The 136,154-nt window shown below is 40.6% G+C and overlaps 1 protein-coding gene across 4 annotated transcripts; it reads left to right on the top strand.

The window, feature by feature from the left end:
• Window positions 1–26,628: 26,628 nt before the first annotated feature.
• On the top strand, window positions 26,629–129,912 carry ARNT2 (aryl hydrocarbon receptor nuclear translocator 2). Of its 4 annotated transcripts, none has more exons than XM_071568135.1 (20): window positions 26,629–26,812; window positions 50,951–51,062; window positions 56,705–56,752; window positions 59,740–59,784; window positions 62,382–62,595; window positions 64,664–64,877; window positions 81,457–81,559; window positions 83,518–83,583; window positions 84,052–84,137; window positions 91,295–91,371; window positions 102,030–102,164; window positions 103,014–103,088; window positions 106,358–106,509; window positions 112,333–112,405; window positions 112,557–112,680; window positions 116,678–116,774; window positions 119,231–119,369; window positions 120,749–120,914; window positions 122,828–122,964; window positions 125,337–129,912. In XM_071568135.1, exons 1-20 carry the CDS (start codon window positions 26,782–26,784, stop codon window positions 125,433–125,435), a joined length of 2,193 nt encoding a protein of 730 aa, XP_071424236.1. In that variant the 5' UTR covers window positions 26,629–26,781; the 3' UTR covers window positions 125,436–129,912. The 4 variants fall into 4 exon arrangements, with proteins under 4 accessions (XP_071424236.1, XP_071424235.1, XP_071424238.1 ...); XM_071568134.1 differs by having other exon boundaries at window positions 116,675–116,774; XM_071568136.1 differs by lacking the exon at window positions 26,629–26,812 and adding an exon at window positions 45,326–45,476 and having other exon boundaries at window positions 116,675–116,774.
• Window positions 129,913–136,154: the final 6,242 nt, after the last annotated feature.

The raw sequence follows: 136,154 nt of genomic DNA, 5'->3' as shown, positions 1-136,154 counted from the left end.
ATTGCAGTCCTGCAGGCAAAAATGGGATCGTTTCTCCACACAGGCACCCCCAACCGATAACACAGAATAATTTCTAAACATTTTCTAAGAGTAGTCACTGTGTAAGGTGTCGATTAGGACCTCCAGGGCTCTTGGGCAGGGGAGATTTTTGTCTGCCACTGATGGGAGCATTAAGTCATCATGAGAACAGTGGCAGCTCCATGATGGTGAGAGAAAGTTTTGACCCCCTTAGCCAAGGCTTTGAGCATCCCCAGAGGCTGATTATCCTTTCAGAAAGCATGGGGAAATCCCAGCCACCAAAACAGTGTGGTTAATAAATTTTGCAGGATTATTAATTGGTTTCTTTAAAAAAAGGGCAGTCAAGGACAGGCATTGGGAAAGAGCCCATCACTTCTTTTCCTTTGGAAAGTGTTTTATTACCTGGACTTCAGTTCTTGTCCTGGAATTTCTGTACTAATGCAGCTTTCTACGATACTCCTCAGCATCACTGGTCCTGTACCTATTGTTTTCTGTGCTGTAAGTTCTACCTGTGAAAATGCCAAAGATACTTAGTCTTACTGGCTGACAGATGTTACTGGAGAGGTGCTGCTTTGCACTTTCCCAAAAATAACACCTCAGAAGAGAGGACATATTGGTGTCAGTGCCCATGGGTTCCTACGAATTGTGAAGACATTCTTGTAGTAGAAAAACTGACCTTTTTCTCTCACTGTTGTGCTCACAACTGTGTTTAGCACCTCAAGGTAACAAATTTGTTGAGTCATAGAAGTAAGAACCAACAAAGCTGCCTTGAATTTTAAGTTTGTTTTATATAGTAATTATGTATTATGTGTGTGTCTTAACTTTTAAAATGCAGACAAGGCACAATCCCTGTCCCAAGGAGTATCCAGTGATATCAGACAAAATGATGCAGACATGTAACAAACAGGATTGTCAGGTGATAGCCTTGTTTCAAGCAAAGCAGAAAAACCTGGATGGATTTGGGAGCCCAGAGTATTAGCAGCAGAAACAAATAACTCACAGTGAAGGATCTCAGCTTTTATAGGACCCTGTAGAAAGGAGCTCCAATTCTTCTCTTTATTCCTCTCTCACCCTTTTGGAGTATATTGATCCTTCAAGTAAGTCCATTTACTTTCCTTGGTTGAGGGATAAGCTATAATGGATTTCTTTGAAGTATGAGTTGGACAAAAATAATCGAGTCAGCACCATAATTAGGTGTGAACCTTTTTAACATTCCAGGAGACACCAACCCTGGCCATCGGCAGATAAGTAGTTATTCTAACAAGCATAATAATCTCATGTTCTGGAGCTGTGGTGAGGGAAGGATTATAGATTTCAATGGATCATTTTCCTCTGGTTTTCTGGACTCCTTGCCTCAGTTCAATAACACAGACACTCCGCTATGCTAACACATCACTTGACTTTCTGCTGGTTAACAGCATTTTACACCCTGAAAACAAATAACCAAACAACTGATTTACTGGGGAGAGGCACAAAGGACAACAGCAAAGCCTCTAGGAGACATTTAAAATTTAAAAACTCAGTTGTGCCCCCCACAAAACAACACCCTCTCCCCCCAAATTGTCTGTGCAGTAATTTCAATTAAAAAAAAATATGTTGTAAAATAACAATCACATTTAAGGAACAGACTAATAACTAGCCTGGAAATGTGGGGCTGTAAGTTTGTTTTGTGGGGAGGTACCAACTAGTAAGAAACAATGCTGTCCAAGATGATTTAACTGAGGAGGTTTTCCAAGACAGCTGGAGACTATATTGTATTTGCAAACTGCAATAAAGGAGAATTGAATTCTAACCCTCCTGTCAGAGAAATAAAGAGGGTTTATAATTGACTCTGGATGTGTAATATTGAGGAGATCCTTATGGTGCAGAGTGCTTGCCTGTGAGAAAGTAAACTAGTTCATGTATTAATTTATGTGTATTGTAAATTTATTTTTTATTTGTCATAAATATATAAAGATTTACATAGTAACAATATAGCTGTGTCAAGCTATACAGTTAAAAGAATTTGGGAGCACCCCCGATATGCCTTTGTCGAGTTAGTATTACAGGTTAATTGTGGCTACATTTAATAGCCCTAGGAATAGCCTGGGATAACTGGTGAAGAGCACGGCCTGTTAAGTGAGAAGCTGAGCTGGAGGCCAAAGTTTGCAGAAAGATCACCTTGTCACTGCTCCTCAGGTAGGGAAGAGAAAAAATGGGGAGAAAGACACTGAGCAAAGGCTTAGCTATCAACTCGCTTGAGCCTTCAGAGGACTCAGAGAGCACAACTTCAGGTACTAAGCCAAGAGTGCTCTGTGCCTCCTTCCAAAGTCAGGTGACAGATCATCCTTCTTCCTTACTTATTTAAATAAATTATGTAATTCAAATTTGAATTATTCTCTTGCTTCGTCATTTTCAGCTGACTCTATGGTCAGCTGCTCTCTGCAACTTATAGAAATCAAGGACTAGAAAAAGGGCTTCCTTACTACGTATCATCTCATGATGGTAATTAGAGGAAAATCTGCCTGATATTGTGTCCTAGAAGAAAAATAACTATAAAAAATAGACATTTGCACATTGAGTTGTGACAATAATTGTTTGATGTGTAAGATCAGATTTGCATATACACTGAATTAAACTTGTCAGAGTTAAACTGTGTTTATTATGTGAGATGGACACCAATTCATAGCAATAGCATGAATAATCTGTTTGCTGTTATTCCAGAATAATTTAACTGAAGTTGGATTACAAACACGTTAATTTTCAACAAAAGCATATAACTATATACTAATCATTTGGGGTTCTGCTTTAAACACTTATCTTTACTTATTTTAGATGAATTTTCCTGAACATGCCTACAATAGACCCTGTAAAAGTCGATGAACAGGAGGATATTCCCAAATCTTTCTTAAACTGATTTCATTCTATTCCATTTGAGATATTACAGTTTGGGAAGATGAGAAGAAAAAGGAACTGAGTATTTAGTCAGCAAAGCATCTCTTTTGAATTAGAGATGTGCTTTCTAATTTAATGAGACAGTTAACTGTGAGGATCAATATCTTAATTAGCTTACATTTTTCTCTTAAACTAGCAGATTGTATAGTGTTCTATAATCTGTTTCAGCTTTTCTTCTTTGGTTTCTCTTGGTGCTTTTACTGTTATTGACATGCCACAAATAAAATGTGTTGTTTAATCCACAATTTTTCATCCATAATGTCTTCCAGTTCATGAGTTCAACTATACTTTCCTTATCCTTTCTATATGGTTGTTCTGTCTCAGGTCAAGAATGAGGGGAAATCCTTCTGTCACATGGGAATATCCAGTTATGTCCCCAGTAAAACTGAAAGTGGGATCATGGAATTTGAACTTGGCCCAATAGAATATTTAAGATCACTGTATAAAAATTGTAGTCGCTGTGCCAAAAATGCATTAGACCCTTCACAGCTGGTGAGAAGGAAGGCCCAGCCCTCAAACAATCCTTGAGTTTGGCAAAGACATGTGCTCTGAGAGAATGGGCTATGGAACCGTGGGAAGCTATGGTTTTGTATTTCAGGATGAGGGGGGAAAGAGCAAAATGTTACTGAGGAAAGCAGATGATGTGAATAGAAAGGTATGCAGACAGCCCCAATTGTCCATGAGATCAGAGAATGTCTTTTCTCCAAACATATTTTGCATTTGGATCTTGCCACTGAAATTTTTTGGGACTGACTGCTATTAAGCTCCAGTTTACGTGTTCATTTTGGAAGGTGGTTTTCACTTCAAAACTTGTGGTGCAGTTGTGAATTTGCCAACATGGGGGTAAGAACTTCAGGTGGTTGTGGCAAGAAACTGGAACTACTGAGAGCCCTGAACAGCAGCTGAGGAGTGGGATGTAGGAGTTCAGAAGAGACTTAGTCTATCTGCCTCTTGGATATGCTGAAGAAAAAGGAAAGTGAGACCTGGAGACTGGGAACAATCCCCAGTCCCATCTACCTCAGACTGTACCAGGACAGAGGCTGGGAATTCACAGCCTTGACACAGGTCAGGGGATGAAGCCAGGACAGGTGACTGGTCTCTTACTGCTTTTCTGTGATAGTTATTTATAGTTATTTATAGTTACTTATAGCACAGCAGTCAGAGATAATGAAGTTCCTTTCCCATTTGAACAGTGTTAATTCTACCAATAAAACTTTCTTTGGTATTGAAAATTCAGAGGAATAAAACAAATTGTTTTTATGTAGCCAGTTCCCCAAAGCCTCCAAGAGAACAAAAATTGAACAAGATCTTCTGAGAAATATTTTCTTCTCTTTCTCCTGTGTCTTTGGGGAAATGCGTTATCTGATGAGCTCTGTATCTGTTCCTCTTTATTGTTATTCTCTTCAGAGCTGAAGTCAAACACTCAAAAGGCTGGGTCAAGAGAATTGCAGTAGGGGAGAAAGCAATCTGGCTGCAAATGAAGGATTTAGCAAAATGGGTCTTTTATGCAGCCAGCTTCTACAAAGAGAAAGGCAAATGCAATGCCTGTGCTGTCCTCTTAATGTTCTCCTGACTTCATTTAGTCAGAAGCCGAGATGAGAGAGGAATTCAGGTCTGAGGGTCCACAATGCTCTCTGAGGCTGTCTGACATGGGTAGTTGTGGTCTTGTGCAAGTCATGCTTTAAAGAATCTGCTAAGATATGTTTAGAAGTTATACCTGTGAGTTACCTTCATAGCCCAGTGTGGCTCCAGGAAAGAAGTGGATTGCTCCCCGTCTTTACAGTTTATGTATGAGGGAGCTGGGAGTGATGCACAGAGAGCTGAGAAGCCCTTGAAAGCAGCGAGATCTTGTTGCTTTGCAGAAACTGTGCTCAGTCTCTCAGTGGAACTGAGTCAAAATGAGTGTGGTTCCTACTCTGGCAGGTTGGTGATCTGCAATTTACTCAAAGACACAGTGATGGGAAGGACTCATCTGTCATTTCAGATGGTGTCTGAGGGCAGACCCAGACTATTAGAATTTGTTTCAACACATGAATTTTAGCTTATTACCTAATGTCTGGATACATCAAGTGGTTAATAGTTGGGTGTGAATGTGCCTTTAAATGCTTTGTATTAAGCAACAACTTAAAACTAGTGAATTAAGATGCCTAGGGAACAAAGGTAAATAAAAAATGAATTACAGCAAGTTAGGTCCTCTTAAGAGATGGGAACAAGGTTATTAAAGGATGGATCATAAGACTCTGGGTAATAGGGTCACACATTACACCAGACTCCCTTCAAGTGTTTGCCATTGTGCATGGCATGTATCCCTTGGAACAGTATGCAGGTAAAATATGCATCACATCTGGAATGTGTAAGTCATACATGAGGAATAACAGCTATGAACGATCTCATTCAGCTGGGCATAATTTTCAAATTATGTTTTTGTTACTCAGCATCACAAGACATTTATGACTGGGAAAACCGAAATGAAAATACGAACTTGGAACAAAAAATGGTTTGTCATGCCAAATGAAAGTGATTGGGTTTTTTATTTTTTTCTAGAGAGCAAATCATCCATTCCTGCCATGGATGCTTTGGGGTTTCTGTGCAAGCAGCAGGCATCCTTCTGTAGTTCAGAGAACTGCAGGGAAAACATCTTCAAAAACTTAAACCTTCCAGAATGTCCTATTGGCAAAGAGAATATATGTTGGGTTGAGAAATAGTCTGAAAACATTTCAAAAAAACTCCTTAAAGTCAGACTGTTGCTCTCTTAGTCTTAGCATGTAGCAAGGCAGAAATAAATTATTTGCTAGGGTGTGAATTTTGAAAAGGTTGGAAATGTCTGAGAGATGTCACAATACCCTTTTGTATATAGATAACATTCCTTAAGCTGTGGAGCAAATGTGACATCAGTCGTTTAAAAATTGATGTCTAGTGGAAAATGTTCTTCTGTCTCCATTCAAAATTACCTTCAAAATAGATTTGTGTTCATGTTTTTATCAAACTCAGTCTTTATCACAACAGAAAAAAGTCCCACCTGTACACAGTCCCCTCCCGAGGTTTTGATTGAGGTTTAGAGGCAAAGATTATATAAATGATAACCAGTCCTAAAGTTCCCAGATTTCCTCTGCTCATGTAAAAAGCACACCTAGGATCCAAATGGAGAAATCATAACCCCTGAACTGACTGGTTGCTTTGGAGTGCCCTTCAGGGGACTGATGCTCTTCTTGAAGTGCAATGAAGCCAGGAACTGGCCTTGGGCTAGTGAGCTGAGAGATGATGGGCTTTGTGCGAGACATGTCTCTATTTTGCTGTCGCAGTCCTGTTCCTTCTGCAGAGCATTTTTTGGCCCTATGAAAGGCAGCATTTACATGCTCCCAATTTATTTCATTAGACAAAATAATTTTCCAGCCTTATCCTCTGTGATTTCCAAGGGGTGCTGTAAAACAGTATGCCAAGCCCAATTTAGACAAGAACTGTTATCTCTGAGGTTTTGTAGCTGATGGGCTTGGTAAGATGGTAGTTAAATTGCACCTGTGGGCTTATTGTCTTGCCACACCACAGACCACACTATGGGCCTGAGATGAAGCTGGATGACTGGGATTTTTTTTCACTCTTGTACCTATTATATATAAGTCTGTTCTATAAGTCAGTGCTTGATTTGGCACAAATGATCAGCTGTGATTAGAGCTGCAGATGTAGAGGGAAGAGCAAAGTTACCGCTAGATCTTGATTTATCGACCACATGTATCTCCTTATAAAACATTACAGCCTTAAAAATTACCAGGCAGTGTAGGGAAAAGCTGCATTAAGATAATGAGTTTTCTGAGAGATGCAGCTCATGCTTTAGGACTTCATTCATTGCACTGCCATAGCAAAGGATGCAAGAAAACTTTCAGTTACTAGTTCAAATAAAATCAGCTCAGCTTGGTGACAAAATAAATCAACCTCAGGCCTCGGGCATATGACAAACAGCAATTCCAGTTGAGACCTCCATTTCTTTCTGATGAGACTGTCAAACATCATTAAAAAATCATGAACACAATTTTTTTTCTGTAAACAAAGAACACTTCATTATAATATCTTCCAGCTGATCTTCTATGCCCAGATATATCAACAATGAAAATTAAATGCCCTTCCTTGAAAAATAAAATAGAAAATAACTGAATAAAGAGATTTTTTACATACATAGAAGGTCCTCGTTATATAGTCTGTACATTTATTCTGCTGCAAGCATATTTTTTAATCAAATCTCCATTTCTCAGCTGTTTAAGCAAAAAGCTTTATTCCAGTAAAACTCAGCTCAATTATAACAGTTCATTACAGCAAACAAAAAGCTCAGTTCCCTAGAGAAGAATAACATTAAGAAAGACAAGTTGTTTTCTGTTTTATTACCAAGTGTCTGTGAACGGTTCAGTACTGAACAAGTTTCTTTTAATTTTTGATCATATTAGGATTATCTGTCTTTTACTAAAATAGTTTTTAGATCTCTGCCTGAAATTGAAAGACCAGAAAACAATCCTTCTAAACTTCAGCCTTGTTATTGAAACACAAGGTTTTCTAGGGTTTTGAGCTTTTATTTTTTTTAGTGACTTGCAACTTCTTTTCACATTTGCAAACATAAGCAATGTTTGCTATTTATTTAGTGCTCCTAAATATTTCAGCATAACGAAAATACAGAAATAAATCTGAGCCCTATCTCAGCTAAGTATGACAGTGTAGTCATCCCAATGATGGAAACATCCATGGGAATCCCTTTGCAGATTTTCTTATTCACTATTCAGCTAAAAAGGGAGTCAGAGTTTGTTCTGACATTTTCTGAGGAGCCTTTTACATCAATAATAACAACTTTCTTTCTGCTACTCGTCCCATACTGATGGATATTTTTCATCAACTGCCAGAGAAAAGAGAATTAATTCCTCTCAATGAGTCCCATTGTCTAGGACAACCTGAAGACGTAGGACTGACTTTTCCTCAAGGATATCCCAAAATCTCCACATCCCATCCCAATGGATGGTCAAGGGAAAGACTTCAAAAATTGGAAAAGGATTTTTCCCTGCCATAGTATCAGTGCAAAAATATGGTCCTGAAGCTCCATACGGGCTTCAGTTTTCATCCATTCCTTTTGTATCAAGATAGCTCAGTTCAGGAAAACCACGAGCCTTCCAACAGTACTAATGCCAGGGATTTGAGAGTGCAGCTGCTGGACCTCATGAGGGCCAGGAGATGAGTTGCTGGCTGCATGGAGGGCCATGTTTCTCTCCTTCTACCACAGGAGAGCCACACTTCATTCCTCCTATTGCCACTGTGCTCCCACGTTCACACAGTTTCTCACACTCACCCACTCACTCCTCAGTGGATTAACACTGACATTCTTCTAGGAAAGAATGTGTTCTCCAGGAGCTCATGACTGTGATGTGTGGCTTTTTATAAATACCAGCCTGTTGAATGATTTTCCTACTTTGCAAAGGAACATTTCCTAATTCTGCAATGGGATACTGCATTTTATCCAGCAGCTGGATGTCTTGTCTGGGTGGATTTTGATGTGGCTCCAAAAATTTCTTACAAAGTACCACAAAAACTCCTGCTGTTGCAATTCTACATCAATGCTAAACTATGACAAGCTGTTAGCCTTGCACCAAGTATAAGGAGAGCCTCAGACATCAGTAGAAGTTGATTCCAGATGGATCCAGCTCCTTTAGGAAGACTTTCTCTCAGTGTGTCACCTTGTTAGCAGTGACTGGGGACACAGGCATAGTCAAGGTTTCAAAAGACATAAAATATTTTCATACAGTGTTATGTGGACCTGAACAGGATAGAATTAATGACAGCTATTGCAGCCCTATCTCCTCTTTTGCTCCCACTGCAGCTTTCTGTAGCTTGATGCCACAGGTGTTCACCATCTAACTTTGCTGCTGGTACGTGACAGCTGCTAAATCTGACACACACCCTGATCTAAGTTAAATTTTCCTAGAAAAATGGAAATGCATTTGCAAGTTATTTTGCTCTTACAGGTATTTATGTTCATTTTCTTAGTTTTTAATTTTAAGTCATTTTAACTATAAGTAGCAGAAGTGGGGAACTAAGATGCAGTGTTTTCTGTTTTCAGTGCATTGCTCTACCCACAAACAGTATATTCTAGGAAGTCTTGAAAAATATTTTCCATTTTCTGCTAGAAGGGTTCTAGTGTATTCAGTTCCCACCATTTTTCAAAAGGAATCAAAAAAAGTAAGAAACCTCAGGCTATACTGGAATAATATTCTTAGTACAAAATGGTTTATAAAAAGAAGAGATATGAACATATGAGTTGGAGGGAAGGAGGAAAGAAGGATAACTAGAAAATATTAAACAAAAGGACAATTTTAGCAAGTGAATGTAGAAGTCATAGAAGCTCTGGTTGCTAGGAATTTTTGGGAAGAAGATACTTGTTTATACAATACCTCAGGTGACAACTCACCTACTCGCTCACCTCCCTATTCATGTGAATAGCTAAGAAGACCTACAAAGGAAAGCAAATTCAAGAGCTGGAGATGCTGTGGCACAGAATCCTTTACCAGCACTAATCTAACACATAAATCGGGGAATTGTTAGTATAATGTTCTAGATAATTGATCTGAACTACTGTGGTTTGGAGAACCAGAGGAATTAAGTGTACTGCTTTCATGAAGAGTTTGTATGCTTTAGCCTGTGCATGTGAAGATTATTTATAGAGTTAAGTCCAAGAAAGCTGTTTAGTCTGGGAGAAGATGGAAACCAATGGGCAACAGAACAGTGATCGAGACATGATACCTGGGGTAAACAACTTCAAGGGAGTTAAAATAACAATAACTCAATAATCAGCTGGGGAGGTGCTATTTTCCAGGCCCCGGGCAGTTCCACAGCTGGCTTGCCAAGTCTGAGAGCCTGGAGATCAAAAAGAATATGAATCTTAAAAGGACTGTGTTGGAACAAGAAAGGAGGGAGGGGACTATGAACAGCTGCCTGGGGATGAGAGGAAGAGTCTGAAAAAGGAAAGGAATGCAGCTGAGCCCAAAGATGAAGATAACTGAACAGACTGGGAAAATGTGGGCTGAAACTCACCCCTGCATGGAGCTTATTTCAGCAGCAGGTGGAAGCAAGTCCTAGGGCACTGGGGCATACTGTAACTAGAAATACCTGATTACCATAGGGATTTGCACCAATAATCAGGGTTTTGATGAACTTTGGTTTTCAGTGAACAAGTAGGAGGGCAAACTAAAACTGGATTTTGGAGCTAAAATTCACTCTTTTCTGTGCTAATTAGCCTGAATTAGCCTGGCTGTTCTTTCTACACAGTGGAGAAATTTCTAGTCAGCTTTACTTAAAAGGATCTGTAGAGTGCTAAGGTCTTTAGTGTTCATCAAGCTACCACATGCTGGCTGAGCTGCAGTAATAGCTGGTGTTTCTGCCTGTTATTGGCTGGTGGAAAAAGAAAAGCCTTCACGATATTCTTAAATTCTAAGTAAAATAATGTATTTCATTGAAATGGTCTGGGAAGTATCTTTAGGTTAAACTTCTTTAGAAAACATATTTTGCTTGAACATGATTTGTTTTCTCTTCCCTTTTTCCTCTTTTTCCTTCTTTGTTTCCTCTAACACTGCTCCTAAGTCAGGCAGGCTAAGACAAGCCATATTCAGCCCTTTGGTTAATTGTGAGCATCCACATGCAGCACTTCCCTGCAGTCAATGTCATGTCCCCAAACTCATCTCCTGGCAATTCTATTCAAAAACAATCAGGTTTTCTACCAAAAACAAAAGCTTGTAGAGACAACAGCATGAAAGTACAAGCACTGCATGTGTGGGATGAGAGTTTGTGTTTGGAATGACTCTTTTATCTTTGAAGCCTTGAGGACTTTAATAAATATTTTTGAAGTTGTTTCCCTGACTGGGGTTTGTTTGGGATTTTTTGGACTCTCTTTGTGCCTGGCTCCCACCCCATCCCACAGATCCATGTTGTCTATCTGCTGTGGCTCATCAGCGGAAGGCTCCAAGGAGCAAGGGTTGTCATTATCTTCATATTTTAGTGAGCTGGCCACCACATGCTACAAAAACATTTTCTATAAAACAGTAACAATAGCTCATTCAAGTGGCATTCACTTAAGTATTGAATTATTGCTTTTGAATTTGGAATTTCTTGCTCAGATCTTCAGGAAAATACTACTTTTTCAGAGAGGAAATCCCTCTGCAGTGTCAGAGCCATGGCCTGCAACAGAACAGGGACCATTAGATAGTGACTTCCACAATGGAGTTCATGTGCACTTGGAAAAAAACCCCTTAATTATACTTCTATCTACTTTGCTGTGCAGAAACTAACAGACCCTTATGGTTTAGCCGAGTCCATTCGCTCTCTCCTCAATCAAATGGATGTTGTGTTACAGGCACACATCTGCCCCAGTTTGTGCCAGTGTGGGCTCAATGTCCAGGTCCACCCACAGATTAATGTTAGCACAGAATACTGAGCAATGCAGGAGCTTGGGTTTTTCCATCTCTGTAGAGAAGTAGCTTAGTGTATCCACTGAAGACAAAGCCAGGCTGCTCTTGCAGCAGGGGATTATAAAGTCTGTTGGAAATACTGTGCCACAGAGTTTTCAGAGTGATATATTATCTTTGTTCATCTGCCTCCTCAAAATTAACATCCACCTGAGCATCTCTCTGCATCTTGGCTAAAGGCCAACCATGTTCTCAGCCCAAGGCAGGGAAAAGCAAGGCTCAGGACTGCTCCCAAGAAACTGCCATCACAATGGAGGCACTGACGGCCTCCTGAAACCCACGGGAAGGCCAAGTCCTAAATCATCACAGATTTACAGCTTTGATTTGTTACTCACCAGGGTCCTCCCTGGAAGAAACATGTGGACTTGGAAAAAGCGAGTCTTGAAGTGTGACTTAAAAAGGAGATGGTATTAATGGTTCTGGCTCTGCATGGTATTGAGCGAGTGCCTACTCTGACCCCCTGGTGGTGTGCTCAGTGAGTGGGTAGGGCTGGGGAGTCACTCATGATTTTAATATTTAATATTGTAGTATTTACAAGCTCTGAACCAGCCATAAACCTCAGTGACCTTTCCCCACAAATAAGGATATTTGTGTAGCGGCTGCAAAAATGGGAACAGTGTCTTCTGCAGCACCACTGGATGTCAGTTAGGGGGTGTGAGAACTGGGAGCAGCATGTCTGGTTTCAGGGAAGTTCATTGTGTTCTATCAGTAGTTATTTTCAGAATTTCTGCTTCAATTTTGCTTTGACTCCATCTACAGCTCTTGACCCTTTCCCATGAATTCTCTTGCTTGTTTTCTAATCTTATTCAGCATAACAGGACCAAGCATTGTGTTTAGTTTTCAAATGTAGCAAAATGTCTGAACTCATCAGCTTCTTCCTTGGGGAAAAAAAGAGATTACAAATAAATAAAGAAACATTTTTAATTATCAAAAGTGCTCAGCATCTCAGACTGACATCATTTGGAGTCTTCCATGATGACCTTTGATAGCTGGAAAAAGAAGTTTTCCGGGGCCTGGAAAAGGAAGTTTGGCATAATGGTTAAATATACATTTTTAAAAAATCTATGTCTTGTTGGAAAGTGACATAAATATGGAAGACAGAGATAAGGGTTAAATAAATATCTGAATAAATCAATCAATGGTAATATGCTTAAATAGATTGGATGAGTTATCAGGAACTTCATAACAGCTTGCTGAAGGTATTCAAGACTCTCAATCCACTTGTAAATATCATTTTAAATTTTGACAAGAGGAATATTGTCTATTACCAGAAGACAGTACATGAGCAGGATCAGGAGAGTCTACTTGTATATTTCTTTCACAGTACGTCACTGAACACAGTACCTTGATATGTATGAAACAAAAATGTATTCATTTTGATCTATAATTTTACTGCAGGATAGAGGGAAGGCTGTTCTAGCTCCAATGAAATTCTAAAATGTCTTTTTACACAGCTATCTAATACTACTTACAGTCACTGCATATCAAGGTAAAATTGTATTTGCTCTGCCTTTGGAGAGCCACTCTCAAAGAAGATACCCACAGAAAGAAATCACTTTCATCCACTTACACAATTTTGACAATCTGACTCCCTCTTTTATCACCAAATTGTTCTAATGTGATCCAGAGGATACAAATGCAGTGTCTCTGTATCTGTCCTTGCATTTTCCAGCACATATTCCAGCAACCTTGTGTCATAAGTAAATAAATCCTACAACGTATATTATTACCTCTCACTGTTCTGTGTGTCCTCTCCAACATTACTTCATAACCCACTGAGTTGTTAGGGGATTTTTAGAAGGCATTTCTGGAAATGCTTGTCAGATGTAATTCCACTGCACTAAAAGAAATATTTTTTGACTTTGTGCTGTTTTGTGTCAAAGCCACATTTACATCTGTGTAGATGTTATTTCTTACTTTTGCCAGATAAGACAGTCATACAACAATACCACTGTCTCTACATTCCTCATGTTTAGGGATCACTGCTTCAGCAAGCTCTTACTAACAAGCTGTTATTTGTCCCTAAGAAACATATCAGAGGGGAGATAACCAATGCCAGAATTCATTTTGTGGATCCTAAACTCTTTTTAATTACAAATATGAATTAATGATTAGTCAGAAATCTTTGCACTGGATCTGTATTTACCTTTGCATCTTCTTGCTTTTATTTGCCTTGTATTCAACGTTTGTACCACGGATTCATCTACCTCTCAGATTTCCTATCTCCATCCAAATGATGTTTTGCCTCATATGAATTGGGATTGAGTTGTTCTGTAGATCCAAAGTTAAAACTCTAATTTGACTAGATGGTAGTAAATAATTCTTTCTCTGCAGGAAAACTGGATTCATGGACTGCAGCTATTGAAAAATAATTATTTACAATAAACTAATCTAGATCTTACTTCTTAACATCAATCTGTTACTCATAAATGGAGCAGACTCGGAGGAAAATTAATTACATTGTCCTAAGCTCTGCACCTAAATTAACAGATCTACTCTTCCTTCATTAACTTACATACAAGAGGGGAAACTCACTCGATCCCTCTCTGATGCTCTGCCTCTGTGATGTGGACTCTGTGAAGCTAAAGGTTGCTTGCATCAGTTGGACTTTAAAGCCCAAATGTCTTCCTATATGCAAGCAATGCCTTTAATGGAAATGGAGAATGCAAAATCTAAGTCTTCACAGATAGAATACTTCAATGCAGCACATTCAGCAGCCAAATGTACTGTGGATGTTAATGGTGTTGGAACAGAGATGCAAAATTATTGAGGCAAATAAGCTCAATAGTTAAGTTACATTATGTCTTTTTAAAATGTTTTGTTCGGTTTTGGTGCATTTTCTGTGGCTTGTTCAGCACAAGTCTTGCACAGTATCTACAGCTGCTCTCTTGACAATTTAAATTATATTCAGCACCTCTCATTTTACTGCTCATTAATACCCATTCCTTACAATCAGAAGGTCTCACATCTGCACACTTCTTTACACCTCTCTCACTAATGAGCACTTGCTCATTATGCAAGAACTGCAGAATTCCATTCAATACTAACATGAGGTAGAGGCAGTACTTTAAGATGTGTAATATGAGATCCTCATCATTGTAAACCTTTTTTAATAAAAGTAAGCATGAATGGCAGAGGTTTTTACAGGGTGCATTGGTCCCATAACTTGCCTGTTCATTGCTTCCTCTTGATTTAAAGCTTTGCAAGTACTCAAGCAGCACCACTTGGCAGTAAGAAATTGATGTCATATTATCTGTGGGTGAATTTGATTTTCTTGAAACTCCTGGAGGTCCAAAGGAACGAATCCTGCAGACCTACTTGTTCACATGACTGAGGGACTTGGAGTCTAGCACTTCTGGGAACTCCATTTCTATCGTGCTGCTGCCCATAGGTCAGGGTGAACTTTGGGAGAGCCATTCCCCAGCCTATCATGCTACAGCTTGGCATTTCATCCTTACATTTCATTTTTAATGAAAACCTTCCAGGGCATATGATCCTGACAGCTCTTGTATTAACCTGCCTTAAAACTGATCTATGAAGTCTTCTTAGTTAGCCCTTCAAAATGACAAAGATAAGTAATTTTCTGCGACCAAATTCTTCTACTTCAGCATTTGCACCTCATGTTTAGAGTAATATCTTGAGTCCAGTCCTCAGCTCATAGACTAATATACAGTTCAACCACACAATGAAAGCAGAATCTGGGCATTCCTTTACACCTGTATGACAGTTGTATAATTCAAATAACCTCCCATGACCCTTGTGTGACTGTTGGTGTTCATGTAATTGCTGACAAAAATGATCTTGCCCATAAACTGGGAGAACTGTGTATAAATCCTTCATGTTGGAGAGTAGGATTCTGAAATGTAAATTATATACAGAAGGAAACATGCAGAACATGCAGAAGAAATTATGGTTGCCAGAAAAAAGATTGATTCACTGAGTTCTATGTAGCTTTTAATTTATAACAAACTTGTCTAATCTCAGCTTCTGTAGCTTCTGTTAAAATATTAAATAACATTATATCAAATACATCCCCTGTGACATTAAAGGGAATGGAAAGTTTAGGCATGCATTAATTGGATTTCAAAATGTGGCATAGACCTTAATAAACCTAATTTAAAGAACCTTAGAACAATGACATTTATGCTTTAATTAGAGCAGAGCTGTGCTGCACACTTTTAAACAAACAGTTTTTCTGGTGGGACTCGGCCTTTCTGACAAGGTGCAAATTTTCCTGCACTATGCCATCCATTGGTCTTCTTCCACAGGCAAAACTGGCTTCCTGGAGAGGGGCATTGCCAAACCAAAACACAAGAATTAAAAGCATGACAAGAGTCAAGCAGACAGTATAGGCAACCTTAACAAGGCTTTGTCAAAACAGACTGGACTTTTCCAGGAAAATGAAGTAATTTATTTCTCCTTAAGGAGAACACATTAAAAAGACCAGATATGTTCCAAACCCAACAATAATAGTTTAAGATGATAAATGTTATTTTAATGATCCCTATCACTCTGGTATTCTAATCACAGCACATACGTTTAAAATGGAAAACATCCAAATCTGCAAACATAAAATTGATAAGAGATAAACCCTTTTTCAAAATCAGATGGATTAATAGATCTAATTTACTTTAAAGGTATTCACAAACTGTTAGAAAATCCAGATTGGTCATAAGACTCTAAGTTGTTACCATATGCATCTCACAGATATTGTGTTATGTTCCTTATGCTGGCAAACTGACTAATGATTTCAAGATTGTTCCCCCGACAAGAACATGACAATTTGTGTGCTGTGCATTAAAGCACTTTGTGCTCTGCAGCAGAATGAGACATAAATTTTCTGGAAGAATTTAGTTGTTCTTTCACTATCCAGTCTGGTAAAAAGGAAATTGTGTAGCAGCTTAATACATATTTAAAACTGAGAATCTCACTGAGTGCACATAGATGATGTTATGTGTAAATACTGTGCTTGTATTTACTTTCATTTTACTTTTAAAATCTTTTAGTGCTGTAGTCACAATCTCAGTGTTTTATTGTCTTACAGGTTTTCACAGCACACCCTTTGGCTGTTGTCTGAGGTATGTCTGTTGTTTTTCTGCAATTGAACAGAGTTTGGAGGCACTTGGGACCATCAGACCAGGAGAGCAGACAGGTAGACTTCTTAAAAATAACAGCAATTTAATTGTTTACTCAGAAACCTGATGGCACTAATTAAAAATGTCAATATTTTCAACAATTCAATAGTATTGTCAATGACAACAATAAGTATTTGGAAATACAGCAAAAAGACTATTTTTAAAAAGCCGATTTAGATTAGCTGTTAACTGGAACTCCAATTCTTGCTCCTTTTTGTGGGTATGTATGCCTGAAAAGTGATGAACTCAGGGCAGCTCTGTGTAGGACTGGATGCTGCAGGAGTTCCTTAAAACCATTCCTATAAATGGTTACACCTCATTAGCAAGAGGTGCATGTCTAATGTCCAAATCCTGGTAGAACAGAAAGTCAGAGTTCATTATCTTAGACTTTAACAGTCCCAAACATTAGCAGAAATCTCAAGTGGTTGAAGAACTTGTTCCTGTGCTCCTCTGAAAAGAGGAGCTGATGGTGATGAGCTATACAGTGGATGTCAGGTGATCTGGGAGTGAATCTCCAACTCCATGTGATCCCATGGTGAGAGAAAGACATGAGTTTACTGAGTATCATTTCTTCTTCCTAGCAGTGAAGACAGGAAAAAATGAGCAGTTACCACCGAGTTCTTCTCTATTTAAATCCCGAGACAGGCCCCTCAAGCATCACATTTGAGAATTTAAAAAAACACCGAATAATATAATTTAATTGTGGGTACTTAAACCTCCATTTGATTGTGGCAGAGTTTTGTTTCTGAAGACACAATACAGAAAACCAGAAAATTTAGAGTTAATCTGTACATAAAAATATGGGGTAAATACAGCATGAGCACCAGAAAAATCATTGGTATTTTAAGAAATTCTTTTTCTTCCCTGTTTCCACTATGCTGTTGTAGCACAACCAAGCAGAGTCAGCCTTGCTGAGTGGTTGTGTGTTCCAAGTGATGGTGAGATGATTAGTAATTCAACATGACCTTGAATTCCATCACCCCCAGACTGGTAATCACACAGCTTATGTCTATTTTGCTATTGCTTTGGGCAGGAAAAGATAGAAGGATTTGCCTTCTTTGTGAATACTTGAGCAGCAAGGGCTAATCTGATTCCATATGGTATTAATAGAACTTCACCTTTTTTTTTTATTTTTATACTATTCGAGCAATGTCCAAGAACAGCACTTGATATTAGTCATGGTAGTATGAAAACATTGCATCAATATTTTGTTCCATGAAAAATACTGCATGAAAAGATGCATTTTGCAGATGCTACTCTTCAGGACACGTTCCTACTATTTACTCACCTGTGCTCAGGGGTAAGGCGGTGAGAAGTAAAACAAATACCCAAAACACATACTGAAGAATATGTTCTCTGGGAATGAGAATAATAGACTGTTCTACCTTGGCAAAATGCAGAGTACTTGATCCTGGTTTCTTGACTATTGATCATTTCAGGATGAGATTCTCAAAGACCTGGTTTACTCAGGCCTTTTGATGATCCTGAATTCATTGAGGTGCTTGAGGGTAAATAGGGGGATGCAGAACTTACCCATTCCACATTTTGGCATCAGCCAATGTCAAAACTATGTACACATTTCTTATTACCAGACCTTGACTGTTCCAGAGGTGACTCTACCCACGTGCTTCTGTAACATTCAGCAGCTTTCAGGCAGCTCTATCATGACTAGGAAGTCTTACTGTTCTCTATGGAAATCATCTGTTTCAGGCAACAGGAGCAGCAGAGGAAACATTAGACTAATGCTGAGTAGGATTAAAGGCAAATTTAGACAAGGACCAGCTGTGTCCAACACCATTGCAGAAAGCACTTGGGGAAGCACTTCCCTGCGATGCCATAGTATTATTTAAGCTCTGACTAACCACATTTCACACAGCTCTCGTCTGCTCTTCCTCGGTGCTCTGGTTTGTCTCTATCTTGCACAGTCACTGCCACAGACACCAGGGATGTAATTGCAACATGGAGGGAAACATGAAGCCCTGTCCAGACAGATACGGTTGCACAGCCTTAACATCCCTCCTCCTGGAGTTGGGAATTATCATAATCTCTGTGGCCCTCTGTAGCTCCAGTGCATCAAGGGCATTTCTCTAAAATCCTGTTCTCAGATTTTGCCTTCCAACACAATTCAATACTCTAATTGATAGATGGTAACTTTGAGGTGAAGCACAACATGCTTAGAATGGGAAATCTCTGACAAACATCATGTTACAAAAAGATAACACCATCCCGTGTTTCTCCTTTTGATGTCTCTGGCTTTGTCTGTCATTCTCCTTCACAACAATGGGCAGAATAAAATACATCATGGAAGAGGCCATGTGAAAAAACCAGTATCCTGCTTACACATCACCAGCAAAGCTTTAAGGGTATTTACTTTCCAAGTTAGCTGTGAGCATACTGCCCTGGAATGAATTCCATGTACACTCAGGGAAAAAGGTTGCTCTGGAGTGGCTCTTCTGGAAGGGCAAATTGGCCCGTGAGCCAAACAGGAGAAGCCCAAAGTGTCAGCCTTCATCATGTTCCATTTTGGAATACGGTGACAATCGTGAAACAGCTAACTACTTATTCTTGTTTTCTTAGAGGAAGATGAATGGAAAAAGGAAGATGATGATTTCTCTACTTCCATATCCCCAAAATTCATTTGCCTAATATTGGCTGAGAATGTTATATTCAGCAAAACCCTGTGGATATGAAACACTCAGACACAGTGAATTCAGATGAGATTAACACAGTAAAAATGCATTTCAACCTCTGGATACTCAGGATATTTTCTGACAAATTTGATCACAGATTTGTCCAGTACAAAGCACACACCTTATGCAATGCTATTCCACAGTCTTTTCTTTATAAGCATTCATCTCCTCTGCCTTGCAGTGCTATTTGCACTGTACCATTATCTCCTACCCCCAAAAGAACAGGAATCTGTGTGCTAGTTCTACCACTCCACAGTTTAAAGTCCTGAGACACAGCCTCCTGTTTGAGGGGATCAATACATGATCTGGCCCGGATGGGTAGAAATTAATTGATGTGACATTTTACAATTAATTCAGAACACTAGGCTAATGCTAAGAGTGGTTTTAATGATGCAGATGAAACCTCCTACAGCATGAATTCCCATAGTAGCAGTTTGCTGGAAGCTGCAAGAGTACAGCAGAGGGAAGTATAACTCAGCATTTGCCTTGTCTTTACCTTCTTTCCTCAATCATTGCAGTTACTAGACATTGTCAGACACAAAATGTTCAGTCAGGTGGATCTGCAGTCTGATTAGTTGTTAGAGTAACTGTTTTTAATATAAGTATACTAGTACACTTTTTTAATATGTTAGAAAATATGGTAAAATAATTTTATCATACTTGAGGTGATCTGGAAGAAGGGATAAGAAAGAAAAATTATCTCTGGCCATATATTCATCTCTTCAAGATGGTTGTTCCTTCTTTGTTAATGCAAATGTGAGAACCAGAAAGCATATGGCAAGGGATGCTCCATCATTTTTAAAGCACACTTTTGCTAAAGTAGAAATGAATTATTCTGCATTCCATAATTCAGGGATTAGATTTTTGAACATAATTATGCATGTCTTTGAGACACAGGTACATGTGTTGTCTATTTCAGAAATAAAATCAAGTAGGAAGCTACCAAAAATGTTTCATGCAAGCCCTTTAAATAAAAGGGTCTGCTGAGAATTTGCATAATATCTTACTTGTGAAACGTAAAATGTGCCATAAATCATAATTCAATTTATAAGACAATTAAATACATGTGTTTCTCTTCTCTCTTATGGTTCTTGGAAATTGTTATCTTGTGTAGCTGGAGAAAGAGAGGCTAAAGAAAGCAGAGAATTAGAATAGCATTAGCATTACAACAGAGGGAAAATATCAGACCACTTCCTTCATGTATTTGTTTTTTCTAGCTGTCTTGTGCTCAACTGAAATAGCACAGCATGCTTCAAATTCCTCATAATTTCTTATTTTCATTAGGACACAGATTGCCTTCTGTCTCATGGGACTCAGATGGTTTTGCTGCAATTAACTGTGAGAGATTTTCTACCATTTTAGTCTCTTTGCAGCTTATGATACTCAGTAAATCTCTGATGAGATAAACTCTGTAAAGAGTACAGAATGTTGTTTATAAAACTTACTCTTCATAAATTCTCCCTGCAAACAAGGCAAAGGCCTCCCTCAAGTTGGCAGCAGTATTTTTCTAATAAACCACGTTCTTAAGGTATACTTTTCAAACTGAATTGCCACAAACGTAAACATGTCCTGGTCCTACTTCTAGTTTTCATTGAATGTCTGAACATATCAATCTTTTGTTGATTACAAATAGATTAGTTCTAGAAATATTGTAAAACTAGACATCATGAACCGAGAAAAGAAATGCTTTTCTCAAGATGTGTGATGTGGGTGTTGCATTACTTGAATCTGTGTATTTTACTACATTCATAGACTTTGCAATGGGGCAGATGGGGCAGCAGGAATCTGGGAAACCAGCAGTTTGGTCTCACCTGAGCAGTGAGTGAAAAAGGCCCTTTTCCCTGTGAAAGACCAACTCTGGTTTTACTGTTCATTTTTACTAAAATGATTAATCTTTTACTCCAGCTACTATTATAGGACTAGTGAGTCGAGGGGATGCCACACAGGGGCAAAATTTTTACAGAAAGCCTTCACCTTGCTGGAGCTACCACTGATATAGCTTAGCTCAGGCCCTAATCTCTGAAGGTGGAAAGGGGTAAATATGTCCAGGATTCTCTACTGGCCTGGAACTTCATTTCTATTTCTCCAGCCTAACAGGTCTCACTTGCTTCATGCTTTAAATAATGATATCCTGATTAAAATAAACCAGAAACACATCCCTTAAAAAAAAAACCTTTTAGTTCAAAATGAGATAGATGGCACTGGGGGGGAAAAAAGGCTTGACTTGCACAGTTCTCATCTCAGTTTGCTGATTCAGGCCCCAGTGCTGTTTCTGGGGTCTATCTTTTTGTTCATGTCTTGGGTTTATGTAAGTAGATCAGTATTGTTTATTGTGTTTTGAATTTTTACCCATTTGCTTCACAGAACGATTTCAGGAATGTAATTAGGTATGCATTGTGAAAACTATATTCCCAGATGCTCTGTGGTCAGTTCTGCCTGAGGTAACCACCAACAGCTTCTATCAGTTTAATGATGTCTGTTGCTGGCAGTGCTTCTGTCAGAGAGAGAGGTTAATATCAGGAAATAAAATAAAATCTGCTTAGTAAACATTGTAAAGAAGACAGGTTACGTGTTAATGTGCTTGCACCAGCTATTCCTCTCTTAGGCTTTATAATCAAGTTTCATTGTTTAAATTTTGGTAGTTAATATGTAAAATTTATACCAGCTTTGATGTAGCTTGAAATGTTAGAGCTGAAGTTAAGAGATAAAAGGTGTCTGTCAGGTGTTTGGCTCCTAGTCCAGACTTCTGCTAGCATAGAACTCTTGTCTGATCTCGATTGCATTTCTTAGGTAAGAGACATCTGCCACAGCCATTTCACCTTTGGAAGGGTTTCTCTAATACTCAAAGTCATTTTCCCTAAAGGGGAACCACTACAGAATTTAACAGCAATAGCTGTAGAGAACAGCATAGAAATTACATCTCTATACCTCCAGGACCGAATAGAGATTAATATAACTTACACATTCCTATCAAGGTATTTTATTGCATTTTATAGGAAGAATACAATTCTCTCTTAAATTATATGGGATAGTTTAAAGAACAAGGTTGTAATTTCCTTAACAAATGGTTTTAAGACCTTCCTATGATAGTTCATGTTTTAAAATTCATCATTTTCTCTATAGCTTATTTAGGCAAGTGTGGTCACCCAGACGTGACAAAACAAATTAAAAAGGGCACATAATGTTCCAGTTCTAAGTACTTGCATGGATGGGGTTGCTTAATATACATATATCATACTCTTCCAAAGTATCAAAGACTTTTGGATGAATTGAATGCAATATATTAACTCAATTACAATGGAAACACAGATCAAAGAATGTAGCTGGGAGGTCTTATTAAAGTATGAGACTTTATTAAAATGTCACTGGTTTTGATTATACTGTATTAAAGTGTCTGAAATTTCACTTCTTCATGTCCCCAGAAAAGAAAATTCTACTGTGGAACTGTAGGTTCAAGGTTTCAGACCTTGTTTTTCAATGTTGTTATTAAAATGAACTTATATTGGTAAAAACCACCAAAGATCTTTTTTTATCCCTTTTTGACACTGAATATATAATTTCATTTGCTTCAATTTATTGCCTTTTTGTGTGTGTGTGTTTTTGTTTCTGGACTTTACTCATTCTCATCCATCTTGGAAAGACTTCAGTCTTTCAAAGGAAGCAATACCCCATCCACCTACTTTTCCTCTATCAAAAAAAAAAAAAAAAGAAATTATTAGTTCATGGCATGGGATGAACACAGAGAAAGGTACCACATGCAGGACTTCCAACTGGCAGGGCATTGCTGAGCTTTCAAATAAAGGCATTAATGGACAGCATTTTCAGTGTGCTGTAGTGCTCAACTGATCTTTTTCTGCTTCTGAAGCCAACACGCAGAACACACATGTATACTGAGCACTGCTATCAGTGGTAATAGCCCTCTAAATTGGAAACAATCATTGTAAAGACATCTAACAGACATTCTGTGGTACATAATAACAAGATTGAGATAAAAATCACTTTTCTTAATTCGTTTACTTTCCTGTTGCTACACATCATATCAACACTTGTTTGTAATTATATTAAAATGGTGACGCACCCCCTGTTGTGAGGCAGGAACAGTGTAAAGTTTGCATATTGCAGTCTTGCATATCTGTCCTATTTTTTGCTTGGTATTGATACAGCACTGTTGAGTCTCTCTGCGAGTGCAAGGGTGGAGTCCAGCACTGTCCCTGCTTTTGTGAGGACCCCATTCTACAGGAATCAGGTTTTCAAGATACATAGAACTTGGAGAAACATGAATTCAGTAAAGAAACTGATTTCCTGCTTTGCTGTGCATGTGTTCTTTGCATTACATTGAAAGTAAAACACAGAAAATGCACTTCCACCATGACTAGAACATCATTTTAAGAGCAGTGATGGTTCCTCTCTCCAGTGACCAGTGTTACAGATCTCACCAGAGATACGGAAAGGCTCAGGACAACGTAACAAGGAAGGAGTTTATTACAAATAAACAGAGAATAATTCCATTCATTTACGGATTGTTTCAGGGATTCTGAAAGACTCGGCTAATACTGCCCATTAAGATAGAGAAGATTGGAAGGAGAAAAAATCAATTCATTTCCTAATCTATTTAAGTGAACAAAGAATTGCATGTGAAACTGAACAGAGAGAGTCAACAAAGCTCACAGCAAACAAAAAAGAAAAGCAGCTTTATTTTTGCATAATTATGCTGAATCACAGTAGATTTGACAGAACATGTTCCATTCTAAGCCCTAGGGTTTTATTTAGGTGGAGGACAACATCAAATACCCTGGCTGTAATGTGCTCTTTCTGAGCAAATCTAATATCTCATGGGATATCACGCATGGGGACAGCAGAGGCAGCTGAATGGTTTTGTTGGTTTATATTCAGTCATTGTAGGACTTATTCCATACATTTGTTGAAAGCTATGATAGCACATTGTCAGATCTCTGGGCTTCTTTTTGGGGGTGGGGGCTGGTAGCTTCCTTATCTCTAAAATAGAAATGAAATAGGAAATATTAGTGCTTTTCTGGTAAGGGAGAGATAAGGTTTAACCCCTGAATACTTGTAAATGCCTTCAGAGGACATTTCAGAAGTGCCTAATGCTGTAAGTTATGGTTTTATAAGGTGTATCATTATAGAATTAGGGGTTTGATCCTTTAACCTTTACACATGTATGTAACTAGACATAATGGAGGCTCATTGAAAAGCTTTCATGAGCAGCATTAGCTGTGGAATCTGAGCACCAGACGTTATAAAACCTAAAGGAATTGAGCTATGACCCTGCAATAGGGTAAGTCACTCCAAATGTTGCTTTCCACATTGAAGGTAAGGATCTAGAAATACTGTGACCAAGATTCCTTCAAATCACAACGGCTCATCCGGACAGAAATAAGCTGTATTTACAAAATTGCTAATATTAACACAGTTTTCTTGTATTATCAGGGTAAATGCCTTAAGATAAGAATTAAGATTTCCTGCTGAGCATCCAAAGTTCTACAGCATCAGGAGGCACTAAAGCAGTTAAGACACTCAGAAAAACAGCTCCACATCTGATAGCCAAAAGTACAATAAATCCAAGATAAAGTAAGCTTTCTAGATAACCAGGAGTGTTTAATGCTGTTCTGATTAAACTCCTCTACAGGAAATGAGTAAACATAGTCTCTATGCTTTTCCAACCTTTCTGCCAATTTACATCTTAATGGATAAACTGGTTCAGGTTACTCATTCAGCAAAGCAAGGGATTGATTTGCAACTTTTCATTTTGAGTGCTCCCATCAACTTCTGCAGGGCTGTTCAGGGCAACTGAGCACAGCCATGGGCAGGCATTTAAAGATTAACAGGCCTTTGTGGCATTCCAGTGGGATGACAGAGCCATCAAAATTCATTATTTTTTTCCAGGATTACACACACACTACACGTGACAGACGCAGTTATTACACTACGGGTTTTACAGAAATCTTGCAGTTTAAATCTGATACTGTTTTTTCTTTTTTTCCCTTAAAGACCTGAGTTACAAGATTATGAGAAAAATCTCAAATTTCATTAAAAGTGTACTTTTTTTGTCCTTGTGTTTGTAATAAAAAGGTTTGAAATGTGAGCTAAGTTACCAAGGCTCAGATGCTCAATTGCTCTACTTGGTGTGAACATGAGTGCAGTGCGAGGCAAACTAAGGTTTTTAGATTAATATGATACAATTCATATAGTCCAGCTCAAGGGGCACAGAATGTCTTTGAATGGCTGGATACTTTTTTAAAAAACTCGAAGATATACAACATCTCTGTAATTCCAGGAAATTAGTATTGTTAACAAAGGACTAAGATGTTTCTATATAGCACTGTCCATTTGAAGCACCAAGTCCTCCATCTCACAGTCAGATGTACTGTAATGTGCAGATGACACCACAGCTACTCCTTTGCCCCCAAAAAGCTCTATCTAGGCCTTGCCCAAGGTGAACACCTACCCAATGCCAGCGTGTGTATTGATCCTGAGGAACCACAGAAATGGCTCTCCTGAAACACAAGTGGAGGACTGGAGATGTACGGACTCACAGGGCTCCACCCCCTTCCATCTCCCAGAGAACATTGCCACCTCGGGAGTGAAGGGATGCCATCCTCTGGGGACAACAGGGATGCCAGTAACATTGACCAACAGCTTCCCTTCTTCACCCCTTCAGTTCTGGGTAAGCCGCACCTCAAACATTACCCTTCAATTTTGGGGGCAGTAGGCAGGACATGAAGCCTCTCCCTCAGTTTGGGAGGTGATAGACAGCACCCCAACCTTCCCTCTCTGTTTGTTAGGTGATGGACAGCACCCCAGCCTCCCCCCTCAGTTTGGGAAGTGATGGACAGCACCCCAACCTTCCCTCTCCGTTTTGGAGGTGATGGACAGCACCCCAACCTTCCCTCTCCGTTTTGGAGGTGATGGACAGCACACCACAGCTCCCCTTGGTTTTGGGGGTGGTGGGCAGCACCCCAGACTTTCCTTCCAGTTTCAGAGGTGATGGACAGTATGCCAAACACTTCCCCTTGCTTTCTGGGGGCAGTGGGCAGCTCCCCAACCTTCCCCTTCCGTTTAGGGGGTGGGGGCAGCTCCCCAACCAGCCCCCCACGCCCTCCCCGCCCGCGCGGGCTCCCCTGGGGGCCTCTCCCTTGGGGGACTTCGCTCCCCGGGGCCGCGGGTTCGAGCCCCGCCGTGGCCGGGGCGCGTGCGAGACCGGTGCGGGGGCGCTCGGGGCGGCTCTGGCGGAGGGTCCCGGTGCGGGGTCCCGGCCGGGCAGCGGGGCCGCGGATGCAGCGCACATGTGCGGCCGCCCGGCACATGCTCACTGAGCGGCGCATGAGCAGAGGCGCGCGGGACCATCGGACATCTTGGGCCGCTCCGTGAGCGCTCCGGGCCCCGGGGCGGGAGCAGCCGCCGCCCCCGCGCCGCCCCGGCCCGCGCCTCCCCCCGCGCTGCTCGGAGCATCCCTCCGCCCCTCTCGCATTTGTCTTAATTCTTCTCAGAGACAAGATGGCAACGCCGGCGGCGGTAAACCCTCCCGGTGAGTAGCTGCCGTCTCGCCCCCCAGGTGGCCCCGCCGCACAACACGCCCCCGCTCGGCTCGGCGCGGCCCCGGCCGGGCGGTCCCGCCGCTCCTCCCGCCGCCCCCGCCGGGGCCGCTGTGCGGGACCGCCGGGCCGGGAGCCCCCCGAGCCGCAGCCCCGCAGAAGGGGCAGTTCCGCACAAGCACCGTGGGCACGGGGCGGGGGAGCCGCGGGCTGGGCAGCGGAGCCGCCTCCCTGTCCGCGGGCAGGAGCACGGCCGGCCCTGCCGGCACCGTGGGCAGGTTTGTTGTCGGGCTGGTGAAGCCCAAACAGGGTGTTGAAACTGACCAGGGCACCTCGGCGTGTGCCGTGTGTTTGTTTTCTTTCCAAAGGACGCAGTAAATATTATTTGTTGGTACATAAGAGAAGAAACTTACAAAAATTTTCCCTTTGAATTTTTCCTTGAGAGAGGACGTTCCCTGATGTTTCTTTACATGACTGTGAGATGCAACATCTATTTTGCCGAGTGTGTGATGGAATAAAGTGAGTTTGGATGAAACAACATAGTACCTATTTTGGAGATGCACTTCAGTCTACGTAGTGTGGATCAACAAGTGTCTGACACTAAAAATAAGTGGGACAATGGATCTTGCACTGGGCTCAATACTAATGAAGAATATTGTTATCACAGGTTGATTCCAGTTTCACTTGTTTTAATACATGCTTGCATTGTGTCATTTTTTGTAGAGTTGGGCTTAATTCTGACAACTAAGAACTTATTTGAGTAAATGCCAACTAATGTGTAAAGCTTGTTCATTAGATTAAATCCTTCTGTAGTTGGTAGTGTAGTTGTCATGCTGAAAGTAAATATTATGATATAAACAATTAATTTGGTTCAGTAAGCGTCAATAAAGTAAGAAGGAACTGATATTTGTCAATCATATTAAGTTTTAATAACAGAGTTCTACATATGAAATAAAAATCAATATTTAATGGAAGGTTATTAAATTAATATTATTTAGCTTCCAGGATACCATGCCATGCATGATAACAGAGTTTCACGCTGTGCACTCACAGAATTAGTGCGCAGTTTTGCAGACAGAGGAAGATACAAACAGCCTTTTTTGACTTGAGTTTGGTTTGCCACTCTCCCATCTGCTCCTCCAAGCTACTCACTGAAGGAGCAGCCCTGAAACTGCTGAATTATAGCAGAGCCTGGTGCTTCTCTTGCACCAACCCTTTTCTGCTTTCTGTTTCCACCTGCCTGCAGCTGAAGCCATAGAAAGATGTGACTGCAGGAGGTAGAGTGTGCACGAACCACTGAGCAGCCTCAGCAGGGCTTCACCAGTGTTCTCCTGTGACCGCTTTGGGACTTGAGAGAGTGTTGTGGGATCATGGAAGAAGCAAATAAAGAGGGAAAGAAGAGCCAATGTGTGGTCTGTATGCATCACTGTGTGTCTGACACAGTTAAAGTAGTTGTGCAGTGTGGTCTTCAGACTCTCCAAAGCACAGATTGATGGTCCACCGGAAGGATGAGGAAACGTGTTGGTTTCCTCAAGTGAACCAACATCTCCTCCTGCAAGGCTGAGGTTACAGAGCATCGTTTCACTCCTTGTCTGAGTGGCTGGAACAGATCTGAGCTGAAAGACAAACTCACTGGCTGTTAATGATCCTCCCATGTTTTCTGTGCATGAGCATTGTCTGACGTAGCTATGCATGGACAAAGTCAAAATGAGGAGTTTCTGAGCTTTGAGGAGTGGAGACCTTTGATCTGTAGCACAGTGCTGCATTTGCCCTACCACGGACAGCAGAAGGTAGAGCTGTGTGAAATATCTGATTTGTGCTGTAGTTTTTTTAAAGTTGTTGCTTTTGTTTTTTTTTTTTAATTAACTGTAAAGCAGTGCAGAGAAACAGTCAAAATCTGTAGCAACATTATTTTAATCCCACTGTTTTCTCCTGGGGACAGATCCTCAAGCTGGAGTAACACAAAAGTAGCCCTATTAGTGTTGGTGAAGCTGTGCTGCCTTATGCCAGTTGGCTTTCTGATCCGCAGTGTTAGGGGAGCACAACAGAGAGATTAACTTGTTAAGCATCTTTAATGATGATTAGAAATTACAATATGATTAAATTTTTATTAAGCAATTGTCTGGGGTTCTAATAACAGTTGATAATTTAGGCAGGACATTAACTTGCAGCTACCACAATACAAATACGTGTGATTTTAGTCATATTCTAGATCGTGGAGTGGGGATTAGCAGAGACAGAAGAGCTGGGTGTTCTGTAACTCTGAAAGTCTTTCAGTGTGGCGTCTCCTGGTACAGAACCATGCACTGCTCTGCAGCAGCATCTTCTCTCTTGCATTAGATGCAGATTTATCTGTTTTCCCACTGACCTTTTTTTAATGTAGAGTTTGAGTTGGAGAAGTTTATGGGGGTGGGAGCAGTTTGGCAGCCTATCCAGGCTGGGGCTCACAGGAACTGCAGTATCAGAGACCAAAATGTGGTGGGAGTACGTCCACCCCTGAGGGCTTTCTGGGCTGTGTTAGTTCTAAACTGAGTTCTTTTTGGTGAGGGTGTTTGTCCATAGTTGCAGCTGATCATCACTCTGACAGAAGTGGGGGGCTCTGTAGGATTGGCATCTTCCTCTTCCTGCATACTTAGCCTCGGGAATGGATCTGGTTAGAATTACTTTGTTCTTTTGTCGTAATCTGGATGACTAACGGGAGTGTGAAACACAATACAGGTGTGTGGGAAGCTCATCTGCATTGGCACAAAGCATCAGAGTTAATTTATTTCCTCCTGAAATAAGATTGGCATATTAAATGCGATTTAAGAACAAAAAGAATTGTGGAGGTGTAACAAGCATTTCATAAATTACTGCTTGCAGCAAAGTAACTTAGTGCCATGTCTGTTTTAAATGTATATATTTTTGGAATGCAAACTTTGTCTGTAACTGTTGCTACTTCAGGGTCAAATTTTGTTTAACTTGTGTTTAGTAGGTGATGTGGTGATTCTTGTATTAGCTAAGTTGGGTTGAAAACATAGAAGCCTTAATGAATTTAGGATTTTCTTTTCCTGAGGCATTTACTTGGTCTTGGGTGATGAGTTCCAGTTTGGCTCAGTCTGATGCATGAGCAGCAACTTTGTGGTCAGGTGATGTGAAATGAACTGTTTGTATCCTTTCAGTTCTTCATGGTGAGGTATCCCTGTGTATTGCCAAAATGCCATAAACTCAAAAGTCAGGTCAGGAGAAATAATGAGATTTTAGAGTTTGTCTATAGTTACCTTAGAAGGCAGATCCCTTAGGATGCATTTTTGGCTGTTTTAAGATCATGCATATCGTAGTGTTGTATTCTTATATTTAAATGAAAAAAAAATAGTAACTGGATTGTTCACATAATCCCTAAAGCTCCTTTTAATGATTTCTTTTTAAGCAGCTGAAAATCCAAAGGTATAGACAACAACATGTCATTAAAAGATCATCTACTAGAGATGTCTTGAGGTGGTGGGACATGAAAGGATGGTGTTGCTGGAGCTTAAGACATTACTATTACAACCACAGCAGCTCGTAAGGGGTACCTCTAGCCAATGACTAGTTCAAGATGTGAAAAAATGGGTTTGTAACTTGAAGAAGGATGTTTAAATAAGCTTTCTTTTCTTTCAATTTGTAATGAGTTAACTGCTAATTTTATATCATATCAATGAAAGCTTGTAACTCAACCCTGCATCTGAGTTCATTTTAGGCAAGTACAGTGGGTTTTGGAAGTTGCTGTTGTTTTATAAGTGTTTGTTTGACTTGGGAGTTAAGTGGAGACAAATCATTCTCCTGTTTCAGCTGGACATTCTGAAAACCAAATAATTTGTTACCCAGTTCTGCATTTGCACTCAAGTTACTGGAATACTCAGTGTGGTGAATGACCTTTCTTGATGCTGCCCATTCCATATTCCCAAAAGGAATTTGCTTTCTGAAGCAGACAGTCTGGTCATTCTTTTCTTCAGCTTTCATAGAGCTTTGAAATTGATCACTAAAAAAGAAGACTTAACTTGGTTTGGAATCAAAATTACATGTTTAACTTACAGCCCAGAAGTTGTGTTTTATTGTTGCAGCTCTGTCCTTCATTACAATACAGACTATCCAGTAAACTAAAAGATCAATTTAACAGCATCCTGGGGAGTAAGTGGAGTGTTCTAATGATAGAAGTTACAATGAGCTCTGATGTTTCTGGGATGCAAAAAGTCGTCCTCTTTCTAAAACAAAGTTGAAAAAAGAGGTCTCAAAAATGGAACACCCATTTGCTAATGGGAGTTTGCAGTTGGTTTTGTTCTCTTGTTTTCATAGTTTTTGTACTGCAGAATTGGTTCTTAATTCCATTCAAACTGTGGTATGAGCTGCTGGTGCCTCTTGAATTGTTCTGTGATAAGGTTTTGTCCTTCAGGACTGTGTACTGAACAGCAACTGTCACTGAAGAAATGTCATTTTTTGGATAACTAATATATGGGTATAGGGCATACAAAAGGTTTCATTTTGGGATATCTCTTCTGTCACAGAATAGTTATTTAAAAATTTGCATAGGTAGCCTGTGGTTAGTTCCAAGTATTTTTTCTAAGTAGAATAGTGTTTCCCCATGCCTGTAATAAAAGTGCAAAACAAAAGAGATATTGCTGATTTCTGTGATACCATACGCTGTTGCTGATTTTTCTCACCAGTAAGGAAAATTGTGGTAGAGGTTGGGTTGCAAAAGAAAAAAAAATGCAGCCTTTTCAAAGTAGGCAAAATAACCTTGTTGATGTAGTGATTATTGTTATTAAGAGGACAGAAATGGGTCTGTCATTATGAAGATGTATGCAGAGATTATGCTTAAATGGTTGTGAAGATCCGATATGTGTGTCGTTTAGAGTAATTTGGGGGGGCTTAGGGCTTCATAACTGACAAGCAGGAATGGAAAATGTGTTAATTCAGTGCTACCTGCAGAAATTACAATGTTATTAAAATATGCAGGAGAAAAGGGAGAGGAGCCTTGAGTTTAAGAGATGGGAATTTAGATCTTGGGTCTTGTAGATGTGTGACAGGTTTTCCAGTCTATCTATAGCAAAGTGTCTTTGGCTGGCCAGCAGCATTTGGAGATGGATGAATCAGCTCAGGATGAGCTGTTCTGTCTGGGCAGCTCTGGGGAGTGCAGAGATGCTGCCTTGGATGCTCAGGCATGCAGATACCAACCCAAGCTCCAGGCTTTTCTGATTGTAAGAGTCGTCTATGTGGGAAAGAAATCTGCAGAGACAGAGGTGTTACTTCACTGTTTTGTAACATAATTTGTGCAAAAAATTAGATTTGCTGGACGATACAGGCAAAAAAATTGACATTCCAGAAGTCGTGGGTGGGCGCTTGCTGTATAAACCATTGGTACAGTTTACTTCTTGCTAACAGTATTTTCTTTGTTCAGCTGTAAAGCATTTCCTGTCACCCCATCTGTATCAATCATTCTGTCAAGTGAGGAAAAGAAAAATTTTGTGAGGCTGCCTTTGTACATTTTAGTTACCTTCTGATTATAGTCCAAATAAGATACATGCACATTTTTAGCAAAGCAAAAATTTCAAAACATTTAATCATTCTTTGCCTTCCATTGTTTAAAATAAAAATACATGTGAAAATTGAATAAACCCACATGGACCAAATACTCACTTTTTGGCTACTCCAGAAAGAACTACTTTGTCACAAAATGTTACAGGATTCCAGGAAAATCTGGCCTTAAAGTGCAGAAATTGCATGGTTTAAAACTACAGTAAGAAACAGAGAATTTTTTAACAGAACCTGGTTCAAACTTAATTTAGTCAAAATTTCAAATGGATCTCAGTTTTATTGTTTATGTGGATTAATGTCTATAGTCATGCAATCAGCAATGAATTAGAAGCTATTTTCAAGATAGATGGAATTTCCTCTTTTTTTTTTTTTGTACCCGAGGCATGCTGGTCTTCCTTGAGCAGAGCCATCTGCACAGGGGGAAAGATAAACCTTTAGTTTTGGATACTCTACATTTTGATGAATGTTTCTAAACTTTGTTTCCTCTCTTTTTTATGAGCTTTTACTTCTGTTTTGCCTGTCTTTAGTATTTCTGTCCTATGGTTTCAATCCTGCTTTTCACACTTCGGTTCCTCCACCTTTCTCACACCTCCTCTTAAGTCCCATATTTCCTCTGTGGAGCTGTGCTGAGCTTTATATTGACTTCTCACTTAGTGTTGTTTAGATGTAAATGAATCCTGGCATTGTGCTGGTGCTACTCCCAAGTCTTTCACCAGCTTATAAATTCAGATTCTGTTCTGTAGGGAGCACGTGAACTCTTCCATGGAGAAAAGTGGTACTTTTCTGTTACAAGTAGCAACTGTGCTGCCCTCCTTGTAACCCAGCAGGTACTGTAAAGTATAATCAGTTGGCTCAAATTAGGAGCCTCTCTTGGCTTCCATCTGCCCTACATGTGTATGTGTTGCTGTTTTGTTCAAGGACAGCTCATAATATTCATTTCAAATGCCTAGATTTGAGCTGCTGCAGGTTTTTCTCATCTGAATGTCGACTGCATTTGACAAATAGAATAATATAAAATAATTATAATTTTTTCTCTAATCAAGCAAATAGGATGTTGAATTGTTTAATTACTGGCTTTGCCAGCATGCAGATGGAAAGGCTTTTCAGGTAAGTTGCTCATACAAAATGCCTGAAATGTATAGTAATTAACAACTGGCTTTTCATTGGTATGTTAATTATGCTGCCATTTGTCCTGGTGCCTGTCGTTCTTTAAATGTTCAGTTACACTGAACTGAAGCGTTCACTTCCTGGCAAACACAGAATGTATCAGAACAGTTTGACTCTCAGATATATGCAAATATTTTATGGGAAGAGGCATGCCAGTAAATCACTGAGCTGCAAAGAACAAAAACACTGCATATTTGTATTCTTCAGAGGTAAAAGCAAAACCTGTTTCTGAGGAACATGCAGGTCTGATTTTGAAAAATGGTCTCTAGTTCTTTCCCAGTAACAATCCAGAACACAATTCCGTGCAAGTAGGTCATTTTATGGGTTTGTTACTTCTGGCTCTTTGTATTACTAAAGGTAGGTGGATGTCTGGGTGCTGTTAAATGACCTTGAAATACATATATTTTAAAACTGTATTGCCTGTAATATCTGAGTGGAAAATTCAAACTGGAATGGAAATACTTTTAAAACTTGAGATAAAACTGATTATTTTGAATGCAGGGAGAATTAAAGTAATTTCTTATGAATAGATCAGAGTCCCAAATGTTATTTAAATTAGAGTTTAATTCTTTAGAGAATGCATGTTGTCTTCTGTTTTCTGAGAGTGTGATTTGCAAAATGCATCCCCATCTTCACAGACTACTGCAATCAATAATAGGCTGCATCTGCTGTGCCTCCAAGTCTTTCAGTAATGTCCTGGAGGGGGGCAGGCTGCTGAAGGTATGTGGCTGACCAGCATGTGAGTATGAATCTAGTTAGTATTTTAATTTGCTAAACTTGTGCCTGATGCAAACTGGTTAATCTGCCCAAGGCATGGTGACCCTCAGCAGGTGGCAGAAGTCAACCCCTGAAATGAGGTGCTGATTGTAACAGTAGCTGTGGGAAGTGGATCATAGTAATAAAATTAGCTGTAAAACGGCACCAGCTACTGTGTGTCACTGCCCTCTGAGTCCTGTTTCATCTTCTAACGGACAAAAAATTTTATTGCTATTGGTTCTGTAGAGCCAGCATGGCCATGGATGAGCTGGATTTTCATTGTGTTGTGTCCAGTGAAGTTACTAGCAAAGTTCCCTAGCTCAATTTTGAGTTCAGCTTTAAAGACTTAAAGTAGTGTTAGCTAGAAAAGCTTGGTTTGAAATGCTAAATTCTCATGTTCCCAGCCACAGAGAGGCAGCTCATTTAATATCAGTTTATGGAGGCTTCCCTGTGAGAGAATTTGGGAAAAGAGAGGCTGGTCTGATGGCTGCTCCTGTGGTCGAGCCGTAGTGTGTGAGGACAGCAATGGTTTCCTCAGATTTCATTTTTTTTTAAAGCATTTTTAAGAGATCCCCTGGCCTTCTGCATACAGCTGTCTCTGAAAATGCTCTGCACTTTCTGTGATGAGTAGTGGTTTGACCAGTAAAACCCAAAGCTGTATAATGAAAACTTTCTTTTATTTTAATGAGATTTCCAGTGGCCTTAGCAGTACAATGGCAAATTATTTAAGCCATGTAAAGATTTAAGGGCTTCTGGGGATAAAAGTTTCTGCTGCTAATTTTTCTATTTTTGTCTAAAATAGGTAATGTTTCTGGTTTATGGAAAAGAAATATGCGGCTTAATTTGCTGTGCAGTCAGGTTTGTGGGAACTGCAATTGCGTCTTCGTTGCAGCGTGTTTTTGCTTACCATGGAAAGTTTGAAGTATGTATTTTCATTGTTGAAATTAAAGTAAATGAACCATTACTGAGAAGAGTACAGTATTTTCAAACTCCTTTACGAGGACTGGAAAATAAGAATTCTTTCTGACTTAAAAAGGTGTACTTAGATCCTAATAATTATTCGTCAGGTCCTTTCTTGCAGACATCTTAGCAGACCAGAGTTTGTGTGAAAATGACATTGGGGGTTTTCAGCCCCTCACAGGTCAGATGGCAGAGGGTCTGTCTGCACTGCAGAAGGGTCGATGCCTCCTCCCCCCTGGGTTCTGCCCATCCATGATCCTGACCGTCCATGGAGGTGCTGAGCGTGTGTTCTGTGCTCCCTCATCACAGCGATGTTCTCCAGCAAAGGGGACAGGGAACTGCTGGAATTAAGAACGTGCTAAGTGAACACTTACAATCTTCCCCAAATGCCACATGTTGAGGTCTATAGAATCTAAATTTCCCAATTCCTAAACAAGTCCTTAAAAATGTGTAATGTTTCTGTAGATTCCCTACCCTCTCTGAGTTAAGATTGGTCCAAGTGAAACTATTTCTCTGGAACTGGATTCTCACTAAGAACAAAGTTTCTGGATCAGGTTTGTGCTATATGGAACACCTATCCAAAACTAGCCCATTACAGACATTTTAGAATTAACTAAAAGTCTCCATTATGGATACTTACAGAATAAGACACCATTCTTTGTTGGTGGTGGTCACTGTGAAGTACTTGGGTGTATACAAATCTTTGGGTTCCTTGTAGTTTATTCATTCTTGAGACTTGGTTCTTGAATGATCACAGCTGTTGGGTTGTTTTTCTTCTAAATTAAACCAAGGGTTTCTGCACTTTCTGTACTATTGGACGTCTTCCTGATACACCGAGTGTACCTGTGCCTTTCTGAGATGTGGTAGTCTTCTTTTCAAATATATTTTGGTACTCTCTCACTCATCAGACAAGCTAACATTGTACATTTCCGAATTGTTTCCTGACTCAAGACTTAATGTTTTTGTTTTGGTTTTTTTTAGCAATATTCTCCTTCTGCTTCAGAACCCTTTGTTTCTGAACTGTAAATAGGACTGAGGCTCATGATGGTCTTTAAGTTTTTAGTGAAAGCTGCCAGTGTCAATGTCTTTGATGTCCAGACTTTTCCTCCAGGTTCCATACGTGTTTTTTAAAAAAGAGGCATGTAAATACATAAGTAATGCTTGAGGTCTGGTACCTGTAGGATGGCACTGTAAAATGAAATCTTGCTGCTGGTGTACAAGTGCTGAATTAAAAGATGGGTGGTTTTACTTGTTGGCATTTTGGTTGAGTAGAATCAGTTGAAGATGTGTGAGTGGGTGGAAAGAACATTGACATGAAGCTCATGCTGAATTAGGTTTTGCTTGAGGAAAACTATTCATTAGTCTCATAGCTGGCACATGCCTCTTTATTCCTTCTCTAAAGTAGTATCTGACGACTTAGATGAAAAGGTTGATATGACATTAAGGAATTGGTTCTGCCTCATCTACTGATGATGTGTGAAAGCCTTTCTGCCCTTGGCAGAACTGAGCAAGACACAGGCAGCGTGCCAGTCCTGTCTTTACTCTAGGAAGGGCATACATGTGGTAAATGGTTCAGGGTATGAGGAGTCCTGGCTCCATCTCTGAGTGTTACATGTGGAGGTTAATAAGGCTGTGTGTGACTTCAGCTCCAGAGCTCCTTGTGTCTTCACCTAAGCCCCTCTCTTGGTGCTAGTTTTTCAGGATGGTCTGAAGGGCAAAATGTTCTTTCATAGTTGCTAAATTTAAAGTGGATGTGGTGATTATGAATAAGAATTTTGAAGGCCAATAAATTGTCACTGTGCAGGAAAAATCTTGGCTGTTACAAACTGGCTGCGTATTTTGTGTATGTCACTGAGTGTCTCATGTCTGAGAACTGACTGGGGAAAAAAAGGCAGACGTGGTACAGGCACAGGACAAGGTTCAGGTTTACTGCAGGCTCCTACTGAACTTCTGACTAGTAGCATTCACATGCCGTGGTTTTTGTTTTCATTTCTCTTACCTCCAGTTTGCATGTCCAGTTGATAAGACTGTGTATTCTGGGGTGCTTATTTCATGTGCACCTGTTATAAAATGACATATTTGTAGGAGGGTGTGAAGTGCCTATCCTGGAGCAAGCAGAGAATATTTTTTTCATTGTGATCTCTTAATTGATAATGTTTTAATAATAGACTTTTATTGCAACTACATTTATGTTGTATTAGCAGAAATTTTTTGTCCCTTTGGGAAGGAGCAGAGCTTAAAAAGCAGAATTTATAGCATCTTTCTCGCTGGAAACAGAAGTTACTATTTATTCCAAGCTCATGAATAACCATTAATTTGTATTTTCTTTACAGAGTAGATATAATACTTGGATAATGTGCTTTTTAAGTGCCTTAGCAGAATGTGCACATGATGGATAGTTATTTCAGTGCTGAACTAGCAACCATCCACCTGGCTTTAAAGTATTAATAGGTTTTACAACTTATTTCTTGTTGTCTTGACTTACGGTTGTTTTTCACACTTAATTTGCCTTTCAAAACGCATTAAGTTGTTCACATCCAGTTACAGTTTGGATTGAGAGCAAAATACACATTGCTTCATACACCAAAAGAATAACTAAACTATGTGAAAAATACAGTTGCACTAAGTGAAAATTCTGAGATAATTTTCAAGTGTTCATTGTGCGTTTACCAGTTGAATTTAAAAAGCAGGAAAATGCATTATATGAAGGTATGTGGTTAGTGGGTTAACTTAAACTGCTCTTTAAGTCAATGAGCTGTCACTGGAAGTAAATACATTTTCAGAAATCAAATCATGATTCTTTTTAATGTTGAAATGTAATGATGAAGTTTTTGTAGTGATTTCTTGGTAAATGCATTTGGCTGCCACTACTTGTTTGCTTTGTTGTGTAGAGTCCCTGTGGTAGCTGGAACCTGATCCCCAAGTTTGGAATTCAGACTAATCTTGTGTGTCCTGTGTACTTGTCTGTGCTGCTCTTCAGTCAGCAAATAGCAAAGCAAAAACCTTAGTTTGGTCAATATTTACAGACAAATAATAAGCTTGTTTTTTGACAAACATCCAGTTTGTTTACAGTGAGGCTTTTTTCAGTATCGTTCTTCACTTCTGTATTTGATATATCCACAGAACTGTCTGTATACTTTTGGGAACAAGTGGCTTGTAATGGATGTCAAATCATGTTTAATATGAATATGGTGACATAGAAAAATAATGCTTTGTTGCTGTATGCTTTCTTTGTTTAGTAGTTCACTGGCAGAATATCCAGTAAATTCTATTCTGTAATTCCGACAACGCAGTAAGAGCCTGGCCATTACTGATTGCTTCTTGAAAGTCTGGCAGAGCCTACCTGGAAACAGCATTTTCTCTCCTATTTTAAAATTGGTAATTTTAGAAAACAAAATATGAAATCCAGTGTTATAAAAGCTATTCAGGAAATAGCTTTATGAAGAAGTTAATCATAAAAAAATTTCAAAAATGTGTGACATTTTGGAATGTGTAGTAATGCTAAAGTAACACTAAGCAATCTTAGAGTCATATGGCAGAGCACAGCATTTTGTATTTTCTATATGCCATAAAGTTGGGGTGTGCTATTTGGAGCATTTGCAAGAATGAAAAATTCTAGAATGTAATGCAAAAAAAAAAACCAAAACAGGCAAATGCAGCTACCTTTGAGCACTCAAAATCCTGTGAATGTTTTTGTTTGTTATTTACAGACATTAGACATATAACATGTGAAATGACTCAAAAGGCAGGATATTCTAAAAAGCATTTAGTGACATGAAGGGACAGTGAAAGGGAGAAAAATTACGAAGACCTTTATTTGTAATGTTTTTTGTGTTTGCAGAGAAATTCATGGTTAAGGAAACTCATTTGCAAAGGTGAGGGTAGCTGTGAATGTGGGTGGGTGTATCAGAAGAGTTAAGACTTTAGAAGATGTTCTGAAGGTTTTCCTTGATGGGAGGTTAAACTGAACCCATCCAAACAACTGAGAGGTGCCAGATGAACATCGTGGTGCTCTCTTTTCAGGTGCCTTTTTGAGGTTCAGTTCAATTTGAATCTGAAATTTTCTGACCCACAGCCCTTTTCCATGGTCTGAAGGCTGGACTATGGTGTGTCATAAGCTGAGCCTGGAGTATGGAGAGGAGATGGCCTGGAACAACAGATTGCAGAAGCAACCTGTTCATTTGTGCATCTCATTTGAGTCATAAAAGGTTTTTGATTCTTGTTGCTACTGTGGGGAGAGTGAGGTTGGCTGTTTTCTCCCATTTTTAGGGAAAAAAAAATCAAATAAAGAAATGTTAATCAAAAGATCTCCTTTGACCTATTGGAGATTCAGTCAGAGGTAAAATGAACTGAATATTTACTATGCCCAGGCTGAATTTTTGAAGTGGAGTTAAATATGAGGGTTTTTTTCCCCCGCAATTTTTAGGCAGAGAATGCTGGATTAGAAATTGTGAGGAAAGAAAGAGGTACTAAACCACATCCTATTTTTGGAACATGTTTTGTAATGGATAGTGATTTTCTTTTTAAGGTGTTTTACATAAGTATTCTTATTCTTAGTAATAAATTGGGGTGTGGAAACACCTGAAAGACCAATTAATTATTGTAAAATCAAATAAGCATCATTTGCTTGTTGATCAAGCAGAACTGAAGCCATTAATGCTATCAATAGAAAGCTGTTTAATGAAAACAATAGTGTTCTGATTACCCAACAGTGCCCAAGGACACTGTAAAAATACTGATAATTAAGTATTTGGTGATGCAAGTTGCTGTTCTGAATGAAATTTAAAATTAACATACCCTTCTGAGGCACACTTAAAAATCTTTGTAATAAATAATGAAGGGATTTGAAGGACATGAGTTAGTAATTTTCAATGATTAATTTAAATCAGAGTGGTCTGTGTTTTACATCTTTGTAGTTGGGCTGTGTCATTTCTGCAGCTGATGGAGAGGGAATGTCTTGGGGCAACCACAAAGAGCTCAGGTGTTTGACCCCAGCTTGGTCATGGCTTGCAGGGCAGTGGGTTTGGTGTGATGCAGTTTGAGTCACCACTTCCTCAGAAATAGGATGTGCAGATCTTTCATTGTCTTCCTTATCAGCCCCTCCATGACTTGGCTCAATAAGGTGCTGACCAGAGGATATTTCTCTTGGTGGTTGCCCCATGTTCTGTTGCATTAAGCAGGTCAAGTGCAACCACTTCTGTCTTAGTCTGGCTCTTTGCATGTTCAAATTTTTAAATTTAGGATAAATTTTATGAATACTTTTACCTGTGAACTTAGACAATGCTTTCTCAATGAAAATGGATTATAAGAATATTTATATGAAATGATTTAAGAGAGGACCAGGAATGTATTTATTCAGGAAAACATCTCTGCTCATTATTTATGAAATACCTTGTCAAAGTTATTCCAGTGTGAACCAGAAGTTAGTCATAAATATTGCCTTGTGTGCTCATGAAATCTTACAGGTGACTTCTACTGTAGTTAACTGAAAATATGGACAAGAGATGTTGGCAATGACTGTCATGTGAATTCTGGGCACTTCTCGGTAGAGAGGATAAGTAAAATTGTTGAGGGAAGACATTGGATTTCTAGGAAAGGAATTTGGTTTGTTCAATGTAGACAAATATATTACCAATTAGGTTTATTTCTTTGCATATTTACAGCTATTGAGTAAGTTTCATGTCATTGTTAGGAGTTTAAAGCACTGTTGTCTCGTTATGATGTAAACTCTGGAAAACTAAAGTATAGCTCTTGGTGGGTTTTTTTCTCATGTATATCATTGTAAGTATTTTAATAGCAGTTTCAAAACAATTTCCATAAATTGGCAGTTGAAGTACATGAACAAAATAGATTTGTGATCAAGCACTGATATGGTTTGAAATCTAAACCAGCTTCTATTGCTGGAAAATAATTGCTAGACAGTAAAAAGCCAGACTTCTTGATAGAAAATCATAGAAATGTTATTTTAAAATAAATAATTTGAATACGAATGAATTAAAATGAAGTCTTAAATGATGACATAATGCAAATAAACTATCAAGCATTTACTATTGTTATTATTTATTTATCATAAAACAGTTGCATAGGAATTTATAAAAGGAAATTTGCAAACATTTTTTGAAAATTACAGAACAGAGAAAAGATGAGTTTGGGGAAGGACAGATAGCAGTGATGGTATAAAACAAATAATCAGTGATCTAGAGCAAGGGCATACTATGGAAAATGCTTGATTTCATTGTTAATAAAATACATTAATAGTGGTAATTGGTTAATTTCTTATCTTTCTTACCTTTGTAGATTAAACACACTTAAGGAATATTGTGTCCACTACTCATGATGTAAAAACATGCTGTCCTATCCTGAAAGTAAATTTTTTTTAAGTGCAGCTTGTCTTTTCCAGCACTGGCCAAAAGCAAGCCCTTGAAGGGGTGTACAATCAGAACAAGCATGTGTGGTGCTTCCCCTGGGTGCCATCCCACCCTCCAGCCATGAGTGATTCAGAAGCATCTTGAGACATTTGATGTAGAGCTCAGTGAATTTGCTTTCTACAATTTTGGACAGGCACAACTAAAACCCATGGAATTTTCTGGCATCCACAGGTTCCCATTGCAGGGAGTTCGGGGCATCCAGAGGTGGTTGTGCCAGTCAGGAAGGTTTGGCAACAGTAATGAGGGTGTGGGAAGATAAAAAAGGTGACAAGGGGGAAGCTGTGGGACAGTCTGAGTGTAGCTGGAACAGTTTCACGTTGCCCTTGAGGAGTGGATTGGCTTGGGGTGGCTCCCAAGAGGGGACAAGCAATGCTGTGGGAGAAGGAGTCCAGATTTACTCTTCTGCTTTGTGTGTGGTCATCAGGGCAGCCAGCAAGGGATGTGACGTTGGGCAAGGCAGGAAATGAGGAGTAGGTGGATAAGAGAGTTTTTCTTTCTGTGTAGACAGAAGTCCAAACTCAGTAAATTTTAGGAATACAGAGGCAGGTGTGGCAGAACATCCGTAACGAGTCACAGTAAAGCTGATGGGACAGTTGGTTTTTTAACTTACACTTGAACAATTTGAGAGTTACCCAGCTGGGTCTTTGCTTGTTTACTAAACAGCAAATTTTACCAGGCCCTCTTAACAATTAGTGATAATCTCATGGGGTAGGGCCATGTGCAGATGTTTTGCCTAATTCAATATTATTGTGCCTGGCTTTAGTGTAGCTTCAGCTGGTCATGCAGCTTCCACTTTACCTCCTGATGTTTTACTGGATGAAATAGAGCAAATGTTCTGTTTCAAAAAGGGAAAAAAATGTCCTGTACATGAATTTCTAATTGAATGCCAACCATAACAAGCTAAATGAAACAGACTTGTTAAATGAAGAATTAATGAACTGAGTGTGATCTGTCTCAGAGAAACTTGAAAGAAAGTCATGACAGTTTATTATTTTTTCCTGATGTTTGTTTGCCCAGGCTGGGCATCTGCTTTCACAGTTTGGGTGAGTTCATTAATGGGTGGGCTTTGGGCACTTCTACATAACAGAACAGCCATATATGCTATTTGCTAGGTCTGATGCTAAGTAAAAAGTATGGAAAATAACACTGAACGTTACCTTCTGTTTCTTGCACACAACTTAAAATTATGCAGTTATTTTTGGAAAATACAAAATGTCAGAGAAGGATAGAGAATCACCATTCATTTCAAGTAGAAATGATGCATAGGTTGGGGAGCTTTGTTTTTTGGTCATTTAGTCAGTACTTTTGCCATGTGTCACTGATATCGACCTAAATAATGTCAATAAAACCAGGGTGATTAATGCAGAAGACAATTAAGTGTAGAATTATGTTTTATCAGTGCATGATCATTCATATAATGGCTGAAGACCAATTAGGGCTGCATTAAAACACCTGAAATGGTCTTGCTGCTGTTGACTGCAGTTTTACTGTGACCCTTCATGTAAGGTAAGGACCTGCCTCCTTTCTTTTAATAATGTTTTCATCAATCGTGAAACAGCCTTTCAAAGCCAGATTTTCATCCTCTCTGCAAACTGGCCTTTTACAGTTGCTGCCCTACTTTCTTGCCCAATTTGCATGTGCAGTTTCCCACTTGTGACTATTTATACCTGAGACATTTGCCAAGTGTTGGAGGCCCAGGTTGTGTTTTCCATGTGAGTCTATCCCAGGTCCTTGGATTTGTTTCTGGCTCACTTTCTCATGCATTTCCAGACTTTGGATGTAAGAAGTGCTTTTCTTCTAATGCATCAGTCCATTGTAATCATGGTGGAGACCTGGGCACTGTTCTGCTTGCATTGAGGGTCCCCACTTCTGCAGTGAGAAAGATTATAAAATTTTAGAGGTGAACCAGCTGCTTTAAGTTCAGGTGTATCTTCAAGTCCATTCTGCAGTGCAGTTACAAGCCTTGTTTTAATTCTGAGAGGGCTTATTGTTTTCCAGGACTAGAGACATGGTTTCAGAGCTATTAAAACCTCTTTTTTAACCTTTCCTCCTTGTTTTGGATTGTAGCAACCTCTTTTGAGGGGAGTGGTCACAGTTTGGCAGGACTTGTCTGTCAGCAGTTGGATGTATTGCCTTGTTAGAGGGAGTACAACAAATAGTTCACCTCAGTCAGAGTCTGAATAGGTCAAGAAGAGATAACAAGAAATTAGGAATAAAACATGGAAAAATATCCAGGGAAAAACACAGGGGCATAGGTGCCATGCCATTTGTCAGGAAGATGGAAGGAATGAAAAAGCAGGCACCCTTTCCCTTCCTCCCAACCCAAATTTAAGTAGCAAAGTGAATTTTCTGTCTGTACTTCAAGTTTAATTTTTAGTCTATAACATTCTCTGCAGTAGGGGCAGAAATGTGACTCCAGGTCTTCTGGATCATGCTAAAGGCTGTTCTGAAGTTACACAGTCATGTGTGGGTTGTTGTTGGTCATACAGGCAGTGAGCATCAATGTGATCCCCATCCTTTTCTTACACCCTGTTGTCTGTGGAAATGGTTGTGCCTTGACCACAGGGTGGATATGGCTGAATGGAATTACCAAACATGACTGAAATAAGCAAGGTGATTAGCCTGAAAATAGGAAATAAAAATCAGTATTTTCAAAATAGGATTTAAAATCACATAGTACTGTATTAAATAATTCTTTCATTTTGCAGATCATAAGATTGCTGTTTCCACAACTGGGTTTTTGAGTATCATGGTTTCTGCATGTCTAGTTTTGGATGCTTCACAGGACCCTGATTTTCAGTGTCAGCTGCTCATCTGGCAGGGGTCTCTCTCGCATTGTCCCTCAAGATGAGCACTTGAAGCAAAAGTTCCCCTAAAGGAGACCAAATCCTTTTTAGTCAAGGTCTGTTTCTAATTTTGTATCTGCATCTCACCTCTTTTGAACATCCTTTGTTGAACTACAGGGCGCGCAAAAAACTCTGTTTTGTACTGAGATCCCAGGGCTGAAGGGATGGTTGTGTGAACACAACAGTGTGGAGGCACCATAGACTATTTCACCTCTTTGGCTTTTAAACCTGCTCTTCCAGTCTACTGATGGGGCACATGGTGGATATCTCTTGGATTTGTCACTAACTCTGGCACCTTCTCCAGAGTCTCAGCAGAAAAGGCAGTGAGCAAGGTAACTGATTTGGCCTCTGGAACATCAGTTAGACCACTCTTAAATTGCTGTTCTCTGTCTCTGCTGAACAGCCCCTCAACTGAACAGTTTAATTGCATCATCTCCCTCCCCACATGTGTGCTTAACATTCACCTGTGTTACAGACGGATGATAAAACTCTGATTTTAATTTTTAAAAAGGGAATGTTTCTCTAGTAACTACTCACCATATGCCCCAGTTTTTCTTCAAGATTGGGGGTGGGCCCCCACACAGACCCCAAAACACAGTACATCGTGGTGGAGGGGAAAGTTTTTAATTAATTAGGGTTTATATATTATGCATAAAAGCCCTTCCTATCTTAGTAGCTGTTTCCAGAACCTAAATGGTTAAAGTAGAAAATGTTAGTAATTTTGCTGCAAATAAATTGATCAGTATGCAAGACGGTTGTCACCGGCTGAATCATGGTCCACAGTTAAGGTAAACAGATCTGTGATGACATTTTCTGAGCAGAATACCAATGCTGCTACATTTCTTCCCAGAGGTTTCTGACTCTTCTTAGATGCGGATAAAATTTCTCTCCAAGAAGGTTTTGTTCACAGGAGAGAAATAGCATCTTTGTAAGAATCTTCCTTAAAGGTGGGATTTCTTATATTTTGTGATTTATTTGTGATTGTAATTCTGTTGAGAGCATGGAAAGGAATGTTTTTGCTTTTCTGCATATCCTGTCTGTACAGTAAATCTTTTTGATGTGGAGTCTATTTAAAGTGTCTGGAAATGGAATGTAAGTAAAACAGTATTAACACAGTTATCAGGAACAATGAAAATGTTTTTTTTTATCTTTGAGAGTGAGCTCTGTTTTATAATCTCTGTAGTTAACACATAAAAGCAATGACTAAATATACAGCTAGATTTTTAGCATTAGTGTTTCTGCAAAATATTTTTGACTACATGATGGCTTCATATTTTCATTGGCATGGTCTAAAGTCAAAGATATGATATATTTTAAATGTCTCTGTGCTAGTCAGAAAATCCCCTTTGCAAATGACTGCAATCCAAACCTTTTAGCTGAGATGCGTCTGACTCCTGTATGATTTCAGGGTAATGAAAAATACAGTTTCTAAAGAGTTTTTGAAATATGATTTCTGTGAACATTTAAAAGAACATTTTAAAATCTGTGTGTATGATGCTGTTGATGGGAGAGGGCACATTTGTAATTCTGTGTTTAGGCTTAGATCCACATTTACTTGGAGGTGATTGACATCACACTCGTTCTATGGATTAGTGGCTGGAAATCTGTTGTATTGATAAAAGTAGAATCTCCTTCGTTCAATCAGATTCTGGTATCTGACTTTAATCTTGTTTATTGCAGTAGATGCTGAAGGATAAAAGAGCCCTGTGGAGAGCATGCTCAGTAATAGCAAGTCTGGAACTGGTCGTTAAAGTCAATGTCAGAGATTCAAAGTCTCTTGGAGTTGGCAAAAGCATTTTTTCAGTAGACTTTGTGTTTAAACCTGGCCCTGTGTATCTGGTATATGGAGATGAGGGGAGTATAATCTGGATGCTTGAGTCTGTGTGGCTGAAAATAGTGTAGTTAATAGGACCTTTTGTAATTTACATTTGCAGATTGTTTTTTATTTCAGAAAGATCCTTTATTATTTTGGGGGTCACCTGCATGTCACGGTGGAGAAACTGTGTAATATCCAAACTTGGAATGTTCAGCAGTGAAATTAATTCTGGACAGAAATGGAGAGACTAATTCAGCAGAGCACTGACATTTCACACAGAGCACTGACATTGTCCTTGGATTAATGTGGCTCCTCAGGGATCTCCAAGATGAACATAAGTATTAGTGGCAGGATCAGGCCCTGCTCCCAGACATGACAGTGGTAAAACAAGAGCTGTAAGGTATCATCTAACTGGAAAAGTATTCACCAAAGATTGTGAGTGTTGTGCTGGGTTGTGTTTTAATAGCATTTCTGTGTCCTTTGGCAGATCTATGGGTAACTCTTTAACCTCAAAATTAAATATTCAATGCATATTTTCAGCAAAAAGGAGTAATTTCTCCTTGACACCAAGAAACATCTTTTAAGTAAATTTGTTCAGAACACTGCCTAGATGCTTACACATGATTTTCGTGAATGTTCAGCCTGATTTTATTTTACTTTCTGAGAATTATACCCTTATGCTCATATTTTAGTTTTGGGTAAAGTAAGCAACACTTGTTTTATTTCCATTGGCAGAAGGAAAGTCCACTTGTGGAACTTTGAATCTGAGAGAGAACAGCTTGTTTCCTAACATTTGTTGCTGCTGAAACACTTCTGTGAACATCAGTGTTAACGTGGGTCTGGATGTGGGTTTGTTTATATGAGCCTGGAAACGTGATCTTTATGATTGTTGACACAGCATGTCCTTTTTTTAATATATACGTATTAATAACCAACTTGACACCTGGTTCTGCAGTGCTGAACTTTCATACTAGTTTATTCTTCAACAAAGTAACTGGGACTGCCCTGAATTTATGTTGATGTAACTTCACACAATTGCAGGTTACTCTTAGGATTTTTTATGGTTTTTTCTTTAGGTCTGTGTCCAATGCAGACACTTTTTCTTTGTTTTGTTTATGGTAATGGATTCCCTGGAATGCCTCTCTACCACAGTATTGCTATCTGAGACTCCAATTTATGGGTTTCTTTTTACCTCTCTCTTGTTTTCTCTCTGGAACATGCACAGGCAGGTAACTTCTCGGGTGCTTAGTCAGAGAAGCAGCTGATTGTTCCATCAGATTTTGCTTCTGGCTCTGCCTTCCCCGGTTGACCCTCATTTCTGAGGTAAACTGCCAAAGTTTCTACTTTTCTCACCAGACGTATTTTATAAATGTAAATATATCATCAAGATCTTGTCCTTTTTATATACTTGTGAAATGAGTAGAGATGGAAGTAATTTGGGAAACATTTCCAATCCATTCCTTTGTCTCCCCAGAAGTTCTTGCAGCCTTCAGTGGGTAAAGTTTTTACAGCCACAACCTATTGCTTATATTTCTGCACAATCACCCAACTTTGATAGGGCTTCCAACACCCTGTTGGCTGCAGCTGAGCACTGGGTCATGTTGTCACCTCTGTTCCCCAAGTCCTCCTGTGGTGCTCTGGTGTTTCTGTACACTCAGACTGTGTGAGGTGTTTCACTGCTGCTTTGGCTGCCCTTGCTGGGGCAGGTCAGGTTCAGGGTGTTCCCTGCTCTGTAGTGTTGTTGCTCTTGGAGTTGCTTTCTTTACTGTATTTACTGTGTGGCATGAAAGAGACCCAACCCTCTTGGTTTCGCCATCTGCAGAGCTCTGATTCTGTTGTGTCAGGAAAGAAATCCTGGAAAGCTGACTGCTTTTCTCAGCACTGTATGTCCACCCTCACAGGTCTCACGAAAGCTGCAGGAGGTCACACAATGGGTGGTGTCTCTTTGACGCGGGAAACTCTGAAATGGAGTTTATTTGGGTGTCTTAAACACTGATGTATGTGGCAGGTTTGTCACACCTTCAGACTGTTCTATAATGAACAGTCTTGTGATTTGAAGGGCCTGAACCTTTTCTCCCTTTTATCTGAGCTTTCCTGTGGATTAGTGAGAGTGGATCCCCTGATGCATTTTTTTTCTCTTGCTTATATTTTGAAAATGGCAATTTTTCAGAGCTTCTTTTAGAGCAGTCAGAACAATGAGCTTGGTTTCATTCTCCCAGGACTGCGAAGACAAATCTGAAGGCTTTTTGTGTCAGAAGTTACTTTCTGTATTACACTGCTTTTAATGTGCCATTATATAGAATCAAGATACTTACACAGTAACTCTTTGGTTTATACCTGGATAGGCAAATGATCTGTTTGTTGCAGTGTTTTCTTTCAGATGTTTTTGGACATTGACAGAACTGAGCCTCTGATTTGGTGGTTTGGCCATTGCTTTGGTCATTTTTTTTTTCCTTTTTTCTTCTCAACAATACAGAGTTTCAGTTTGTCCTTCCTACTTGAAACTTGCAAGCTACTCTTGCCTCTCATATCTTACATACCTGAAAGCAGAAAAGCAGCTCATTTTGGCTATCCACAACCACCTAAACTGGACAATGATCAAAACTATCTGTCTGGGTCTGAAGTTGGCTCAGCCTGTTTTGGATGTACCTCTAAGTGTAGGATGCATAAAGAAGTGCAATCGGGCTTTGCTTCCTTTTTGGTGATCTGTAAAGTAACCTTCAATAACTAGCTTTGGTTTTTGGACTTTTAAGAGGAGATGAATCCAACCCTTGGCCTGTTTGTTCATCATCTTTGTTTCAGATGGAGGAAAATGTGGTTACAAGAACTTCTCATCACAGTAACAAATACAGTATTGTTTCTACTCTCTTAAAATACTGCTCAAAGATGATCAGAAATTGTTTTACAACTACTACTTTAAGAAAATCTGATCTCCTTGATGATCTATACTGAAATGTGTTTCTGAGTGCCAGGGACACTTTGCAAGTAGATTTATTATGGTTTTTACCATCTGCTTTAATAAATCAGTGAGCAGAGGATTTCAAAATGACCTTCAATCCTGTCCATGAAATGTGAGTTTGAATGTTGTGAGTGAATTATGGACATTAGACTGCTAAGGGTACTTATTCTGGAAATAGTGATTTACTGTTGTTTGGATGGTCATGCTTTTATTTGTATGGAAATATGCTAATGTACATTAATGTGTTTCCACATAGCTGCAGCTTTAGCCACAGGGGGACTTTCTGTGGTGTGGAGTTGAAGGCAGAGATGTCATTGTTTGGCCTTTCAGACTTTGTTAAAAAATATTGCTCTGTTGCTTTGTAGTTGAAAAGGAGTTAATAAAAGTAAATGTGCTAGAAGAAATTCATGAAATCAGCGAACAGATAAAGTGTTATTATTTGAAATGCATAATATTGCATAATGGATGTATATAAAGTGTGGGAGAAATGCAAGTGCTCTCCAGACATAACGAAGGACCATGGATTCCTGTCTCCATAATTGAAGTTATTTTGTACTTATCTGTTGGGAAAAAAATAGCAGGATTTTTTTAACAGATTTGCTTTCCATTAGTAATTATATTTAACTGCAGCTCCAGATAACTTGCCAAGTTTTTAAAAAAAAATTGGAAGGAAGATGCATTTTCTTTCAAGATAATTAAATGTTTTGACTGTAGATTTTACCTCCAGAGTGAATAAAGTATATCTGCATTAAAAAGTTATAATTGCTCATGTAGTTTATAAGAGTTACACAGAGGAAAAACATGTGTAATTCATGGAATAGAAGAAAAGGGTATAAATATGTTATATTCCACTTTTCCTTTTTGAAGTTTAATGAACTGTTATTAATAGGTTTTAAAAGTACTTGCCATTAGTGGTCTGAAAACCATTGCATGAGGTGAGCTCTTGCTGCTTCTCACATTAAAGTTCTGAGGTTAGAGGATCCTGTTAACCTGTGGCTATACCTCAAGCGTTGGTAGAAGGACAAATACCAACCTGGATTTCGGGCTCAATTCTGCTCTTCAAGACACCAACAGAAGTGTAGGAAGGAAGCCTTTGAGCCCTGCTAAGTTTAGTCTGGTGCTCTAATGCCTCCAGAAGATAAATAATAAAAAACAGTGTTGCCTGATAATTCATCTCTGCTCTAAACTCTTGACCTCTCTGGCAAACTGAGAAGGGTTTTTTTTATTTTTATTGGGACCCGGGTACCATGATCCACAGCTTCAATTGTCTTGGGAATTCATCTCGGCATTTCTCTACAGGGTACTTTAATTGTTGCAAAAAATGTTGTTGGCCTTCATCTGACAGCCCCTTGGAGATGTAAAATGAGAACTCGTAGATCAGTTTAAATACAGAGGTTCCTACCTGTGATTCTTTCTATCTCCCAGGGACTCTAAATGGCTATTGACACAACTGGACTTCTTGTAAGCAGGCTCTGAGTCTACTGAGTTTGGGTTGGACAGCTTTACTTTTGCTTAGAAGGAAAAAGGAAAATTTCCTCTGTTTATTTTGGAAAGGGTCTTTCTCTAATGTTGTCATCACAGGTTTCTTCTTGAAGGTAGTGGATTAAAGAATTTCTCCCACCTCTTTCCCTAACTCTGCCTTACAGAAATGGCATCAGATATTCCTGGATCAGTGGCCTTGCCAGTGGCTCCAATGGCGAGTGGACAAGTGAGAATGGCAGGATCCATGCCTTCCAGAGGGGGGAAGCGTCGCTCTGGGTAAGCCATTTCTCTTTTTCTGAGGTCTGGAACCGGAAATTATTGGTATTGTAAAATTCAAAATGTACCAGTATGTATGTGTACATTTATTCTGTAATGTTTTATGTATGTAAATTACATTATGACATTAGTCACTGATGTTTTGTTTTTCTCTTTAATATACTTGCTCCTCCTGCAAGATCAAACTTGCTGATAAAGTGTATGGCTTCTTGTTTTCCTTGTTTCAAAAGACTTTGAGGTTTGGCAAAGCATCCAGAAATGGAGTTTGGATCTTGTGACTGTTGCAGATGGAATGACTGCATATTGCCCACATCTATTTAATCTCAAAATGATTTATCAAGCGAATAAAAGTAGAAAGATTGCACATGCAGACTTACCCAACTTCTCCTGAAGGTTGCACCTGGAGTCTCTTAAATGGAGGCCTGTTAAAGATGTTTTCTTCACAGTTCCAGGTACAGAAATAGCATGAGCAGTCACCCTTCAGTGATTGTGGACTACGATATTCTGGGTCTCACTGGAGGTGCAGCCCAGTCTGCCTCTGGGGGAAAGGCCTGGATCAAATTCAGCCCTTAAACAAGCCTGGGGGCTCTGCTAAAGAAGAAGGAGGACCCAAGGGAACTTCAGCTGTTGATGTGGTATAGGATAGTTTTTCCACATCAGATTGCTCTGTGGCAACTCACAGTAATCCTCTGTGTTAGAAGAAAAGTGGAACAAGAGCTTGAGAGGAGCAGAAAACTGCTCTCTAGTATTAACAGTAAACCCTTGTTTTTATCAATGGTTGATCACAAATAATAGGGGTCTTTAGGTCATGCTTTCTCAGAGATACCTGATCTGAGACTGTCTGCAAGAGAGATTGATTAGTCTTATATTTGGCCCTAAATAAGACAGTGTTAGGGCTTAACAGGCTTGATAATGTGAATAAAATCTTCAATGATGGACACCTAAGGAAAAGCCATTATTCCTTCGGAAAGCTACTCTGGGGATTGTTTGCCAAGGTACGATGCCAGTTCTAGGCGTCTGCTCAAGTAACAGTGCTGGAGTCTCAATCTTGGAGCGAATTAACAAGGGGGAAGGTGATCTGTGCCTCCAATGCAGAGCTAAGTGGGTGTGACATGAACACTCTGGATGGTTGTTCTGAGGCATGTTCCTTTGAACAGAACAATTTTGAGATCTGCTCGCACTGAGTGTCCTTCTTGTGCTAAGCTAACAGTATGAAATTCATCTGAGAAACTCCTGAAATCTGTCTTTGACAGGCATCACATTTTTATTTTCAAGCTGCTGAATGAGCAAAACCTTTTTAAACTTGCACTCCAAAGAGAAAACAAAGCATTAACATCTTTTCATTGCTGCCTAACATAGATAAGCTTTTGTACTGTTGAGTTGCAGGATATTTGATCTCTTTTGATCATTATCCATGTCAACTGTGAGTACCAGTTTGCAATTTACTGTTGCCAAGGGTTGGTGCTGCTGACTGTGAAATATTCTGATTATATTAAATACTAACTTGATATTTATTGAAATGCTTTAACTATTGCATTTTAAGTATTGTCATTTATTTGTGGGAAGGTGGAGTGAGGGGAAGGTGGGAGAAACAGAAAATCAAATTATTTTAAATGTATTTAACATGCAAATTCAGTGAGTCAGTATAGATTTGTTTTTATACCCAGATGGTGGTATTTCATCTGTGCACCACAGCTCTGAAGTAATAGCCCTTCCCCAAGCCTGAGCTGAGGGTGCATTTTTTTTTTTTAATGTTCCGTGTCTGTGTATTCAGACCTTGAGGGAAAGAATGCCTGCTGTGTTTAATTCCTCCAAGCTTGTCTTTGAACAAAGTTGCAACTAACACTTGGTCCTTTCATTACTGTTCTGGCGATACAACTTTGTACACCTAAATCCTTGGGCATTTTAGAAATTAACTGCTTTGTGTCAGACATAAAGGAATGGAGCTCGTGTACACAGTCAGCTTTCCCAGTTTTGGTTGTCTCTGAAAATTGTTTCTTTTCTCATAATTGCTGAGGCAAGCTGGCAGAATAATTGCTGTATGGACTTGAATGTAGATCAGTTTAAATCACTTGCTATCCAGAAGGTGTTTCTGCCATGTCGGCATTTGGCTTCATTGGCAGCTTGGAAAAATATTTTTCCTTTCTATAAATTATACCAACTATTTTATAGAAAAGAGTGACAGCATCAGATAATGCACTGCGGTGGTCAATGACTACCTTAGATTTATGCACCTTCAGTTCTTTATTTAATGTGTTTTTAATTTAGACTTTTGTGTTTAGAGCATAAGGGGCTCTTTCACGTTCCTAGCTTGTCTGTACTTGGAGAGGGAGGGTTGGGGGCATTTTTTTGATTGGTTTCAGTTGCATTGGTTTTGTTTCAGTCTTTTCTTTGACCCAGAACTATTAAGATCTGTGGAGGAAGAGACCTCAGCCCACCCTTGCACCCCCCAGTATGTACTGAACAAAAGGCTGTGGTCCAGATCCCCATCTGCCTCTCAGCTGCATCTGCTCTTGACCATTCCTGCCTGCCCCCTTCCTACACTGTATGATCAGAGCAAGCACATTTTGACATTTCTTGGGAATGTTACATAGTAATTTTGTCACAGTGTTGAAATCCTCTCCCATCTGAGTTTTTTAACCTGTGCAGGTTTACTTTGTTGGAGAGTTTTGGGGTTTTTTGTATGAAAATAATTGAGAATAATTAAATTTTTAAAAATATTTTTATCACTGTATTTATGGTACCCACACATCTTTGAAGGAAAATACATTTTAATAAGTACCTCATGCATCAGGCCTTTTCACGATTGATGTGAACAGTATGAAAGAGGAAAACAAGATTTATGCTGTCTCTTCAAAACAAAAGAGCAGAGTGCAGCTCTTTTTTAAAGCCTTTTTAATGGGAATTTTAAATGAAGATAAAAGTCTTTCTGAATCTTCTGAAATTATGTCATTTGTCTTCTTGGAGGCTGCTTCTACTGTTTTGCTAATGTGCAGTATATTCTATCTAAACAGAAGATCTTATCTGTCAGGGTATGAGGAGCTTGATGGAATATTATTTTTACGTGTTCTGCTGTGTTCTGCTAGAGGTTACAACTGATTCACTGTCTTTGCCTCACTGTAAAGCAGACATGGTAGATCAGGCAGGACATTGGAATCAATGACTTTATACCTGAGATATTTTTTTAATGTTTCAAAAGGTTTTTTTCATTTTGCACAGTGAAATTAGGAAACATTTATTAACAAAGATGGGACAAAGATACATTTGCTGCTGCATTTTTATAAGTATTGATTTTTTATAAACTTTATGTTTGGGGTTTTTTAAAATAATACTGCATTTAGAATAAAGTCAAGGGGTTTGGCTAGTTTAACCAAGCAAAGACATTATTTAAAGATTTGGTCTGAAACAGACTGATGTTACACCCTAGGCACTCAGATTATGCTGTGATGAACCCACTGTAAATATGGGAGTTGTTACCTATGGATATTAACTCATCAACAATTTTCTAAGGTGAGAAGCTGATATCCAACCATCTTGATAAATGTGTTAGTTTCCCTTACTCCTTCAGAGGTGGGGATACAGTGCAGGCAGGAGGATTAAGCTTTAAACTATCTTCAGCTTCTCTGCAATTCTCTGCATTGTATTCCAGAAATAATAAACTACACTAAATGCAGTAGAGATATTATTTAATTTGGGGGGAAAATCCATCTCTTAACACTCAGCTGGAGTATTTGGCTGGAAGCTAACAAAATCATAGGATCATATCTACCAAGGCATAAGAATCTCATCATACTGGAGAAGAAGGAGTTACAAAATTAATCTGTCCCAAATTATTGCAGTGTCTCATAAAATCCCCAAAGAAAAGGCTTTTCCCCACAGGTGTATATTTTTTCTGCAGCCCTTTTCCCCTCACGTTTCTCTCAGTTGTGTTTCAGCGAAGGACGTACCTGATGTTGTGATGCTTTTGCGAGAGGTTTCAGGTGGAGCCAGCCCAGTGCTGGTCTGAGTGTGCCTTTCACTTATTAGGAACAAACAGCTCTCCTGTGACATTGACTTTCATGTTTTCAGTGTAGACAGAAATACTGCAAATAACTTGGAAGTTTGTTCTGGAACGTCACATTATAAAGTGTGGGGAAGAAGCAGGTAGGTAAAAGGAGAGACCCTTGGCTAGATGATAATGTCCAAATGTTAAATTACTGGAAGTGTTGTCTGTGCATCAGGTCAAGGGGAATTCAGGCTGCTGGTGTCAGCACTGAAGGCCACATTTGTGGTGGCAGCACAGCTGGGTCCTGGCACAGCCACTGGAGGTCGGTGGTGTTCTGCACAAGGCAGCTGAAGGAGCCACAGACTTTGGAACCGGTTTTAGTGGTAATTAAGTGAGCAAAGATGTAATTTATAGCAAAAATGATGATTGCATCAAAGTTAAGCAACTTAAATACACAGCTTTTCTTAAGACTCTTTGGGGAAAATGGTTTTCCCTCTGCTTCCTCCAGAAATGAATAATCACTATAACCATCTGGAAAATATTATTGTGACTTTTCTAATAGTGTGTCCAATTCCTGTGCTGATTTGCTGCCTTTGTCTCAGTCATACAGAGGTTGCTGTGACTCAGACACATCTTTCAGGGCTCAGTCTGTCTTGGTTGTCAGAGTTAGGAAGTTCCTGAGTAGCACTTGTACTTCTCTATGATGATGTAGTTTTAGAGAGTGTTTTTACATTATTATTCCCACACCCTAAACATACAAATCTCAACTTGTAATTGGTAGGAACTCTTTTAATACTGACAAAAATATCATTGTCATTTTGGGGTTTTGCCTTTAATAGGATTTATATCTAGTTAATATGAAGAGTTTTAGGCACATGGAATCTGTCATTGTATCAGGTTTTATTAGGCTGAAATGTCAGAAAGCTTAGAGTGCTAAAGAAATCTGACAAAATTATTTGTAAATAAAACCATGATTTTCTAGCTGTGCAAATTAAAGTGGTCAATCAAGGTCTGTATATCATATCATATCATATTAATGTATTCATTTCTTATAAATACATTAGTACAATAATTGTATATGTACAAATGCTCTAATACAGTATATATTATATATGTATATGGTAATTTCATATCAGTTTGGTTCTTAGTCTAAATTAATGGCAGAACCACCATCTTGTAATTGGGATATATATATATTTATCCATCTCTTTTTAAACTATAAAAATGTATAAAATGTTTTGGAAGTTATAATACTGCATAACTTTCTAGTGGCTTAATACCAACAGGAAGGAGGCAATTACACTGCCTACCACAGGAAACTAATTTAGATGTCTAATTTAGAAAGTTAATCTTCCTCGTCTTTCTGTGTAAGACTACGAAGCAAGAGGTTCCTGCTTTTTGTTGCTCCCTGGAGAAGCCAAACTGGAGGGCCCGTGGAAGAGGTTCTCTCTTGGGCTGACTTGGGAAAAAAGGTCTGGGACATAAATCAGCTAATGAGCCACTCCTAGGTCTGGAGAACAGGAGCAAAAGGGGAATCTACAGCCATTAACACCTCTGGTCAAAACACAAATCAAACAAGTTCGAGAACCACGGGCTTAAATGTTCTTGGCTCCATGCCAATGTCTTGATTACTGATTTGGAAATCTTGCTTTTGCAGAATGGACTTCGATGATGAAGATGGGGAGGGGCCCAGCAAATTTTCAAGGTGAGCATTTGCAAAGAGTTGGCCAAATCACTGACTTATCTCAGTGAAGAAAGACAGCTGTCTCACTACTGATGTTTTAGAGTCAGTATGAATATGGCTGAAGAACTTGCCAACATCTTGACCAAAATTCTAGTTACTGTTTTTATCAGCTTCCTCTGCACATTAGCATGTTGGTAGAAATCTGCCTAATGTAGTTATTGGCTTATAAAGCTGACAGTGTGTATGTCATAATTTCACTCTGCAGCTATGTCAAATGAGAAAATTTGTGATTTTCACCTTATTATTTCAACTACTGTAAGCATACTTTGGTTGTTTGACATTGCTCAGGTTGTCTTTCTGCCACTGAAAATGGAATTTTATTTCTGGTTAATTTTAGATGTTAACTGCTTGTTAAGACAGTTTGACAGATCCTAGAGGTGGAATTTTTAAAAAGATTTATGAGCTTTATGTAATGTACCATTAGGCCTAACTGAATAGTAAAAATTGGCAAAAATTAATGTTAATTAACGTGGAATATTCTAAGCTACAAATAAACAGTAAAGCGTCGTTGCCATTTTTTCACTTTTCTTTTTATTATTGGTCACACTGCATTTTTTCATTAGAAACCAAGCAGCTGCAATGAGGGGTTTAGATGCTTTGGAGGCTTTTGGGTAACTGCTGATTATCCAAATTGTAATTGCAGCTCTCTGGCAGCAGCCATGGTGAAACACAGCTGTCACTGTAGGGTTTAACAAGATCTTTCTAGTCAGTCTGAAAGATAAGTGTGCTGAAGATATGCTGTAAGACCGTATCATAATTTCCTGGACAAGACCAGCAGCATCCCTTTTGAGCTGATGTCGTTTACAGAAAGGCTATTCCAGTCCCTGGTGTTAAAACTGCTGATCTGAGGGCTTAGTCCTAATATTTGCTAGAAGATACATGTTAAGGGAACAAGATTTCTGATTAATGGGACCTGATTTGTGCCTGCCTAACCATCAGGATTTCTAGGCATACAGGTGCGTGTGTGTTGGTCTCTCTCCATCCTGGCTTCAACCCATCAAAATTTACTGGTGGCTTAAGTCAGTAGTTCCAGTATTTTTATTGGAGAGGTTTGCTGTGATGTGCTTAGACTCAGCTGATTTTAGATGTCAGATCAAAATCTGATATTTAAGTTTTAAATGCTGTATAGACCCCAGATTCTCCTCTTTTTAGAAAGTAAAGAAAAACAGTGCAGAGTCACCTAGGGCTATGTTCAGATATCTTTGACTAGTTGTGCTCTGTCTCTTTAGGACCTTTCCCTTTTCCACATTGCTCACATGACTGATTCCTAGCTTGTCTCAGTCAAAATTATTTGGTTAGCAAAGAACTGCTGTTTACAGTTTAATCTAACCCAGCTGGCTTTGACTGAAGTGCCTGAAGGAGCATCTGTGCAGAGAGGTCAGCTGGGAGGCTGGAAGGGAAAAAACAGCGGTTCAGGGCAATAGCATCTTCAGCCCAGTCGGGCAGGGAAGGATGAGTAGACAAGCCCCAGGCTCATGGGAGCAAAGGAGTAGTGGTGTAGGACAGTACTCCACATGAGGTGACACACTTTGCTTCTCAGAGGCTTCCAGGTCAGCTCAGGTATCTCTGCATGGCATCTCATCCTCACACAGAGCCATGTGCATGTGCTTCTCACATGGTGGCATTGTGGCCATTCCTCACTGAATCTGTCGTTCTGTTGAAATGTTTTTGGACTCGGTCTGTTCTCTGGGCAGAATCAAGGGGAATAAAATGGCATTTTCACTTGAAGGTTTAGAGGGTGCTGGTGTTAAACAAAAGAAGTCTTGCTTAAAGCTTTAGGAAGGAAAAAAGATAAAGTTCATTATTAGTTTTTCAAAAGAGAACAACGTGCTCATTTAGTGTGTATTACTTTGTTAGGTAATACATGGGACCTCCATAGGCTGTCTGTGGTAATAAATTGCATAACTTTGGACAGGTGTAATTCTAATACAAAATCTCACTGAAATATTCTTAAGCACTAATACTACTCACTTCTAGAAAAACTGTTAGTCTTACTTTTGTATTTTCCAAAATCTACATTTTCTGTTTTGGATCAAGCAATTTTGTTTCTTCAAAAGAAAGAACTTTTTTGAACAAATGTGTCTTTTTGTCACTCTGCTAGCAAAATCTAATTTCAAATGATTAGTGTGTTTATTAGGAAAGAGGACCAGTATGTAATTTTTTGGTGAAATGTCACATTGCTACCTGTCTTTGGGACAATGCTTCAGAAACATTGAAGCTTTGATCTTACAGGACAGAAGTCCCATTGGTTTGGATTTTCTCCATAAAGGTGCCACCAATACAGTGCGCACATCTGGCTGGGCATCCAACTTCTGTTGATTTGTGTAGGAATGAGGTACCTGTTTACTTCTAGGGATTTAAGCCAGTTTAAATTTCACTTCTATTTACCCAGCAGATTCACCTGCCTGCGTGACTTTTGCCAGTCTCCCCAACATCCAGTGCAGTGTCTGTACCTGCAAAACTTTTTTCTGCAGGTGCCCTTACATAACACATCACACTTCAGCCGTGTCTCTGCCCTCCTGTGTTATCTGTAGACCATCAGTGCCCTCTGCTGAATGGAGCGAGCTGTGGTTGCAAGCTGCAACAGAGACAGCTCGTTCTCTTCCAACACAGCAATGAATATTTCATGGGCTGCTGTCAATAAAAGCTCACTGGTGTTTTTTGTAATGGTGCTGGTTGTCAAGTTTCCCAAGCAATCAGTGTATGTCAAAGTGTTTGCATAAATCCACTGAAATGTGTCTTCTACTTTTTAAAATATACAAATGAAACTTTTTAATCATCATGGCTTGGAAGTATCTGTTTCCTTTGCTGTGTCATTCTCATTCCCTCATTTTTCTTGCTGTTATTTGTAATAGTTTGCAGTTGTGAACCTCTTTGCTTTCTACTGTGTGTTGACTACCGTTCAATGTGTAACCCTTGTTGACTGATGTATTATCTCTTGTTTCTAGGTATGATGGTGATCAAATCTCTGGTGATAAGGAAAAGTTTGCAAGGTAGGCGTGTCCTTTAGAGCTCTTCTGCTGAGAGGAAAGAGGGGGATGTTCGTGTCCAAAAGATCTCAGTATGTGTGCCTTAGGTTAGAGAGCTGGTTATTTTTTTAAGGTGGGATGATGATCAAAATACTGCTGACACAGGTAGGAAAAAGAGAAGTCAAATATGGTTTGCCCCCATTTTTATTTTGTATGTTACTGTTCTGACTGATCTAAAGTCAGAATGGATAGCTGATCCAAAAAGGGCCTGAAATCAGAAATACAGACCCAAAGTGGTTTTGAATCAGTATCTCAGACTTTTATGTCCCTCCAAAATTTCCATATAAAGGCAAAGTGAAAAATGACAGAATTAGGCCATCATGCTGTATACATGTTTATGAATGTCAGGGTTCCTAGGACACAGACTTTTGGAAGAAGACCACAACCCCTCTCTTTCTTTCAAGGATTTAAACTCAAACATGTTTCAGGGAAGTGTTGGGGTTTCTGTTTGCTTCAACGTTTTCACGGCCAGTAGATTAATGTGCTATTAATTTTTAGCTTTTATGATCAGAAATTAAATGGACTGTTGAGATATTCTTCTCAGAAAGTTTTGCAGTCTGTTTACTCTGTATAATGGTTGTTTTCAAAGTTCAGGAGTACTAAAATACTTTAGTGGCAGACAATGTAATATATATTTATAAACGTAAAATATATGTTGAACATGTCTGTTCTTTGTGTCTCTTCCTTGATCACTGCTTCTGTGAAAATGCTGATCTTAGAGCAAGCTTTCATCATGTAAAAATGCTTTTTTTTCCTTCACCTTATCCATATTTACCTGCATGTATAAGCTGACATGTACACACATGTGCTCCATGTACGTGTGCACTTTCACACAAGCTGTTCTGCTCGTGTGTGTGTGTGTGATCCACCTTCCACAGGCACAGTTCTCTCCTACATCTGTGCAAACCCACACAAAGGCTGTTTTTATCAGACACATGAAATGGAAGGTTCATTATTACAGTGTAATAGATGGTGACCTCAGGCAAGGCTTGGCTGTAATTTACTGGGCAGCCATGGGCTGTTACTGCAGGCACCCACAGCTGGGTTTCCTGAGTATCAGACAGTAAGCACAGGCATCAGTAGAAATAATAACTCTGCATGTAACCCTAACAAGTGGTATTTCTGAAGGCAGTGCCTCATGCATGTTAAACCTGTATGTGCAGGAGCAAGATACACATTGTAAAGCAGGGCAAGCCCATGCATTCCTTGTTTCAGGAAGCAGCATGCAACAGCTCAGATTCCTTCCTGCATTTTAAGAACAGGCTTCATTCTTAAAAGTAGCCAGAAAGTGTGTCAAGCCTGTCTTCTGCTTTCATGATCAGTCTTCATAGCAGTCGGTCTAAAGAATGTTGCAGTTTCTTTTAATGTTGTGTTATCACATCAGTCAATGCTGGTGGACTCTCCAAGTGATCACCTCTCACATCTTGTTGGATCAGCCAGCGATCCCACAAGAATATGCCATGCTCAGCTCATTGAAATGAGTGGAAGATGCTGCTTTGACAACTGAAGCATCATCTACCTGTCGCGTACTTGTATTTAGCTGCCACAACGCAGGTACAGTATGAGAAGAATAAGTGCAAGGCACTGAAGCATTGTAGATCCACATGGACCATTTCAGATATATTGGTGTGATTCCTTAATAATAATCAGGCATTGGTGATTTCCAGAATGGAAAAACTGAACTCCCAGATCTTTATTTTTGAAAGATATTAATGGCTGTCCATTTTGAGAATTCTCAAATTTGACTCACTACCTCAGTCATATGTTTTCTCTAAAGGATGAGAACATTGGAGCTCAGCCCAACTTGGGCAGCATCAAATACTGTCATTGTTACTTCCCTCCTGTGCTAGATTGTTCTTGAACATAAATTCCAGTCTATGTCTGACAAGCCAGATGTTTACTTGCTGTCTTTTGTACTCATTTTATTTATTTATTGGGATTTTTTTGTATGTACTGTTATACTGTGTATGGTCCCAGTGCTGCAATCTCATCCTGCAGGCAAGCAGTGATGCCCTGCAGGGATGTGGGATGTACCAAAGAGCATTGCAGGACTAGACATCTGTGTGTCATTGAACGGGGGTTTTTGTAAGTCAGCACTGACAGTGCTGACCCAATCCTGCTGTTAGTGAGAGGTTTCCTCTAAAAGACTCCTTTTATAAGCTGATCCAACATCTTGAGCAAGGACTGGGAGCTGAGAGATGCATCACAGCAAATTTGGGAGTTTGGCTGGAGCTGGCAGATGTCAGTTCCTCACATGTTTCTACTTCATTTTTATCCTTAAACCAAAGGAGATTAAAGTGGTTAAAAGATTAAGGCCACAAGCCAATAGCTAGAAATATGGGTTCTTTTCACAGCTATGGACAAATCGTATTTATCTGTCTGTGGCCTGGATTTTCTGTCTGTAAACTGGGGGATAGTAGTGGTTTGCTTTGTAAAGCACTTTGCTCTCCTGGCATGCAAACAGCAGGAGTGCGAAGTATCATGATTAGTTACCTCCAATTTGAATTCTTACACTGCTCATGTGTCTTCTCTGTTGGTTTGGTGTTTCTTTAAATGTTCAGGGAGAATCATAGTGAAATCGAGAGGCGCAGGAGAAATAAGATGACGCAGTACATCACCGAGCTGTCTGACATGGTGCCCACCTGTAGCGCCCTGGCTCGTAAGCCCGACAAGCTGACAATTCTTCGCATGGCTGTTTCACACATGAAGTCAATGAGGGGCACTGGAAACAAATCTACCGATGGAGCTTACAAGCCTTCATTTCTTACAGAACAGGTAGAATTTCAACAAATGTTTTTCTCTGTTGTGAATACAATCAGTTTTTTGTGACTGTTTGGACTTGATCTTAATTTTATGACAGATCTTCCTCTTTGAAGAAGCAAATTGGCATTTTTGCCTTTGAGGTCTGTCTCTCTGAAAAACAAGTCAATTGTTGCCTCTCAGAAAGGAATTTTCACCTCCAGATCTGGGTTCTTCCCATCCTAACCAGGATTCTCTAAATTAGATAAAAATGAGTGTGGAAAGACCTACCTCTCCCTCTGGGGGTTAGAGGAAGGTTAAAAAACATAGTTTAATGGTAGGATTGAAGTTCCCAACAGCTGAACTGGGGAGAGATGAATCCTATCTGTACTGGCTGAGGTACTTCCTTGGTTACGTTTTTGATGGAAGAAGGAAGATGCACCCAGTGCTTGAAGGAAAACTATGTTTAACTGACCCTGTTGAAAATTCCTACCACCTCCATTGTTTTTGAAGTCCTATGGGTGTAATGTGCATTTTTGTGGTCTGAACTGATTTAAGCACTTACACATGTAAGTTATGGCCACAGGCAATGCTTCTTTCTATTAGAGAAACAGCAGCTGCTGCTGACCTCTCAGTGTTCACTGTCTCTACTTACTCTGGCTTTCCCCAAATGTGTTTCTGAGGGACTGTGCCATTTCACTGGCTGTTGGTGGCACCCCTCACTTCTCATTGCAGTTTCTTTGTTGTTTTTTTTTAATCTTGCAGAATGACTAGAGTTTTCTTCCATCTTTATTAATAAACATATGCAAAACTGGTCATTTTATCCTCTGCATAGTGTGGCCATCTGTGCAGTGAGATATTCTATTGAGTCAGTGGTTCAAGAATGATGCGCTTTCTCTATAATGAAACAGGAGAAGTTGACAGTTAAGTGTTGCTTGAGATGACTTACCCATTTCTTAGTAGTGTTTACCAGACTTTGATCCTTACCTTATCAGCAAATATCTACCACTTGCAAACTAGCCCTTTTGAGCTGTCTCACGTGGAATGGGACTCGGGTTGTCCAGAGCTCCCTGAGTATCTTAACAAGCTCTGGTGGTCACTGGAGCCACTAAAGGCTGTTCAAGCTCGTCTGCCAGGAATTGGGGATGGTAGTTGTCATCTTTATCTGTGGGAGGTTCTCAAACTCCATTAAGCAATGGTAGTGTTTCTGGTTGATGTACACAAACAGCTGTTTGCTTGTGCAGTTCAGGGTACTGGGTATCTAAACCCAGTATCTGAAGATGAAGGACAGAAGTACATGGCTTTCAAGGCCTACAGTCCCCCTTCCAATGCTCCAGGTGGGGTCAGGGAGAGCTGCATTTCCTCCCAGAGGGGAGCTGCATTTCTGGTGGATGTGTGGGTGTCTCAGGACAGAATCACCCAGGATGATGAGCAGGGGACCATGTAAAGAAAAGGCCAAAGACAGGAGTGCTTCAGACTCTTTTTATCTCTTAGACTTAATATGCACAGACTGAAAAAAGAAAGCAAGAATTGACAGAACCTTCTTGTATAGTGGCTCAGGCCCCCAATGGCAGAGGAGGCTGGGGATTCCTTCTTTATTTGCATTATGCTTTCTGCTTTTTATCCAGTGACTGTTTAATTTACAAACAGAGCTCATTCTGAGAAGGACTAGGGGAAACCAAACTAGAAAGCTTTGTGAGTTTCTTTCCAATTAAATTATTCTGGACATTTATTTAAGGGTTGAGTTTGCTGTATGAGTTAGAGCTGTTCATTTCCTCTGTTTGTTCCCTGAAATATCTTTTTTTTATATAATCTTAGATGCCTATCACACAATATGCAGTGAGTATTAGTTGCTTGATTTTCTTAAAGTTCACCAGATGAAAGGCCATAAAGGAAAGCAAAGTGTTGTTTGTTATTAAGATCAGCAGTTTATGCCTTGCTTACCAGTTTGGTTGTGTTTTTACATCAGTACTACTGTGAAAATTTTGGTCTATGTTTTGATCAGCTACTTAGATCACAAGAAAACAGTATTCTTTGACAGGGACAGATGTTTTTTTAATTCCCTTTTCTTGCTGGCATTCTAATAAAATCTTTTCTTTGGAAGGAACTGAAACATCTTATCCTGGAGGCTGCAGATGGGTTCCTGTTTGTAGTTGCAGCTGAGACGGGGAGAGTGATCTACGTATCAGATTCTGTGACTCCTGTGCTGAACCAGCCACAGTCTGAATGGTTTGGCAGCACTTTATATGAGCAGGTTCATCCAGACGATGTGGAAAAGCTGCGAGAGCAACTGTGTACATCTGAAAACTCTATGACAGGTCAGATATGTCTGATGTATGATTCTGTATGTTATGGATACCTGCAGAGTTTTTCCTCACATTCAGAATGTCTGGTTTAAAAATCTGGTAAAAATGTCATTCAGCAAGATTAAACTGGGTTTTCTTTCAGGTAATGCAGTAATATGAATCTTCTCTTGCTTGACTGCATTTTACTCCCTGTTTGCTTGACTTCAGTCAAACCACCTTCACGTAGCTCTACATTCGAACTTCTGGTTTGGAATTTGGATTGTTCTCAGGTTTCGTCTGGAAACTTAGATTGTTTTCATTTCATCCTCACTGAACTTGTGACTTCTTCACGAATACTTGTTTCTTTAGGGCAATGTTTTATTTGAAATCAAAAATCATACTTCAGACTTCTCTGTTTTTGTGAAAGTTCCTTGTGGTTTACTAACCATAATCCTGGGGAAAAAATCCAATGTTTGGCAACTGCAAATGTAGTGGATCTTAAATGGGAGGGTTGCTCCTCTAGCAATGGGGTAAGTTGCCTGTAAGTTGATTACCTATAATGTTGCACATTAAACCATATTCATATATCCACTATAACTCTAGATTTTACAATTATTCATGTTCAAAGCTGCCAGTAGGAAACTACTTTGTCTTTGATAGGATTTATGTATGTTATAGCTGTGAGAATTAGCTAACTCCTGCTTAAAATCAAACTTGAAAAGGAGGAAACTCAGCTTCTCTTTTTATTCTTCACATATTATGTTTATAGCTAAAAGAAAAAATCTAGGGGATTAGACTTACCAAAATCCTGATCCATGCAAAAGTTACATATTTTTGCTTTAATAGTTAAGAATTCTGACCTGATTTGCTGAAGTTTTGTTGTGTTTCATAACTCAAAGGACAGTGATCCAGTTTTGATTGAACCTGCACACTGTTTACTGCTTCCATGTCAAAACAGTGCCAAATTCATGATTTCCTGTGGTTTGAATGTGATGTGGTTTTGGCAGAACTTTCATGTATTCAAATTGGAAGCTCAAAGCAGAATTCTGTGGTGAAAATCCAAATGGATCAAAAACAAGTGACCAGTTAGGGGAACCTGTGCAGGGCAAAACAGCTGAGTTTCATGCCACAAGACTTGCAAAGGAGCACAACCTCTGTTTTTATTACGTAGCCTGTAATATATCTTAACATACCATCTTCCTCCAAGAAGCAGATATTCCAGAGCCTCAGTGAACAGTAATATTCTGACTTCCAAATGTGCTGTTATGGGACTTAACCTTCTCAAACTAGAGCAGGACTAGACAAATGCAGAGCACTTCTGAAAACCTAACTCTGTATTTTTCCAGCCTTAGCTATGTGCTTTTCTTTTACGCTGAATTCATCTGTAGCCAGTGGAAAGAGAGGATCTATAGTATTTACAGAGTTAAATCTTTTCCCTGCCTGAGTCCTTTGGAGTTGTCAGATTGACACAGAAGGCCTGTAAATCTGCTGTACCAGGACAGCTGAACATCTTCCCAGTGTGAGGAAAGCAGGGTTGCCTCCTTAGCTTTTTGAGTAGTTTTGTTTAGAAGATGTGGCTGGTGAAGTACGGTAAGTATACTGGTAGTTCTGTCGGTCTGTGGAACATATAGATAAACAGGAAGCTTTAGAGTTATTATATTAAACTTGTATTTCCTTGACTTTTTAAGGTACCATTAAGTAAGAGAAACAATGTTCTTTAAGGGGTGTTAGTGCAGCCTCAGTTTGTTTGTAAACAGCACACAGCAGGACTTGAGTACTTCACTCTTTCTCCTTTGAGATACCTTTCTGGGAGAAAGGTGATTCTGGAGTCCACTCAGCCACTTCCACATTCCTTCCTGATCATACTGAGAGTAGTTGCATTGTAATAGGTACTAAATGAAATATTGCAGTGACCAGAAACAATGTGTGCATTAGTGACATTAAAAGAAGTTAAGTAGGCAAATGTACTTCACTTTCTTTAAGTCAGTGTTTATTAAACCATCTGTGCAGTTTTCCTTGGCTTTCCAAAGTCTTGTTTCATGCAGAACAAAGGGCAGTGTAAAGCTTGAAAGAGGTGAAAACCACTAGCCAGTCAGCTGCTTTTGACGTTTTTCCTGCTCAAAATGAAATTCACTTCAGACAGCAGGAAAATCCTCATCTTATAGTGACCTCTGACTGTGGAGCACAAGATTTGCTTAGGGAAAGGAAGAGATTTTCAAATGAAAGTGTAAGAATATGTTGTTATTTTTAATTTTGTTGTCTTCCTCATCTTCTCAGAGTCCATTTTCTCAACCCTATAACCTTCTCCTTCAACCCTTAATCTGGGAAAGCAGTGACAACATCTTGACAAAGGAGAAAATTCACTTGCCTTGCACCAGATTGGAGCAGTGTCCCTTGGTTATATTTGTCTTGTTACAAGTGCTGATCATTAGTGCTGTATTGCTGAGATTCTCCCAGCACCTCTTAGCTATCCTGCTACCCAGAGAAAAGCTGGTCCAGACCCTGAGGACTTGGGAGGCTGCCACTGCCAACGGGGAGCAACAGAGGACAAGCCTGTGGAGAAGGAAGCCTCCTGCTCACATTTCTGCTCCCAGGAATAGGACTGGGACTGGGGCTGTGCTCGCATGAGCATTTCTTTGGCAGTCACACAGCTTATGCAATCATCACCTCATCTCACCCTCTCCTTTGGTATTTATGTGGTACTACAATGAGTCACATCAAGGGGCTGACCCAGTGAAAGCCAAGCTGAGCTAAAATCCCTTGATTTTGGTAGAGACAGCTCTCTGGCCCACTGTATCATGGGGTTTGAACTCTGAAGAGTGCTAACACCAAGGAGAAGCAGGAAGTGAATAGTTAAGAGTAAGGGGAAGAAAGGACTTTAGGAGCCATAAAAATATAAGTCAAATTGACGTGGCTGTTTAACTATGGCCTCAGTCACAAAGTGTGTTTGAGGAACTAATTGCTTGCTCTATTTTAAACTCTTAGGATATGGGAAAGGATAGATAGTTTCTATTTCATTTTATGTCCTTGGAGATTTTATTCCCTGGAAATGGAACAATTGTCTGCTTGTTCATTGTACACTAATTGTTAACACATTGTAGCAACAGGAAAGCTGAGCTATGAAGTGTGTGCAGCATTTGAAATGCTCTAGAAAAGAGAGCAGCTGAGGCTTGATGATAGCAACAAATAGTGCTCCCAGGAAGTCTTTACATGCATCATGTTCCTGAATAATCAGAATGGGGCAGATATTCAGAGTGATAATTCATTTTTCCTCTTTGTTCTTGGAAATCTGCAGATGGCAAAACAAGTCACTTCAAATATGGATGAAGATTGAATCCCACAGGAGGATCCATTAGCAAAGACTTCTTTGTCCTTAGGGATGCACTGATGGAACTTGGTGGATGTTGAGTTCATATGCAGGCTCAGCCCTAGTGCAAGCGATACAATATAATGTTCCAGAGCACTTTGCAAGACTGATTTCTAATTCTCCATAAGCAGCTCATGAAAGGGTAAAGTGATGAATATAGACACTTCTGTATGGTTGCCTGGAAATGCTCCAAGTGATTCCATTGTGTATCTGAGATGTGTCTGAGCCTGTGAGGTCCCTCTTCCTGCACCCAACATCTCCAGTGGTGCAAATGGGAAACACCCAAGTCTGTTATCTTCAATTCTGAGCTCCAGGCAGGACAGCAGGTAGAAGTACAGCTATAACACCTTCCTTCAGCCTCACTCTCTAGGGTGAGGCAGGGAGCAGCATATCTAATCCTATTTGTGACACAAAGCCTCCTCAGGTTCAGAAGGAGTCCTTGCAAACTGTTTCAGCTGCACAGTTAAGGGGTGCTGAAAGTGTGGACCCGTGACAGCAAGAAAATTATTAGAACCAGAACCTCTACAGCTTTCATTTTCAAGGGATCTCAAAATGGCTAAATCACTTCATTTGCTAGCTGAAAAAGATTAATTGAGGTTACTTCTGGACAGAACTAGTATGCCAAGTTTAGTCTTGGCATAATCTTTTATTGTCATGTTATAATTGCAAACATGCAGAACTTTATGATGGAAATGGTGACGGAGCAGAGAAGAAGTTGAGCTGATAGGCACCTTTTGAGAAGAAAAGAGCATTGTGTGACAATTTGCTGTGGGTCATGTAGATTATGGAAACATCACTCCATGTTATACAAGCAGAGATTTGGATTGAGGAACCTGTCTTAGGGAACCTTCAAATAATATGTTGTTTTGCAGTGATGATTTCAGCATATGCAGTTTTCTGTCCAACTGCAAAGCTTTGTTACTAAGCAGTTTGTAGTGTAGACAGAGCCACAAAACCCAGATGTTGTAGATAGAGTCAAATTGTCTGTAAAAATGAGAAAAATTATGTTCAGCTCGAAAGAGGGCAGTGCCAGAGACCAGTGGCCCACCAGTGGAGAAGCAAAGTAAAGCTTTCTGCAGCACTGAACAGATGGGAAGTGCTCAACAAATGGCAAATAATCATGTGAAAGAGAAGATTAGGGGTAACTTCTCTCTCCAGCAGATACTATTCCTGAAAATTGGTGCATGATTTTTATGCTGTGAACTGCCTTATACTTTCATGTCAGTTTTCCAGCTCTGATTTCTGTATGATCTGTCTTGGAAGAAAGGGAGTGGTTCTCTTATTGGCAGCCAGCCAAGTGAATATAAATGTGATTGAACTCTGACTTTCCATGAGTTATTTGGAACTCCAGCTGATACAGAGAAGAGCTGGATGAGACTCCTATTTGACTTCACATGTAAAATTCTCCAAAGAAATTCAAAGACTGACTTGAGGCATGACCAGAAACTCAGCCCTGGCAAATATAACTCTGTCATGCCTTAAGTATCATCATCATTAATACTAAAACTTATGTCTGATAGAAAAGTAGTAATTATCAAAACAATTAATGGGGTGGCTTCTGCACTACATTAGCAAACCACATCATTAGCTTCTCCACATCCACTTGAAAATTGAATCAGCCTATTTATTCAAAGAAATTGTAAAAAACTCTATTGTAGCCTTTTGTGGTGAAAATTTTGTACCAAAAGCATATTGTCAGAAGCTCTGTCTTCTGTGTCTTTTGTAGATGTTAGGACATTTGTCAAGGATCGATACTTTTCTACCAGAGCTCTTAACACTTCTTGAAAAAAAAAAGTAAAAATAACCTGGTAAATCCCTTTTGTTCAGGGAAGTGTGTCCTTGCTGAGACAGTCACAAAACAAGGAGCTGTGGTAAAGGTTCTCTGGGACTTTGTTCTCTAGCCTTTCATTCTGAAGAGCACATTTATCAGAGGTTTATGCATCAGAAAGGTACTCTGAGTGTAAAGGGCTATTTCAACTGACAGCACTTGATTTCTTTATTATTATTTTTTTACTTCTATTTGAGCTCTTTTAAGTACATGAACCCTCAAGAACCATCTGTCTCTGAAATGTGCCCAGCCCAGCAGCTTGGAAAGTCAAAGAGCAGAGAATTAAAACCAGATATCAGTATTTTCAATTTTAACATCTTAGCACAGGATGACTGACCCAGTAAGACAGTTGCCTCTGGGCTAGAAGGGAATGGCTTATATAATATTTTGTTTATAGAGTTAATAGCTACTTGTACTTTGTATCTCAGGATAAAACAGTAGTTCCTCATCAGCTATTTTCACTGAATGTCCATGAAGCATCACAACCTGTAAGGTGAAGATGAGCAGGTATCTGGTAAACAACACACAGCAAAACTGGTGAGATGGGGGGACAGAAAGTTTCCATGGACATGATATGTGATGTCCTGAATTCTTTTATGTCTCTGCAGAACTGTCTGAGACTTGACTCAGTATTTTATGGGATTTTCCACCCACCCACATGCACATACCCTCACAGCCCCCACTTTATTCCTTAGAAGGGTGGAGACTGAAGACAGCTGTGCCAGGATTATTGCACCTACAGTTGAAGGGAACAGAGATTTTGGAAAACAGAAGCTTCAACACTGTAGTTGCCCTGAAAAGGGGGAACAATTCTTGAAACCTACCACCGTGTATAGAATGTGTATGGGTGATTTATGTGAAAAGACTATTTCAGGTTTCAGTCTGTTTTACTGTGGGAAAAGCCAGTTTTGGCAAAGCATCTTTTCGTCTTTTAAGTGTGAAATCTTGGAAGAGATCTGGTTTGTTGTTGACAGCTACCAGATCATCATGTGATACCTGTTTTTCAGTAAAGTTATGTGGTCCCACTGGCATTGTGGAGAATGAAGAGGATGTTTCAGAGGTGAGACTTTCCATACACACCAGCCCATTGCTATGCTATTGTTCCAAAGCAAAACATCTGCCCACCTTTTTGTGGACTGTTTGTTCCCATAGCAGGAAGGTCACAGCGCCAGTCAGAGATGGCCTTTGAACTTGGGCAGTGCCAAGCATAGGAATTTGTGGATTTTCAGCTTTAGTTTTAGATTTCTTACATATAGGACGGAGAAAATGAATGTTCTCTTTCCTCAGTTCCCACTCGGTTTGCAAATAAATGAATTAGTGCAGTAAGTGCTTAGGAGCAGGAAACAAGGAACATGTGACTGTACAGCATCTTAGAGTGCCATTCTTGCCCTGTCACACTCCAGACAATAACACAGAAATAAGAAAACCCTAGTCTGCTCTCAAAAAATTGATAGTTTCAAATTATTGTATTTTAAACTTATGGTACATTTAATCTCTCAAACATTCCAAGAGAATTTTGTTTTCTTTTGGTCTCTAAGACTGTTTCTGGAGGGAAAAAAATATCCCAAATGTTGGGAGAAGCCAGCTATGTGTAAAACAGTTCAAAAATCAACTCCTACACAAACACAGTGACCCAGTGGTCTCCCTGCTGCTGACACATTCCATTTGGGTGGAAAGAAATGGAAGGAAAACCAGTGATAATAAGTTGCATTTTTTTGAAATTACTTTGGTAATTATAATGGAGGTTTAAAGAGGTCAGTACATGCTTTTACCAAAATAAGGAAGCAGTTTTAGCCTAGTACTCTGAGGCAAACTTATTACACCTGATTACCATTAGGGAATGCTGTTAGGGTGAATTTCCAGGTGTTTGGACATGCATGTGCAAGTGGGTTTTGTGGTTGATATTTGTCCTCGGTCTTCACCTTGAGTTTCTCACTTGGAAACTGCCACGTACTTCGGTCTGTTATCACAGATGTTGGACTGGATCATTTTCAGTTGCTGGGTTTCAAGGGTGGTGGGTACTAGTTTAAATGTTCAATATTTATTCAACCTGCTCTGTTCAGTTAAACACGATATGTGAAGTTCGTGATTTTTTTTTCCGCTTTAAAAAATACCAGTCTTTTACAAATACCTGACCAATTTCTTTGGTTAACACATTGGCAGGAAAGCAGTCCAAGTGTGTGCTGGTGCTGCTTGCAACCCTCTGTAAATCTGAGGTGGTTCTCTGCTTTGATGGCAACTCCACAGATGCTGGGAGGGTGCAATATTAGCCTTAACATCTGTCCTGTGGAGCAGGAGCTTTTCCTTTATCCTCATTTGAATGCCGTGCTGTCTCAATGAAGTTAATGTGATGCACTGAAATATTTTATTATTATGCGATGAGTTGTAGCAATAGCCTAGGGAGGCACAGGGAGGAGGGATGCCTCATGTGTGTGCTGGTATTCCACCCAAGTGTCCACTTGCTTCCAAAGAGGAGCAATTGCTTTACCCCATGCTGCTGTCATCTCTCTGTCCTTCGCTGAGGCTCAGCTGTTTTATAATGCTGGGACAGCCGAGTCAGGACTGCATAGTCTTTGATCCTTCCCTGGCATTCCACCAGCCTGTGGAGACCACAGCACCCACTTGCTCCTCGCTGATACCCTGCATGGAGCTGCTTGGAGGGAAAAGCCTCATGTGTGACAGCACATAACCAGTGTGGGAATATGGCTCACTGGTAGCTTTCTATGGTGTGATCTGTTCTATTGTAGTGCCTTAGATCTGAACTTAAGTCATTAAACATTCTTCTTTCTGTTTTCATAGTGTGGATACTTCTGCATGTGATGTCTAAGTCTCTCAAGTCATCGAAAAGAGAAATAAAACTTTCAGCTATGTTTTGTCTCAGACACCTGATTTTAATTGAACTAAAGAATTAGCCTATAAAAACAACTAGAAAGCATTCTTGGGCCTTTTTCTCCTCCCTCTCTTTCCCTTCTATTGTGTTTAATTTAATTTTGTCCACAGCAAAACATCTTACAAAGTCATCTTGTGGTTGTTACTTATTTCTTCTGATGGACTGTTCCATGGTGTGTCATCACAGCCAGATTTCAGAACCAGAAAATACTAGTATCTACTAATAAAGCATAAAGTTATTTGATAATGAAGTATAAATAATACAGAATGCCAGGAGCTGAAGCTTTTTTGGCATAAGGGTTTTTCAGTAAAGCTTCCTGCTGAGCATTCAAGTGAAACAAATAAGTTAATTTAAAAGCAACTTACAACCTTTATGTATTGATTTATTATGTAGCTGTGAATGGCAAAAGAATAAATTACGTATTTCAGTGTTATTTTGGATAGCTGTTCTGCCCTGGGACTATCTGTTGATGGTGCTTTAGAGATTCTGGGGTTTTCCATGCTTTTTCTAGTTACAGAAAGTCCGACTGTCTTCTGAGGAGCCGTTTGTATCTTGCATCACGGTCAGGCCTTCGTATGATGTTTCCTCCAGCTCAGTATTTCCTTGAAAGACATCTGATATTTGTAACAGAAGTGCTTCCCCAAATGCCCAGCTCATTGAACCACAAGCTTTGTCATGTGTATTTGTTTAGGGACTGAGCCTGAAAGTACCTGCAGAAATCAAAGTGTGGCTGTGTCAGGACTTTTATGAACCTATATAGCACAATAAAGCTTCTGCTGCTAAGGTTTAAATGAACTATGCAAAGATGAAAAAGAAAGAATCATTGCCCTGTTTTACAGATAGGGAACTGGAAACTGAGTTAGATGCTGTATATTTATGTCTAGGGAGAGCTTATACATCTCTATGGGTTTCTGTAAGCTGTTTTAATTAGTGTGCTCAGTGTTTCCTATGCCTAAGGTAAGCATTCTTGAGAGGTCAAAATACATTTAGTTCTTAAAATGTTTTATGGGTTGGTTTCTTGGAGGTTTTTTTGTGTTACAACTTAACTTTCAACATATGCTTTGAATTATTTGCTTGTGTTCTTACATCCAGTTTTTCCAGGTCCATCAGCATGCATGTGATCTGTAACACTATCCCTTCAGATAGTCCCTTAAAATTAACTCAAGAGCAAAGCTCAAAAGAGCACATAGTTTCCTTTTTAATTTAATTAAAATTATGCATATTTGCCCAACGCTGTGGAGAATGACATGGTGCAGAGTGGTTAGTCAAACATGAAGGCAGGCACAGCAGAGACCTTCTGGCCTTGTGAGCTTTTATAATAACAAGTTGTATTAAGCAAACAGCTGTGTAACGTGAGGGGTTTCTTATTGAAAAACAAGAGGGAGTGAGAAAGCTTTTCAGTTCCCTCTTTGTGGGTCAGTGTCTCCAGCTGGTAAGTAGGGGATAGACAGATATTTAAAAATAGCTGCATTTCAATTGCATTACTACTCCTCTTATTTTTTTAACTTTGCTGTTGATTGGATCAACTCTTCATTCTATTGTAAGAATGTCATAACTTGACTCTAATGCTTATACAACGCCTTTTGCAATTAGATGATGTAAACCTTAGCATATTTAGAGAGGTTCAAATAACCCCCCTGAGAAGCTAGACTAGTGAGGAGACTGAGCTTTGATGGTTTATATTTATAATCATGAAATAGTTTTGGTTGGAAAGACCTTAAAGATCTTTTAGTTCCAGCCCCTGTGCTGTGGGCAGGAACATCTTCCATTAGACCTGGTTGCTCAAAGCCCCATCCAACTTGGCCTTGAACACTTCCAGGGATGGGACCTGGGACAGCCTGTGCCAGTGCCTCACCACCCTCATAGTGGAGGATTTCTTCCTAATCTTGGTCTGCCCTCCTTCAGTTTAAAGACATTTCCTCTTGTCCTTTCACTCCATGCCCTTGTAAAAAGTCTCTCTCTGTCTTTCTTGTAGTGTCCCTCTAAATGCTGGAAGGTGCTCTAAGGTCTCCCTGAGTCTTCCCTTCTCCAGGCTGAACAACCCCTATTCTCTCAGCCTGTCTCCACAGTGGAGCTGTTGCTGCCCTCTGGTCAATTTTGTGGCCTCCTCTGGACTTGCACCAGCAGGTCACCATCCTTCTGGTACTGAGGTCCCTAGAGCTGGATGCAGCACTGCAGGTGGGGTCTCATGAGAATGGAGTAGAGGGGGAGGTTCCCCTCCCTCAACCTGATGCCCACACTGCCAGGACACGTTTGTTTTTCTGGGCTGTGAGTGCACATTGTTGAGTCACGCTGAGCTTCTTGTCAACCAGTCCCCCAAGTTCTACTCGAGTCTGCTCCCAATCCATTCTCCACTAAGCCTGTGTTTGGGATTGCCCGGACTCAGGTACAGTTGCACTTGGTCTTGTGAACTTAGAGGTTCGCCTGGCCTTACATCTCAAGCCTGTGCATTCTTTATTACCTCTATGGTGTGTTTTAAATGTACAAGAATTGGTGTCTTATTTGTCAAAGATTTAAAAGACCATTAAGTAATCAGCAAGTATGAAGGAGTGGTATTACAATAACAACAGGTTTTGGGTGGGCATTGCCTATGGGAACTGCACTGTAACCTTGATTTGAGCAAGAGAGTCACGCTGTAAAATCAGTGCTGGTTTTGGGTGCACCAGATAACTGGTGCCAGTTGTGTGGTTCTGCCCTTAGTTTGTCATTTTAAGTTAGAATGGTCTTAAGTTCATCTGTTCTTTTAAGTATCCAGGCTATTCCTGTTCCTCATGTGTTTGTTTCCTTTTCAATGAGGGGACAAAGAGATACACATTTTTTGTTGGTACAGTTTTATTAGGATTGTATTGTTTGGTGGAATCACTCCACATAGTTCCAGTATGTGGTGTTGTGATGCTGAAGGGATGCTCTGTTTTGATGTTTATAGAGAATACTTGGATGGCCTGCAGCCTGTTCCGAGGTCTGGCAATTCTGAGGCTCTCAGTGTCACCAACTCTACAATAAATACCTTGATATTTTTGGGGCAGGGACTTGGGCTTTCAGGACAGAGACTGTGTACTCTGTGTATGTGTGTGTTAGATAAGGCTTTGCATTTATGAGCATTGCCTATATGCAAATAATAAACCCCAGAATGCTGACAGAGAGAATCTCCATGGGGTTTTTGGTTTTGTTTTTGTTTTTTAATGGGTATGTTGTTTTATTTGTTTATTGTGAGCTTCTTCTGGTTTCTGTAAATGTGGGTTCCTGAAAGTTGTTTGCATTGCAGTTGTGATTCTTAATGTGTTCTTACATTATCTCTAACTTTTTTATATTGGCATCCACAGGGTGGATGTATATTTATTAAACTTAATCGAGCTTAAAGCACTTGCTGAGCTGCATTGAACATGAAATAAAATGGTATCCCTTACATTGTAAGGCTGTACATTCATAAAGATTTTTATTTTCTTTTGATTGTTGAGTTAACACAGAATAATTGATCTGGCATAAGCTTATAAAGAGTAATTTAATATAAAGAGTAATTTAATATAAATTGAGTCTATGTAATCTTATGGAAGGTATTTTGTTTGTATATTCCTAATGCATCTGTTGCTTTCAGGAGGAATTCTGCCAGCTGAGCACCTCAGTTGGTGTGAAGGTGAATGTTCAGCTGTAGTCAGGGCATATGTGTAAACTGATCAATGAAAGCTTGAAGAAGAGTTTCACCTTGTTTTCTTGGACTTGATTGTTTATCCCAAGCAGTATCTTGATTCTCTACAAACTGTTTTATTTGGGAATACTCATCTTTAAGCTGATCTTTGCTGCTGGTTTATAAAGACTTAATGTACTAATAGAGCATCACCATAGAAATCCTTTGTTGTCTGACCCTTCAGTTTAAGGGTGAGCTTGTATTTGGACCTGTGTTCAGAAGCAACAGTACCTTGACCATTGCTTTGTTTTTATTTTTAATTATTTCCTCTTGTTTTTCCTGCATCCCTGTCTTGCTTTTTCCGGTTTTATATTAAGATAAAGATGTTTTTAGTTTTCATAAGGATTTTTGAGTGCAGTATTCCTGTGTTCTGTTTGTCTTCTTTGAGCAGCCTGTGGAGTATTTTTGATGAGCACAAAGTCATCTTTTGTTATCTTGTCCAAACCAAACTTAGTTTATCCTTTATTTTATTTTGCCTGGAAAGAAATATGGGGACAATCCAGTGGCTGAGAATAATTACAAAATATCTAAGTTGTTCTTTGTAAGACAAGACATTATAATCTAGAGGGTGAAATTTTCTGGGTTGCTGAAGGTATTGAGGGCAAGGTGAGACTCCATATACTAATAAAGTCTATTCTTTTTCAAGTTCAAGATTCTGTGCAAGACAGCAGTCCGTCTACTGATGAGTTAGAGGGAAATGGAATATCGTGTCATGTACTTTGCCAATAGTATTTTTGTGCACATGAGGCCAGTACAAATTTCTTCCTTTAAGCTGGATGTTTCCATGCTGCAAACTGGATGTGAACACCATATGTCTGTTTCTAGAGACAATAATTTCAATTTGCACTGAAATTTTTGCAGAATAACATCCTTACGTAGCAACCCTTCCTTCTAGTTACAAACTGCAAGATTCTTAGAATGGGAACTCCAGCAGAGAAAGCATTTTTGGTGAAATTAGTTGTTGAAGTTTATGGATCTTTTGAATCCACCAAAAAATAAAGAACCACCAAAAAAATTAACAAAGAACAGGCTATAAACTTTAGCATGCAGTGTATAAACATGGAGGAACATATTTTCTAACAAGCTGGTGCTATTGTGTAAAAGTGGATTTGAGCCAAACTCCCAGATTTGAAACCCCATGAACTTCAGTATGCCCAGGCCAATCCTTGGCTTAGGTTCATCTCAAACGTTGCAAGCACAGGAAACATGTTTGAACATTCACAGTAGCAACTGGAGATTCAAAAGGGGAAGGTTTGTGCATAATCCGGGTGCTGTTTGCATATGCAAGGAGCCTGTCAGTGCCAGTATGAACATTTGTGCCCTTGATCATCATGAGAGTGATTGTAAAGCATCTTTGAAAACACCTTGCAAGGAATGTTTCTGGCCTGCATCCTCAGTACTTGAATCTGTAACCAACTTACCTCTTTAGTGGGAAGAGTTTTAGATGGCTTCTCTACTTTTACCCAAACAGTGAATCACTTGTCCATTGTCCTCACCTCTGTGGTCCCTTCTGACAGCCCCTTCCTGTCATGACAGGTGACACCGGGTTTCTGGATCACATAGCAGGTTCCTGCTCAGAGGACAACTGGCTTATTACAGGTCGAAGCAACACTGCCTTCTGGATGGGGACTGTAGGGGGAGATTTCAACAAATTATCAATTATACCCAGACCAACTGGAGAGATTTACGTGTTGGTCTTAATAAGCATTGTGCTCATTTGTTTGCTTTCTCCTTCAGCAAGCAAACTCTGGTCTCCTCCAAGTGCAGCTGCTGTAAATGGCAGTAAGAGCAATATCAATCACAGCAGTGCTCCTGCATTTGCTGTATCCCAGGGTTGTGTCTGGAGCTGGAGAGAGTAAAAGTTTAACATGAAAACGAACTACATGCAATTACCAGTTTATGGGGAAGCTCATAAGGGATCCAGCTGGTGGTACCACTAGAATGTTAAACTCTTGTACTGAAGAAAGTATAAGAAGAAATGAAAAGAATATGCGCGTGTACTGTTAACAGTTGTTAGAGCATCCTGAAATATTTTTTATTAGTAAGAATGTGATTGCCAGCTTTGCCATCAGATGCACTTCATTGTGTGCCCTGTGGAGAAACCTAAATTAGCATTTATCATGGAGGACGCAGGAACACACAGAGATAGGAATATTTTACGGTTCTGTGGCAGAGCTGTCGTCAGGACATGCCACCTGCTTGAACTGAGCTGCCTGTGTGATGCTGAGATGCAGTTCATGTCAATTCACTTGACTTAGTCTATTGATATATAATTCTTCCTCTTTTTGCTACAATTTGATCATAAGCTTCTAACACAAACCGCTTGTTCTTTGTCAAAATCTGCAGTATATTGTTAGAGCTCTACAAGGTTAACACGTGCCTGATGGACTATTGAAACAAGCTGCTGAGAGAGCTTTGTTGTAATATCTGTACACTAAACATTTCTCTGACTCATACTCCCACATACCCCCTGTAGTGATTTTGTAAGTCAGGACAAAATTTAGACTTCTATTTGTTATCTGGTACATATTTCTAAGACATTGCCAAACAAAAGGCTAAATTTAAAAACTGACTTTTGTTGTTGGGGTTCCACACGTGCCAAAGAACATGTGCCAGCAATTTTAGACTTAGTGGCCATGTAATTGTGAAGTATCCTTTTGGGTTTTTTTTAATAGGGGTTCTTGGATGGTAAAACCTGAGAAATTCCCATTAGCTGTTTGAGTAACATTTACTGTCACTGCTTTTTGATTAATATTAGTATCATTTCAAGAATTTGTATTGGAATGGAAAAAAAAAATCACAGAAAACAACTTTTGTTTATGTGTGTGACAAAGTTATTGTGTCCAAAGAGAAAAATGCTTTTAATTGTTTTATTTGACTGGCATGCTCACATGGACAGCCATTGGGTCCTGCACATATATTTTGTCTTCATTTACTTTGTCATGTATTGCCCTCATTTGTGAATCAGTTTGCCTCCTGCCTGATGATACTTTATTTTTCTAAATTGTGTAACAGGTTGAGGGGATGGGAAAATAGACTGGCTTTAGCTATAGAAAATGAGACAGAGAGGCAGACTCCTATGCAGGGAAGCGAAGTGTCTTTGAACTCAGGTCCATCCTAAATCATAGGATCAGTGTAAATGAGCTGGGAAATCTGGTGGTATGATTTCTTCTCAGCTCACACCTGAATCATAGACCAGTATTGATATATAGCCCAGTGCTTTGAACTGAAGCAGCTTTAGGAATTGTTCCCAGGCTTGGTAACTTCTTAGCCATCTGAGGTACACATTGGAGATACACCAAATGACCTTCTGTTGGCAAGGATGGCTTTCCTACAGAAGGAGTTACCTGTAGGATACCTTAAGACTAAAACGCTGCTGCCTGCTTCCCTGTCTAAAAAATTAAACTTTAAACTATAGTGTAATGATTTTATTCTCATTCCTGTAAGGAAGTAAATACTTCAGGGTAAAGTAATTCTGAAATTAGTGTTTGGCAATAGGATTATTTCAGAACTTAATTTTTGGACAGAGGCTTTTAAGTCAGTGTGGTGAGGAGACTTTGAATGTATTCTGCATGGCTTCTTCAGTACAGACAGAATATGGTCTCTTACATGGCTATAAACTTGGTTAGTTATATCACAGTAAAGACTTAGGCTTATGTAGTTTGTTATTGAAAGATACCCACATTAACATGGAGGTTTGCTCACGGCCTGGTGTCATCAGCTCTGGTGGCTGTCATTTACTTGCCTAGCAGCTGTTCCACTGCATTTCTCTTGCCCACTGTCACTTTTCATGACTGACTCCAGTCCTGAATCATCGTCAGCCTGGGCCAGTGGTTCATTTCTAGTCTGTGCAAGTTTTTATAGTGATCTGTTATCAATTGAGCTGTAGATGCGAAAGTCCATTCCACTATTTCCTTGGTGATAAACAGAAGGATTCTGTGTGATACCTAGTACCCTGCAATCACTGATCTGAACCGATCTGTAGTAATCACTGCCTTCTGTTTTGAATGAAAGTCATCAATTATCCCCTTGCTACCTTTGGTTTTTAGTAAAGCCCTCCCCCAACTTACCACAGGAGTGCCAGCTCAGTGGTTCCTCTGTCCTTTCTTGAGATGACTTGGTAGCTGTCTGCACTTTTCAGTTCTGTGCCTGTGGTATGTGGTTCTGAGGTTTGTAGTCAGCAGGGTCTGGTCACGGACCTTGCATGGACTTATGTTTCTGTGTGGCGAGTCAGATCTTTTCACTGATCTGACTGAAAATTAACTTCAAAAATACTCCAACTTGTCAGGTTTTTATTAACTGAGAAAACCCCGCTACAAGTGGTGTGACAAATCCTGTATCTCATCATCCAGAGGAAAAGTTTGGTCTTACGCACTTCTCACCATCACAAAAGCTCTGGCTGTGTGAGGTGGTGCTGTGGTGAGAACATTTGGATAGACACAAACACAGGGAGAGAGACCTGCTGTCAAGGGAATGATACAAGTTGCTTTATCCACAATTCTGGTAGAGAGTGGAGGGAGCGGGTCAAGTCAAAAGCAATGCCTTCTGTCATTGTCTTGTCTGCCTTCAGACATTTGACTCGCCTTGGAAGTAGTTTGTCTTGGGCCAGCCAAGGAAGGAGCCATCACTGCTGTGACTCAGAGTCAGCCTTGCTGAAATCACTGGTTAAGCCAGCACATAACTGATCATCCCCTCTGAGACCAGGATCAAGACTTTTTGTTGGTATTTTTCCCCTAACTGGGCTAATGGCATTCAGCTTATGAACTTCTTGTTATCTTAGTTTCTAGTAAATGGAATTAAATCTGTGTACTGAACACCAGTTGCTCTCCCTGGCATTTCTAGGACGAATCCTGGACTTGAAGACTGGAACAGTAAAGAAAGAGGGTCAGCAGTCCTCAATGAGAATGTGCATGGGATCCAGGCGCTCTTTCATTTGCAGAATGAGGTATGCATTTACCTTGGCTGCGTGATGGTTCCAGTCCTGTCTCGGATTAGACTTCAGACCTTGCTTAAAAGTCAAAGCTGTAATGACACACTCCCATGAAGCATTTCTGGAATGCTTGCTTTTGGAACTGGAGTAAAACTGAAACCTGTCTTCCTTTATGACTAACAAAATAGCACCTTGTTTGTGTGTTGTAGTTATTCTTATCTGCGTGTAGTGTAGAATTCTTTTTCCAGAGCACTTTGACCACTTCACCCCTGGAATATTAGCCATTATCTCTTCTACTCAAGCTATATGAGTCAATACTTTAGGAACAAAGTTTTTGCAATTGTACTGGAAGCCCAACTCTGCATATTTTTTTCAGCAAACCAATAATATTAAAAGAATCTTGAATATAAACAGGCAAACTTGCCAGCTATGTAGGAATTAACCTAAGCCTGGTATGAATTACCAAATGTCAGTTGTCTGATACTAGATAAGTGAGTAATTGTTAAAGGGTTTTCAATTTGCAATTTTTCAATCTCTTCTGCAATGCTTGGCCTTCTTTAAAGATATTTGCCTGCCCGGTGCATTTCACTGGGGCTTATGAGACTTCTTTGTTTTAGTGCTGAAAGGCTGAAATGCTTGTTGCTGTTGCAACAAATTTCAGTCTGGGGGGCTAAGAGGGGAAAGTACATAATTGCATCTGCAGCCTAAATACAATATGTGTGCTGTAAATAGCAAATGCAAAATTTGTTCATAGAATGGAGAACCCAAAGCCAAATACTTGACATGTTAAAGTACAGATACCTCTGCTTTGGTTATGTGGTGGATTCTGTTTGTCATGTGAGGAGGATGAATGCTCTTGGGTACCTTTTTAAGCCATTTATACACTTTATACCTACAAGATCAGACTTCACAGCTAGAGCACCTGTAGTGCCTTTTCCTTCTTAACTGGGAGGAGAGAAATTTGGCCTGGAAGAGTGGCCCTGGCAACTTCGCTTTTTCTTCCTCCAGGCTCTACACACTGATCATGTTAGGAGGAGTTTTTGTGTGAAGAAAACCAGGCCTAATGTTCTGTTTGCAGTTGTTCCTCAGCTTTCAGAACAACAATTCACGTTGCAGTTATTTCCTAGCACCCTGGTTCTGTAAACTCCAGTGCACTAGAGTGGGTTTGCATGTGCCAGTAGCCCCATTGTTTTTGTAATTCTAAATCTTATTTTAATTGTTCATTCCTTCGCTTTGGAAGTGACTGAGAAGATTAAAAAAAAAGGAATTAAAAAAAAACTTCTGGGAAGAATGAGCCTAAAATAATGTGAACTTCCCTTGTGATTGCGTTTTTCATTGTTATTATTCCTTTTTCCATTGAAAATGAACTGCTTTTGCCCTTCAAACTATTTACTCAGCTTCAAATGGATTTTTGAAATTATACAGTTAGACATAGTTTGAAATACCACAAAATATACATGAATAAGTGTTAAAGTTACTTGACAGTATACATAGTTTGATCTCGCAAACATGAGCTTAATGTCTACTGGTGTTGTACCAGGTGTGTAACAGTTGAAGTGCTCTGTCCAGGGGAGCTGCTGGAACACTGAGATTGGTTTGTGTGAATATTTGGTGTCCTGACCTGTATTCCTCTCCAGTGCTCACCCTTGGTTTATAGTATTTTGGAGAGTGTCTATTCTTTAGCCACCCTCTGAATATCAATTTCAAATAGTTTTTAAAGGTTAAGGGAGTGTGGAAGGGAATCTGTTTCTAGTCTCTTCTGTTTTTCTAAAATAGAGAAAATATTTGTAGCACACCTAAAAAGCTCAGCCTGTGGAAGCAACACATTGTAAGAAAACATGAATCTCTAACTTTTTGTTAGAAATATGTCCATTATTGTATACTTATATATTGTAATAAAGATTTGAAAATATATTTTAATCATGTGTATTATATGCATTTTTGAGCCCTTTAAAATATTAATTTATTTTTAGGTGCGGAAATGCTCCTCTGGATCATTTACCTCTGAACAGAATAACCACCATGAGAAAAAGATACAGGTACTATTACTTAATTTGACACAAACCAGTTAGTTGCCATTAGCTCAGTGGCAAATGGGAGTGCTCATGCTCACCCCAGGAGTGCCACCTGGATGAACACCTGCATTAATACAGTGTAAAACAGCCCTGGGGCTGGGAAAATGAGAACTCATCCCTAAATTCAGCTATGGTGGAGTCACTGGATCTTTTTGCAAACAAAATCTTTTTGCATGTCACTCAAATTCTTTGTCTTAACCAGCTCCATCGCTGAATTAAGGTTCAGTATCTTTTTAAGAGAAATATTATGTGAAACAGGTACAGCTTGAATAGCAATGTAATGGAGCTGTCAGCGTATAGAATTCTAGGCTGACACTTGGTTGTTTCCAGCATAACTTACAAATACCAGTAAGCCTTTAGTTGTAGTTTAAAAGCATAAAGCTATTCTGTATGTCAATCAACACGATGTTTTTGTGTTTCTTGTTCATTTAGGAATGGCCTTGGCCCAGTGAAAGAAGGTGAAGCACAGTATGCAGTTGTCCATTGCACTGGCTATATCAAGGCATGGCCACCAGCAGGTGAGTGTCTCTCTTTGAAGGAGGTGTGCACCAAGCTGTCATTGGCAGCTGAAAACCTGTTTCAGGATTCTTTGCTGCTGGAAAAACTGAGTGAGTTTTAATGCAGTAACCGATGAAAGCTCATCTTGAGAAACTTTCGGTAACAAGAAATCAGCATCCCTGTTTTTCCATGAGACACCCTTCTCAATTTCATGGGCACACAGCAGCTGCAGGCATTGTCAGTAATGCAGGATTCCAGTACCTGGGACCAAAAGTTTTCAACCTGATAAACCAACATAAAAATGGTCTGAACTTGAAGAGGGTAGGCAGAAAGCACATGTACCTCTAGAAAATACCAGCTAATACATTATACTTAAGTACTGAATTGCAAGCCCCTATGTATGAAAATGTGTGATTCCAGTTTAGGTGCATGGGTCTTCAAAGTGATGGTGTTACTCAAGAATGTTCAGTATTTGTGATAAATTCTGTTTTGAGGCTGTTTTCTTTGGAATAAGTCTTGGCATACTGCTTTGAACTACAGAGAAAAACATTTACCTGCTGGAACTCAGTATTACATATGGGAGTGCTTACCTTTGAAAAATTCAAAGAGGAGACAGTGGAGCTCATCCAGACATCGTTATGAGCGGGGTTAGTTGACTTTGGCGTTTGCAGGAGCTGAAGAGGCTGTTTACAGTGAGACAGCGCTGCTGGCATGAAGCAAACCAGGGGCTGTCCTGCCCTTTTGTGGTAGTATACCACAGCCATAAATCACATTTATCCAGAGATGATGAGTGCTAAGAGCTGGTTTGTACCAAGTCTCTGCAGTGGTGTGCAGATGTGATCTTCTGGTTTTCTGCTGAATTGGAGTTTCGGAAGCAGAGAAAAACTTCCCCTCTTGTTGCTAATAGGATTCAATAGGAGTGAAAATGTTTCCATTTCAATTCTGTCTCAAAACAGTGAGAGCAGAGTGTGTGCAAAGTGCTCTGAAAATGGCAGGGCTTTTTTGTTTTATTTTCTTCTACAAAGATTAACTTTTCTATCAGTAGTTCCAAACATAATTGAATTCAACTTTGATACACAGGATGTCTCTTCATGAATGTGCAGATCAAATAAGATTTCCTTGAGCTCCTTGCTTAGCTCGAATGAGAATTTTGCTGCATGTTAAGGGATGTTTAAAGAGATCTAACACTTCAGGGGCGTATGTTGCTAATGCAGAGCTGCAGACATGAACTCAGGTCAGCACAAGGTTATGACATTGACAGTGTGTGCCCTTCAACCACCATTTCTGCAGGACAGTAGGCATGCAGAGCAGGAGTATGGGATTAAAAAGGATCTTCTGGATCTTTAAGTGCCCAGTGACCAGGAGACAATCACCCTGTAAGTGTCAGGAGGTGTTTTCCCCGTCTTCAACTCCTCTAAAATCTCACTGCTTTCCCATGCCTAACAACCTTTTTAATTTTCAGTCCTCATTACTTTATGGGAAGTTTTTATTTCACTGAAGGTCAAGTGGGAGTTTTCCTGCCCTGTGTGTCTGTCTCTCTCCAGTGTTCTGGTGCATTTCCAGAAGATCATATCCTGTAAGCCTGGATTTTGCACAGATAATCCACCCCACTTCTTCTGCTCTCCATTCTCACAATGCATTCTCTTTATCCTTATGACATTTCATTTGTTTGTGTTTTCACTTCTCAAAATGCAGGTCACTGGCACTATACACTCTTGTTTCAGATGAGATTGTAGTGGTGTATCATGCAAACTATTTCCCATTGGGACTGGCAGTGTATGGTGCAGCACCATTCTCTTTTGTGTAGTGCATCCTGCTGGCATCCTCAGTCACCTGATACAAATACCAGCCTGCCTTTTCCTCACTTGTCAGCTGCAGATCTTGCTTTGAATTGTGTGATGTTTCAGTTAGTAATACCAAGTTCCATCCCATTTCTGTTGCTGTATCTTATGACTGTTATTAGTCCCCAAGTGCATGCTTATGCATTTAGTAATGTTGGATTTCATCCCATTTCTGTTACTCCACTCCTCAAAATCACATGGTGCTCCCTTATGATATCCCAGAGCTCCTCCACCGTGTTAATGCCTCCAAACTATAGCACAATCCTGAGGGACATTTTTGATTTTGATGGCCTTGTGTGGAATTTCAGTGGTCTTTTATGTTGCCATCCAAATTGTTACTCGTATTAGTCATGACTGAGTGCCTTTTTCAGGGCACATAGTGGTGAAAACTGCAGCCTTTTTCATGAGAGTTTATTTGCCCTCCCAGTCTTCCCTACTTTGTGTTGGTGATTGTCATGTATCTGTTGACTTTCAGAGATGAATAGGAATATCCAAGGACCTAATTTTTCCCCTATATATTTGGGCAAATAAGTGGCAACATCACTGCATTTCTTCTCATTTCCAGTGGTAATTCTGGTGTGCATAATCTGCAAAGCAAATCAAATAACTGAAGCAGTAATAGCATTTGCTAAGGCTTTTCTACCCTGTAATAAAATTGCTTTCGTTCAAATCAGTTAGAGAACAGCAAGCCTTGGCCTTTGCATCATCTTTGAATTCTTGGGAATAAATGGGCTTGTGCTAACTCACAGCTGTTTAAGAATTCGCCTATGGAAAAGATAATTTTCATTTATTTTTCACTTGCCAAGTGGACCAGTATAAACTCCAGATTCTTTTCTTTCCAAGCATGCAGTGCGTCATGTGCATTACAGAGGTAATACACAACACAAAACATACTTTGAAAAACAAAGTAAAAAATATTTAGCAAATGTGGTTAATCTCTACTTAATCTCTTTTGTTTAGCACTTAGTATTTTCTCTTTCTGTGTTGAATTGCACTGTTTGCAGCCAATGTCCAATTTTTTAGTCCCACACTGAATATAACAGAATCAGTGTTGATACAGAAGCATCCAGAACTGCTCTGTGATCATTATTAGTGGGAGAGACTGTCAGGTTCGACAGTGTTGCTGCAGTGAGGAATCTGTAAATCTGTGAAGTAATCTGAGTACTTCAAGTAGGTGAAAATCAAAAAAACTGCAGACAGCTGGCACCAGGATGGTGGCATATTTTAAGGGCAGGGTTTGTTGTGTTATGGCTCAGGTCTGTGGTCATCATGAAAACATTTTGCACATCTAGCCTGCCTTTGTGGTTTTTCTCACTTTTATGGAGCAGCAAGGCTCACATACTGGCAGAGTGCCTTTTGCCCCTTCTTCAGTGAGAAAGGGGAGAGAAAACACAGGAACATCATGCCTCTCATCCTCTGCTCAGGCAGTGTGTGTTAATGGTCCCTTCATTTTCCTCCATTGTGCCTGAAAGAAAAGGGTAAAACTCAGATCAAGTGCAAAACTGGCATAGGAGAACTATGTGCTTGTATCCCCAGAAATTATGTGTTGGCCTCAAGTAATCAGGATAGACTTTGTGTGGAAGTCAAAGGAAAAGGGAGTCAGATATTCTAGATGGATGTTCCAACCAGTTGTGTCGTATGTTATTTTGAACAGTGAGAGCTTGGGTTGCATTATATTGAGTGAGGTAAAAGAACCACTGGTTTGAAACTGGGTGAGCACCAATTCCAGCCTTTGTCCCTTTGTTCCCAGCAAAGTAAAACAATTAGAACTTGTGGTCCGTAGCCTAGACAGTGCTTCAAGTTCACAACCAGTCACAAAACTGAGAAATACTGCCCTTCTTGTGATGATTCCATTTTCATCATTAACAAGATTTGATTTTCTTCTATGTTTTATTCCCTCTGAACATCTCATTCCTGGAAGAAAATGAATCTTCTGTGGTCCATATGATATTTTCCTAATAGGTTGGTTTTTTTCATGCCATAACAGTTGATGGAAAATATTTGGTCTAGAAAGAATATGCAATCTGTCAGGATGATGGTCGTTTTCTGTAAATCAAAGCCAGGATCTGCAGAAAAGCACTTAGTGGGGAAAAGTCTTAGACAGATACTTGTTTTGAAAACTTTAAATAAGAAGTTCCAGAATAATGTCAAATTCAGATAATGTTGAAATGTTTTTTTTCTCTTTAGCTAAAAAAGAAACATTTTAGTCTTCCAAGTCAGACTTACGGTAACGTCTTAACCACAGCATGCCAAAGCTGTTAGGTTATTTTAACGTTTTGGCCAGAATCTGGACATTTGTGCGAAGTACTCCCTCTTCCAATACAAAACAAAACAGTTGCCTGAATATTGCTTGCAGTGCTGCCATTTGTAAGGCTTTATTTATTTTTTTAAAAAAGGAAGAATTTACTTTTTATTGGGATTTTTCACAAGATTTTTTCCTTTGGTATGCCGTAAACATTCACAGCTTTTTTTTTTTTTTTTTTGTGTGTGTGTGTGAAAGCCTTTTTCCATTGTTTTGTGTAGGAGATGGTCACACAGTCCAGTTCCATCTTCAAGCAAGTAACCATCAGAAATGGTTCTGATGGAGACAGGCATTAACAGGGAATTGCTAATGGCCACTGGATGCTTAAGTTACATCTTTCTAAAGACTCCTAAATAATTTATTTTTCAGTGTAGTGAAATAAAACCACAAGTCCACTGTTCTGTGTTTCACAGAAAATATGGGGCAGAAAGGTAGAGAAAAAAGGCAGAAAATGAAGCTGGTTTGTTGTTAAAGCCAAGTGGAAGCTCATTGGGAAAACTAAAAAGTTCCTTATGTCCACACAAACACATGCCATTGCCCTGTGGGAAACTTTGCTGGCATAAAGGACACTTGGAAATTAAATATAACCTCTGACGGCACCACATTCTATTTGTGATGCTCAGTTGCAGGCTTAGATTTGCAAATTGTTGATATTAACTGGAGAAAGGACAGCACTGTATTTATTATTCAAGAGGAGTGTGTATTTGGTGGTGAGAAATAAAGCCTCTCACAGGGTTATGCATAAAGAATGTGAGTAACTAATGTATGTTTATTTTGTTGATGTCCCCTAAAGATCATTTTCATGGCTGCATTCCTCCAAGCTCTTAGAGCTTTTTTTTTTAGAAATAGTGATAGTACTTGGTGATGTTCAGGAGCAATATTACATTATGTTAAGAGCTGGACAAACTGGTATTAAGTGCAGTGCACATATCTTTATTTACCTGTTCTTACTGGAGTATGTTCAATAGGATGTGTGCTAAAGCAAAATTAAATCTCTTCTAGAAGTGCACCCTCCCATATAAGCAGACCCACAGTTGAATCTTTGGAACTATCAGCAGAAGAGTAAAGAAATCAGTTTTCCTCTATGGAATGCTGCTGGTAATGGCACCTACATTGCAGAGGAGCACACAATCATTTTGTCATATTTTTTGTCTAGGAACTTCAGGGCTAGGTTGGCAATCCCCTGGGTCATGTATTGATTAATTCCAGGTAGATTGGTTTTTATTCATAGAGTGTCCTGTGGGATAATGCAATTAATACATTTTCCAGTGTGTTACAGAGACCAAATGCAATCCACCTTGGCACAATGAAAATAAAAAGGCAAAAATTAGAACAACCTCCCTTTGTCAATAGAGTGACATCAGAAATGTTTCTTAGCTAGGTTTAATTTTGGAGATTGTTTAGGTTGCTTTGAGTTTATTTGAGCAGTAGCAAGCATGGACCAAGTTCCTAAAAGCAAAACTGTTGTTGAAGACTGCAGAAAAAAAAGAAAAGATTATGCAAAGTGGAAGCCGTCCAGCTGTATCTTTGCTGTCCTTTGAAATACTCTGTGCCACTAAGAAAATTATTAAAAAAGCTTTTGAAGTCAAGGGAAAATACTTTAAATTTGTCCTTCTCAAATGAAAAACTCCATTTGAAAGGTATCTTTTGGTTTAGGTTACCCAACTGAAGTGCCTGGAGTTATTTTCTTGAAAGAACTCTTGTTAGATGGGACAATAATGTTCCTCTGTAAAGCTCTTGAGATCCCTTGATAAAATCCTAGTTATCAGTCAGGGGCTGCAAAAAAAACTGTGGCCTCCAGATTCTGAAATTAATTACAGAACAAGTTTGAATATGTAAACAAAAACACGAGGGGTTTTCTTTCATAGTTTGTGTATTTTATCTTATCATATATCTCCATGAGGACCAAAAAATACCTGTAAAGTGCTATTTGGAAGCTGATTGTCAGATAAGATTCGACTATTTTGATACAAAATAGCTTCCTTAGAGGTGACTTCAGTTCATTCAGGAGCATTTATAGCCATTTTTCAGAGTTGTCATTTAAGTAAGTGGTGTTTTGTCATTATTCTCTGCATGGTCCAAAGATTGACTTACATTGGGAATTATAAATTTAGGGAATAAATTGGCTGTTGTTTCATAATTGGTAGTTGCTTTGCAATTAGTTTCATTAATGCTTTTAAGTGCCTCTTAAATGATTCACTGCCTGTTGTGACTGAATTATTTGAAAAGAGTTATTTGAGAAAGAGTTTACAAATCACTTAAGTCAGTGGTGTCACTCTTGGAAGTTGTTTTTTTCAAGTGCTTTGTAGGAAATTGGTATCTTAAAAATGGAGTTGGGAAATAGCCTTAACTAAGGGCTTAGCCAACAAGTAAGTAAACAGAGCTAATCTGGATGTTCCTATTTGTGAAACACTGAAATGGAAAATAGTACACATGTATATTTTGAAATTATTCCTGTGTTTATAACAGTTACTCCTGTGACCCAACTGAAACAAGCACTGTTAGCAAAGCATCTGCATTTTTTTCATTCTTTCAATGCAAGGACCCAGATTTAGTCCATTATAGAAAAAAGTAATACCAGCTGTTAAATATGAGCACAAAATTAATGATTAATTTTGGCCGTGCCTTGTTTTTAAGGTTCATTATAATATATTATTCACAAAGAAAACTGAACGTAGTGTGCATCCACTGACCATATTAAGTGACCTCATGGTTCCAGTAACACTGCAGAGCTGTACTCATGGAAATGTTACAGTCCATCTCAGTGTATAGTGGAATTTTAGTATCTGCTTTGCCTTCTGCAGCCAGAATTGCTGCCGTGGGTCCTGTCTATGCACGTGAGGTTCGTAGGACTGAGCACAACTGAGAAAGATTATCCGATCTGAACCCAGAAATAATGACTGAATCCTAGAGAAGAAAATAAGGTTAATTTTGTATGATTTAGAGCATCTAGACTAGAGTAGAACCAGGTCAGCAGCATCTGTGTTTATCCCAATTTCCTGATTGTAACAGTATTTGTTATCATTTGCTGTAGGAATGACTATACCAGAAGAAGATGCTGATGTGGGACAAGGTAGCAAATACTGCCTCGTGGCAATAGGAAGGCTTCAGGTAATGCCAGTCTTTCCTTATACAAACTATTTCTGAAAGCATGACCACTGTTTTGGTTTAGCTGTAGATTTGTGCAATGTTTTGGTACTAGACTGTAAATTTTAACATGCCTCCAATATATAAAGTGCCTTGATGACTGTGTGCAGTCAGTGACTTGTTCAGAACATGTCAGCAGAGCAAAATGAAACTGTGATTTTGGTGCTTGTGTGTACTTAGTCCGGTAAGAACAGCAAAGATGTTCCTGAAGATGAGTGTATATAGACCTGCTATTCTTTAGGGTGTGTAGGGCTGGGGTATTGTAGATAGTGAGAAACATGATGGTACAGGTGCTGCAGGTGGTGGGTTAAAGTGGCTCCCAAAGCCTGTGATATGCTCCCTGCCATTTTTCTGTACATTCTCTCTCTCTGGCTAATCAACTACTTGAAAAGCTGTGATTGCAGGAGGTATTCTGAAAACTGCAAAGATAAAGTAGTCAAGAGGCACTTCAGAAATCATAACGTATTCTCAGCATGTATTGTGTTGTGCATTCAGATGAGATGTCAGCTGAAGGAACTGGGAGAATAAAATTTTACTTCCTTTCTGTCCAGACAGTTGCAATCACTGTAGTGCATTTTTTTCTTTTGTTTGTCGCTGATGAGAGCTCAGAGGAGGAGCTGCAGTGGCCATGGTGAATCTCCATCACCACAGCAGGGCGGCTAATTTTTATCTTCTGGTCTGGGAATTCTGCCACAGGGGAACATATTTGAGCCTCTTGCATGATCTCCTGTTGGCCTGCACTCGTTGCCATCTGCTGGGATGGTATCAGGCCTTCTGAAGAGAGGCAGAATGACCTTTCATTACAGCACAGGTGCCAACCCATCTTACCTGAGGTGAACAGCCTGCAAGCATGAGCACTTCTGCAGTGGTTCTCCATTGCCATTGTTGCCGTAGAAGTCTGTAAAAAAGACTCCGAGCCAAGTTTTGTAGGAGATAAGATAATGGGCAGGCACTTTAATGAGCAACCCCGCTCATCCAGGAATACATTGACGCGCGCGCTCGCAAGCTCTAAGTTCTATAGCTTTTATAATATAACTTATCCAATCACTACTGTCCACATGTCCAGTTCCACTTCTGTCCCCTCCCAGTTCCCACCCCCGTTGAATTGGGGCTGGGGTCGTTGGGACCCTCTGTCTTCATCCACCTCCTCTTCTTCAGCACACAAAGGTCTCTTGGACGCTCTCCAGGGCTTTGGGTCACACTGCTCCATGTTTATGTTCTCTTCTGATATGCCTTAATCAGGTACCTTGAGGAAGAGACTAAACAGCTGGCAGATCTTAGCTGCCTGTTCTGGAGCAGGGGTAGAGATAGAAGGACTTTGTGCTACAAGCTGCTAAATATTAATTCACTAAAATCTACAGCATTGCATCTACTGTGTCTCTAAAATCTACAAAATATGAAAATTGAAAAGTTAAAAAAAACCCTTTCGGCATCATGTCCCCCCTTTTAGAAACGGACAAAACTCAAAATTTTGTTCGCTTCTACTTTCCATACTTGAAATTGTACCAAAGAGATGAACAGCATTTGCAACATTTGATCATGCAATAAGCAATTATGCAAACACTAATTATATATATCACTACCAAAAACAGCTGTTTCATCCAGGTCCAGTTCGGCAACCATGACGTGAGCTTGTGGAAAACATCATCCAGGCCTAATGAGACATTATCAAGGGTTACCTGATGCAGAATTTTGGTTTGCTTCCGAATTGCAGCCAGATCTTTCTCAATTCTTCCACTTTGGTCTATGTAGGAACAACAACTAGTGTTAATGACTTTACACACACCTCCCTGTGAGGCTAGTATCAAATTCAGGGCCATTCTATTTTGCAGAACTACACGAGACAAACTGTGGACCTCTTCTTTCAAAGCTGTAATAGCATCTGTGGTTTTATCTTGGAGGTTTTCGAGGATAGCTGAGATATTGACAACTGCTTTTTCTAATTCACTTACTCCCAAGGATGGAATTGCAGCTCTGACTATGCTGTGGAAAAGTGTGGGACGATCTATAAGGGGATTATTGGTTCTCTTTACCCTTCTGGGATAGATTCCTCCCCACCCTTCTTGTTCATCAATTCGGTCAAAGATTGTTATGTTTGGTATCACAGCTCCTAAAGTGCAGACCCTGTCTTTATTGAGGGGTAAAACTTTCCAGGCTTCATTTTCACAGATCCAGTACCACCCTGAGCCCTGTTTAGGGACTATTCTCCAGGGTCGTGCTGCCAATTTTAACACCATCTTTGGGGTTAACCCCTTGGTAGCTGTGCTGGTGTCACAATAGGTAGGAAGGGTGACATTTCCTGTAACATTAATATACAGACAGGGAACAGTTTGATCGTCTTGACCAAGAATTACATTGCTCAGGGGTATTGAATAATAGGCTCTCTCAACTAGTTTCCATGTCCCCGGGACTCCGAAAGTCTCACCAAAGTTTGTCTCGTTCATTAGAATACCAATCAGGGGCCAATCACTCTCATTATCATCAATTGCTGGTGTTTGTGTACAAATCCAGCAGTCAGTTTTGTGAAGGATTTTAGACACATTTTGCACCAGGGTTACATGTAAATTTTGATTCCACACTCGCATCATAGTTACCGACTGTACAGACCACATGAACAGAAGAAGCAGTCTAAGCCGCATCATCGTCATCAGTGTCCGGTTCTGCTTTGTCAATTGTCCCAGGAATTGATGCTTTCTTCACTCTGGAGTAATGGAACCAGGGTCCTTTCCCAGCAATTTTAACTGCAGTAAAAGAAGTCAGCAGGACTTGGAAGGGTCCTTTCCACTTAGCTCGCAGCGGATCGTTGTCCCACCATTTGACGTAGACCCAGTCTCCGGGCTGGAACTGATGAGCAGGTGTGTCTAGTCCAATCGGTCTGGATAGCTCAACAAATTTCTGGAGTTTCTGTAAAGTAGAGCTTAAAGCCATTAAATACTTTTGTAAATCAACTTTCCCTTTTATGTGAATGTCCCCCGGGAGGTGCGGAGCTTGGTATGGTCTCCCATACAGTATTTCATAAGGGCTTAAGTTATCCCTCCGCCTTGGTTGAATACGAATTCTCAGGAGAGCCAGAGGCAGAGCTTGAACCCATGACATGGATGTTTCTTGACAAATTTTACTGATTTGCATTTTGAGGGTACCATTCATGCGTTCAACTTTGCCACTCGCCTGAGGCCTGTAGGGGGTATGCAAGTCCCAAACAATTCCGAGGGTACGACACACCTCCTTAACTATGGTTGCAATGAAATGTGTCCCTCTGTCTGATGACATTCCCAGAGGAACTCCAAATCTTGGAATTATGTGGTTAAGTAGAGCTTTTACCACTTCCCTTGCTGTGTTGGTGCGACAGGGGTATGCCTCAGGCCATCCACTGAATGTGTCAACTAGTACCAGTATGTACTTATACCCTTCTCTGGGTGGTAACTCAGCAAAATCTATTTGCCAGTAATCTCCAGGAAAGTCTCCAGCCTTTGTTACCCCTAGCACCACTCTCTTGGTTGTGTCAGGATTATTTTGCCTGCAAATTTCACATTTGCTAACAGTGGATTGCACGACCTCGGTCATGCCTGTCCCTATGATTACCTTTTTTAGGTGCTTTAGAAGGTTTTCACTTCCCCAGTGTGTAGCTTCATGTTCCCGCAGAGCTATTTCTCTAAGGATTGGGGCTGTAACTACGACCTGTCCTGTGGGTGTAACTGCCCATCCACTTTCTTTAATTTCTGCGTTAAGGGACTTAATTAACTGCTGGTCTTTTTCATGGTATTTTGGGGTGAATCCTGTCAAGTCAATTTCTTTTTGTGGTATTACTGGCAGGATGCCTTTTTCTGCAGCCCTTTTTGCTGCCTGATCAGCAAAATGATTTCCCAATTCAGGGGCTGTTTTCCCCTTCTGGTGAGCTCTGCAATGAATGATAGACACCTTTTCTGGTTTCCAAATGCTTTGCAGAAGTGCATTAATTTGGTCTGCGTGTTTGATTCCACTGCCCTGAGCAGTTAACAGGCCTCTCTCCTTCCAGATTGCTCCATGGGCATGAACCACGCTGAAAGCATATTTAGAATCTGTCCAGATATTTACCTTCTTTCCTTCGCTTAGTTCCAGGGCTCTCGTTAATGCAATTAGTTCTGCTTTCTGGGATGATACATCTGCTGGTAAGGCTTTTGCTTCAATCACCTCATCTTTCGTTGTGACGGCATATCCTGTCAAACGCTTACCATCCTGCATGAAGCTGCTCCCATCTGTGTACAGCTCCCAGTCTGGATCCTCAAGGGGTGAGTCCTTCAGGTCTGGTCTGCTGGCGTAGATCTCCTCTAGTGTCTGTAAGCAATCATGCTCGGGCACACTGTCAGTTAGTGTCGAGGACAGAAACATGGCAGGATTTACATTGGATGTTGTTTTCAGGGTAACATCATCCTGTTCCAACAACACAGCTTGGTACTTGAGCATTCTGCTAGGGGACAACCAGTGACCCCCCTTTCGCTCAAGCACTGCCTGAACTGCATGGGGTACATACATGACAATGCACTGCCCCAGGGTGAGTTTCCGAGCTTCTTGGATTAGGATAACAGTCGCAGCCACAGCTCGCAAACATCCCGGCCACCCCTGGCTGACATTGTCTAGCTGTTTGGAGAAGTAAGCCACAGCCCTGCGCTGGCATCCTAGGGTCTGTGACAGTACCCCCAGGGCAACACCTTGTTGCTCGTGTGTGAACAGTTCAAAAGGTTTGGTTAAGTCTGGCAGTCCTAGTGCTGGAGCTGACATCAAGGATTGTTTCAGCTGTTTAAATGCAGCTCTAGTTTCATCAGTCCATTCCACGACTCCTCCCTGGGCTGCTTTCAGTGCTCCATATAAGGGTTTGACTAGTAGTCCATAATTAGCCACCCAAAGTCTGCACCATCCTGCCATGCCCAGGAAAGCCTGCATCTCTCTGACGGTGTGGGGCTCTGGGAGACGGCAGATGGCTTCTTTCCTGTCTGCACTGAGCCGTCGATGTCCCTTGTATATTTCCAGCCCCAGGTAGATGACTAGTTCCTTTGCAATTTGTGCTTTCCCTTTTGAGACTTTATATCCATTTAAACCCAAAAAATTTAAAAGACTTACAGTGAGTCTGATGCATTCATCCCGGCTTCTCGTGCCGAGCATCAGATCATCGACATACTGTAGGAGGATTCCCTCTGGCTCCTGCCTTCTCCATTCCTCCAGCTCCTTAGCTAGTTGGTTCCCGAATAGCGTTGGGCTGTTCTTATAGCCTTGGGGTAGAACTGTCCAGGTGAGTTGGGTCTTTCTTCCTGTCTCAGGGTTCTGCCATTCAAAAGCAAAGAGCTCTTGGCTGTCTTTATGCACAGGAATACAGAAGAAGGCATCCTTGAGATCAAGCACAGTAAACCACCCTAAATCATCAGTTAATGTGGTGAGCAGGGTATATGGGTTAGCCACTACAGGGTGTATGTCCTCTGTTATTCTGTTAATTGCCCTTAGATCCTGCACTAAACGATAGCTCTTGCCATCGGCCTTTTTCACAGGCAGGATAGGGGTATTATATTTGGATTCACATTCTACCAATAGCTTGAATTTGAGAAACTTTTCAATTAGGGGTGCTAATCCTTTCAAGCTCTCTAGGCTCAAAGGGTATTGTTTTTGTCTTACCGGTGTTGCTCCTGGCTTGAGAGTGATGCTTACTGGTTCTGCTTGCCTGGATCTTCCAGGGTAATCACTGGCCCACACTAAGGGGATGACAGCATCCTCTACCTCTGCTGGGATCTCCTCGTGGCTTTCCTGTATGAAAAAGGTAGCTGCTTCGATATATTTAGTATCAGGAATTATGACTTTTATTTTCCCCCCTTTGCAGAATTTAATCTCAGCCTCCAACTTCTCTAACAAATCTCTGCCTAGTAAAGGCTTGGGAGAGTTTGGCATATAAAGAAATTGATGAGTTACCCAGTGCTTACCTAATTTAAACTTCAGAGGCTTAAAGAAAGGCCTGGTTTCACTTACCCCGGTAGCACCAACTACAGTTATAGAATCATGACTCAGTTTCCCTTCCAAGGTGTTTAACACAGAATAAGCTGCACCTGTATCAACCAAGAATTCAACTTCTTCTTCCCCCAGCTTAGCTATAACCAGAGGTTCTGCTGGGGTAGTAACCTCCGGTCTGCTTCATGCATTCTGACTCACAGTCAGCTGGGGGACTGGAGGGGGAAGAGGAGGGTTTTCATCCTTTCTCAGGTCTGGGCAATCCTTTCTCCAGTGCCCCTTCTTTTTACAGTAGGAACACCTATCATATTGGTAATGATGCTTACACCCCTTATTCTGGGTATTGTGTTTACGACGCTCCTGGCAGTTACAGTGTCCATGACCATCATCTTCTTCCAGTTCCAACACCTTTGTTTTGCCCTTTTGTTCTCTATTCCGGTATACCACCCAAGCTATATCCAGCAACTCACTAATATCCTTTTTGTCCCCTGCCTTCTGCAGTTTCCTCCTTATGTCATCTGCAGACTGGCCTATGAACAAATTAACCAAATGCTTTTTCCCTGTGTCTGATTCTGTATCTATGTCTGTGTATTTTCTTATGACATCTTTCAGCTTATTCAGGAAATCAGTAGGAGATTCATTTTTGTCCTGTTTTACCTCATACATCTTAGCCCAATTCACTGCTTTTGGGATAGCATGTCTGAACCCATAAACCACATACTCCTGGTATCGTGTCAGTGCTTCCCTCTGTGCTGGCACATTAGGATCCCATTTTGGATCCATTGGGGGAAATATCTGCAGAACTTCCCCCGAAATCTGCCCAGCTGCCCTCAGCAGCTGAATTCCAGCTTTTGCTGCTCTCTTAACCATTTCTTTCTCTGTGCTGTCCAATAGGGTGTCCATCAGCACTTCCAGGTCAAACCAATCAGGATCTTGTGTCTTTATTGCCCTTTCTACATAGTTAGCAACTTTATCGGGATTGTCTCTATATGACCCCACTGAAGCCTTCCACTGCTGCAGCTCTACCAGTGAAAAAGGAGTCTTTATATACATAGGACCTTGGTTTCCCATAGCCTGCCTTAAAGGAGCTTCTAGCACAAGCTTTTCCTTCCCTTTTCTTGTTCTCCTAGCTATGGGATCAGGATCTGATAAGGCAGTCAGCAATCTCTTCCCTACTTTCCTAGTGGGCGCCGCAGAAGCTTTCACTTTTGGCTTTACCACGGGAGCTTCCTCCTCCTCTGAGCTATCCGATTCATCACCTGAAGGCTCCACGTCTGATTCCTTATTCCTGGGCAACAAAAGTGGGGGGAGGCTTCCCCTCCTCTGTTCCCTTGCTCCCTGTTGCTGTGAGCTCGAAGCAGGAAATTCCCCCGCTGCCCCCCCGCCTCTGCCCCGTGGCTCTGTATGCCAAGGCGGAGCAGTGGGGACAACCCCGCCTCCACTGTACCCCCCTGGGTACAGATATAATCCATACGGGTAAGGAACGGGAGGCGTTAAGGGGAAGGAGGCATGCCTGGCCCTGCCTTCGAAAGCAGGATCGAAAGCTCCCAGGTTGTATGGAGAAGGTCTCTCCATTTTGGGTACCACCTCAACCCCTCCTGCGGCTCCTGCCACCACACCATCGCTCGCACTGAAATCTATAAGATCAGCTGGTCCTGCCGGCTTTGCCGTCCCTGGGGGGTCGAGCACAGCCCCTCCAGGTCCATGATCTCCCCTTCCCACGGGCTGATCTGTTCTAGCCGTGAGATCCGTTCCAACCTGAGCCCCTGCCCCGGCTCCAGCCGCTCCTATGGCCCCTGTTGCTATGGTAACCGCGCCTCGCTGATCGAACGCCCCGGCTTTCCCCGCCGTGCCTGGCTGCAAAGCCGCAGCCCCATCAATCGCTTGCAGAGCGTCAGCCCCGCTTCCACCAGCCTGCACGCTCTGTGCTGCCAGCTCCAGCCTCGGTAAGGGGACAAGCAACTCCCCGTCTCCAGCAGCCACCCCCGCTGCTGCTCCACCAGGTCCCGCCGGCAGCCCTGGGCTGGGAACTGCTACTCCAGCAGCCCCTGCCCCCACTCTAGGACCAGATCCAGCAGCCACCGCTGCCCCCGCTCCGGGACCGGATCCAGCAGCCCCTCCAGCTGCTCCAGCCCTCAAGTTTGGAGCAATTAAGAGGTCCCAATCCTCTTCCTTAGGAATATAAACCTGGCTAATATCCTCTTTCTTGGTTTTTCCATGCCGTTTCCCCTTTGCCTTTGCCAGAACAAACACAGGCTCTCTCGAGTCCCCAGCAGGGGAGCCAGCCTTAGAAATACCCTTCTCATACCCTCTCATCCATTCTGGATGGGACAAAAAGGCCAAAAACAACTCAGCATACTTCACTTCATTCCATCTCTCCTCTGTATGCAAGATCGAAATTAGCTGTAACACATCCTCTAGCACAAAAGACCCAGTTTCGGGCCAAACCTTTCCCCCACGCTTACAATGAAGTGGCCACATATTAAGACAGAGCCTACACAGTTCCTGTTTCTTCAAAGATGTTTCAGAACCAGTAAGAGGACTCCAGTGATCTAAAACCAAGCCTAAAGGGGAATCTTTTGGTATCTCGTCCTCTGAACTTTGGACACAGCCCATAGTGATTCTTTAGCAACACCACCACCAGTGCCTCAGGCTAAACCAAACAGCTTTGACTCCGGAGTTCACAAGAGGCGTCCCCCTTGCAGCCGGCCTCCCAGCCTGCTACCCTCCTGCAAATGCTGCGTGGTCTGCCCTTCCCGAGGCTCAAGGGACAACCCCGTCCCTCCCAGGCGAAACCCTCGCCCTCCCAGGCCAGGAAACTGGCTAGGCCTAAGACCAGTTCTCCCTCCCGGCCCTTCCGTATTCCTACCAGGGGCAAAAACCCCCCTTTCCGTAGCCAAATGCCACAGAAACCCAAAGTAACTGCCCGTTATCTCACCTCCGTGGTCCGGACCAGGAATTTGAAGTGAATCAGGTCCTGCTTCCACCTTTCGGGCGCCAAACTGTTGCCGTAGAAGTCTGTAAAAAAGACTCCGAGCCAAGTTTTGTAGGAGATAAGATAATGGGCAGGCACTTTAATGAGCAACCCCGCTCATCCAGGAATACATTGACGCGCGCGCTCGCAAGCTCTAAGTTCTATAGCTTTTATAATATAACTTATCCAATCACTACTGTCCACATGTCCAGTTCCACTTCTGTCCCCTCCCAGTTCCCACCCCCGTTGAATTGGGGCTGGGGTCGTTGGGACCCTCTGTCTTCATCCACCTCCTCTTCTTCAGCACACAAAGGTCTCTTGGACGCTCTCCAGGGCTTTGGGTCACACTGCTCCATGTTTATGTTCTCTTCTGATATGCCTTAATCAGGTACCTTGAGGAAGAGACTAAACAGCTGGCAGATCTTAGCTGCCTGTTCTGGAGCAGGGGTAGAGATAGAAGGACTTTGTGCTACAAGCTGCTAAATATTAATTCACTAAAATCTACAGCATTGCATCTACTGTGTCTCTAAAATCTACAAAATATGAAAATTGAAAAGTTAAAAAAAACCCTTTCGGCATCACCATGGCAGAGCTACAGAAGTATTGCAGGGTGGGTTTTAGGTTAATCATGCTTTCCTAATCAAGAGTAATACATTCCACTAATGGAGAGAAGGAAGTTATGGGGATTCATATGTTACAGCTGCCAAAGAAAAATGATTTCCAAGAAAATCACATGAGTAATGTATGGAGTGTCAAAACATCTGTTACATTAGAAGAGCCATCAGGGAATGTGAGGGAGGGCAAGAGGAGGTTCTGTGGGTGGGTTAAATCACAAAGGAGTCAAGGTGCTTAAAAACTCTCTTAAAAACTGTGTTAAACTCTGTTCTGTAAAAGCAAATTGAAATCTTGCATAAAGTTAACTGGCTAATCAGCTTCAAGACAGGAAAAAAAAAAGAGTTTTTACTGATTTTGCATTGGGACTTTGTTAGCAAAGATAGTTCTGGAAGTTGTAAGAAAACCACTGATCTAGTTTGTAGCTTCAGTATGACTGAATGGATGTGAAATGGCCTGATGGTACAGGTTTCAGGCAGAGAGTTGGACATCATTCTCTCTGGTGAGATTTGAGGAACATTTAGAGGACTCATTTGTTGGCCTGATATCCCCTACCTCAGCCTCTGGACAACTTAGTTCTGTGCATGTTTCAAGTGAGGTTCATGTCACCTGGGAGTATGAGTGCTTAGTCTGAGCAGCCTTGGTGGATCTGTCTGCAGATAATGAGTTGGCTTCTTCTAGAGATCGACCTTCCTATCTTAACATAGGTGGCGTGCATTGTCCTCTCCAAGTTTGTCATTCTTGGTTGATAAAAATAGGAACCAAGATGGTGAATGTGCCACAAAGGGAGATGAATCCATCTGAACTTGCATCCTTACTCCATCCTTCCTTCTTGGGAACTTCTGGTGTATTTGTTTTCCTGCTGAGCTGTTAAGTCTAGATGCGTGTCACAGGGTGAAGTATTTGGCCTTCAAACTAGACTAAAGGATGTTCTTTGTCACTTGTCTGCTGCTATTTTATTTATGACTCCCTTCAAGAGTTAGCAGTCTGACAACAGATTCTATTTTTCAGTCATGTAATCAAATTTGACTTGAGGTGACTGTTCTGTGGACTTCCTTGGTCCTAGGTAACCAGCTCTCCAGTGTGCATGGACATGAATGGTATGTCAGTCCCCACTGAGTTCTTGTCTAGGCACAACTCCGATGGAGTCATCACCTTCGTCGACCCAAGGTGCATCAGCGTCATTGGCTACCAGCCCCAGGTCTGTGACCACTGGGAACGTGGATAATGGTTAGAGCTAATGAAGAAAACTCTATTTGCAAACATGAAAACTTTGTAGCTGATAATTCATACGTCGTTCACTAAATGCTCTTCATTTTTCTTTGCTGTCCATGCCCCTGTAAGATTTTGTTTTCCTCTTCGATGTGTGGGATATCTTTTTATACCTTTAGGTCTTCCTAGAATTCTAACAGCAAAGTGCTCTAAACCTTGCACAGATTTCCAGTGAAGACATTTCTGCGGTAGAAAATAACAGTGTGTGGAGAGAGTTTCAGTCGAGTAGACCTTTGCTTCTGTCAATCTATTGAACAATAAGCAAACATCATTTATGGCATATATTTTCCTTTAGACTTACATCTGTTCTTCTGAACAGGAGGCAAGTACAGAACTGAGCAGAATAATAAATGAACTCCTGACTACCACAGTGCTCCCTCAGATAACTCCCAACAGTTGCAATTTAGAGGCACAAATAACTTATTTGTCATTTGTTTTTCAATTTATTTTGATTTTAGATAGTTTTATAATAACCGTTCTTACAAAACTTAGTGCCATAAAATGAGCTATAGCAGAGGATGTCAGTCTCCTCAAGACACCATTTCACAGTTATTAAAAAAGCACTTTAAAATTTTTTGTGCATGCATATTTCTGTGCAATGATACAAATATAATTCAGGACATGACGCCTGCAAACCTTGTTTTGAGATTCATCCCCGATTAACTGACTGGTCCCATTAAGGGTGGTAGACCTGGTGTCTGCAAGGATTACTTGTAAATCTGCGTTTGTGTTTGTGTTGTAATTTGGGTTTTTTACACAGGTTTATGTTCTATTCTAGGATCTTCTGGGGAAAGATATTTTAGAATTCTGCCATCCTGAAGATCAAAGCCATTTGCGAGAGAGTTTCCAACAGGTGCTGTGTCCTGCTCCTTTTGTTCCACAATTTATTATTTTTGTTACTATTTTGACCACAGAAGTAGCTTTTATTTTGCATTTCAAGATATTTTTTCTGTTATGCAGGAGGAGTGGCAAGATATAAAACAATTTGTTGATCAGTCAGTAATCAGTTAAGCTACATAATAAATGGTAGTTTATTATACAGTGTGTGTTGACAGTATTTTCAGAAATAAGTCATCTAGTTAAATATTTTATTTTTACAAAAAAGTGTTCACTGTGCAGGGTGGGCTGCTTTGCAGATGCCTGTGTAGATCTCACTATGGTAAGTGGTAACCAAACGTATTTACATTCCAAGATAGGATGTTGATTTGGAAGTATTTATACCCCTCTGTGATGCTGGACTATTTTTAACCTAGTTCTCTGCTAGCATGGGTGACGTGCTTCTTCATGTACTTTAATGGAGTCACACTACTTTACAGCAACAGATAATTTGGCCCTTTTCCCTATTGGAAATTGAAATGTAGAGAGAAGTAACAAAAGAAATGCAACATACTTAGAGTTAGTATTTTGGATTTGTTGTTACCATGGGCCACATTTACATCAGTTATATCAGTGGTGTTTATTCCATTGTACAGCTTACTGTTTCAGATTGGTCTGGGCTGTGCAGTAGCAGTGCTTTCTCCAAGCTGCCTGTTTGTTGCTGGACTTTTCAGTGCCTTTGCTGCTGGCCTGGAACACACGGCACAGGATGTTTAACTGATTCCTGAGGCTCGGTTATCTAAGTGGTTCCAGATTTTCTGACAAGAGGCTATAGCTCAACCAAGTTTTGTTGGTCCATCTCATTTTGGATGCTGATATGTATTTTCAGCTGTGAAATGTGGATATGAAATGACTTGTAAATAATTCGCATAACCAACTATGTATTCAGGCATGGCATGAAAAAACAGAACTTGGAAAGTCTCTCTGGGGAAAACAACTAAGTGCTGTTCAGTGTTTGTAAGAACAGATTGTGAAACTGAGGTTATGGTCTCTACAGAAGTATTGGAAATAGTGTAATATATCAGTACTCCTGAGCTATTTCTCACCATCCCCTCCTTCAAACAGGGTCTACCAGCCCCATGGCTGATTGTGTAAGCACTGTTCATCCACTTCAGTGTCCCTTGCACAGACTCAGTTCAAACACCAGCTGAAGGCTTTTTAAATTCAAGGTGTTGATTCAGAGGGAGAAGCCTGTGAGAGTTCAGTGCTTGAAGTAGGCCACCACACCCAGACATCTTCTCTGCCCCACCTTGGCTGGCAGTGTGATGCTCCAGTTGAATCTACCTGATGGGTAGCTGTCAGCAGGAGCTGGATCCTGCTCGTCATCTTCTTCCTGATATCCTCCCCACCTTCCTGCTGCCTTGACACTGGCACAGATGGACTTGCTGGGTAGGCTGAGGAACTAATTGCTTTTGCATGGAACCAGCTTTCAGCTGGTTCAGCTCCCTGGACTGGTGCCTGATCACATCAGAGGCACGGGAGCTGTGAGAACACATACGCTGTTTTTCACTGGTGCCCAAATGATTGATTCCACTAATCTATCCAAGAGACAGTGACAGAATGCTGCTGGATAATAAAACATCAAACATCCATCTCCAGTGAATCCATTCAGTGATTGCCTGGGGCTCAGCAGGGCTGACTAACTAACATTGGAGTTAATGACTTGGTCCTCACTGTGTTCACTGGGAGGGAGATCAGGCCATGGGAGGCAGCCAGGGTGTCCCTGAGCTAAGTTGTTGGGGACTTCCCTGTCACTACTCACTGTTAAGCATGTGCATAACTGATTTGCCAGATCAGAGACCTACATGATTTGCTTAAGGTCATACAAAAAGACAGCATGAAAAAAGCAGTTAGAAGTCAAAGTTCCTGTTCACTCAATCTGTGTCCAATCTGTGAAAATATTGTGCTGTTTCTTTAGTAGGCAATTCCTTTTCGGATATATTTTTGTTCAGTACAGTAGCAGTGTGACTGGGGCTGTTACTCCAATCATGGAGTAAAGACTGAAGTAAACAATTAAGCTTTGCACCAGGTGGTTTTTATTTCCAAAGAATGCAAGAAAGTAAAGATCAAACATTAGCTTCGAAATTTTCTGTGCTATCTTGTTTGTGTGCACTGTTTTAAGACAGTTCAAGATTTTCCCACCAGGGATCTCTTTGCTTTATATATTATTACAAAATTAGTGTTTGCTTAATTGAGACTTCAGTAAAATAGATCACTGCAGTTTGTTTTATTATTGTTACTTTGGCCTTGGAAATATCTTAATTAAAAAGGTAACTGTGATTTCAAAAACTCTTTTTTTTTTCCACTAAAACCCTCTGTAAACTTGACACTTCTAATTTGCTGACAGTATCAGAACCAGGTTGGTGCATAACAGAGGAGGAAGGCAGGGTTTTGCAATTTTTGGGCAATTGCCAGTATCTATCTCAGACCTTTTATTTCCTTGGGAAGATAAATTCATTCATCAGGGTGGGAAAAATCAGGCCAGAATAAGATAGTCTCAAGGCCAAGACCAACAAATAGTATCAAAGGGTCCAGAACACAGCTATTGGATACCCAGTAGGTTACTATTCAGATTGCACACATTTTTACCAGCCCTGTGGTTTTTACCCTGGGTGTGGTGGTAGAAAATTGCTGATAAAAGAATGTCACTCAGTGAACTCAAACTACAAAAGCATTAAAAAAAACCCAATAAAACCAACCTAAAGGCATTTACTTAAGTATGATTTTAACTTTCCTAGGCTTTGGTAAAGCTTTTTGTGTCTTCTATTTGTACTCTTTCCATTTAGTGCTGTATCCAGTTGATTAACTCAAAGTGCAAAGCTCTGAAAAAACAGCTTTGGAGCATTTTTCTTAATCCAGTTGCTTGTCAGTAAAGACAGAGGGTAAATAGTGGGATTTCTATTTTAGAGAATGCAGGCTGCAGATAGCTAATAAAAAGCAAATTCCAGGTGTTAAGGATTAAGATTCCATAACAAGAAGTAGTATTTATTTGCAGTAGACCTTCCCTTTCCTTCCTTGAGGCACCCCTGAGATAGCTTGGTGGAGAAGCAATAAAATATAAATGGAGGTAGGCCAGGAAAGTGCCAACTGAATAACTTAAAACCATGAAAGTCTTTTTCTGACTTAAACCAAGATTGTTGGGTGACACATGACATGCAATTACTGGGCCAGTGTGTGAGGATTTACTATCCATTTGCACAGCAGGTGGCAATCTCCTTTTATTAACCTTTCCAAATGGCTTTGCAGGTGGTGAAACTGAAAGGTCAAGTCCTGTCTGTGATGTATCGTTTTCGTACCAAAAACCGGGAGTGGATGCTTATCAGAACCAGCAGCTTCACATTTCAGAATCCTTATTCCGATGAGATTGAGTACATCATCTGCACCAACACTAATGTAAAGTATGTGCCTTTCCAGGTGCTCATGTCTGTGGTTCTGAAAGAATTGTAAGCACTGCTTTTTGCTGTAAAGCACATTCTGATTTTTTGGGTAGCCTGTTTATAGCTCCCTTTGTTTCTCTATAACAGCATGGTCTGTAACAGAGTTTTTCTGCATCATGAGATCTCACAGTGTAGCTGTTTCTCCATGTCATTATCCTGAGATGCTTCCAGGGCCTGGCTGCACTGGGGGGGAAACGTCACTTATCTATTATGTCATTAGACAAGCCCATTGATCTCGGTCCAGGCTGCCTTAAACTAGCACAGAGCTTCCAGCAGCAGACCAGCTGTCTTGATACTGGAGGAAGGTTAGCCTGATTCCTAAGCCAAAAGAAAATTCCGTGTCCATGTTCACTGTGATCATACCATTCTGTAGTCCTGGCGTCTTCTGCTTGAGCTGTGTCTACTCTTATGACCTAATGAATCTGGGAAAATGATTTCCTAGTAGGCTTGAGTGAGAAGGGCTCCTGATACTCACTTTAGGTTTGGTGGAGTAGCCTCAACTATGGGGACAATCCAGTCCCTTATCTTAAAAGGGAAATGCAATCATTCTGTCTTTGAATTACTATTTTCAAATATCTGTCATTTGGCCTCTTAGGAGGAAGTCACCCTTAAAGTATGGTGGAGGTTCATCACTGTGGACTGAGCAGAGATGATTTTGGAGCCTCCTGATTTCTCAGCCAGTAACTGCAGAAACTAATCTGACCTCAATTGCTTTATAGTGTAGGGATTCTTTTTTAATAAATGTTTCTTCTTTCCAATATAAACTTAATCTATTCCTAAAACTAAATCTGCTTCTGGTCTGACCAAAGATTTTTTGCCAAGTTTTTAGCTGTGAGGAAATTACTGGTTTTAAGATCTCAGCCTGTTAGACCGTATATCCGAAATGCTGAATGAGCAGTCTGCTGGTGGAGATGCCTGCTGAGAGCTTCACAGCAAAACCAAACCCCTGGGGCTGTGACATTTGAGCTTGGAAAGCTAGTGAGTGCCTCTGGGTGTTCCTTGTCTTGCTCCTTTGGACATGGCACATACCTGGAATGGAAGGGCTGTGCATTGGCTTATATGAAACCCAGCAGCACAGTCGTTTGGCTCTTTTGTTTATTTCTTTGCATACCCCAAAAATCGGGCTCAAACAACAGAATAGTTCAGCTCATTGAAAACAGGCAAATGTGTCTTGAAATCAGACAGCTAAATATCTCCCTGTCTCCACTGGGTATTTCTACATTTTTCCTGTCCCATAATACTTCTCCAAATAAATTGTATATGCAAAATCAGGCCAGCAAAGTAAAAAATAACCTCTGAGATTTGTCCCAGGCTGGCTTAATTGTGCTTTGTTCCCAAGAGGCCACAGATGAAAAAGTGGGGCTGGAGACTTACGTTGTATTGACTCTGGGAATGCTTTTTTCTGAGCCTGCACTATACTGTTCAGCTTGGCACCACAGCACTCACTGTGAGGACTAGGACTGTGCCAGCTCCTGGCTCTGGTTCCATCTCCCTTGCTAGGTTTGAATAACAACCAGAAATGCTGACCTAATATGGAAGTTGCCTGCTGCTGCTTTGACAGAGGATGTTCCCTCTTTCCTGTCATGTTGAAAATGTTCTGAAATGGGCAAGATGCATCCCATTATACCTCTGCTTTTGAATAGTAGAAAGAATGCATTATTCAAACTGGTTTTGTTTTTCCTCCTGTTCTCTCCACTTCTCAAACAGATTTCCAAAGAGGACTTACTGTAAAATACTGCTGTTCCTGCCTGTATCTGGTTGGGTTGGGTTTTTTTTTTGCACATTTGGGGTCATGTTTTGACTTCTGACTTCCTATCTGCCTCAGGGAGTTGTACATCATGGTGACTGGTGATTTCTGCCTCCTCATTAAGCTCCTGCTGGGACTGGTGGTTCAGCACCGACTCGGTGTGCTTGGCCATCCTTATGTATCACTGGAATTATCAGGTGCTCTGGGTCCAACAAGGTGCTTCCCATGCAGACCAAGCAGGGTTGCCTTGCTCTGTCCAGCTGAGGATAGTTCTACACAGAGTTAGATTTGCCTCTCACTGTGATAACACAGGCAGCTCCATAAAATACAAGTCTGAGGCAGTTAAAAATTCAGCATGAAATTGTAAAAACAATGCAGCTGAAAGATCTACATTTAAACCAGTTTTTAACTTAGTATAGTTTAAAGCCACAGTACATACATTCTGTGTGTCTGTTAATGGAATAGTTCCTGAGTTGGTCGGTGAACAGCATTTTCCAAAAGACTGTAGAGGGCAGTGATGGTTCCAGTTGTGGAGGGATGAATATATTTTTACTTTTATTTGTTGTCTTGGTTTGGTTGTTTTGTTTCTTCTTTTTTTTTTTTTCATTTTTTTTAATAAAGATACTCCCTAGGAGCTTTAAACAGTCAACCTTCCAAACTTGGTTTTGGTGCAGAAGAATAAGGAAACATTAAGTTCAAATGTTCACTTACTTCTTTGCAAAAAAAAAAAAAAGAAAAGAAAACTTCTCTCAGTTTCACTTGGGTGTAGTCATCCAAGAGAAACTTCCTGGAGAATTGAAGCCTTTCCCATTTTGCATTTGTGCTGTGTTTGGCTGAAAAGAAAAGTCCCCCAATTGACCACGTCTTCCTGTGTAGTTGGGACTGTTTGATTTCCAAAGAGAAATAACAATTATGATTAGCGTTTATTTAATGTACAGACAGAGCAGTGTTTGAATAAAATAATATGGTGAGAGATTATGTAAAGTTCATATATTATATATATTTATATTAAAAAGAAATATATATAAAATAAAGAAGAGTCATATTTTTCTGACCTTTACAGAAATTCTGATGTTCCATTTCTGCAAGCCCCAAAATCCTGTGTTGCACTTGTGTGAATTTATGAATCATACTGTTGTCCTGAGTCTCAAGACCCTCTGTCTCAGAGTCAGCTGGCACAAGTCACTGCTCGATGAAACAGCTTGCATTTTGTGGGAGAGATGCTTTCTGCTTTGGATTCTCATGGGCCAAGCTAAAGAACTCAACTACTCTGATAAAATTCCAGTCTGTGACAGTGGTGGTAGAGACTTAGTTTCTTGTGATCTTGTGCCATCTGTGGGTTGTCTGATCCCGGTGTCATACAGACTCTTCACAGGGTGGGTCGAAGCTGTAGGCTTGAAGGGGGAGATGCTGAGAATTTCTGAAAGAGCATTTTGCAACACCAGCCCCAAGGCTTTTACTACTCCAGTTTGTCCAACCAGATGTAGGAAGCACGTGTGCCTGTATTACATAACAAGAGCTTGGTAAGGATGCACAGTAGTATTGTTTCTCTCCCACTACAGAGACTGTTAATGTTAAAGCTCAAATCCTTTTTTGGTTACTGTGATGCCTAGGAAGGGAACTAGTGATTTCAGTGTTCATAGGGATTAATCTTCTCCAGTGACAAAGGAACTTTCATAGCATCTTCCCTTTTCCTCCACATACATTTACTGAAGGAAATTTTGAATTAACTATCAAATCTTCAGATTCACTGAACCATTCCTTGTTCAAGCCAAGGTGCTTTCCTAGTTTCATACTGAGCATGTGAGCCAGGAGTTCCTGCAATAGAGACAGAACCCTCTGTTGACCCAGACAGTACCTTCTCACTTGCTGTGTTGGGTATTCTTCAGAGCCAGGAAATTTCTTTCATTTACTCCTTGAACTTGTGAAACCAGTGACAATTTGGGGTTTGGTTTCAAAGTGAGGAGGCACTTTGAGTTTTGCCCAAACTGATAATAATCCCGTGTTCTGCATCATTTTTACTGTCCAGCAGTTGGATGACTGAAGGGACCTGCATGTTCAGTCAGAAGGGCTGGTGAGGTGGCAGGGTCTGAAGGAGCCACTGAGAGCAGCACTCAGCTCTTCCTGGTCAGCTGCTCCATGAATTGCTGCAGTTTCTTTCAGGTTTCAGGCATCATTTAAACTGTTTATGCAGTGGAAGCCAACAACAGCAGAAGATGCTAGCCTGGCTTTGCATTTCAGTCTTAATTAAATGCAGCATAGCTTGTACAGAGTTCAATAAAGATACAGTCAACTATTTGGTTTTTATAGGAAATGGATTTGGGAGGTTGTTCCCAAGTTCAGTGCTGTTAACACAATGTGATGTTTATATTGTACTGCAGCTTAATGAGTATTAGAGATGAAAGATAGAGAAGGGCGAAGGAGCACTAGGTTAGAGAAATGCCTACAAAACAAATTACTAGTAAGGGTGCTGTTTTGTTTAGTTCATTTGTATGTATAGGGCTGAATCAAGAAAACATACTTTATAAGGAATGGAGGAGACCTAATGTGCTGTTTATTGACACACAAACCAAGTCGGTGGTAATAAAAACAAATGAAACAGTGTAATTAGCTTTCACGTTAACAACGGGATTTAATGGGTGTTTATTGTCCACAGGGTGGTATTTAGAAACTTCCCCATAGATTCACCATGATTAAATTACCTCCCGTAGTTCTGCTGGAAAAATATGCATTTTATGCTTGTGAACAAAGAATGTCTTTTCATTCCAGAGATAATTTTTAGGAATTTTTCTGTTGGCTAAAATAATATGGGAAATCCATGGCTCCCTAATGACCTGGAGGACTGCCTTTTTTGCATGTTACTCCTAGGACGAAACTGATTCCCTGTATTATGAGTTCTCACACTCTAAAGCTTGCAGAAGGCTTTTTGTGATCTGCTCTGATCTGCTGTTTGTTGCAGGTCACACATTTTTGTCCAGTTTGCCATGGAGCCTCATAACTGAGCAAAGCGTCTTCTGGAAAAGCATCAAAGGATGGAAAAATTTGTTACTTACTTTGGTAGCTTGTTTTAGTGATTTCTCACATTCTCATCAGTTTGTGCCTAATTTGTCATTTGACTTTGACTTCAAGTTTTTCTCTCAGTCCCTTGACATTTGAAGGTATCTAATTCAAAATTTAAAAGATGATTTGGATCAAAATCTAAAATCTACGCCTGTACCCAAATATGTATCCTAATTCTAGAGTTTCAATCCATAATCTTGCTGTTTTGTAAAACCTCATCTATTTTCCACCTGTCCCATTATCATGTCTCCCTCATGCTGTCCAGTCTGTTGGGTGATTTTTCCTTCAGAAGGAGTCCAGAAACAAAAACTGTGAGTGCTGTCAAGTATCAAATCCAAGTATTTTGTCAGTGCAACTCCAACCTTATCCTAATCTCTCAGCTTTAGCATAATTTGAGGGATTTAGATCTCCCTTGCCTAACTGAGGAAAGAGCACCACAGAGAAAAATGTACTACCTGTGCATCCCCAGGCCAAAGGTGATCTTGTTTATTGTGACCAAGCAACAGAAGGCAACTGTTATTGGAAGGTGCAAAATGTTTGGATAACTCTGCAGCTGCTGAGCTGTTTTGTCATTAGACAGGCAGTCTTCCTGGAGACCTGCAATGCCAGCAAGCTTTCTGTTTATCTTGGTAGGATCAGAGAAAGGTTCTTGTATAGTCATCATTAAAATGAGGAAGATGATGAATTTAGAATAGTGAATTCTTAAATCTTTTATAAGGAGATTGTATTCCATGTTCCATTACTTACCCACCTACATTTCTGTGCTGTCACGGCAAAATTCTTCCTATGCCCTGTTGCAATCCTGTGGTGCCAGCTTTCTCAATGAGAAAGCTGTAAAAACAGATGAATCTCACAGGAAAGGATTTACTAAAGCACCTGAGAGACACTTCACGGGGAGTGTAAAGTAGGAGACTGTGACTGTTCCTTTTTGTATCTTAATTGGTTTTTGTAACAAAGTCATTTTGTCTCCCTTGCAGACAACTTCAGCAGCAGCAAGCAGAACTTGAAGTACATCAAAGAGATGGACTGTCATCCTATGACTTATCTCAGGTGAAATTTCTCAGGTTTTTCTTTTTGCGCCTCTGATCATTTAAAGGTAATGGCAGATTTCAGCAAAATTAAAAAGTACATGGTGACTGTTCCTGAATTCTTTTTGTCAAATACAGTGGAGGGCATTACCTTCCTCTGTGTATCTCAACAGGTGCCTGTTCCAAGTATACCAGCTAATGTTCACGAGGGTGGGAAGTCTGTGGAAAAGCCTGATGCTATCTTCTCCCAAGAGAGAGATCCTAGATTTGCTGAGATGTTTGCTGGAATAACTGCTTGTAAGTAAATGTCTCTAATTTTTAATACTGTGTTAAGCTTGGGTACATGATGTGGAGCAAAGCTTTGAGAGAATGAAGGGAAACTACATGGTGGCAGAGAAATTTCTAATCAGCAGCAGTCTTGCGGACATTTCCTAGCATTTGTCTTTAGTTGTGTTTCCCCTAAAAATGATAGGAATAAATTCAAGGAGGGAGGGACAGCAAAGCTCCCTGGTTTTGATTCTCTTTTCATTTCACAGGGACATCTTAAGCAGCATTTGTAGATATTAAACATACTGAGCAGAACTTGCCAATTCTAAGCCCATATTTTCTTTCTTGAACACCAGATGTAAGGTCATCTCTCTAAATAGGGATGGATTAAGACAGGTCTGCACTTTTTTGTCAGGTCCCCAAATTTTGCAGTGATGCTTTCAGAGGCATATGCCTTGAAGTGTAATAATGTACTTGTTCCCTGTCAGTTGAGGCATCTCCAGTCATGTTACCTGTCAATGAGTCCTTGCTCGTTTTTGCACAGCTTTTAAACTTGTTGCCAAGTTCATCTAAGAGTGATAGGAATCTCAGAAGCAGTATGTTGTTCTATATTTCTTGAAAACTACTGTGGAGACAAAGTCTTTACTGAGTGCCCTCACCAAAGGATTTCCCAGCCCTGTTCTAAGAGTTAACAGCCAAACTGTTAACTGAGAGATGTACCTGCTTCAAACTCACTCACCCTGTGCTACCTGCTGCCCTGACAGACAGAAGTCTTTGAGAAGACTGGCAGCAGAAGGGGTCATCAGAAATATATCTGTAGGAAACCAGGCTCATTAATTCCACTACTTGTGGAAGAACTTCTTGGTTGTTTATTGTTCTTAACTGTCCTCACTGAAAAAGAGAATTTTTACATTTGTTTTAAATAAATCAGTGTGCAAGTGTCATGCAGTGCACAGAGGAAATGACCCACAGGTTTTGACGCCAGGGGTGTTGGGAGATGACCTCACTGTGTTGGTTTCTTATGTCTGGCTTGGCCTTTTCAAATGGAGAAGGCATTATAACTGCAGGATAGACCTGACACTCTGTCCTCATGTTGCTAGGACTTCTCTATTATTCTATCCTTGTCTGTCTACTCTAACAGTGAAGTCAACAGCTGAGGCCATAAAAGGGGTCCATTAGAAGGTAGCAAGACTCCAACCCTAAGCAGCAGAATATGTTTTCTCAAGCAAGAACATACTGTTTTGTGGCTGCCTGATTGGCTCTTTTTCAAACAGCTCTCAACTGTTTGTGAGGAGGGGCTAGGGTTAAGGGCACAGCAAGCTGTGAAGTAGCTGGGAGGTTATATTCTTGGAAATGCCATTTCTCTTTTCATTTTTGTCAATTTACAGGCTGTGCTTTTTTTGGGAGATTTTCCCTGCCTGAATTTCTCATGGGAGCTGTGATCAAGGTCTCCTCTGAACGATAAAAGATGGTTCACAGTTAGAGATGAAATGCTCTGTCCAAAACCAATATTGACAAGCCTGTGTGCTGCCTGCAAGACATTTGCATTATGTTGATACCTGATCTCGCTCTCTGCTACATTCTGTAAAAATGTGGTTGACACAGGGAGATTGCTGCCATTATTGCATGTAGTGGCCACACATAACAAAAAAAACCAAGCTGGGAGAGGAAGCCTGGCTTTACTGGTTCATGTGCTTTGAAGACCAGGATAATGCAGTTCTTAGAGACATATTCATTCCAGAAGCAGAAACACTGGTCCTACTGAGAGATTGGCCATCATTGACCAGTACAGTGGTGGAGTTCAGAGAGAAATGGGTAAAAGACACCAAAAAAGAAAGTTTTCAGTGCTGTACCAAAGGTGAGAGCAGAGAATTGTGTGTAAAGTCCTGGTTAAGAATACAGCTGGGAGAGATGTGGCCAGATTCCGAGGCTAAAGAGCATTCAGGGTAACTCAGGAAGGAGAATTAACTGCTTGCGATTAGTTTAGCCATTCCCTTTGTCTTGCCCTCATTCTGTGGCACAGACTCTGGCAGCTGCCATGGCAACTCTGCTCCACTTGAGGAATTCCAGTTCATTTAGGGCACTCTCAATTTTGCTGGTGAGTTGTTCTCAAATATCTAAAGTACCCACAGGATTTTGGCTCAGTCTCTTCCAACCCTGAGAGTTTGCTGTCCCTGCAAATGATGATCTTAGAATGCAAGAACGACATTATTGCAGAAAAAGACAAAATCATCTGCCCTTCTCAGAGGTATCCCAAGCCATTCTCAGTTCTTCCTGCTACATACACAACATTCTCTAGATCTTGTCCCCATTTCTTCTTTTTTTTTTAATATGAGAGCGTAGGTTTACAACCCAGACTCAGTGTCTTTGCTGGACAGCATGTAGCTGGTGAGGAATTTCTACAAATTTCTACATTCCAGAGGAAAAGCAATGACAACTTGCATCAGTGGCATGCACACTCCCTGCTCCCTCTCCAAGACTCCTTTGAGGTAATTTGAGGCGACTTTTTTCCTTGAGAAGGCAAGCTTAGAGTCTTGTTAGGAACATAACATAAAGAACAACTTAGGTAACAGGGAAGAGCTGGTGTGTGTTGGAGGCCCTTGGTGAGTCACTCTCAGAAGGTCTCTAAAAGATAGTGAAAACTAAAAAAATACCTCTCTTACTTGTGAATTGAGTGGGCCTTTTATTCAAGAGAGCATCTTGTGAAATGAGTGGGAATCTGAAAGGAGTGAGGGGTAAAATGAGGAGGCCTGTCAGGTGTGTAGCAACAAATGGTTTCAAAACCATCAGCGAGTTGCAGGGTGTTTTGCGCTTGGAGGGAAGACTGAGAAAGTGAATAAAGGGTGGTGGAGCAGACCTGAAAATTATTTTAAGAAAAGTAGTAGTAGTGAGATTTCCGTGGGCTTTGGAATAATCCAGTGTCAGCAAATTAAATTAAGGGACCAAATGATGCTGTTCACCCAATCTCATTTTATTCAATTAGAGACTGATCTTCAGTTGCCACATTAAGAGTAGACTATAAAAATTAATGGCATCTCCTCGTGTGTGTTATTCACTACACTGATTTGTCTGACATCCCACTGAGATTCTTGCATCCTACTTCATGGCTCCCTCAAGCCACATACAGGACACCAAAATCCATAAGAGACCAGTGTTTTGCCTTGCCACAGCCCAGGTGTGCAAGTCTTGTGACACTTGGACACCCGTGAGACTGAGATGCAGGTGGGGGCTGCAGGATCACCCACATTCTCAGGTGGTCACCCCAAGATGTTCCACCAGGCTGCCTGGGAGGTGGGTGTTCTCTTCAGCTATCCCAAGGGATGCAGACTGTCAGCTGGTTAGGAGAGGGGCTCTTTGGCACCTTTTCTTGCATTTTTTCACCCAGTGGAGTGAGTACTCTCAGCTGCTACCTCAGTGCAAACAGACTGTGATAACAGCACTGGCCCTGAGGGCCTTTCCCTGGTGCTAGAAACGTACTGTTGCCTGAGGCCACCCCAGGTAGCCACAGAGATGCGCATGCATCAAACCTTCTTCAGACCACGCTTGTTTCCTCCATCCCCTGAGTAGATCTCACATCTTTCTTCCAGAAAACCTTTGTTCCCTTTCCAGTCTGTAGCTGAGACCCGTGCACCCCTCACTCCCCACCTCAGCCAGAGCTGTGCTCTGTCTCACGTTCCCACTTCTGCCTGCATGGTCAGGAGCAGCTTCCAGTAGGTCCAGGCTGCATGGCTGGAGGGCACGTACCAGTACTATGTTCCATGCAAACAATGGCATTAATGAGGTATGGCCTGTGAGGAGGGTACAAGGAGACACAAACCAGCTGTTCCTCTGGCTTCACACTGAATTGTCGTACAGCCCTTTTGTGTCATTCCCAGTGTGTTCCACAGGGCTTTTGCTTAAAGCTTTAAGAAGGAAAGAAAACTTCCTGCCACCTATATACACTGTAATTGTCTTTAAATAATTTTCCCTTCATTTTCTCATCCCCTAAATTGATTTTTTTCTGTGATTCATTTTTCTTTTGTAGCAGATAAAAAAATGATGGCCTCGGCATCCACAGCAGGAAACCAGCAGCTTTACTCACAGGGAAGCCCATTTCAGCCAGGACACTCGGGAAAGACTTTCAGGTACTTAGTGCAGTTCCTGAACATATCAATTTCTGTCTGAGGGTGGGGGACTGTCCCCCTTTGATCTGGTGGAAAAAAAGCCAACTTTAGGGCATCCTTTATGCAAATGAACTTTGGTCTGTATACACTTCACTGCTGTGTGATGTCTCAGCACTTACACTGGGCTTTATAAGCTGAGATGATTTGGGTACTTCAGAATTACTGGCTGGTAAGTAGATACTTTTTACTGTGGTCATGTAATTGGGAAAAAGCTAAGAAGCAACAACAAACCCTGAAGGGAAATAAATCTGGGATATGATGGAGCAGGCTCAGAAATCTGAGGTATATTCAGCCAAGCTGGAAAGGTGTAAAGATTTGTTTTGGACTCACAGCTGTCAGTACTTCTGCAGGCTGCCTGGAAAGGTATTGATGTGGATACCTTACCAAATGGAACAGGGGTGCTTAATCCACAGTCCCAGGTCAGGACTGGGACACAGGCATGAATAGTTTTGTAAGGCAGCTTCCAAACATACATCATGTCTTCATTTCTAATCACTTTTTGAGAGCGATGGTATTTACCTTAGTGCCTTTTGGTATCACCGCTCTGGGATTGTCATGATGGAGTTTTGTCTCCTGTTCAGACCAGCCAAGGTTGTACAATTGAAGGAACAGGCATTCAGAGCCTGTCGGTTCCAGGAACTGGAAGACATCTGCAAACACTGATTTTATTTAAACCAATGTGTTCTTAAAGTTGTAATTGCTAATAATCTCGGTGGGGAGAAATAAATTCCCTGTGCGTGTGTTTTGTCAAATTAAAACCAAAAATAACTTGGGGGGATACAACAGTAAATTAAAATGTATTTTAATTGGATATTGTATATTGCCATTTTGGGGTTTGGCCTGTGTTTAGTTTGTTTCCTTTGTTAATTCCTGATGTTTAACCATAGCTTTTTTCCTACTGCTGTTCTATTACATCAAATAATGGCTTGCATTTCTGCCAGTATTTCCCTCAGTGAACTGTCCTTCAATAATCTGCAGCCTGTCCATTCAGTTACGGAGCCTGGGCAGCCTCTAGGTATATTTTGCATAATCCTGGTTTCAAAGTACGTATTCCAGGTACAGTCCAAGCTTCTTAGATGATGGGACTTGCCAGTCTAGCTGAGAAGGTGTGGGCAGTAGGGCCAGCCCTGCACAGCAGCTGCTCTGTGCTTCAGCCACATTTAGACGGACTTTCTGGTCTACATTTCCCTCTTTGGAGACTTGGTGGTAATAAAAAAAGAAATTAAAAAAATTTATAATAAATTTATAAAGGTTAGAAAAACTCTATTAAGACTTTTTGAACACACACTTTGCTTTTAGGGAGCTTAGGAAAGGCAGAATAACAACTCCCATATTCAAATTCCTGCCACGTTTTGCTTACACTCTGGGAGGAATTCTGTCAAGCTTCTCCAAGGATTCTGATTCCTGCTTTCTCTCTGCTCAGCCCTGTTTACTTCTGTTCCCAAACTGCTCCCTTCTTTCTCTGTCAAATTATGAAAATAGACAATAGGGAAGGGACTAGAGAAAAGAACAAACTGTTTCAGTGGATACACAAAAGTGGGTTTGTATACTGTGTCTTCATTTATATTCATTTATATAGGACATGTAAAATATTAAATGTCTTTATATATAAAAGCCCATTCACAATGTGTGGTTGTGTAGATTCAGTTCCTCAAGACTTCCAGGAAAAGAGTAACAATCCTTCATAGAATTTTATTTATAATTAGAAATTTCTGGGAATTTCTCTGTAGTGAAATTCAGTAATTACGAAACAGCTAACATAGAAACAAGTTCCTTTGGAAATTCTTTTTTAAATTATTATTATACCAAAGTTCCTACATTAGTTTAACATCCTGTCTTAATTATTCTTTTGCCTGGGTATGTAACTGCATGCTCTTCTGCAGCATCAATTAGTGAAAAAAAAGGAATTAAAAGCCCACATTTTTAATATATAACACATACTTCTTCATTTTCCAGGCAGGAAACAAATAAAGAAGTACTTACAAGTATTGTCTTTTGTGCCTGTCTTAATTTAGAGTGACATTTAAGCAAATGCTTAAATACTGTTGACTTCAAGCACAAATTTATGATGAAGTACCTGCTTGAATGCTCTCTGCAAGCAGGTTTTTAATGCATTAAATGTTAAGCTAGTGCGGAGCTAAGTGTTTATGCACCATGTGTTAGGCTGATTTTATTCTTAGAAACCCTTTCAAAGAGATTATTGAAGTCTAATGCAGAATAATTTTTCCCAGTCTCTATTTGAACTGACGCTTTGGAATGCCAGTGTGTTTCATAGTTTTCTGATGGCCTCAGATAATTTTTTATCAAGACTGTCTGAATAATTAATTTTAATGTTATTGTCAGCATTTCCATATCTGGAATACAATTTGTGAATTGAGAATATGGCCTACAAATGAGCACTGTCTCTGTTCCCTTAGTTCATCTGTGGTACATGTGCCTGGTGTGAACGACATCCAGTCTTCTTCATCCACAGGCCAGAACCTGACACAAATATCTCGCCAGCTAAATCAGAGTCAGGTGGCCTGGACAGGAAATCGCCCACCATTCCCAGGACAGGTATTGTTTTAAAGTGCTTTATTTTCCTTGTCATTAAAGATTTGCAATCTCTCTACTTTTTACAGAAGAATTAGTAACCCCCATTTATAACATGAGTGTTATTAATTGGTGGTTGGAGAGGAATCAGTACCTCACTTCTGTTCCTTGGCAGGTTTTAATAATCTGAGCCAGCTGCCCTGTGTGTAACTGCACTGGATTTGTGATTGTGTCCGTTGTAGTGGCAGTCACTGCACTGACATAAATCCCAGTGGAAGGTCTTTATCATGTGTTGGTTTCATATATGCACTGGATGAAGTAAAAGAGGACAGATCTTCTGTTTTAGTATTAAGCCTATTAATTAAATCTTTCTTGGACCACGACCATGCACCAATCAATGTTACATACAGTTACCAGGGTTGGCAGAAGGAGCACACAGAAATCCAGGCATGAATTCAGATTTCCAGTAACAATGCACATCATTAGAGGTATCAAGAGATGTAATCACCTTTAATTTCTGTTTGTGAAATTGGTTAGCCAAAGAGTTTTTCTTGGGACTGCTGCACTTGTTTATATTGTGAAGGATGGTTTATAAGCAGATTCTGTCTGTGGCACTATACATTGTTGCAGCACATGACTTCGGATGAGACACTTCAGCCCCTTTAATCTCTGTACATGTTGTTTCTGTCTCAAAGCAGCCTGCAGTGTTTAATCATTTGTGTAACATTCTTGGAGATCCTACGACAAAGCCATTGCATAGGTGAAATGACAACAAGCTGGTTTTTAGCACCCTTGAATTAACTCAGCTGCCCAGTGAAAACAGTGTTGGACTGTTTCTTCCCTTCTCCCAGGGCTGGTGCTTCACTTTCACAAGACTTTTATAAGGCAAAATTACTGCTGCCTGTATTTCATAGGCAGGGAGAGAAGGCAGGCAGCTCATTAGCTTTGAAACTTCTTTGGCCACTTGCTACTAAGCACTGGAGGTTCTGGTCATCTGTGAGCTGCATGTATTCTGCAAGACATTCAGATGACTCTGATTTTACTGTGGCACTGGAAAATCAATACCGCTGGAAAACAAAGGTGAATTCTTTATACATGTTCAGTTTGAGATTAATCCTTGTAATAGAGGTGAAGGAAATCCTGGTTTTCCACACAGCTCTGATGTGGAGTACATGTGAGTTAATCAGCAAGAGAGCTGTAAGTGTTGGTTTACAGTCTGTTGTGTTCCTTCTGCAGCAGTAAGCTGGCTTTGACAGAAATTAAATACGGCTGAGGCAGGATAAACAGGCCTGTTCACATCTACAGAGTTTATTTAGTCCTTTGCTTTATGTTGTTAAAAAGTGATTCTGCTGTGCTGTTCCTCGACAATAAAACTTGTCCTTCTCTTACCCTTTGTTCCTCAGCAAATTCCATCTCAGTCTGGCAAGGCTCAGTCATCTCCCTTTGGGATTGGAACAAGTCACACCTACCCAGCTGATCCATCATCATACAGCCCCCTTTCCAGCCCAGCCACCTCTTCTCCAAGTGGGAATGCCTACTCCAGCTTAGCAAACCGAAGTGCAGGGTTTGGTAAGTTTTAAATGGCATAACAGAGAAATGCATATTAAAACAAAACTCTCCAGCATTAACTTCATTAAAAATCCTCCAACCTGTTCTTTTGGTGGGTCGATTGTGAAGCCCAGATGAAGATGCTTTGCTTTCTCCTGTTAAGTACAGGAAACAGACCTGTCCTGTTCCCTCCACATTGCATCTCTTTCACATCCAACACACTTGAGAATGTTGTGACATTTTATGGTATGAAGGAACTTTTCTCATTTTTAATCTGTAAAGTGTCATGAAAGAACCAGAAGTTGCTTACATAACTGTTTAAATCCTCCCTAATTGTGGTCAGCAGGTTCAGTTTCTTTTCAGTTCCCAGGAGAACACTTAAATGGTGCAAATTTACATTCTTTTCATTTTTCATCTTTTCTGACTGCATGGCAGTGTCCTCTTGCACAGAGGTGGAGTTTGGCTGGAAAAAGGATTTATTTTGTACTGCCACCAGAGTAGGTGCCATGTTTTGAAATTATTTTCTTTTCCTATTACATGCTAATTTAGTGCCTTTCAGACCATGACCCAGTGCAGAAAGCTTACCAAGGGATAGTAACCCCTTGGTAAGTTTTCTGTACTCCACCAGCAGAATAATGCTGGAGTAAAAAATACCGTGAATCTGTTTGTGATAAACAAGGTTGATTCTATGAAAAATATCACTGGCTGGTAATAATGTGCAATTCCAAAAAGCATAGGTAGCAGAGAGCTAATGTGTGTCATTTTTACCCTGACTTTTGGGAACAGAACTGGTGCAGACCCACTGCAGACCTGTGCCTTAAAAAAGTTCATTGAAATGGAGCTCTTCCCACAGAGCTTACTTCTGCCTCCATTTCCATTTCCACCAGGCATTGTACATTTGTTTATGAGACAGACTTGTATTTCAGGCCTAAGCTACTTGGCAAGAACCCTTTCACCTAATGAGAAACATCTCCCGACCTACATCAGTTTGGATGCTATTAATAACAGCCTTCACGGAGACGAATGGCTTCAACTGCTGGCTGCTGTAACTGTTCTGCTGAAAAGAAGCATCGTTTGCTTCACTGAGTTAATTTCATTGTATTGTTCTGAGGGGAAAAAAACCCATCAAACTTGTAGCTTTCTTTTAAAGGATAAGGTAGATTAATTGTATTTTGGCCCTTGAAATGCCTGCAGGGTTTCTGAGTCAGCTGAATTACTGGTTGTGGTAATGTCAGTAAGGGAAGAGCTGTAATCGTCCACTTCTGATAGAAATCCATCACTACAGCCTGTTTACTTTCCTGTAAAGTGTTCCCTTTATCTGTTTCACATGGCTTAGCTGGTAGCCAAAAGGACTGGATTGAGCGTGTGTTTCTGTATTTCCTAAAGCCATGACTATGAGTAGTGGCTGATTTGACATGACTGAGTCTGGTTATCAAAGATTTGACATCCAGCTCATGTGTAGAAGTTTGGCACAGGAAATTTGGCACCCTTGGCAGAGGATACTTGTGATCAGGAAGAACCAGATATAGACAGCTTGATTCTTGGCAGTGAGAGGGAAACAGGCAAAAATGCTTGGAGTAGTTATATAGAAAAACATTTAAAAAGAAAAGAAGAGGAGAAAATATTTGAAGGAAAAGCATAAGCCTGGTGGCAAGCTTTCTAGAATGCTAATTCTTAGAAGGACATACTGTAAATAATGGAAGAAATAAAAGGTAAAGTGAGTCCAGCTTAAGTGTGATCTGTGACTGTACTCATTAAAAAAGTATGTGTAACAGGTAACCAAATTAATGTGTGGCAACATATGTTTTTCCTGGTAGACTATTCACAAGAAATTGAATCTCCCTGAAATCATCATTTTAAGTGTATTTACTATAAAGCCTTGCTGTTTGTGTTACTCTGTGAAATGTAAATGTGCCCTTTCTCCCCCTGTCCAGCTGAAGGTGGCCAGAGCAGCAGCCAATTCCAGGGGAGACCTTCAGAAGTCTGGTCCCAGTGGCAGAGCCAGCACCACAACCAGCAGAGCAGCGACCAGCACTCGCACCCACAGCCCAGTCAGACCGAGGTGTTCCAGGTGAGGAGAGTTCAGCGAGCCCCACGTCCCTCTGACAGCCTCTCCCTGCAGAGTGAGGAGCCGCGGCCCTTGAGGGTCAGGGTGCAGCAGGGATTGGGGCAGTGCCCGCCTGCTGCCATAGGTGTGCACTGCTGGTAGCTGGCTTTAGGTGCCGAGCTGGTTTGTTTTCTGCCCTGGAACAGGATGATTCAAAATGATATTTTCCTGTCTCTTTGCACCCTATAATTAGAGCTCATGTCTTCTGCAGAGAACTCAAGAAATACTCCCAAGCAGAGTGTGTTTCTTATCCTGGTTCTGGCCTCTTAACATGCCAGTCAAGTCCAATTAGACAACAATGTGTTTCTCTTTGATAGTTTAAGCAGAAGGGGAGTCTGATACTGTGTAGAAGATAGCAACCAGTAATTTTTAAGATTAAACCCAGTTAGATATCAGATAACAATCCTCTTCAACTACCTAATTTTGTAATATTAACTGTGATTTTTAGCCTTCACTACAGAGGGACTAGGACTTCATAAGTTAACATCCCTGTCCTTGTATAACTGGTTTTTAAATTAGATCAAGAAGACAGTTTCCAAGAAAACAATGCAGATAAATGCAGGAAAGACAGTTCAAGCCCCAAGCAAGGTTTAGAAGTGGGGCACCTCGTCTTTTACAAAGTAAATTCACCTGCAAGACCAGGCTTATGCGCAGTTGCTTGCAGGAATGATGCAGAAAAGATGATAGCATGGAAAGACTCCTGTGTGAATGCACCATTGCTTCACAGGAACGAATAACAGCACTACATCTGGAATAATGATCTGTCTGTCTGCTCTTAGCCTATGGCCCAGGCAAGATTAATTTGTTGCATCTCTTTGTATAAGCAAAGTTTAATCGGTTTGCAAGTACGTTAACCCAGAAGGATATTCAGGGTGATTCCAGTGGAGCTGATGACAGCATGGTTTGATGGCCAACAGAGACACTGGGCTCCAAGCACTGTCTTGCCTGTGTCTCAGGCAAGTGCTGTGTCCCAGTAAACTTCTCATGGACTTGGTAGGAAGAAGGACCAGAGGAGAAAATGAGAGGTGGTCTCACCTGCAGAGCTCTTGAAGGTGAGCATGCATTTGGAGGGAATTAGTGTAATAACTGATAATAACTGGATATGATGAGAAACTTGGATGAGCTCAGTTCAGAGGCCTCCAAGAAGTTGCTTGGATTGTTTGTGCCAAAGGCAACCCTGGGTTAGCTGGGCATAAGGAAAGAGGCAGACTTGAGAGAGGACCCTGCTGGATCTGTACCTGAGAACTCATCCCAGAGGCCCCAGCAGCAGAAATGTAAACGGGTAGGGGCAGCTACAACTTCTGTTTGGCTGGAAGAGAATGGAGGAAAACATTAAATAAGTTCATGTTTTGGTCAGAAAATGAAGACTGACCCTGGCACCTCAGACACTGCCAGTTGTGTTCACAACACATCAGCAGGGATACTATGAAGACCTCAGATGGATTATAATAATTCTTTATTTTGGGGTGACTTCCCAGTATGCAGCAGCTCACAGAGTAATTCTTTCACAGAGCAGATCCTGTGAGATTTCGTGTTTGGTTTTTTGGGTTTGTTTTATTGTAAGGATCATGAGCCATCCCTGGCAAGACTAGGCTTTGCAGTAAGAGCTTATTATTGTAAGGACTGACAGGAAAAGCAAGCACAAACTCTGGTTTTCCCAGCAAGGGATATCTTTTCCCTGTGGCTTTGGTCTCCAGCTGAGAAGAAAAGTTGAGTATTTTTTGAAGCTTCCTGCAGAGACCTCACTTGGCTCAAGACACGTGGGAGCAATTACCATGAAATCCCATTTCTCCTGAGAAGTTCCTGCTATTTCCTCTGCTTTTGTACAGTCATGAAGGCTGCTTGGGCATCTTGTGAGCTGGGGTGGGTGTCCAGTCTTTATTGTTCTGCAGAGCACTAATATTTTCACTTAGAGAGTGCTGGGAGACCCTGCCCAAACCCATCCTTGTACAGCAGGAGCTCGTGTGTGTGAGATGTTGCATACTTCCCATGTAGTGAAACCTGAGAGTTTGCTTCTCTCCATGAGTAGCTACCCATTCCAAGGGGGGCTCCTTCAGTCTGGAAGGAGTAAGAGGCAGCTCAAATGTGCCTTATTCAGAGGAGCAATCCAAAACTTCTGCCCTGCGTAAGTCCCACCTCTTGTTCAGAAACATTCCAGCAAAACATAAGTAGCACATAAACCTTAGCACAGTCCCCTGCACAGGTCTGGTTTTCAACTTATTTATCTAAACTTGGTTTTTTCTGACTTTCAGCTGAAAAGATGAACAGGAAACAGTTTGTGTCTGGATAATGTGTTACCAAGTGACACTTCACTTTGATTTTTCCTTATCGTGCAGGACATGCTGCCGATGCCGGGGGATCCGACGCAGGGCACTGGCAATTACAACATTGAAGATTTCGCTGACCTGGGCATGTTTCCACCATTTTCTGAGTAGTTTGCAAAGCAGAAATGGAAGTTCTTCTCCAGGGCCATTTCAGTGTAATTTTGGCGCTGCTTTTTCTGTATTCCATTTCTGTAGAAGCTACTAAACCAGAAGACACCTTTCTCATGTTTCAGATAGTGGTGTAGGGCTTGCTCTCTCCTCCTTAGGGTGCATCAGTGCCAACAGAGGAGCTCCAGCACTTGTTCATGTTCACTGACAGCTCCATTTTTTTTTTCTTATTGTCATCTACCTCAGAGATGAAAAACTTTGCTTGATTTAAAAAAAAAATCTCTGAGACTTAAATATTTGAATGTGAATGATACCTAATATTTCCTTTGAATGGTAATTTTTAAATAGATAAAGAAGTAACAAAGACTAACAGAGAAAAGGTAAGGTCATGTCTTGTTACAGTGCCTACCGCTCAATTTCGATGCCTTGCTTTAAGCTTAAGTTTCTGAAAGCAGACACAGTATTCTGTTTTCTTTGATTCTTGTAGTTTTTAGGTCACATTAAATGTTGAGATTAAGCAACATAATGTAGGCCTCTCTCACCAGAAGATTCAGCTCTGCCTTTTCTAACTTAAACTTGAATGTGTGTACATTTTGGTACTTTATGTATATCTTGTGCTGTATGAAGTGATTTCCTGTACTGGTTTCTTTTGCCTTTACAAAGGGTCCATTCTGGAGTGTACTGAAAAGTTTAATGATGTATGTGAAAAACTTAAATATTGTGAGAATCTCCATCACTTCACATAGGTGTTCTTACTTTTAATTCAGGTGATTCTCTATTCAGAACAAACATTTACTTACATAAGCTATTAGTCTGGTTTTGCACTGAATTGAGGCCTATAACCTTGTACATTTCTCACTGGCTGCTTTAATTTCTATTGTTCTTGCTTTCCCAAAAAGATTGCCTCGTAAAAAAATGACTGTAAACACATTGAGATTGCATTTTCTATATTAGCTGCATTTCCTTTCTGTGAAGTACTTTTTTATACTGTGAAACCTCACATTTTAACTGTGCAGGGTGGTGGCCTGTTACTAGGAAATCATTCAAGCTCATTTGCTGCAAGCAGTGAGATGGTTTTGTAGTGTGTAATTTTTTTAGAGTGAGTTGGTAATAGATATTGATTGGACTATTGTCCACTGCATACACAGTGATAACTTGAATTTTGCTTGGATTCCCAAGCAATTGCTTCTGTTAAACCCTTTTAACCCTATTCTGTTAAATATGGGATTTTCAGTTTACCAAGTATGTTGAGGACTCTTGACTACTCTGAATGCCATATGCTTTTCTGCAGAGGTAAATTAATCATCTTCCTCTTCAGCGAGTCACCTGCCTTATGTCTTCATCAGAGATGTGGTAGGGAGTTTTTTATTCAGTATTTCATATGCACGACAAGTTGCAAAGGTTGGATTGTAAGGTCGGAATGTTTATCCAGATGATTTCTTCTGGGATGGGAGGAGAAGGAATCTCTCATGAGGACAAGAAACCCTGAGTTCCCATGTGCAAATTGTTCACAACCTTTGAGGTTGGACAGTGGTAGCCAACCTTTGCAGAGGAAGATGGGGGCAGCTTCCCCGAGCTTTTGCACATTCAGGGGCTGTCATAGGCCTTGAAACAGCATCCCCAGGGCACAGCCCCATCAGATGATCTCAGTGTCTGCTGTAATTCTGAGACCTCGCAGCACTAAGCTCTTCCTGCTTGTAGCCCCTCTTGAATTGTGGGATGCCTCTGGCAGGGGGCATGGTGCACATCACCATGGTCCATCCTGTCGGGATACTATCCTGGGAAGCAGGCAGGCCCTGCCCCACAGCCCACTCTGGCCATGCAAGTTTTGGGCTGTGAACATGGCCCAGGGACATGGCTGGCACAGATGGCCACGTGGTGGTGTACCCATCTGACCCTGCTTTCCCAGCCCTCTCTGAGATCAGCATGTGGGTTTCAGTATCCAGGAGGAGTCCTTGCTTCCATTTCTCTCACTAAGTCTGGGACCAATCTCTTACCCTATGTGCAAGTGGGGCTAGGGACTCTTTTTGTAGGAAGTTTTTATATATCTGTAGTTGCGATACTGGAGAGGCCTCAGATCTCCTGGTCTGTACTTGCCTCTCCAAATCACACTGAGAACAAACAAGAGATCAGGAAAACACCTTCTTAGGTGAGCAAGCCATGCTCTTCCATGCTATTCTTTTAAATACACGGATGTTTATTCTCTTGGAGCCATCTCCCTTTCCCCTCACGCTGCTCAGATCAATGACTGCTCATATAATTGGATAGGCAAAACTGGTGCCCCAGAGTGAAATTCACTGATGTCTGTAAGAGGTGCCTGGATGCTGTGCCAGCTGAGAGAGGCACTCACTGTACAAGGGCTTGAAAGGGGCTGATGGGGAGGGAGGGAGCAGTAGGTGAGTGGTTTGTGTCTCTGCACAGAAGATGCCTGACATGATAAATGTCGCTTCTTCTAAAATTTAAAAAAAAATTATCCTTAAAGTGAAAAATTAATTGAAAAAATGCTGTCCCTATGTTTTATTTTACCCAACAAATTGCTATAACTAGATTTATAATTTACTCTACTTCCTGAATTCCATTTAAACGTAAGTTTATTAAAGTGATTTTCTTTCTCCTGACATCAGCAATGATAACTTACTGAATGTGTCGTGGTGTTTATACTAGAGAAGGCTTCTCATATACAGAATTTGATTGTGCAGTTAAAGGTGCACTGTTACCAGAATTTCAAGCACATTTCTTTTTTGTTGCTGTTTTTAAACACACTGTTATTTTTTAAGTCAGTATGCCTGAGGGATCAGAGCATGGACTGCTTCTCATCTTGTGGACTACTCCTGCCTTTCTGACTGGGAAAGGCAAAGGCTACTCTGTTAAGGGCAGTCTGGATAGTGCCAGGTTAGGGGTTTCCCTGTAAGCCATTATCATCCCCCATTTCTGTTGTGCCATCCTGAGCCAGCACTTTATTCCTGGTATTTCTCCCCTTCCTCCCTTCCCATTCCTGGCCATCCCATCTCTGCAGTGCTCTCCCAGCCTATGTGGGAGGCATTAGGTTGCCATTCCTGAACCAGCGAGGAGGGAGCAATTAATGAGCTTAAAAAATCTGGCAACTTTGTTCTTCTGTCCAAGCAAGTGATCAAGCTGAGCCTTTGCTGCCGCCAGGCACTGCGCTGCCCTCTCTCCACGCTCCATCGTGTCCGTGGCTTGCTCCTCTCCAACAGCCATGTCCCAGGTCTTGTGGCTGACAAAGCTGTGTAGCCTTGGCTGTGCTGTATCTTTTTGTCATGTGTTTGGTTACTAAAGCAAACTTAGTTATATTCTATAGCTGAAGTTATAAGGTGCATTGGGAATGCTGATGTTTTTATTATGTGCCGTCAGTGTAGCTTTGCTGGCACTTTTGCTTCCAGTTTCCAGAATTTCCAGGTTGTGGATTTCTTGTTCCTTTTGTGTTTTTTAAGCTGAAAATAAAGCTGTGATTTCTGATCAAACTGTTGCAAACACAGTGTTTCTTGAATCTGAATCTTTTGGGGTTTAAACTAAGGGAACAAGAAACTGCAAATAGTGATGGTTTGGGTGAGTTATTTCAAGGAGCAGACATGTAGATGGAGAAGATTTTAGCTACTAAAATATTTATATTCATTTATTCAGACAAGAAATCCTGTTTAATAAGAGGGATTTCATCCCATTCCTTGTGCAAGTGCTACTGGCAGTACCTACGGTGATGCTTTAACCAGATAGTTTCATTTGTAGCTTTGTTGCCTTTTCTTTTAAAGTACAGTATGAAACTGTAAATACTTCTTGCAGAACTGCCTTTTTAACTCTTAATTACTTTTTGGCACAGTGTTAAATAGTGTTGGATTTACCCAATTGCTATGACATATATTTTTATACATAGGTGTACTCTTTTTTCGAGAATAATACAGCCATTTTGTCATTAATGCCTTATGGGTGTCATACTGCTGTTGCTCTTTGTTTGCAAGGTATCGAGTGGACTAATTTCTAGTTCAGATATTTTCACTTTTCCTGGCAGTGCTCAAGTTTGGCTTCAGGTGATTTTTGCCAGAGTCCCATTTTTCACAGTTGTTAACTGTGAGAAGAGAATGCGGGCTTGAGTTTGTTGCTATTAATGTAGCAAAGAAAAGGTGATGGCATCTAATTGTCTTTTAAAAGGTCAGTCTTTTCCTACTCTAAGAGTGCATTTCATGAAACTGATGACTATGGGCACTGATTACTTGGTGTAGATTAATAGGGTTTAAAAAAAGGAGAGGAAAAAAAAACAACTCCAAAAATGGGCTTCTGTCATTGTTAGGCACTTGGTTACGTATCTGTTTAAACTCTTCATATTGATGTGAAATTGTGCTGTGGATAAAGTGTATTTTGTACTTCTGAATGTTCTATATTTATGACTAACAAGTACAGAATCAGTTGTGTGTATGTATAACTAATAACTGCCTTTTTAAATTTCATTAAAATAAAAATGTCATGAGCTGTTGTTAATTCCTGTCTTTCTGTAAATAACTAGGATATACTGTTGGGAATTGTCAAGTGAGAAATAATCCTGAATTATAAGATTCATGCCAGAAATCAGAAGATGAGGCATTGATCTTTGTCTTTGAAATCTCCTCCTGCTCTGTGTGGTTGGGAACAGGATGTTCCCCTTTTATCTGTTTTGTAAAGGCTGTCCAGAGGGAGCAGGAAAGGAATGATAGTTTGAGAGCTCAACTTTTAAAACAAGTTCCAGAAAAACATTAATTCACAGCCTGTTTTGCTGATGACGCTGAGGTGTGTGAATTGGTATCCATGTTATACAGGGTTTCATTAGCGCATAATTGATTTAGTGCTAATTCATGGTCTGTGGCAGTATTTATTCACTCTCTGTAGGGGGTATCACAGTGGTTTCCTTGTCCACCTTTTGGTCCCATTGTTCAAAGTCAAAAAATACTTGTATCCTTCCCACAAACATTCTGGTGACCTTTTCAGCCTTTCTTATGTCAGGCACATTTGCCTTTCACTGTGGTTCTTTGTTGGATTTATACTGTATTTCTTTGTCAACTTGATAGTTTGGGAGCAGGATTTACCTTTCTAATAAATCCAAAAAAGTTGATGACTGCACCATGGCAGGAGCTGAAGATGCTGTGCCCCAAGACTTGCATTCCTGATGTGGGGTTAGGTGGTGTTTTCACAGCTCACACTCCCATTTTCAGGGCTCTGCCTGTGGAGAACGGCCGTGGGCTCTGCTGGGACCCAGAGGGAGACTGGAGCACTCAACGTGGGCTTAGTCATACTCAGCCTACAGCCACCCCTGCTCTGCTGGGCTCTGCTCTCTGCTCGCTTATCCCAGAGACAGAGGGTGGTCCATGAAAATGTGCCATACGTGCTGTTTTGCTGTGAAAATTGGATTTTCAACAAAGTGATGTTCTTTTGGCATTTCCTCAGATCCTTTTGAGCATCTCTGTTGAATGGGGATGTGCCAGACCGTGAGCCACATTTGGAAATGCAGCTGCCTGGCAGCTCTTTGGTGCTTTTCCAGTGCATTTTAATAGGCTCTCAGTTGCTTTTGAAAAACATTATCCCACAGAGTGGGTGTGGCATCCATGCCAAGCAGGGGATGGTGTGGTTGGGCTGTTTCAGGATCCATCCTAGCAGTCCTTTCATATGGATCATCATTAAATGTGCTCTCACGTGCTAAATCAAGTGTACTTTTAGGCACTGTGGTGACAGTTGGGTGTGGATAGGCTGGAAGATACTAATTTTAGTGTGGAATCTGGGTTTGGAGATGCTGGATGTGGAATGGGGCCACGTGTTTGGTGACCAGTAGTTGCTGCAGCTCAGCAGGACATCATGATAGAAATCCACAGTCCACAGGCAGCTGAGGTTCACTGTATCCCTACACTTACTATCTTTGGCTCTATAAAGTGGCACTAATGACTCATAACAAGAGGTCAAGTCTTCATTATGATGATCGAAATACATTTTTCTTAATTTTTCCATGGAAGGTAATTCTTAACCACATTGACATCAATATATCATCACAGTTCAGGAAGTATTACTCATTTAATTTTCCCAGTTTTTCTCCAAGTTGGATATAACAGGGATTGATACAGGATGAATTCTTCCCTCCTTTTTTACCAAGTTTCAGCGTACTTCTGGTTAGTAGTACTTGGCAGCATGTTTCTTCAAACTTCGTGGTCTGTCCCACATAAAATGAAATGGAATCACTTGAGCTGTGTTAATGGATGTGGGATCAGATCCAGAGGTTGCTAGGGCATCTTTTCATTAGCCCTGGAAAAAATTATCTTCTAATTATAGACTGGCACAAAATACTAATACACAAAATGTGCCATTTGGGACCCAACTGAAAAAAATGTCAACCCAAGGTTCACACCTGGACAATGCAACAGTGCCAAAGTGCAGTACTGTGGCTTTTGCAGAAAAAATAATAAACACTGTACACACACTGCTGTAATTACAAATGTGCAGGCAGAGCTTTGGGACTGAAGAAATCCCCAGCTGCAGCTTGGGAGCCTTCCCTAAAGCACACAGACTGAATCCCCCAAAGCTTCAGTGTGATTCTGCTTCTTAGAAATAGCAGGTTCCTCTTTTTAGTGAAGAAGGTAAGGTTTTAGATACTTGGAATGTTTTTTAAAAAGAAGAGGTCTTGAAACAGAGGAGCAGTGCAAGGTTGAACTGTCATCCCAAACATCTTTTGGGTGGCTCTCAGAGCCTTCCCAAGTCATTGCCCATCCCTGGCTGCTCTGGAACCCAAAGCAGTTCTGTGTGTGGCTCTGATGGGAAGTGGCTTCAGTCTGCAAAATAAAATCACAGTGTAGTTGTTTTCCACTTAGCACTGGAATTACTGGCCTGATAGAGGCCCATTGCCACTGAGGAGCAAGGATTTTGGAGACCTGAGCTTGCCTTGTTGTTTGAGACCTCCAATTGCTAAATGTACACACAAGAAAAAATGCTGCCCTGGCACGCATACACAAAACCAATTCTGCCTTTGCTTCAGTGTGTGTAGCAGGGGGCAAAGGCACAATCATAGTACTTTCCACTTAACGCAGATGGTTGTCCTGTGAAATTGTCTCAGAAGCAGCACTCTTCTCCCTAGATTTCCTTTGCTGCATGTCATTTCAACATGTCCAGAGCCAAATGTGTGTGATGGCTGAGGGGTACCAAAACATGACTCATGAAGGGGACGTAAATGCTGTGGGATTCCTTCATTTCTGTCAATCGCAATCAAACAAATGCCATTAGTTTCTGGTTCATGTAATTCAGAGCAAAAATCATTCAGGAGGCAACACTGTACAGTGGTTATGATGAATTACTTTTTGTTCTAAAATGGGACTCTTGATGGGTATGGCCCCTCCTCCCTCTACCTCCTGCTGCTGTCTCCAGCCACTAAGAAACCATAGAGTACTCTGAAAATTCACAGCTGTTTGAGGTAACCCAGACTGGTCTCTGGATGTGAGGGGCAGATGCAGTCAGCTTGCCCCACCATGTTCTGCTCTGGGAAATGTGAGCGAGTATGGAGCTCACCTTCATAACAGGTACCTGGAAACAGCAGCTCGTGGCCCCCCTGGCAGTGTCCCCTTGGCACAGCTTGCATAAGTGGGTTTGCATTCCTCCCTGTACATCCCTGACTCCCTCAGAGCTCTCCACTATGTGACTGTTCAGCCCACCAGAGCTCCTACAGGACTCCTGTTCCAAAATGGAAAAAAAATATGCTATAGTGAAAGAAAATCTGGGTTTGGACATTGATTTTTTTGCTGTGTCAAGCAGTCATAGCCTCTTCCTTTAATACCAAGCCCCTGTGTCTTTGTGGTTTTCTTGGGGATTCAGGAAAGGCTCTTGCCCATGATTTATTTGGTGACGTAGGAAGGAATCTATCATAGTACCCATGAAGCTTAAACACTGAATGTTTACATCTATTCTGGTATGGTGTGGAAAAATATGACCTTATAACTGAAAAATGTCTGGATTTTATTCGATGCAACCCTGAAACTACATGGTTACAGCTTTATGAAAAATCATCAGAACTGATACCTTGGTAACTTGACATGTTTATCTTTGTCATTGTCTCTTTAAAAACTGCATTTGGTGGGGTGACACAAAAGATGTGCAGTGAAATTTGTGAAATTGCTATGAAAAGTTTTAATTATTGAGAAGCTATAAAGTGTTGTGTACTTCCTTTAAGTCATATTGGTGCCCCAACTCCACAGAGATGCTTAATCTATAGGAGTTCTGTATTGGAGTTTATTCGGATTCTTCACATAGTTTTTGTGACCTCCACGATTTAAGGTCAGAGACCTCAGCAGGGAGTCAATGGAAATTGTCACTTTAATCATTTTAGTTCTAAGGATTTATAAAAGTTATGTGAATTGACCTAAATTTTCTGATCCTGCTGAGGGAGAAGGGTTATGCACTAACACTGACCTGAATATATCAGCTGGTAATGAAATAATGGAGCAAACCCACTGAAGCAAGTGCCAATTATATAAATAAGGCTACTAGAAGACAAAAGCCTTAATTCAGTAAAAGGCAATACTTGGTATTTATAGATCACTATAGATACATATGGCACTTGATCGCAGACTGAACACCTGCTCTGAGCTCAGGCAACAGATTTCCTTTGACAAGTTTGTAAAATTCCCATTTTGTCCCTTGCACCACCATGTTGGTGAAGGGTGAGTAGATTTTTGTACCAATGTTAATAAGGTGTCAAGGCAATTTTACTGGAGTCTTTTTAACACCAGCATTGAAAAAGAGAACTTTATTAGCAGGGGTGGGAATATCAGGTAACAGATTCCTGTTTTCCTCTTGGTTTTGTGCTTGTTCTCAGCCATTTAAAACACTGGAGCTGAGCTTCCAGCAACAAGTCCATCAATAGCTCCGATTTCCAGGGTGTTCTAAAATTGGATTAAAGCTACCCTGAAGGCACAAATTTCTTTGCTGTTTAAGTCTGACATCCAGAAGAGAAAATCTTTCTCTCAAAAGAAAAAAAAAAGCTTTCAGTTCTTTCAGTTGTTTCGAATGTTGTTTCTTATGAAGAGAATACACACTAAATGCTGTGTTTGTCAGATTTGTTGACTCCCTGGCAGCTATGACATTGAAGAAACTGTACTTTTCTCCAGTGTGCCCAGAACTGCTGCTGAAATGGTTTCCACCTTCCTCTATTCATCACTGGAAAAACTTCTATCAGAGAGTTTGAGCAGCTGGGAACAGGCTGCCAAGGGTCCTGCTGTCTCCATCCTTGGGACAGAGCCTTGGCTGACCAGGTCTCAAGCTGGTGAGTGCCCTGATTCCCCAGGAGGAGGAAGAGGCACGTCCATGGGTGCTGTACTTCTAGTGTTCCTGTGGGGTCAGCTCAAGCCCTCAGCACAGGACTGCCAGAGAAGGCACGAAGACCCTGACGTGGTCATGACCCTGAGCCACTTAAAAAGTCCACGTGGCCGACTCAGCCAGGCAGAACAGGAGAAGCTGTTGCAGGGTGCTTATGGATGAACCCAGTTTGGGGCAGGATGACTTACACAAGACCATGTCAGGTGCATAATTTCTGATTTAGAGGCTGCCTACACAAGACCATGTCAGGTGCACAATTTCTGATTTAGAGGCTGCCTACCCCAAACCCACCAAATGTGAAGATGGAGAAGGAAGTTAAAGCCAATCCATCCCTCCACATCTGGGTGTTTTCAATCCCCTCCCAGCCCAGGACTAACACGTTGATCTTCAGGATCACACTGTGACAGGGAGGTGTGTTTTGGGACATTGACATACACAGGGGTTAAATGACTTTTGCACCAAAGCAAATCACTGGTGACCCAAAATTACAACGTGGGAGTTCCTGACTCCTAGGCCCATGTTCATTCCACTAGACCACACTGCCTTCTGAGAAAATGTTTTAGTGGTATCTGGCCAGCTGTGTAAACATGTCAAGAGACAACCATGTAAAACTGAACTGCTCCCATTAGGCAAGTTATAGTCTATTTTATTTGTAAGCACTAATCCTAAATCCCTCCTCAAGGATGATATTTTCACAAAAAAAAAAATAGGGAAATGAAAAAAAAAGCATTACAGAAAATGTTGAGGGCTATGGGTGACGTGACCAATTTAATTTCCCCTTAAACAGTGAGCCTCTTCCCTTCTACCAGACTCTACTTTCCAGCCTGGCTTCTGCTTTGAGAGCTTGTTTTGGGGAATGGATGGGCTGGTGCTCATACAGCAGGTAGGAAAGATACCTCTTTTCACCTTACGGGGTTTCCTCAGCCAATGAACAACCACCCCTGATTAAAAATATGTTGCTGTAAGAATCCAAGCTATTGATTAATGAGTCTGAGTACCTTCAATGTTCAATGTTGTTTCCTCATTTTGCCTGTGTCGTGAGAAGACAAAACTTTGCCTGGTGTAGGATGTGGCCAGCCACCCAACAAGTGTTCTTTATTCTTCTATTAAAATGCCTCTTTTCTCTCTGTGCATTGCAGGGTACTGAAGAACAAGGGATGTATTTAACACTAATATGACCCATCCTTCCAAACACTGGTTTTTATTATAAAAGACAGCAGATGGGTTACCATTTACTACCACTTTGAGGATAAAAATCAGTGGGTTTGGTTAAATAAAATGCTCCAGCACTTGCATGAGCTGATTCCTCTATGACAAAATGTTTCAGGCTTTAGTGGTACTCACTTATATTTTAAAAGAAAAAACACTGCTGTACTTACTCCCTAGTTC

Source organism: Pithys albifrons, chromosome 13, assembly GCF_047495875.1.
Source record: "Pithys albifrons albifrons isolate INPA30051 chromosome 13, PitAlb_v1, whole genome shotgun sequence".
NCBI lineage: Eukaryota > Metazoa > Chordata > Aves > Passeriformes > Thamnophilidae > Pithys > Pithys albifrons.
The sequence above is the reverse complement of the archived record's forward strand: the minus strand, read 5'-3'. Positions and strand labels throughout refer to the sequence as shown.

What these genes read in the sequence shown, in the direction of transcription:
- ARNT2 (XM_071568134.1), top strand. Translation starts at nt 26,782, where the DNA reads ATGGCAACGCCGGCGGCGGTAAACCCTCCCG. An exon ending in GGGGGGAAGCGTCGCTCTGG is followed by an intron (nt 51,063 to 56,704) that starts GTAAGCCATTTC and finishes TTGCTTTTGCAG; the next exon opens with AATGGACTTCGATGATGAAG. An exon ending in CACTCGGGAAAGACTTTCAG is followed by an intron (nt 116,775 to 119,230) that starts GTACTTAGTGCA and finishes CTGTTCCCTTAG; the next exon opens with TTCATCTGTGGTACATGTGC.